This window comes from Gossypium raimondii, chromosome 3 (genome assembly GCF_025698545.1).
Source record: "Gossypium raimondii isolate GPD5lz chromosome 3, ASM2569854v1, whole genome shotgun sequence".
NCBI lineage: Eukaryota > Viridiplantae > Streptophyta > Magnoliopsida > Malvales > Malvaceae > Gossypium > Gossypium raimondii.
Genome location: NC_068567.1, coordinates 62046857 through 62172125, shown reverse-complemented (window position 1 = coordinate 62172125; position 125269 = coordinate 62046857). Strand labels below are relative to the sequence as shown.

The following is a 125269-nucleotide window of genomic DNA, read 5'->3' as shown; positions in this document are numbered from 1 at the left end:
TTATAACGGAGAAATTAAATTCTAATTCCAATATTGTAAAGGATTAAAATTAGAATTAAACATTTATTTCAACGAAAACCATATAGATGTAAAATATTAGGGATGATATAATTTTTGGCAACTAAGTCCAATATGGTACCTTTAATTTTTTTAATCCACTTTTATACCTGAACTTGGCAACTAGATACATCTTGGTCGTTGAATTTGAAAAACGTAAAAGTTTGATAACATAGCACTTTGAGATTATACTACATCATTACTTAAAAATTAATATATATATATATATATAATTCCAACTGATGAGATGGTACGATATTTGAATGTCACATACAATGTTTTAATAATCAAACAAGTGGTTGAACCGATTAGACCATTAATTCCCGATTCAATTAGTTTGATCAGTTCAATTGTTAGACCAACAAAAATTAAAAATTCATAAAAATTAAAAAAAATATTAAATTGATTCAACCTATTCAACAACTGGTTTTTGTCTTAATTTTCAATTTCTATCGATTTCGAGTTGTTTCCAATTCAATTAGTTCAACCCCTTTGTTCAAACTAGTATACCGGTCAGTTCACAATCTAATCTGTCAAACCTACCAATCTAGTCATATTCTGAAAGCATTGGTCACATCATCAAATATTGATAAAATCTAAATTTAAAGACCAAAATAAATCTCAAGTTACCAAATTCAAATTTCAAATATTATATTATCTCAAAATATTACACTCAATTGTTGTGTCCCAAAATAAAAGTTTTCAATCACCAAGTAAATTAAAGAAATATGAGCAAATACAAAGGCCCGTCTACTCACCTCAAAATCGTAAAATTGCTTTTAACATCCTTTGAAAATTTTTAATACTATAATTTAATATGATAAAAAATTACTTTTTGATCCTTTAATAATTTATAATTCAATTATTACCCCAAATTTTTTTCTTGTCTTTGCATATATATACTTATAACGGTGTTTTATATTTTCATACTTTTATAATTTTTAATAAAACAACTAAATTTTAATATATTTAAATATTGAACTCCTATTAACACGATTTAAACATAATTTATTTACCACTCTATCGATGACCACTGTTGAATAACTATTTTAAGAAATATTTTTATGTAAAATATTTTATTTTTACTTACTTAATAAATAAATAATATACTAGTATTGATTTTGATTTAAGTTTCTATTTAGAAAGTACTGGGAGAATGTTGAAATACAAAATACTTGTAATTTACGTAACCTTAGCGACCATGGATTTGAAGACTCGTTCAAGTTCTCTTGGGTCTTTCTTTCAATGCACAAGAAAAACTAACAATATTACGAATATTTTTAAATTGATAGACTAAATTATGATACTTTTTTAATCATCCAATTATGGGTTTTTTTTTATTTTGATCCTCAACTAATCGAAATTATTTTTCAGTCCATTTCCGTTAATTGCACCAATGGAGATTGTTTTTTTGGTTCATTTCAGTTAATTGTACTATCCAATTTTTCAACTGTCATGTCACTTTTATATCAGTGTAATTATCGAAAATAGATAAAATAATAATTTCAATTAGTTGAGTGATAAATTAAAAAATTCATAATTAGGTGATTCAAAAAAAGATAGTTTAGACAAGTTCTTTATTTTACTCTTGAGCCCAAAATTTTCATATTTCAAGACAGAATTTCCTAAAATATTTTTTTGTCATGAAAAGTAAAGTAATAAATTTATATGAAAAGAGGGCATAATCACGGATTTAGCTCTTAAAGTTTATTCGTTTTTGTCATTTCGATTTTAGGGTTTTTTTATCATTTTGGTCATCAATATTTAAATTTAGTCCATTATAAAAAAGTTAGTTAAATTATTAAAATTTTAAAGATATTGACGTGATAATTTGTGTGATAGTTTATCGTAATTCATTGTTAATGACATATGTTTTTTAATTTTCATAAACTTTTTGAATTTTTTTATCTTTTAATTTTTATGAAATATATGTAGATAACACGAATTGCAACATAAGTGCCATTAAAATTTTAATGGACTTAATTCTAAAAATTAAGGACCAAAGTGATAAAGAAAAGAATTATAATCAAACTGGCAAAAAACAAATATTGAAACTAAATTTCTCATTATTCGTAACTATAATATTAATAATAAAATTTAACTTAATGAATTTAACTGTTATTATTTAAATAAATATTAAAGTTTCAAAATTCGAAAAAAAAAATGGACCAAATTAGTTACATTTGCAACTTACGTGTAAATACAGGGACTTGAAACTGAAGTTAACCATTGGAAAAAGTAAATAGCGGACAAAGAGGACCAGGCCAAGACAATAAAAATTTCTGCATCCTTATTTAGACAGTAGGGTGAAGTGCACGTCAAATGTTTCTGACAGAGAAATAAAAAAGGTATTTTTCATTTACTTTTTTTTCCGTATGAGTTTAACATCTCGATTTATAACATTTATTCATGAGCCGGGTCAAATTGAACATAAACATAATATTATAAACTTAAAAATAGTCTAGCTAGGCTTGGGTCTTGAAAGTTTAAGTTCGAGTTCGACCTATATTTTAAACAATTTTTTTTGTCTAAATTTATTTTTTAGGTCTAATATTTTTGTACGTTTATGTATAGTCCCTCCTAACCATTAAATAAAAGTATAATATATTCTAGTACATTCAAATTCATATTCTCCTACACTCATAACAAAACTGATACCAACAGAACTAAAATTTGATAGAAAAAAAGCTTTTATTTTTATTTTTTTTGTGTTTTTGAGTTAGTAAATGCGAGAAATTTAGAGGAAAGGGCAAATGAAAAGCATTCAGTAGCATTTCTTGTGGGTGAAGATAAAGCCACGTTCATGATGTATATTCGTTGCATTTGATTAAAAAAAATAAAGTATATTTACATTTCAAAGTACAAAAGAAATTTCAAATTTGGAAACAAATAACCATATTGTCATTTCACTTTCATTTCTTGTACTTTGTCTTGTTGGCAGGTAAACTGTCATGTTTTTTTATTGAATTTGTAGAACTTTGTAATGGTTTGTGGTGTTAAAATAGCGGATTCGATCTAATCTGATTTGATTATAAAAATTAATAATTCAAAATCTGAGGTCATTTAGCTTTCATTTATTGAATTTGTGTCGTGTTGGTAGGTAAATTGTCAATAAATTTGTGGAGCTTTGTTATTGATTTATTTATCTCTTCTGAGTTTTGCTGATATGTCGTGTTAAACGTGGATCATAATAATTTGATTTAAAGATTTGATTACGAAGAAGTTGACCACTTAAACTTGTTTATTCTGAACTTGAATTGATTTGAACGGGAATTTAACTCAAATTCAATGATCCAATTTTGAAACAGTCTGGAACGAAAATGATCCTAACATGAAGTACGGTCAATGATTAAATTTGTAATGATTTGAACCTCAAATTAGAATGACTCGAACCTATAATGACCTAGACCTTATACGACATGAACTCAAGAACTAACACAATCTTAAATAAGGACTTTAAAATTTATAAACTCGAATTGACCTAATCAAAATTATTAGTTGCACGAGTTAATATAATTCGCATAAAAAGCATTTCGATATACCCATTTTTAAATTATTTCATGCAAGTCATTTTTAAAGACTAACCTTCAAAAAGTTTGAAATTCGGTAACAATGCTAACTCTTGGAACTTTGATATCGCTTTACGTACATTATATATGGATTGTCATTAATATTATTTTATCTTAAATTCCAAATTCCATTATGTATGAATGGAGGCTCGATTAAGAAAAATCATATTTGAGCTCGAGCCCTACTTGCTAAGGTTGCCAAAATAATTTGTTTTATTATTTGAAAAATAAATTTTTATTTAATTTTAATTTTAAAATTACATAAATATCAATATAAACTTTTATATTTTTTATTGTCTTCAAATAACAAAACGGGCTAAATCGATTCAAGATAAAAATATATATATAAGTTAAAGTTGCTCGATCTATGAATATCTCTAATGAGTTCTCTTAATAACTATTATAATTTGACTGTAAATTTATTCTAATTACAATACTAAAAGATAAGCTAGATAAATTCCTTTTAATTTAACCAATAAGTGGTTGAGTGTAATGATAAGACATATTACACTCTCGAAGGGAGAATTCAAATTCAAATATTAGAGACAACATTATTAAGAGGAGCAACTACGATTCTTAAACCGGACCATGTATTAATTTAGCTTATCGACTACAGTATAGTGGGAATATTGTTAAAAATAAGAAAGCAATATATTTTTCATTTATAAATGTTTCTATCAAATTTATATTTATATTATAGTTGTAATTAAAGCTGATTTGATGATTCATCACATTTGGAAAAGACCTTCCCCGAATGTGTCACATTCCAATTATTACAAATTATTAATATATGTTGAAAATAATATTACATAATTATTTTATTGCTTATTTTGAATTTATATAACATAATTGTATCGTGAATTGCATGGAGAGGAAAAATTGGGAGAGTGATAGAGACTTGGATAAAGGGGAAAAAAAGAAGAGATTTGTCCTTCACCTAACATGTAAAATAAAATTAAAATTAAATACATTAAAAGGACGGTCCAATCTATTTGATTGGATGTGTTTCTAATTTTGTTCAATGTCTATCTAGCTGTTTGCTAAGTATCGTAATTTATTAGAAAATGGATTTTTTTTTTTTTTTTTACTTTACTCAATTTACCTAAAATCAATAATTGTGGATGCTAAATATGTCAATGTTATTTATTTTGATTCTTAATGCTTAGTTCATTTTTGGTATCGAAAAATTTATTTTTGTTAGTTCGGTTGAATTAGTTGGACTAGAAATTGATCAAGATACTAGTTTGAAATAAACGATTGGATGGTTGACTTGCGAATTAATTATGCTAGATATTGAATTAATTTTCTCTATTTTAATATTTTTATTTTTAATAATTTGTTCAATTGAACCAAACAAACAGGTTGGGCCAGAGAGTTGAATTTTGAATTGATTTTCTCTATTTTTATTTTTTAATAATTTATTCAATTGAATCAAATAACTTGTTAGATCAAGAATCGGTGATCTAGCTGGTTCGACTATCGATTCGGTTTTAAAAACCTTGGTGCAAATGCTTTTATACTATGAGTGTGAAAAACAATGAAAGAATGTAATATTAATTTTTGAGAAGTTTAAATTTTTTTAAAGTTAAGGTTTAATAAAAAAATTCAAACATCTAGGGTTAAATGAGATTTTTTAATTTTACGGTGTATGATTAAAATTTATAATTTTTAGAAGATTAATGAGAAATTTTGATAATTTTAAAGGATTTAATTTAAAATTTAAATTTTTGTAGGGCTTAATTAGAAGTTTCAAAATTTAAAAATCTAATTAAAATATTCAAAAAATTAAAAGGCTTATGATAAATTTTCAAACTTTCGAGTAGCAACGCGCCTCTGGCTTTTATTCTGTTCTACCACTAGAGAAGGAAAAAAAAGTGAAAATTTTATTTGATTCGAATATTTAAATTTAAGAAGATTAATTTATTTGGAATTTGTGGTTTCTCTTTTAATAATATTATTTCGGATTTGAAGCTTGAATTTATGTTTTTGCATTGAGTGTATAATGTTTTTAAAGCTAAACTTTCGTCGATTTGATTAATTCAATTAAAATTTATTAAAAATTTATAAAAATAAAAACTCGATTTAACCAGGCTGATACCATTGTTCGAATCTGTATCCAATCTAACCGACCGATCCGATTCGATTCAAAATCATTAACCTTACCACTACTTTCAACCCCTATGTTAATGTTGAGTATTCATAAGCTTCAAAATTTTTTCATTAAATATTAAAATTATTAAAATAATGTAAAATTTTAAATAAAATTAAAAAATAAAATGATTTTTGAATAAATTTTTACCAAATAAATTTAAAATTAAGTGGCGGAGCCAAGGGGCGTTGGCAAGATCCTTTATAATTTATCAAATTTTAGATTAGTAATGATAAAATTGTACTTTGACCCTCCTAAAAAATAAAAATTGATTAAATCTTTTAAAATTATAAAGATGTAAACTATTAAAACGATAAAATTAATTTTATTCTATCATAAAAGCATATAATTTAATTCCGATCCTCTAAAAATTTTCTAGCTCCACTACAGTCTAAAGTCTAAACAAGTGGCACACAAATTTTGGATAATTGTACCCCGAAAATAAATAAGATTGGATAATGATATGAAATTATGAAGTGAGGAAAAAATAAAACAAAAAAATGAAAGCCCAACAGCTTGGAATTTAATTCAGGCTCTCAATTCGATTGGGGTCCTACATAGAGCCCAACTTGTTCTTTCCTTCATAAATGCAAAATAGTACAAATAGATATGAATAATATAACTACTCAATGTTGTGGTCAAGGATTTCATTAAATAGTAAGGTTGATATATGGGTAAATTTTTTATATAGTAAATGTTAATTTTACTATAATTTGAATTTATTTGATTAATTTTAATAATATATGGACTAATTTGATCAAATCTCTGTATTATAGGGACCTTTTAGGTTCTTTAATCCAAATATATATACTCATTATTGAAGGGGATGAAGGTTGACTCCTATGGAATAAGTTTTCGAAGTGTCGTCTATCTAAGGCTAATAAACACCTCAATGAATCAGTATTATCATTACCCAAGGTTTTGAAGAGCTCTCACAAGCAAACGCCACCCCTAGAATGGAAATTTACTTCTTTAAACTCCAATAAATTATAAAATTTTAAGTTAATATATGGTAAAATAATAGTGTAGCCCCTCCAAATGTTAAATTTTCAATAATAAATAGCTTTTCCCCCATCCACAAGTGTCCCTTATATGTTGTAGGAGAAAGACTCAAACTCGACCAAGAATAATTGCTCGCATTTCCTTGGTATGTGGTCGTACACCACATACGGTTCATTTCGACCATGCATTTTCACTCTATTGAATCCGTCACTTTTTCAGGTAATGTTAAACACTCTAATTCTTCACAAAATTGAAAAATAAGCCACAATAAAAAACAGTATCACCTCTTGAGAGTTTGGCCGACTTCTTATATATGGTCAATGTTGCGGAGGGTAGCAAGTCATTATTAAAACCAGATGCCAAATCTTACAAACCTTACGATAAGAAGATATATCCCATGAATGAAGGGTCCATATATAATCAAAGATATATATATAAAATAATATTCTGAAACATGCAGAAAAGATCATGCAGTCATGTTCATTGAGGCCTTATCTCAAACACTAGAAAACAGATAGGGACAATTCAGATAATGTTAAATCATAACATTGGACGATGTCATGTCTCTTAAAACAATATTGTGCTTAGTTTATATTATGCAACATTTATGCCATATTGGACCGTTTTTTTTATATTTGATATGGAAGATCGAAAAAGAATTTGTAATTGAATTTTAGCTCAATTGGTATAGTTAAGAGGATGTGAGTTCGAGTGTGCTGAAGCGCATTATCTTTTTATTTAAAGGTCAGGGAGGGACTATAGATATTTGATTTTAAAAGATTTTAAGTTCGAGTTTAGTTCAATCTATTCGAATAATATATTTCTTTGTTTAAAAAATAACAAACCTATATCTAATTTTATTTATATAAATATCAATTATTATGTTTTTAAACAATAAAACGAATCAGGTTTAGTCAAGCCAAGAATAAAAAATCTAATCCTAAGTCCCTCCCAAAAGTGAGTCGAATTAGTATTATGTGCTCGGATTAGGAAGATGTTAAACATTTAAGTTCACTCAAACCCGTAACTTTTGAAAATTTGCATCATCAATGATGACACTAAGCAAGAGGCGGTGGCTTGTCTCCCAAAATGGTAAATTTGCCTTGTAGTCTTTTTAAAATTTAAAAAATTACAAGTTAGTATAATAGTAAATTTGTACTTTGGCTCTAAAAAATCTTATGATTGAACTCTGCCCCCTAAATCAATTTTCTGACTTTGCCCCTAACACTAATCTAATATCTAATTGGCAAAACTAAGGATGACGATGGGGTGGGGCGAGGGTAAATATTGCTAAATTCACCATTGCTCCCCAATTGGCACATTCCGCTTCACCACTCATCCAATTACATTATGGATGCATAATATTGAAAATCACTACCATTTTTATGGATGTTAGATACATTCATCCCTGCCCCGCCCCGTTCCGTTTTAATTTAATTTGTGCTATTTATCTTTAATCTTTTCAATAATTTTTAAAGTCAAGTAAATATTTAAATATAATTATTCAAAAAAAAATTAAACATAAAAAATATTTTTTTCTATATTGCGTTCTTGCATTTTTACCCTTTTAATAATTTATATATAAGGACAAAATGGAAATTTTATACAGTGAACTGGATTAGGGTGGGGGCAAGTAATTATCATAACCGTTCCATACCCATTATCTAAAAGAAAAAACCTGCCTCGCCTTGCCTTGCATCCACTTTTCAAAATAGAAAATTTTGCTTCATCGGGCGGTTCGGATTTTGGGCAAAACATATTAAAATACCAATATTTATATTATAATTAAATTTAAATAAAATTTCATTATATGGTTTATAGGGACTTGGGCCGTAAAATACATTCAAGCCCATAAAAAAAGATTAAAATAAAACCCAAAATGGCTGTGAACCGGGTCGAAACTCGAAGCCCAATGCTTTCGAGGCTCATTGAAATTGCATGGTTGAAATCACTTTTTATTCTGTGAAGCTATCGTCGTGTTGAGAAAAACCCACAGAATCTAGGGTTTTTGTTTTTCTTTTTGGAGGTCATTTTTGCTCTCTCTCTATCGAAAACCCGAAGCATTGCTCCCAAAAGAATGCCATTTTTTTGGGTACATTAAAACTAAGAAAGATGGCGTTTTGGCGTAGAATCAATCAGTCTAAGCTTCAACTTATATCGAATCAATACAGGAGATTTTACTTTCAAGCTCCCTTTACTTCCTCTCTTCATCAAACGAGGATCCGTGTTTTGGAGAAACCTGTTTGCAGTATTGAAGATAAGCCCTCGTATTTTTACAGCAATGTTAGATCTTTTGCTGCCCCAGTTCAGGTAACTTCGCAAAAATTATATTAACTTTTAGTTAATTTAGTGTTTTAAAGCCCTTGAATCTAGATGTCATTGTTTGTTTTTGATGATTTTTATTGGGTTAATTGCACCGGACGTGATTAGATTACAGGTCAAATTCTAAATTAGTCGTAAAATTCAAAATGTTCCAGTAGCTTAATGTATTGTTTCACTCCGGTCATCCTGTACATTTTAAAATTTAAGAGTTTTTATTAATCCAATATATTGCTTAAAAAGGAATTTATATCAAATTCAAGCTGCTATTTAACGCCAAAGCTGACGTCTAAGTGATATATTAGCTTGAGGATTAAATTTGAATGTTTTGAAGTTTTGGGATCAATTCAGAATTTGGCTCTTAGTTTTGGGGATGTCTGGTGCAATTAACCTTTTTTTATTTGATTGATAACTTAAAAGGGTATTTTGATTCTGATATTTTGTAATTAGTTTTTTTGAATTTAGAGTGTTAAGGGTGAGGGGTTAATTTGATGACGTGTTTGATTATTTCAGGCTATTAAGAACAAGAAGGCTGAGGCAGGCAAGGAAAAGCCGCGTTTAAATAAGCAAATCACTGCTAGTGTTGTAAGATTGGTGACGGAAGACGGTACGTGACAGTTGACGCATTGTTTTATATTGTTGAGTAAAATAAAGGGTCTTCTCCATATGCCTGTATTAAGCTTATAGCAATGTGAACTTACAATTAGGTTAGGATTTAGGATTAGATACGCTTGAAACCGAAGTGAAGACGAGATAGAAGAATGGAATTGAATTGTCTTAAATGATTTTATAATAGCCATTTTCTGTTATAATTCAGGTTATGATTTATGAAATTGTAGGTCAGCATTCCGTCGTCTCAATTCAAGAAGCATTGCAACAGGCAAGGAAGAAAGGTCTCGATCTTGTCGAGGTAAAAAATGCATTAATTTTAGGTGCTTTTCCGTTTGGTATCTGAACATTCTCTCCACTCCTTTTATTTCATAATGCTATGTGAGAGTTTTTTGTCTTGTTTGGTATCTAATAGAAGTTCTATTATTTTTGTAGGTTCAGAAAATGGTTAACCCGCCTGTTTGTAGGCTGATGGACTATAATAAGGAAATGTACCGACGACGTCAAAAGGAAAAGGAAATTGCTAAAAACAAGGTAACTTGTGTGATTCAAGTTTATTTAGCTCAAGATGAAATAGCAAATTTGTTTTCGTTTTTGTCTATGCATTTAGCAACCATCATAATTGATTATTTGTTTTTCTGTTAATGAACCTACCATCATAATTCATGGCAAGTAATTTTGTGATTTTGTCTTTGCATGGACCTGCTTGTTTCTAGACAGTGTTAGCTATACTTTTTTTTTTTTTAAATAATTTTATTTGTCTGTAGGCAGGGGAGACAATAAAGAAAGGAGTGTGCAAAATTCGATTCACTGGGAAAATAGTAAGTTCTTTTTCTTGTTGTTCATTGAATAGTCATACATCTTGAAACCTTGTTGTGAAACATCAATCAACGATATTGCTAAAGATATTAGAAACCAAAATACGTTTTAATGCCGACCAACATAGTGACTGTTGGCAAGAGCATTTGATTAAATTGTTTAGGTCAAATTCTGCTATTATCCCTTGTGTTATGCTTAAGTCGCAGATTTAGTCTTTATAATCTAATTTGGTCACTTTGGTACTTATACCTCGTATTTTCAAATTTTGGTCCTGATCCAAATGGTAGTCGTTAAATTCTGCTACTTCCAAAATCTTATGCAACACACATATTATCATATGTGTAATACAATGTTAGCTTGTTATGTCCACATAGATTTAACACTTACTATTTGAGTTAAGACTAAAATTTAACATTTCGAAAAGTATAGTGACTGAAATGATCAAATTGGAGAGGGGGATTAAATCCACAACATACGCATAGTACGAGATGAATGGAGATTTAACTGCTACAGTTTTGGTTGGGATTGAAATTTCAAAATTCAAAAAGCACAGGATTAAAATTGATAGAATTAAACCCCCAGCTCTTGGTCTAGAAGCACTGGTGTTCACTCCAATAACCTACGTCATGGGTGTAGATAATAGGGGCATTCTTGTTTTTGGTGTAATTTGACCAATTTTTTATGTATTCAGTATTTATCCATGGCTTTTCTGAACTGTTGATGCCTGATACATGAATTGAAGCTGTTTTTTAATCTTCAACTGAAATCTTCAACAAATATAGATTTTCTATAAAAGTTTTTGAAAGTTTGAACCATACATATCCATCAGATGTTAATTGTGCAAAGCTGAAGCAGAGATGGGAACCATGACGAATTTGTTCTTCTGCAGGCAGAAAATGACCTAAAGTTGAAAGCAGAAAATGTTATTCGATTAATGGAACGAGGTTACCGAGTAAAGGTACTTCTATTTCTTTATAAAGGACTAATGCTTTAAGTACAGTGATATAGATTCTTATTATTTTATAATGTGTTTTAATGGTGCATAACTAGGCCGAGTTGGGTAGTGATTAAGCTTTATAGCCACTTTTATCTTTGTGGTGCTGTTATGGTTTGGAACTCTGATGAATATTAATGGGTGCACTTCGTTGTTCTCCAATAGTGTATGGCCATGGGGCAGGCTAAGGAGCACGAAGTCGAGGATCTGGGAGGAATTTTGTCTCGTCTCACTAACTTGGTATCTCTCATTCCTACACTTTATGTTTCTTAGTGTATCATCACATGGACTTTTGATTCTGAACCTTTTATTATTAATTATTCAGATTGAAGATGTATGTGTTGTGGAAAGTGGGCCAAAGGTGGAGAAAACAAATGCTTATGTGATAGTCAAGCATGTCAAATTTGGCCCGACAAAGAAAGGTGGTGGAAAAAAATCAAAGGTCGAAACTTCTACCGAATCAGCTACTGACAACCAAAGTCCCGTGCTGCCTCATGATGAATCTACTGAATCTGGCTCAGAGTCTGAAGATACTATGCTTTCAGATGAAGATGAGCTGCCTATGTCTTCACCGATGCAAATGCGGGATGAATCTACTGGATCAAATACTTCTCAATCCTGTCGTCCAGATACATCCCCTGAGATCCACAACAGATACAAAAGGAGTGAACCGAGGAATCCGTCCAATCCTCAATTCCCGTATCCACGACGGGAACAACCTAATATGGGCCAGAGTACAAGAGAGTCAGTCAGGTCAGAACCCTGGTTCCAAAATCCACCACGGCAACCACCTCAAAATATGGGCCAGGATACAAGAGAGTCAGTCAGGTCAGAACCCTGGTTCCATAATCCACCACGGCAACCACCTCAAAATATGGGCCAGAATACAAGAGAGTCAGTCAGGTCAGAACCCTGGTTCCAATATCCACCACGGCAACCACCACAAAATATGGGCCAGAATATGAGAGAGACAGTTAGGTCAGCACCCCAGTTCCCATATCAACGACGGCAACCACCCCAAAACATGAATGCTACATCCTCGGTGCAACACACGAAGCAAGTTGAGAACGAATCTTCAAAGTCTCCCTCTAATAACTCGCTGAGCTTTGGGATATTTAGCGGTTCGAAAGCAAATTCATCTGGCAAGCAAGCACCGGATGCACCCATGAGCAACGAGGGAAACAGGTATGCATCCTTGCGAAATCGTGGCATGAATGGAAATGGAGCAAATCAGAATACTCGTGGCTCACAATTTGATGGTGACCGAAAGCCGGACAGCAATATGGCTGGACAAGACAGGTACAGTAGTACTTCAAATAGAAAGCCATAGTCAAACTAAGCTTGTAGGAGATAATGCCATACCATTTTTGTTGTTGTTGCCTCAAATAGCAAATGGCAAATGCAGTTTTGCTGGAGAAAAGAGAAGATCTTATTTATTTATTATTATTATTATTAGAGAAATTGATGTTTTATTGTATCAGCATTGATATGCATATGCATCTCACCATTGTATTTGGATGATATGGTGAATTTGAGAAGAAAATACGTTTCTTTTGTTACTTGTTCTGTGATAATAAGAGGAAACAAACAATTTGGAGTATCTATCTATATATAGTGGGTGAATATTTGAGGTTAAAACATGACATAAGTCCCTGTACTTCTATTTTATATCAGCAATGATATGCATGCATCTCTTCACCATTGTATTTGTATGATATGGTGAAGTGAAGAAAATACACTTTGGAGGTCTGAGATTGGACCAAGTTAGTCCTTCTATCATTAAATTGATCAATTTAGTCCTTATATTATTGAAAATAATCAAATAAATTCAAAGTGTAACGGAGTTAACATTTACAAAAGTTATTTCAATTTTAAATAAAAGATTTCATTTATAATTTTATAAATATTAACTCTCGTAAATAAAAATGATATTTTGAAAAATAAAGGGTAAATGTTAATTTTATTCTATTTTGATTTTTTTTGGACTTTTAATAGTATAATTTATTTAATAATAGAGAGACGAATTTGATGAGGTGTTTATAATAGAGGATTTAAAGTGTAGCAACCTTTCTTTGTTACTTGTTTTGTAGTAATAAGAGGAAACAAACAATTTGGCTTCACATTTGGTTGAGTATGGGTGAATATTTTATACGCACAGGTGGATATTAAATTTCATGTTCGGTCAAATGAACAATAATATGAATTTTTATCTGAATATAAATTTTACTCTTGAAATCCGGGGATCAAAATGTGAAATTTGATATAAATTGATATAAGTCTTAAATTTTAAACTCAAACCTTAAATTCGATATAAACCTTGAATCAAGGTTAAATTGTAACAGAGTTAATATTTGTTGTTTAAAAATATCATTTAAACCCTAAATTTAAAGGCTAAATTTTGTTAACATTCATAATTATTTCGACAAGACTTAACATAATTTATTGTTTAATAGAGCTAATATTTTGAAAGCTTTTTGAGGTTATGTAAATAAAATATTTTGTTTAGGGTTGAATTGGAAATGAAAAAAATTCCATGTCATTTTTAAACAATAAATGCTTTTCTATTACAATTTGGTTTTATTTGATTTTCTTAAGAGTACATATATAAAATTGATCCATTTAATAATAGATGGATTAATTTGATTTATCCTTATAAAGAGAGACTTGACAAGTATTTACATCGTTTCGAAACATACGAGGTAAATATCTCTTGAGTAAATCACACTCAATGTCACTAAATTATTAGTAAGTTTACATTTTGATCACTTAACTTCAAAAAAATTAAAAAATGGTCATTGAACTTTTCGGAAGTTTTCATTTGGATCATTGAACTATTTGAAAGTTTCTATTTGAGTTATGAGATTGTTAAGTTTTTTTTTTTTGACTAGTGAGTTCCAAGTGATGATTCAACAATAGGTGCAGTGGATCAAAGCCTATCAATGAGTAAAAGAACATACATTACATCTAAGTTGATTTGACGATTTGTGTCGGAGATCAACGAAGAAGCCGTTTGGATTTTGATCAACATATTCGTGACTTCAAAGTTATTTCATAAAAAAAAATTGAACTATAGAAGAGAAGAGGAAAAAGAATTTTCGATTAGTGTAGATAATGCGAATAGAAAAATGTCATATAACAACGATTTTAACAGCTTAGTGACTTAAGTAAAAACTTTTAAATAGTTCAGTGACTATTTTATAACTTTTTGAAGTTGAGTGATCAAAATATAAATTTACTTAGTGACAGTGGGTATAGTTTACTCAAATGTTTTCACCCTTCATAGAAAAAGCCCAATTTAAATCTGATCCAAACTCGGTTCCAGAAAACTGACCCGCTCTCTTTTTGATCCGATAATTCGAGTTAACCATGAATTACTAAAGTTCACACACTGTAGCGAGCCCTAGCGGTAAGTAGCACTGCCAGTGATACTTGAAAAAGAAGAAAAGAAAAATCTCTAATTGGTCGCGTTTTATGTTGAGCTTTGTTTCGAAAGGTAATTTCTTAAATTTCATTTTCAAAACTTTAAATTCCTTTTTCACTGCGAAGAAATTACGACGAACAAGAAAGTAAATCTTTGAATTTGGATTTGGATAAGCTTTTTTTTAATTTTTTTGGTTTTGGTGGTTACTCAATGGGAAAACTAAGTTTTAGTTTTGAATTAGAGCGAATTCTAGGTTAATCTACTCAAAGTTGTTGAGTTGATTAGTTTCTTTGATGTTTCAGTTCGGTAATCCTATTGTGTTTAAATTATTGGATTTTGTCTGTTGATTGCAGCTTTTAAGTGAGTAAATATGGATTTTGATGAATATGAGTATTTAGAAAAGACGGTTGAAAATCCTGAGCATCAAAAGGTGAAGAAGGAAGATGGTAATGGTAGAGTTGATAGTGTTAAGTCTGAAGAGAAGATTCGAAGTGGGAGTTCAAAGCATAAGAGGGAGGAGAGAGTCGATGATTATGATGATTATCGAAGTCATTCCAAACGTTCAAAATCACGAGAGGAATCATTGTATGATCATGCCCTGCATAAGGAACGAGGCTCTTCTCGTCACAGGTCACGGTCTAGAGATGGTGAGAAGGATAGGCACAGGAGTAGCAGAGAAGATAGAGTCAAAGACAGGGACAAGGGGGAGAGGAATGGGAGAGATAAAGAGAAGGAACGCGAACGAGATAGGAAAGAGCATGATCGTGAGAGGGAAAGGGGAAGGGAAAGGGAGAGAGAGCGGTCAAGTAGAAGCAGGAGTCAATCAGAAAGAGAACGAGAGATGAGTCGTGACCGGGAGTTTAGAGAAAGAGAAAAGGAGAGAGAGCCAAGGGAACGAGACCGAGAGAGCAGGTATCTGTGCATTTTATTATCACTTCCATTTATTTAGCTTTTGGCTTCTTTGTGCATGTTTGTCTTGAGAATTGCTGTAATACATAACTATAAATGTTAGTTTGATACATATTATTATTTTATGTTGTTCATATTTTATCAGTAACTTTAACAGGTAGATTACCTGTTCCTATATTAGTGTGTACTCTGTATTGTATATTTTGATCTTTATTGAATCAGTACTCATATGTACTGGTTCAGATGCAACATGGCTTCATCTTGGATTGTACTTTTTACATGCTGATCTTGATTAAAAAAGGCCTAGATTGACATTCTCTATTTTCTTGAACAGTTATCCCTTATTGGTGAGAAAAAGGCTAACAATAACCATTTGCTTGGAACTTAAATTTGTAAGGACTTTGTGTTATTTTCTTAGGACTGAATTTATTCAAAAGATATTTTCTTGCATCTATAACAATGAAAAGGTCAAAAATTGCATATACTATTATAGCTAGCTAGGATTTGTTTTAGAATGCTAGTGTAGCACACTGTCAAAAATGCCACCCACTGGATGTTGAGGCTGGCTATCTTATGCTGATTGCAATTTTTGGTATATCAAGGAAATTATTATTGAGCTGATGCTTATGTGATTGTAGTAATTAGTACCTAGAAATAAGAAATAGGATCTTGGGGAGACCTTTACTTACATTTACCTTTTTTCCTAGTTGCAAATGTAATATGGAATAGGGGTGGCTGAAATTGTAAATTATTTATAGTTGTGCATTGATAGGGTGATTTGATGATGATGTATATGACATTATGACATGTAAATGAATCGGTTACTAGGTGCATTTTCTTCTTCTTTTCCCCTGATGTTAGAAAGTCGTTTATGTTTGAGAGATTTAAACTTAGAGGATAGCAAGTTTCTTCATTGATTTGTAGATGGATGTTGCGATGGGTTATTGTTGGCGTGTGAAGAGATAGTTTATTAGTTCATTCCATGCAAGCTCTCTTGTTCTAGTGAGCCAATGTGATATGGATATTTTCCCTCTGTTCTTCGTGTCCTGCTTCCCTTGATCTCTCTGAAAGTTGGCATTGCTATATGTCAGACCCATTCAGCACCACAACCGTCTTGATGTGTAACCATGTAGAAGATCTAGATTATCAAGCTTTTCTCTGCCATTGATACACTCTACCAGCTGTTTCCTTGAAGTATAAATCTCCCTTGTCTTACGGGTTTTATACTTTAACTGAATTAGTTTTTTAGTTTTTCTACAGCTCTTAAGTTTAGTATAGTTGTGCTATTTATTCAGTCTTCTAAATTCTGAATATTGAACATTAGATTCTGGGAACTCGCAGATGTGCTAGAGCAATGCTCAGATGGTTTTTCTGGCAATTGGGCCAGTCACTGGAAACTCAGTTCATGGGTTTTCAATGTTTCTTCCTAGACTATATTTGAAAGCTTGCATTTCAAGAAAGGAGTTCCAATCTTGGAGGTTTTGACTGGGGCAGTGATATCATGTTATGATTTCCGTTATCCTCCTTCGAAAAATGAGCTTCTTAATCTTATCTATTCTGTTGCAGAAATGCTGGTGAGGTTGTGATGGGCTTTGCTTAAGCTTTAAAGAAGCAGTTCATCTTCATGTTCTGTGGAAACCAGATTGGCCACCCCTTTTTATTTTCCTTTTTCTTTTTGCAGGATATAATTAATTAAAACGTTGTCTTGAAGTTTTAGGTTTTAGGTAACCATAGTGTTTTCTTCTATTGTGTTATGTTTGATTTTGATGTTATAGAGTCAAGGAGTAATGTTGACTTTGTGTAGTTCCCTGCAGGACCATGTAACAAGGGTTTGGCATTTTTATGCATGTTGGAGAGAAAAAATTGATGCCCTTCTGGATTTTTTCCTATTCTGTTTTTGTTATTTTTTTGGCAGTGATTGCATGAAACATAGGTTTGAGATATTTCTTTACTTTCGAGAAGCAGAAACACTTTGCTCTTTCCCACTCATTTTCACCATTTCTTGAGCATTTTTGTAACTTGTGACTAGTTCCTCTTCAACAATTGAACGGCTTTCTTTTTTGTGTTTTTACTCCTCCCAGGAGGTACAGAGACAAAAAGGAAGATGGGGGAGAGGCTGAGGTTGATCCAGAAAGGGATCAGAGAACTGTATTTGCTTATCAGGTATTGATCGTTCTCATATTTTGTGGCCCTGGTGGTTTTCCTTGTCTACGCTGATGTGAAATTTTGTAAACAATTCCTGACAGATAACCTTGAAGGCTAGTGAAAGAGATATTTATGAGTTCTTCTCTAGGGCTGGCAAGGTGATCTCTATTTTTAACTTCATTGTCCCATCTCCAAATTTCTTAACTTTCTATGTTACAAAACTCATTTTCATTTAATTACCATTTTATTCATGTCTTGAGGGATTTGTCAGTAATTGTAATATGTACGAAGGATATATAAATTGATCTTAATTGCCGGAAGGTAGTGCTGAAATTCTCCGTAGTTATTAGTTTCCATGGAGCTGGAGTCAATTATTTTATTGTCATAATTCATGCATTCCAATTGCTTTTGATCTTATATTTAAACTGGTTTACTGATCTTTCAATGTGGAATCTGATTGAAACTATTTAAATCACGTTTAAGTCATAGAATGATGATTATAAAGAATCAGTTGATTTTGTTTTAAACAAAAGTTTTAATTATAAATGTTAAATGCCCAGATTCTTTCAGCAGTAAACTTGAATAATTACAGGCTTAGACAAATACAGATAAATATACTGACAAGTTAGTGTATCTCCATGATGGATTTTGTGTTTTCCTTTCCTTGCCTGCTTGTTAATCACAATGTTCAGGTACGAGATGTTCGCCTCATAATGGATCGAAATTCAAGACGTTCGAAGGGATTTGCGTAAGTATATAATACTAAACCTTAATGACTAACTTGCAAGTTTTAGGTGCCACTTTGTTGTTGCGTAGTGAAAGCCTTCTTTATTGTTATTAAAAAATATTTATGCGTTTGTGTTTCAAACATCTCTTGCTTACTTGGCTATGCAGGTACGTTGAGTTCTATGATGTGATGTCAGTCCCTATGGCAATAGCACTCTCTGGCCAGCCTCTTCTTGGTCAACCAGTGATGGTGAAACCATCAGAAGCTGAAAAGAATCTTGCTCAGTCAACTACATCTGTGGCAGCTGGACAGATAGGTTCACATGCTGGTGGAGCGAGAAGGTTGTATGTTGGCAACCTACATTTCAACATTACAGAAGATCAACTTCGTCAGGTAAGGTTGTAGGGAGTGTAGTAGTGTACACTTCAGTGTTTGAGATAGGATCCTAATTATTGGTTTTGGATGCTCTTAATTTTTAATTACTCAGGTTTTGGGTTGTAATCTGGAATCTTTATTTAGGAACTGGATAGCATGCTGATCTAACTGAAGATGAGTTCAAATGAAAGATTTATGGAGGAAATATTCAAAAAGATACAATAGGGCAAAATCAAGGCATGGCATTCATGTGTCTTAGAATTTCTAATCAAGGAGATGGCATTAGATGCCTTGCAATAACTTGTGAGCTTCAAAGTAGTTAGCTATGGAAAACTGAAACCCTTAAATATGGTGAAGACTTGGTTGCAACATTGACTTGGGGAGAAAATGCCCATCTCAAAAGACTTGAGATAAACTGAACTAATGTCCCTTTTCTTGTTTCTTTGCCAAGTTGTTCATGACCAGTTTTTACAATTTAACTCAACACCCCCCCCCCCGGCCCTTTCTGATGAGATTTTAGATTTTACGTTTTACATTCATTTGCATCTATTTGACCAAAATAACTATTACCATTCATTGGGGTTGGAGTGATCAAGTAGGTTGGTAAGCAATATGGAATGAATTCTTAAATATGCTTTTTCAGATGATTTCTTTAATGTAAGGTTAGCTAGTTTGCTTATTCTAGAGATATTTTTGGTTAATGTAGTTGCTCTTGGTGATCTTTTATAGGTTTTAAATTCCATTTTCTCTCTAATCCTCATATTGAAGTACTATAACTATACGATACTTCCTTGGGATCACCTATGGTTTTTCTGGACTGATATTGCTCATTTCCATCTTGTATAAAATGCTCAGGTTTTTGAATCTTTTGGTACTGTGGAGCTGGTTCAGTTGCCCCTTGATGAAACTGGTCATTCTAAAGGTTTTGGTTTTGTCCAGGTAATACCATGTGAAGAAATGTGAGAAATTTATTGTGATTTTTCTTTAGCGAATTTTTGGACCTGTTTGTAATTGCTTAGGCTATTCTTAAATTGGAGATGGCCTTATTTCCGATGTGCTTAATAGTGTCTGTTCTGGGAAGGTAATCAAATTATTGTTCTTCTTGCAGTTTGCCCGACTGGAAGATGCTAAGAATGCATTGAATTTGAATGGACAACTGGAGATTGGAGGTCGAGTAATCAAGGTAACCAGGCGTTGACGACGCCATTAGTTTCATTTGAACTATAAATCTTTAAGGTTCCTACCTCTTTTGAACCATCAACTTTGAACTAAATTGACCATAACTCTATAAACATCCAACCTTTTATATTCTTTTGCCTTTTGCCTTTTCTTTTAGCTGCTGTTACATGGACCTTAAATACAACTTTGCAAATTAGTCCCTCTACTTAAAAACGTGTAAAGTTAGTACTTGTTTGATTTAATAATTTGTCCAATTAATGACTGTTACATATTGCTGTTCAGTAATGTAGTACGTGGTATTGACATTGCCACATTGGGTAGGACTTGGATAGTTTAACATCCAAATAATACAGATAGCTACATTGGCCATCCATATAAAAATAAAAATTTACAACTTAAAAAAAAAAGTTACATTAAAAAATCCCAAAACCCTGCCATACTGGTTGCGGAAACCAAAAGTCACCAAATCAATCCTAAGGTGCAAACCCTACTGAGATCAAACCACAAATCCCTTTGGAATCCAATCAAAATCCGACTGAAATCTAATCCCAAATTGAACTCCGTCCAACCTCAAATTGAACCCTAAGTTGCAAACTAAAAATCCCCAAATCAAACCTAAGGGGTTGGGCTTCAAGCAATCTGCCATGGCCTCTAGTTAAAGTTGCAAGCCACTGTAGTAGTTCACTAGCTATCTTCATGAAGTTTGTGGGAATGCTCCATGGAATCTCATTAATTAGAAACCACTGGTTGAGTTGATAGTTTAAAGAATCAAAACTTTAGGGCAATTTAATTTAGTACAAAGAGGCTAACAGGGTTACTCATTCTGAATGAATGAATCATTAATTCAACTTCTTTCTTCTGAAGCATTTAAATAAACCTTCCATGGGACCATCTTTGTTAAACTGCACCACCACGCAATCTAAAAGTTCTGTTTGTTCTAAAACCAGTTCCTGAAGACCTCAATTCTGATATCTGTGGTTTTGGTTCCCTTGGTTTGGCTGGATGTACAAAAATAACCAATCCTTGCAATAACTTGTCATTGATTTCTTCTCTAGCTTTCTCAGCTTCTTAGATAGATGCATATATAAACAAAGCCGAATGAAGTTCTATTATTTCAATGGTCCAATTGGACATTAAACTGTCCAAATCATTCTGTATGTGGCAATGTCAATTGCTGGTATTCAAACTCTAACAGCAATATTTAACACCTTCATTAAGGATGGAAATTTTTAAATCAAACAATTACATGTACTAAATTTACACATTCTTAAGTAGAGGGATTAAATTTCAAAGTTGCGATGAGTACAGGGACGAGTAGAGGATTAGACCTAAATACAGTTATGGATTTTTTCCCCTGCCACCAGACAGCCTTAAGAATGAGAGTTTTTAGTTATATATGTATTTTCCTTTTTCCTTCTGTTTAGGTTTCAACTGTTACTGATCAAGGTCCATTGCAAGATGTTGGGACAAATGCTGATGATCTTGATGATGATGAAGGTGGCTTGGTGAGTATTATTTATTCTCTTTTATCTCTTCCCCCCACATCTAAAGAGGTGTCAGATGGCTAAGAATGGTTTCTGTCGATCCCACCTTTAGAACATAGTCCAATGTTGACAATGCTTATTAAGATGTACGCTCACACAATCATCCTCAGACTGTCATACATTTTCATTTACACAAGAATATCCCTTTTGGCTGTCTCAAGAATGATATCCAACCAATGCTAAAATCGTAGGGAATGCCCTTTGGATGTCTCATATTTGTCGTCGATTTGCTAGCTTTATCTGTATTTAACGATTTTGGTTCATTTTCCCATACATTTTTCCCCTGACTTGTTTAGGAATCTGACAAAATTTAATGATTTTCAGTCCTTGAATTCATCATCTCGAGCACTTCTCATGGCAAAGTTGGACCGCAGTGGCACTGCCTCAAGGTTTGCCTCTATCAATCCTGTAGTTGTTTTATTTACGAGTCATCTTGCTGACAAACTTATCTCTCCTTTATTTGTAGTATTACTGGCTCTGTAGGCATGCCTGTTAATAACACTGGCCTCGGTGCTGCACCTTCGGCGCAACCCCTAGTTTCTCCTACCATACAGGCTTCTATGCCTACTATTCCTGGGCTTCCAGGTGGTCTACAAATCCCTACTAATGGCATCCCTGCTATCGACATAATTGGAACCCCTAGCGAATGCCTATTATTGAAGAATATGTTTGATCCAAGTCTCGAGGTTGGTGTCATAGCTAGTGTGTAGAGTTCTTTTTCTTCATTTGTCTAATCATGTAATATTCTTGTGACAGACTGAACCCGATTTTGATTTGGATATCAAAGAAGATGTTCAAGAAGAATGTTCAAAATTCGGAAAATTGAAGCATATTTATGTGGACAGGTAATTCCTAATTAGACCTGCTGCTGCTATACACACTAAATCTCATTTCTAGAATGTTTATATGCGATTAAATTTGCATGGCAAAGTTTGAGATTTAGTCATTGTACTTAAAAAGTTAAAAATAAAATCCTCTTTTTCGATTTAAAAATGTCGGTCTGGTCATTGACATCATTAGTGTCAAAATTTACTTCCTATCAGGAATGTTTATTGAGTTCATAATGATTTGCTTCTGAAATTGAAATAGTTGCATGAGTGTATTGATAACAAAATTTGATGAAAAATAGTGTTAATGATTGAACTAGGATTATTTAAATCGAAAAACTAATAGAATTTAATTTTTAACGTTTTTAAGTATAGAGATTAAATCTCAAAGTTCATTCAAGTCCTGGGACGCTGCTTATTTTGACCTCTGAAAACCTTCATTCCTTCCTTGAACAGGAATAGTGCTGGTTTTGTATACTTACGATTTGAAGATGCGCAAGGCGCAATAAATGCGCAACGGAACTTACATGGAAGATGGTTCGCCGGAAAAATGATCACGGCAACATACATGGTAAATAATTTCCTTTTTTAGCTTTAAATTTCATCTCTCTTTTTATTCCCGAAATAAAAATACATTGTGGTTTGCAGATACCACAAACCTACGAGGCAAAGTTTCCAGATAGTAACTGATAATTGAATGATGTTTAGTAAACCTAAACTGTTGAAATCAAGAGGGTCTAATTCCCCTTTGAAATATATATATCTATGTCATACGCGCGCGCGCGCGTGCTCACACATATATATATTACTGAGATACATCAGCAGGTTGGGACTTGTATGGGGAAATTAAAAAAATATTTGGAATTAGATGGGTACTGTTTCTACTAATTTTATATTCCCATGTTTGGTTAATGTACTAGTGGCTGCCTTTTGCCTTTGTTTAGTTGGAAGTTATTAAGTATCAATGTATTGTTATTTTTTTTAATTGTAATAAGTACAATACAATTAAAGTATAAATACAAGTCCGAATAACTATAAGTATTGCATTATTACAAATGGATAATGTTTACATCATAAATTTGTTAGACTAAAACCTGTGGTAACCGCACATTATACTCCACGTGATGGGCTTTAATCTTGAGTACTCAAGACTCGAGGCAAGTTCTCATTAGTATCAATGTATAATTATTTGAAATATTGGTATTTTAGGTTTATTTTATACCATACTTAAAACTATATATAATCTTTTTCCAACACTAATATAAGAAGATAAACTTGTTTCAACGCGTATTATTTCACATACCCTTGCATTTATTTTTTAATCGTAAGACATTTTATTACTATATTATAAAAACTTTCAATAAGATAGTTTTCAAATTTATACTTTTTTAAAATTTAATTAATTGAAATATTTTAAATGGTAACATTTGACTTAAAAAATGTCAACATTTTTATTGGGCAAAGAATAATTTTTAGAGAAATGAGAATGGTCTTGATATTTTGCAAGGCCAATCTTAGGATAGTTTCATCAACCAATTATTTCTGTGGGGCTTTTGGGTGTTCTGAAGTGTAGGGTTTACTAGTTTTGAGAACACAAATAATGGATTGTATTTTCAGGCCGTACGCATCAGGGACTTGGAGCTCTTCAAATCGATTGCGGAGAAGTTCCCGAGCATTTTCAGTTCGGACTGGACCCATAACTGTTAGGCTACAGCATACCGGGTACGCAACATAAGTATCACGTATTCTCACATCTCACTCGATGACGTTGCCAACAAGCTTAGATTGGAAACTGTTGCCAATGCCGAGAGTATAGTAGCCAAGGCCATCAGAGATGGCGTTATCAATGCGACATTGGATCATACAAATGGATGCATTGTGTCAAAGGAGACAGGATATATCTACTCTACAACTGAGCCTCAAATGGCATTCAACTCTAGGATTGCTTTCTGCCTCAATATGAATAACGAGGCCTCAGTTCCGACCAAACACAAGGAAAAAAAGAAAGTGCCGAGGAGAGAAGAGAAAGACGACAACAAGAGCAAGAGCTAGCAAAGCACATTGGGGAGGACGACAACGATGAGTTTTAACTCAATGATATGCAAAAGTCGGTTTATCGACTACATCACGGGTTAAAGTATCTAGGAGGTCCCTGTACTATAGGACTGGATTAAATTAGTCCCATTATTAAATGAATCAATTTAGTCCCTATACTATTAAAAAGAATCAAATAAGTCCAAACAGTAACAGAGTTAACATTTACTCTACTAAAAATGTCTTGAAAATTATTATTATTTCAATCGCAATTCAATTTCAAAAAATAAAAAATCATTTATAGAACCATAAAAGCTTCAAAATATTAATTCTATTAAACAATAAATGTTAACTTTATTCCAATTTGGTCTTATTTTATTCTTTTAATAGTTCAAGGACTAAATTAATCCAATTAATAGTGGGACTGATTTAACCAGGTCCCTATAATATAGGGACCTCTCAAATTCATTCACCCTTCATCATGACATGCATTTTATTGGAATTATTGAAGAATTTTATACGAATCGGAAGAAAATAATTTCTATAAGACAAAATATAGAACAAGGATATTTAAAAATGAAGAAAGGAAAAAATCTCGAACTGATACTAAAGTATGTTCAAACTCCTAAGTGAGGCAGGAAAAGGGTGCATATAAAAATTAACAGAACTTGCTAGTTAAATTAAAGCTATTCAAGGGACTTTAACACAAACCAGAATCACACAGCTGAACTAAGACCAAATGACTGGACAATGGTGCTCACTCTATCTGCAAAAGTCCTGGATGTAATCTTTTTACCCGGAACATGAAATGGGTTCGAGACAGCATCAACATATGCAGCATGGAACCTCCTGAAAAACTATATATTCACAAGAACTAGTCAGATGACACGATAACATGTTCAACAACCATTCAAAGTATAGATCCGAATTACCAGCAAAACACTTAAACAATCATCTCAATTTTATGCTTAGAAAATGTGTGCGTGCGACTAGTTAGGAACAATGATGTTTGAACCAGACTGGATCAGCTAGCCAGGTACCAGTCCAAAGAATGGTACCGAAACCAGTATGGACTAGTTGAACAGGCTAATAACTGGTTGGACCAGCAATTGAACTGGGGTTTTTTAATTTTTTTGAATTTTTAATAATTTTTTAATCGAACCGGTCGGACCGGTTCGACCACCAGTCCAGTTCCAAAAACATTGGTTAGGAACCACCGTATCATCCAACAAGAGGGCATGGCACAGTCAAACCTATAGTTCTACAATGAATCTCAACCACCTAACATAATTCTGCGTAGGAAAATAATCGACAACAGAGCAAAAAATCACAAGCTACGAAATCAACAAATAAAATGGCTGAAATATGTTTGATTTCAGCAGAAACAACCATCAAATTTTCCCAGAGTTTCTTTATAAGAAAGTCTAACTCCTAAGTCCTATTGAAGTCTCATGATCTACCAGCAAACATTATATATAGAAATACATCATGAGAATTTACTCACAATTACTTCCATAGATTGTCATCATCCAAGACTATATAGTATAGCCTTAAATTACTTCGAGGTAAGGGCTAAAGCTTAGTGATCCATAATTGGTAGTGGCTAAAGAGCTACAAGGAAACTCAACCACCTAGCAGAATTCTGCATAGGAAAATCTACAACGGAGCAAAAAAATCACAAGCTCGGAAATCAACAAATAAAATGGCTGAAATAGGTATGATTTCAGCAGAAACAACCATCAAAATTTCCCAGAGTTTCTATATAAGCAAAACTAACCCCTTAAGTCCCTATCGAAGTCTCATGATCAACCAGCAAACATTATATATAGAAATATATCATGAGAATTTACTCGCAATTACTTCCATAGATTGTCATCATCCAAAAACTATAGAGTATAACCTTAAATTACTTCCGAGGTAAGGGCTAAAGCTTAGTAATCTGTCTTTAGTAGTGGCTAAAGCTTAGGCAGAGTCTCGAGTAAACATTAAATAGAACAAACTCCGCTACAGATCCATCCATTACCGAGATAATGCCAACACTAGTTCATGCATGCTTTCTCTACACATTTCATCTAGGGCCTAAAATTTACAGAAGAAACAACGCCATTACCGTAAATCAACATTGTTAATCTCCATTGAATTAAGGATCAAAATGGAAATCATAAATTCATAGACTTATAATACAATTCAATGCAAGGTACAATAATACTTACATTTCTAACATCGGCATCTCTAACGTCTAAATCCGTAGTCACTAAAATGAACTTCACCTTTGTGTTGGTCAAATAACCATAACTGCATCCAACACAAAAATACACAAGCTTACACATTGCAATACTTACAAATAACAACATAAGAATTTCAAATCAAATGAAAAACAAAATATAATTAGTAACTTCTTACACTTTATAATTCTCAGTAGGATAAAGTAATCCCAGAAAGGTCTCATTCAATGTCGGTCCTGATTTTTTTGGATTGTTCACTACAAATATATTTACACACGATGTATAATCCAACATCAGATGATCAAAATCTATAAATTTGAAATAAACATAAACGAAACTTTCATTGAAAATTAGAACTTATAAATTTCAAAAGCTTAAAATATGTCACAGGTCCCTATACTCTACACAAATTTGGAATTTAGTCCCTATACTTTTATTTCCAGGAATTTAAACCCTCTACTTTCCGGATTTCAAAATTCAACTTAGATTTTTTTTTGTTAACAGTGTTAAGAGTTGGAGCTGAATTTTGAAATCTGAAAAGAAGAGGTACTAAATTCCTAGAAATAAAAGTACCGGAAACAAATTCCAAATTTACTAACAGTATAAGTACTTATGGCATATTTTAACCAATTCAAAATTTTCAAAAGATTTTGCCCTAAAGATGCCTGATCCAGATCCTAGTATCTCAACTAAGTGAAAAAAAAGAAAAGAAAAAAAAGAAGTAAAGTAAATCCTTAGATTAAAGTAAAATTTAGTATTACCTCGTTCGTCGACGACATCGAGGGAGCAATGTACGATATGGTGGAGTTTCAAAGCATCATCGGCGTCAGTGAAGCTCTGTATGTAGAGAGGATTGTTCTGTTTATCCCCTCAGCATATATCAAAAACAGATCATCAGTTAAAAGGGCAAAAAAAAAGAGAGAGAGAGAGAGAGAGAAGAGAAGAAGAACGATTTGAGATGTGTGAAAGAAAGAACGGTGGAGATCCGAGGTTGTACCTGATGGCCAACGACGGCAACGCACACGATCATTTCTTCCTCTCGGATTTTCGCTCCGGCGGTAATCTCAGAGAGGAAGATGGGTGAGAAGTAGTCTTAAGTTGGTAGCGTAGCGTTAATTGGAGAAGAAATTTTAGAGTGTTCTCGAGTGTAGGTTACGTACAGTATGGCACTTCATCTGTACCGTTGAAATTATAGGTTTTGAAACATTAAACAACCGGGCGGTCCGCCTAGTTCAAGAGCTTTTATTTCAATTCTAAATTATGAAAATCCTATTAAAAGTTAGATTAGATTTTATTTGATAAAAATAAAAATTTGGCCCTTATATATTAAATTAAAGAGTAAATCGATCTTATCTATTAAATTTTTTATCTATTTGTACTGTTAAAAATTAGTGTAACTGATGAAATAACTCGATAGTGACATACGGCGTGTCATGTATATTTCGTGTTAACGATATAGAGATCAATTTTAATAGTAAAATGGTTGAATTTTTAATATAAAAGTAAAAGTAAATTCTATGATACTTTTATCTTGGCTCTATTTAATTTGAATTTAATTAATTTCTCTTTTATTTAAAATTAACATTTATAAAAAAATTAAATAACTTTTAACCATAACTTTTAAAAATTTAATTAAAGTATACAAAATAATTAGGGTGGAAGTTCAAAACTTTTTCACTGAATTGAGACAGAATGAGTAATAATAAACTTATTTATCGTATCAAAATAAATCATTAACATTTTAATTTATAAATGAGAGTTGATTTTGTGCTAATTAAAATGTAAAAGCCGTAAAAGCATAACCCTTGTATTAGTAGTCGGATTGCACTTTATTTTCTCTATCTAAAAATTGACAAATTAATTCTTATAAGTTAGATAAAAATAATACATCACCATGAGTTACCTGTTAAAAAAGCGACAAATTAGTTCTTATATGTTAGATCAAAATTAATACATCACCATGAGTTACCTGTTAAAAACTGATAAATTAGTTCTTACACATTAGATCAAAATTAATACATCACCATGAGTTACCTGTTACATTCCACGTGTCTCTATTTAATTATTCATCAACTACACTAATTTTAACAATACTAATAACTTAATTGATTCAACTATCAGTTCGATTTAAAATTCATTAACCACTATATGTTATCTTAGGCCTTTCAAAGAACTCTTCTAAGATTGCATTTACCACAACAAAGTATGTAAAACCTATTGAATTGCATCTTACTTCATCTATTAAAAATATGAATAATTTAATCTCTGAACATCACATCAAAGAATAATTTGATCATTCTATCAACAAGATGCACTAATTTTGTATGACAGAAATGAATAAAATTTTTAACAAAATGTTGATTTACCGAGATAAACAATTAAACAAGCAAAAGAGAGTTCGAGATTGAAAGGGCAAATTCAAGCATTGTGCCACAAATCCTAGTAGTATTGTCAGTTCAAGTCTGCATTTGCCTTTCCGAGCTTATTATCTAATACTATTTGCTCTCAAATGATTCAAGTATAACAATAAATTCATGAATCAACCAACAGAAGAATCACAGTACTATTCTAATGATTTCCAAGTAAATAATTACTGCAAATTCGTTGTAAAAAATCATACACTATTCTTAATTATCCTCCTCTTAGCCAAAAACCTTGCGATCGGAGGCGTAAGCGCGACGGTGATCGGAACCCTAACAGGGATCAACGCCTTGTTACAAATCACAGCCAATGCAAGTGCTCCACCGGTAGAAGCAGCAAGCTCAGCCGTCCGATTTCTCTGCTTCTCACCGACCACCGCCGTTGATTTCTCCCCGATCGGTTCTTCAATCAAAAACCCATCTGATTCCGTCGATTGTGGTGGTGGATTTTGGTTCTTTTGATCATTGGAAAAGCCTGGGAGATGTAATTTGTCGAACAAAGATTCAACGTCAACGTTGTTCTTGATGGCAACATAAAGGCCGGTGATTGAAACTCCGGAGACCGTGAAATGAACACCGAGTGCCACTTTCCCGTATTTCTTCAAGAACTGCTTGAATCGGCCTCCACTGTAAGTAGCCATCTTTCCTTGTTTGAAGTTTTGAGGTTTGTTTTTTTTTGGGAAAATGGTTTAGGGTTTTGGGGGTTCTTTCATTTTAAGTTTTGGAAAACATTGGACTAGCTTTAGAATATAGTGGATGGATCCATTGGATATAAGTTTTATCCAATGGGCCACAAAAGCAATCATTTACAAGTTAGTCCTTGAATTTGCTCTAAATTCTAAATTGATCCCGAACTTTAAAAACATTATAATTGAATATTTAAAGTATCAATATTATATCAATAAGTTCTTTCTATCAATTTAACTATTAACTTGAACATAAAATGGTAGCTCCAAATTTGACACGGATTAAAGTGCAAATACGTATTGTACTTATTGTACGGAGAAGTTGGATTTAATTTTCTAAAAATAAAAATAAAAGAAATAGTCCATCTAAATGTTATCAACGATTATTTTAACGATCTGGATCTAAGTTATTCGTATGATAAGCTACACATGTTGTTCAGTTGGGCTAGTATATTATTTGTTACCCGAGTTTAGTTTCAATGTTTAATTTAATTCGTGAACTTTTTTTATTCCAAATTGGTACTTGAGCGTGGCTTCAATATTCAAATTAGTACATGTTTTTTTTTTCAATTTTGTATTTGAGTTTTTTATTCTCGATTAAGCACCTAAGTTTGACTTCAATGTTCAGTTTCGTACTTCTCCAATGGGCCACAAAGCAATCATAAATTCTAAATTGATCCAAGTTATTCGTGGGATAAGCTACAAATATGTTTACAATTGGGTTAATATATTAATTGGTATCTAAGTTTGGTTTTAATGTTTAATTTGGTACTTGATTTTAGCTTCAATATTCAAGTTGGTACATGTGTTTTTTATTGTCCCAATTAAGCACCTGAGTTTAACTTCAGTGTTCAATTTGGTAGTTGAGCTTTTTTTGTTCCAATTAAGTACTTATGTTTTTTTACTAGAGCGCATGTGTTATATATTCATTGTGTCATGCGATCTCGTTTGATTTGGTGCCAAATTGAATATTGAAGTCAAACTTAGGTACCAAATCGTAACAAAAAACTCATATACCAATTTGAATATTAAAATCAAGCTTGGATACCAAATAATATATTAATATTTTACAATTTGATACACGTGTTTCAATTATATTTTATATTCGATTAGAGTAAACATTTAACGCTATAGAACAAATGATACGATTGATACGGTATTAATAATTAGAAAACTTGAAAATTACAAGCTAATTAACCTATTAACTCTTTCACTTATCTCTCTCCAACGATTGCTATTGTAGGATTGAATGGCTACATAGTCAAGGATGTGAAAAATTTGCTTAAATTATAAACTATGGCCATGGTACTCGGAGACAAAACTTGATACATGTGTATCTTTTGTTTGAAGCATCTCTCTATCATCATAATTCATTGTGAACAACACATTCGATGTCTCACTATCATTTCATTAAAGGGTTGTGATTTACTTTTTCTAACCTTCTTCATTAGGGGGCTACTTTTGGATAATCTTTTCATAGGCGAAACTTTTTAAATTGTAATTTGTTAGGGTGGAAATTAAATTGTAATTTTTACGATAGTAAAAATATAATTTTATTATTTTAATAGTCTATATCTTTTAAAAATTTAAAGGATTAAGTCTATTTTTTTATTTTTTAGGGGGTTAGAGCGTAATTTTACCTTTACTAATTTAAAATTTAAAAATTTTAAAGGGTCTAAATGAAAAAAAATTATTTTAGGGGGGTCGAGGCCCTTGCTAGCCCCCTAGTTTCGCCCTTGTTTTCATGTAATAATAAATTTAGTTCTCAATATTTATTTATTTTTTTATTTGGCTATTAATTTTATAAAAAGAGATATATTTCCTTTTTTTTATGGAAATATTTATTAAAGTATTGAAATTTTAAAGATGTTGGCGTAACAATCTGCACGATAGTCATGTGTAGTTCATACTGACATGACATTATTTGTCTTATATGCTATGTCAATAAATACTTTAAAAAAAAATCGAATTCAAAAAATTATAAAAAAAAGTTCATAAATTTTAAAAAATAGCATGCAGTGCACATGAATTGCCATGCGAACTGTCATGTTTAAAAATTTAACATTTTAGTTAGTGTTTTTTTTTAAATCAGTAATTTAATGTTTTTGAAAAGTTGATTAAATTCAACTCTTTTTAAAGCAGTGAAAGCTAAATTTAACGCAAAAAATGAAATCAAAACTAAATTGACAAAATAATACTTAAACCCACATATTCCAATATTCACGCAAATTAAGTCTTAATTTTTAATATACCTACTTTGCTATTTTAACTAAAAATCATTTGTTTTTATAATTAATTTTATAAATTCCTTAAAAAATAAAATATTTTTTGCCATCATGATCTGACTCACTCATCCACGAATAATCTTAGTGGGCATTAAATAATCTGGTCTTATTGGGGTTTATGAATATACAAAAGCACACCATGCCATAATTGTCACATTGTCTAATTAAGCATATAATATACACTATTAATTAATTAGTTAGCATGCTGTGAATTTTGTATTACATTTATATTCACATTATTATTTTATTTTAAATATAATACATAATTTAATAAATATCCAAACTTTGGGCATGCAATCCTTATTCGGGGTAGCATCTTCGGCAACTGTGGTTAGGGATGAATGCGGCAATTGGCTTTAGGGAATCAAAAGAAACATTGGGAGAAGTAACATTTAGCAAGCTGAGTTATGGACTATTTATGATAGCCTCCAGTTTGCGAACTAATTGTATTCTTGCTATTGAATCCATTCAAGGTAGATTTCAAAGCCAACTGAATAGAGATTTAGCTATATGAATTATTGAACTGTGTCGAAAACAATGGAGGGTAGTAATCTAATACGTCTCAAGTTAGGCTAATACGATTGCACATGCTCTTGCCAGATTGATGAAGCAATTTCCTGTTGGTCCACATGTTTTTCAGAATATACCTTTAGTGGCAAAAGATCAATTACAAAGAGAAAATTCTTCATCTAGCTTTACATACCCAACCTTTTTTTATTCTAGAAAAGGTATTTTTTTTCCCAATAAATTCTAATAAATGCCATCAATTTTCCAATTATTTGTGGATGGAATTCATTTTCCAATCTATTACTTAAAGTATAAAGTAAATAATAGACAATAAGTAAAATTTGTAATCACCATAAATTATTATTGAAGTACCAAATTAATAAATCAAATTTAATGACACTTAATTTTTTTAAAGATTTCTTTCCAATATTTAGTGAAAATCATACTATTATTGTCCCAATACAATGAATAAGAAATAGGGATATAATTGAACAACTCAACAAAATAAATATGAAGCTATTTAATTAGGGTTAACACCAAATTAAATTAAAAGTCCATAATATATGGTCCCATAACTTTACCCACATATTGACATCTAACCATCAAACAAATACTCACCACTCTTTATTCCCAAAATTCTTCATTTTCTTTTTGCAAATTCCAAAAATAATCTAAAAGTCAAAAAAATCTCTTAAATTTTAAATATTAGAAGACCTTTTTTTTAAGAAAATTAAAATATTGCAACTATAAAAACAACATATTTCACTTTAATTTTTTTGTCATACTTTTTTAAAACAAATTTTCTAAAGTTCTAACTCGGAAACAAATTTCTCTCTATAATCACCATAAAAACTTTCATGAAAACTCATACGTGACTACATCTTGTCGCCCTCAAGAAAAGTCCTTGCTGATTAGCTTCACAAAACATAACATGTGATTTTACAAAAATCTAAAATACAATAAAGAAAAAAAATGATTTTTCTTTTGATGAAAGTAAATTTAATTATCCTCAATTATATATATATATATTTCAAACAAGAATAATATATGAAAAATAATTCCCCTTTATTGTTATTTGTATGGCTGTTTTGGCTTTAAATGAAGAAAATATAAAATTCCAAATCCATGCATTAATTGTAATTTTATTACAAAGTCGTCGTCTCGTAGTCTATTTTATATTTTCGCTTTGATTTTCCTCTGTATGCGGGGCCCACTTAGTGCTGCAACTGACAGACCTTTTTGCTTGGCTTCACAGTCAAACATCTTTGCGTCATTCATGACCCAATAATACTATTAAAAATAAAATGATTATTCTAAAACTTTTTGTTAATAGCCTTTTTTTTTTCCTTGAAGGTAAATGTGTTTTTGGAGTGTTTGTATTTGTATGTAAATTGATCATTATATATCAATATGAGATACATGTTACACGTCATGTGCTATTGTTTGGTTAGTTTATCAGCCACATCAATATTTAACAATACAAATGGTTGAAATTCTTAATAGAAAGGATCAATCTGGTCTTTGATCTAATATATAAAGATAATTTTACCTTTTTTTAAAAAGAAAAGATAAAATGTAATATGAAATCAATAACCCACCACTCCCTGTGTATGTTGTCGTCGGTGTGGAACGTGTGTGAAGGAAACAGGGATGGAAGCTTGTTATCAGAGGTTGACGACAGTGATTATCTTGCTAAGAATTGTTTTGCTTAAGTGGAGTTTGAAAACCAAAAAAAACAAAAAATGCCACCTGTGAGGGTTACTATGCCACATCAATATTCCGTTAAAAGAAAACAGAAATTTTAACGGAAGTGACTACTTTATAAAATTTTCTTAATCAGAGTGATTAAATCGAGAAAAAAATTTAGAGTGCTCAAAATAGGATAGACCATATTTTAAAGTGACCATGAGTGTAATTTTTTTTTATGGACTATTTTTTTTGTTGATAAAAAAATATTTAAAATAATTGCATTATTCTTTCTTGTTATTTATTATATTTATTAAATGGATTATATAATAAAAAAGTAATATTCCTCTATATGCCACAGCATGTTACGCCTTACTCAATAAGCAACAAAAGGCCACCTTTTGTTTAAAAAAACAAGCCACTATTTTTGACAATTTCTTAAACTAAATAAATAATTTTTATTTACCATAATATATAAATAAATAAAATTTTAAAAACAATAACATTATTTAAAAATAATATTATATAGTTGAACGACAAAATTTGACTGCTGTAGCTCATTATTACACATATAAATAAAAAAGTAAACAGTTTTAAAATAAAAAATAAAATAATGGAACACGTGTATTGTATTTAAGTAACTGTTTAAGTATACGGCGTAGGACTTAATTAGGGTTAACTGCACTAAACGTCCCTGAATTATTGTCAAGATTTTAAAACAATCCTTAAATTTCAAACCGTTGTTAGAATACCAATTTGGGTATGACATTGAGTATTTTTAAAACATGTAAAACTATAAGTACGTGTTTGCAATTCGAGTCATTTTGTCTTGTGTTTTAAATACGCTTTATTTCGTATTTGAGCTAGCATTTAACATCAAAGTTAATGACGAGATTGATGAATGGGCTTAATAGTGCAACATTGATATTTGAAGGATTCAATTTGGGATGAAAGCAACAATCAGTCCTTGTTTAAACTTGGTCCTTGAACTTTTTCTTTGTCCACATTAATCTCGCAACTCGACAAATTTTCCTTGTTTGACCCTTGAATTTGGATTCTATTAAGGTACAGTGATATGCAGGGGTGAAATGTAATTTTATCATTTTAATAGTATATATATTTATAATTTTTTTATCATTTTTAGGAGGGTTAAAATGTTATTTTATCTTTATTAATTTAACATTTTAAAAATTTTAAAAGTCCAAAATAAAAAATTTTCTATTTTAGGAAAGCCAGGCCCCTGCCACCCCTAGCTACGCCCAAAGTGACCTGATACTTTGATATTATATCTTATCATCACTCAAAAATTCAAAAAAAAAATCAAGTGATGATGTGATGTTATTTCATAGTACCACATCATCATAACTTAGAAGAATCGAAACTAAATTAGAAAAAAAAAACCAAAAAGAAATTCAGAGACCAAGATGTAAAAAAGTTTCAAGTTCAAGGACTAAATTCACTTTATCCCATTCAATTATACCGTTTCGAAGCTGAAGGATCAATTCAAAAGTTAAATCATAGTTTAAGGATGTTTATTGAATTAACCCATTTAATTCAAATACAATTACGATTACAATGGTTGTAAAAGGAATCTGCCATTCTCGAGTTAGATGGTGAATTACAAAACCCTGAAATTTCCAGATGTTAATGACGGTCAAACTTAGACAACACCGAAGACACAAAAAGTTTAGTTTTTTCTTTTTTGTCCTTTTATATATTTTTTTATTCAGTTTTCTGAAAATATGCCATTAGTCAAACTTCCAGAATAGAAAATTTAAAGAAAATCAACAATAAAATCCAGTTTGTGATAAACATTTTCCTTTGGATTCTCTTTCTGTGTCTCTCTATCTTTCATCCCATAGCTTTCTTTCTGGTATTCTTCCCCTTTTGATTTTCTTTTTCCATTTTTTTTTGTTTATTTACCACTGCATAGGCTCATCTGTGTTGGGTTTTCTTTGCATGGTTGTTTTTGTTCTTGGTTTATGTTTCTTTAGTTCGTTCATCCTCTGTTTGGACGGTGGGAAAGTGTGGGAAAACAGAAAGAAATTCATTATCTAATCTTTAGCTTTCTGGGTTCTTTTTTTTAGTTGAATTCTGGTTTTGAAAATTAAAAGAAAAAACAAAAGGAGTTTTGGGTCTAATTTTTTTTTATCATAATTGATTGATATCAATACATATTTTGGAAAAAGAAAATTGGGTTTTTTGGGATAAAGGATCAAACAGTTGGTGTGCATGTTAAAAGCTGTAATTAACAAGTGAAAAAAGATCATAGCGTAGCAAGGATCTTTTGTGCTTTTACTATTTCAATTGCATGTGAAATTTTTTTAGTGAATTTAGGTTTTTTTTAATTAATTTATTTGTGTCTATACAAAGGTAAAAGGCCATGGATGGGAATGGAAGAGTTCACCCAGATTGTCCTAATGCTGCAAATCCCTACCATGAATGTGGTGGACTCTGCTTAGAGAAGATTGCTGAAGGCAAAGGACCAAAGGCAAAAGAAACTAAAAAGTCATTAAGTAAATCAATCTCATCCTTCTTTATTTGCTCTATTTTTAGCTTTTTATGGAAGTTTGTTAAATGTTTGCTTTTTCCCCATTGAATCTGCGTCATGGCTGTTGTAAGTTGTTCAATTCTATTAGCCTTTTTAGGTGTGTAATGCTGTTATGACCCGACTTATGGTCCCGGCGTTTACTTACAGAGGGATGTTTTTAGTTTTGTTTTTGTTTCGTACTACAGCGGCCACTATTATTTTTATACTAATAGCAGCTAAACATATCGCGTATCCAAAGGGGCTCTTAAACTGTGGGGCATGGGCTGTTTCGTAAGTATATGAGTCGGAATTGTCGTTAAATTACTATGGAGGCTCGTAGGAGTCAGATTACATTTTGTTCATTCTACTAAAAAAATAGATTAATCCGACTATGTTAGATCAATGAGTAAATTAAAATTTTTTGTTAGAAATTTTATCTATTTGTACTATTAAGCTCGCCATATGAAGCTCTTAATGTTCTTATTGTCCTAGCACTTGGTTTCCCCTCGGTTGTATTTTCACTTTAGGTTGGCCGATAACGACACGTTCATAAAGCTACACTAGAAACCTAGAAAAGTTGTGCATAACGAAGTGAATGATAATTCCGGGTTTGAGTGCATGCATTGTTGCATCATGTTCCTTACTAAAGTTCTTATCATCGTAGGTTCAAAATTTCTTGATGCTTCCAGAAGCTTTGGCCGGAGAAAGAAGGGATCCGACTCTCTGCTGAGATCCCCTAAAGCACTCGAGACTACCCCTGCAATAGGTGCAGTTTATCCTGGTGGCCCTAGGTCACCTCGTTCTCATTTTTCTAGAAAGAAAATGGAAGCAGAAAACGGTGAGTCGTATTCATCTTCCGAACAGCACTCTGGCGAGATATATTCCCAAGATCAATCATTCGAGAAGGCGCCAATTGAGTACTCTCAGCCACTACATATGTCTGGGAAAATCACGGTATGTCCCTTTCTTACGTGAAAACTAGCGTGTCGACACACTTGCACATGATACCATTAATTATTCTCAGTTTTATATGCCATCTTCTCTTACAGCCTCCTGCCGATACACCGACCAAATTTACACAAACAGAGAAGGTAAAAGATTCCCCGAAGATAAGTTCCGATGCAAATATGAACGATGAGAAAGTAAATGCCATTAGCTCGGCTTTTAGTTTCTTAATCGGCCAAGATCACGAAGAGAGCGACGATGAGGCGGAAGAAGTCGAATCCGTTATCTCCGATTCATGTGTATCGGTCGGAAAATACCATGTCAAAGCAAGCATCTCCACGATCCTACAATCGATTTTCGAAAAATACGGAGACATAGCAGCTAATTGTCAACTAGAATCGGCTTCGATGCGTGCTTATTACTTAGAATGCTTGTGTGCCGTAATTCAAGAGCTACATTCCATCCCATTCAAGCAACTAACTAAAGCAAAAATAAAGGAAATGTTCGCCGTTCTCAAAGACGTAGAATCCGCTCACATCGACGTTGATTGGCTTCGTGCTTTACTCAACGAAATCTCAGAAGCTCTCGAGCTTGTTAATCAACGTCAAACTTTCGAAGCCAAGAAGACCAAGTACAATCAGTCTTTAGAGTCGGTAAGGAAAGAGCTAGAGTCGAAAATGGACGAACTAGCTCAAAAAGAAAAAGAAGCTGCGGATGCTCGAGAACAAGTGGCGGAAACCAAGGCTCGTTTAGACGAAATCGAGCACCAGTGTTCGGAATTGGACAAAACAATTTCGACCATAGCGTCGATTACGGATAAATTTCAGGGCAAATCTTTGGCTGATGAGATCTTGTAATGGTGTTTGCGAAGCAAGACATTACTTATGTGGATGTTTTATTTATTTTACCTTACCTTTGATGCTTGAAAAATAGTGTCATGAAAATTAGGTTTATATTGTAGAGCTAATTTGATAATAGGCTTAAATATTGTGAGGACATGTTTTATTTTGCATCTTATCCTATTATTATTTAAATGTATGTATCTACTCTATTATTTAATTTGGTTAAAATATGCTTTTAGTTAGTGTATTTTTATAGAATTTGAGATTTAATCCTTTGGCTCAAATTTTCTTACTTTTTCAATTTAAAATTTTTAATCTAATTATCATCAAGTTTTCGTCAAAATTTATTAACTTAATATGATTATTTTTCATTGTCACAAGTCTCAACTAGATCTGTTTATTGGTCGATCTATCTGTTTGGGAAAATATATTAGGCTCGAAAAGTAAGATTGAGCAAAAAATTAGGTTTATTAAAAATATGAGCTGAGCTCAAGCTTGAACCAAGGCTTGAATCTGGCCTTGCATGTTGTTTTTTAAAACTTGTAATGTTTTATATTATATTTATATTTATATATTATATAATTTATAACATATAAAAATTAAATGTATATAAATAATGTAAACATTAAAAAATGTTAAGATAACTATATGTAAAATTTTAACAAATAAAAAGATATAAAATTAATAAACATTATATTGAAATAATATAATTAGCTTTTTAAATTTTTTATGAAAATAATATGGGTGAGTCTAACTCTAAAATGAGTTTGTGTTAATTATTTGCAAATATGAGCGGATTTCGGTAAAATTTTAAACTTATATTTTGAGTCGGGTTAGGCTTTAGACTAGCGTAAAGTGTTTATATCATTCCTAAACCCGACTTATAAACTCCTCTAATCACAACACATAAAGAGAGCTTAACCAACGTGCCAAATTGATAAATTTTAATGTAAAATACTAACAAGGTTAATAATTAGAAATATATTTAAAAAAATTAAAATAATAATTAATTTTTAACTTTTTAAGTAAAAGGCCTAAATCTAATTTTTGTGAAAATATAGGGCTAACAACTTATTTTAACATTTTAATTTCATCCGCTTGCTTGAAATCAAATTAATTAAATAAATTCCAAAAAGTAAAAAGTAAATTAATAATTAAAATATAAAATATATTTACAAAATTTATATTTGATGTAATAATAGTTGATAATTTTATACATTCTCAATTAATTAGATGACGTGTTATTACTTATAAAGAACTCAAATTTAAATATTGAAAGTGAAGGGTGGCCATGAACCAAATTGAAAAGTCACAATTTAATATAAAGGTGAAATTATATTTTCACTCCTTAAAATTTATAATTTAAAAAAATAAAAATTAATGAGATAATTTATAAATGTTGAGGGCTCAAATTTTTTAGAATCAAAGATTAAATTGACATAATTTATAAATATTGAGAGTTAAAATTACTACAATGCCAATTTTAAAAGCACATTAGTAAGTTGTTGATAAAAAGAGAATTGAATATTTGGTGACCATTTTGTAATTTTTCATAGTTTGGTGATATAAAAGAAATTTATTAATAGTTAGATGATCATTTTATAATTTTTCATAAATAAATTTGAATAAAATAATTACTAATAATTTTAAAAGCACGTTAGCAAGTTGTTGATAAAAAAAGATAGAATTGGATATTAGGTGATCATCTTGTAACTTTTCATAGTTTGGTGATATAAAAAAAAATTTATTAATAGTTAAATAATTTTTTTTATAATTTTTTATAAATAAATTTAAATAAAATAATTATTAATAATTAGGTGGCTATTTATATAATTTACATGATTCATTTTAAACCACAAAGACTTCTCACCTCTCGTGACCCAACCATTGTGACCGTGGACCATACCCCAATGGTGGAATGGTCTGAGTTCACAGGTGCAGTCATCAGTGGCAATGAGCCTGAAAATTTTCCCAATATTCCATTTCAGCACAAAATGGTCACTTACCTTTCGTATAAACAGAGTCCATGAGCCTCCCTTTTCACATTATACCACCATCACCTGCCACTACTGGTTTTTGGGAATACGCAATTGTTTACTTTTTAATGGGTTAAATTATTATTTGGGACCTGAACTTGATAGTTTTTTTCATATTGGGGTTTGAATTTTTTATCTAAATTAAGTCCTAAACTTGACAACTTTTCTCACATTGGGGTATGAATTTTTTTTTAAGTTATGCCCTGAACTTGGAAAATATTCTCGTATTGAGACTAGAACTTTAGGGTTTTCAAGGACTAACTTGAACAAAAAAATTTCAAGTTTCAATGTGGAAATATTTGCCAAGTTTAGGGTTTAATTTGAACAAAAAAAGCTTAGGTCTCAATATGGGAACAATTGTCGGTTCAAGATCTAATTTAAACAAAAAAATTCAAACCCTAATATAAGAAAAAGTTGTCAAGTTCAAGCCTCAAATATGTGATTTAACCCTTTTTTTTTATATAGTAAAAGTACTCTTATTTTTTTGCTTTTTTACCCCACACCATGTGAAAACCATGACATCTGACCCCCTCCATTAATGCTCTCATGACCCTGGGTCTTTTTTTAATTACTGCTTTTGGTTTTGGTTAGTCACATTGGATGGACCCACTCATATGGTCTAAAAGTAAAAAGGAAACCATTGATGTTGGTTCCTTGGTGGAGCTTTCTTCTAGAGAGGTTTAGGATGAAAAATGGGGGGTCTTGGAAAGGGCAGGCTCGGTTACACCTTTGAAACACACCTCTGTACTTTGTGGGAAGGGGGGGCATCTATGATGTTTCTTCTTTACCATAAAGAGGAGCCAATAAGTTATAGCCATGTGTTTGTTGATACACGAAGAAGTGGTGTACTAAGATGGTTCACCTGATTGGACGAAAAGTCGAATGGTTGTCAAAAATAAGTGGAAGGAGAGTGGAGGAGTAATGGTGAGGGATTAGTTAGGTGGGAAGGTAACATATTTCTAGGTTACTTGTCTTCTGCGGATAGTGTTCTCTTATTTTGAAATGTCACAGGTTGTGATTGGGATATTGGTAGGCAAGTGACTCGTTATAATTGATTTAGATAAGGTAACATTACGATATATACAAGGACTCTTATAGATTAGAAGGTAATTAATAAGTGAACCTAGTTTAATACGGCAGATTGTAGGGATATATATTGATATTTAATATCTCAAGAGGAGATAGAGAAGATTAAATTGCAACTTCAGCTACGAGGATTACATGAAATTGTGATTCCATGTCATCTTCATCCCTTATCCCTTTCAGCTTTTTCCTCTTAAAAAAAATTCAAATCCAACTAAAATTGGAGTGGGATAAGGATGATGTGAAATACAGTTTCATATCATCATTTCTCGTGAAGATCTATAGATATATCCACTTGATTTTTTATTAGATTAATTTTATTTTTAAATATTTTGATTTATTTAGATTAAAGTTAATTTAGATTGAGGTTAATTTTGAATTTTGACCACAAATTTAAATCATTTTAGATTCAAATTGTTTTGGATTCAAATTATCAGAGTTTAAGGCTCGAGATTTTTAAATTGGATTATTACGGGTTCATTTCTTTTTGAGTTCTAGTAGGTTGGGATAAAGGTCATTTCGAGTCAATTATTTGGATTCATATCATTTTAAGTTCTAGTTAATTGATACACGGATCATTTCAAGTTCAAGTCGTTTTGAATTTAGGGTTCATATCATTTTAAGTTCGGATTAGACAAATTTAAGGATTTCGGAACTCTGTCAAGAAAAAAAAACTTTAGAAATGTGATCTGTCCAAAACAGACAAACCCATCAACACATCCATTACTATCCCGGATAAAAAATTTCTTGAAATCTTTTCCCTTAAATTTTAGTTTCTATTAAAGCTTTGTGTTAATTGTGTGCCCATTTATCATGTAGTAATTAATAATTTAGGAAGCCAATTTTACCTTAGGACAAACTGATAAGGAAATCTAATCCCAAAGATCATAAAAATTTCAACTACACAACACAACAGCAAAAAAAGGGTCAAAAGTGAACACACACAAAAACCACTATCACTCACGAACAATGACACACACACAAGACAACCTAAAAACAACAGTTTCAAATTACAAATTTAGCAAAATGATCCCAAGGAACAAATGGAGACAAAGCTATGTATATATATATATATATATATATATATATTCTCTTCTTTAGTTGGTGGGGTTACTGCGGAAGGACCCCAAAGCCTTGATAGCAGCAGCTCGAAGGATATACTGATGATATGCAGCTGCTGCAACAGCTCCAACAAATGGACCAACCCAGAAAATCCACTGTCCATCACAATTTCACCAATGGGTCAATTCACAAACCAAGTAAAAATGTGTCTCTCTCTGTGCATGTATATATATATATATATGTATATGAACTTACATGGTCATCCCAGGCTTTGCCATTGTTGTAAATAACAGCAGCACCAAAGCTCCTAGCAGGGTTAATACCAGTTCCGGTAATGGGGATAGTAGCCAAATGAACCATGAACACTGCAAACCCTATAGGAAGTGGAGCCAACACCTAAAACCCTCAAACAAAACAACAATGTAAAATGCATTAGCCTACATGAACAATAAAACGGATAAAAAAGAAGAAGCATAAAATTACTCACAGGGACATGGGAATCACGGGCATTTCTCTTAGGATCAGTAGCTGAAAACACAGTGTAAACAAGCACGAAAGTACCAATAATCTCAGCTCCCAAAGCGGTTCCCTTGTTATAGCCTGTAGCCACGGTGTTAGCACCACCGCCGAGGGTGGTGTATTCATGGTTCATAAAAGCTTTGACTAGCCCAACACCACATATAGCACCCAGGCATTGAGCTACCATGTAAGTAACAGCTCTTATTAGTGACACTTTACGGGCTAAAAACAACCCGAAAGTTACGGCCGGGTTAATGTGACCACCTGAGATACCGGCGGTGCAATAAACGAGGATAAAGATCATCCCACCGAAAGACCATGCAATGCCTAAAAGACCAACTCCATTGCACGCATCGTGTTGTTTCTTGTGGCCGATTACGGTGGCTATTGTGACGTAGAGAAAAAGGAGTGTGGCTATGAACTCGGCGATGAGAGCTCTGTAAAATGACCAGAGCTTGAGCTCGTTAATGTCCACCAGCTGTGCTGGTGGTGGGTCTACATAGTCCTTTCGGCTCTGCCCTTCTTCAGTCACTTCCTTGGACATTTTTTTTGGCACGTATGTGTAGCTAAATGCAGGGTTTAAAAGCTCAGTCCTTTATAAAAATGGTCTTCTCAAAGGGTAGGAGAAAATGGTGGATTTAAATTAGTAAGCGAAGGGTAGTTTTGGGCTGAACATTGGGTTCAGGGTAATGGATGTTTTTTAAAAAGCTAAAAAAATAAATAAATTATTAGTAATTTTATGTTTTGGTTATTTAACTTTAAAAATTTATAAAAATAGTCATTGAATTATTTGAAAATTTTTTATTTAAATCATTAGGATGTTACCTTTTTTTTTTTAAGTACGACTGGTAAACTCCAAGCGATGATTCGATGATCTGTATAGTAGATCGGTATCCATCGACGAGTAGAAAAACATATTGTAGATCTAAGTCGGTCTGACAGTCAATGTAGAAGATCAGAAAAGAAAATTGTTTGAATTTTGGTTCGTAGATTCGTGACGTTCAAACTTGTTTCATTAATAAAAATTGAACTATAGAAGAGAAAGGAAAAGAGAACTTTCGATTGGTTTAGGCAGTACAAACAGAGAAGGTCATGCTGCAATGATTTTAAGAGTCTAGTTACTTAAATGAAAATTTTTGAATGGTTCAGTGACCATTTTGTAACTTTTTGAAGTTGATCAAAACATAAACTTACTAATAGTTTAGTGACTTTGGGTGTAGTTTACCCTTTTAAAAAGAAAAAGTTTGAGTTGTTGGAGAGCTGAGGTGAAAAAGCTATGGCTTTGTTTCATAAAAGGATAAAGCAAAATTTAGTCCCTCAATTTAGTATTTTTTTCAATTTGGTTTGATTTTTTTTGATTAATCCCCAAACTTAGAAGTTTTTTTTAGGTTGGTCTTTGAACTTAGATTTCGTTAAAATGTAATGACATGACATTCTAAGAAAACTTAAAAAAACTATTTTTTAATAATTGTTTGTGTTTTTAAAATTTCCAAGTGATGATGTATCATAATATTAGAATGTGTCATTACATATTAATGAAATCCAAATTTAGGGACTAAAATGAAAAAGTTATTAAATTCTGGGAATGAATGTTGTTTTATCCTTTTATAAATAAAGAAAAAGGAGGTGTGGTGGAAAAGGGTTAGCTTGGCATCAAAAGGTTGTAGTACAGCAGACCATGCGAGCTAATCATCTCTTGGTAGGACTCAACCCATCAAGCGTTGGCCTGGCATCCAACCAAAGCAACTCCAATAAGATGTTAAAATAATTTGGCTCACACCATCGAGTATTAGGTACAGTGATAAAGCACATTGTATTAGTGAGAAAATTTAGGTTCGAACTTTGAAGATGATATAATTGAGAGAGACAGTCTCAAATCTCGAAAGAGAAAAAATTAAACTCCATGAACCATAAAACGGACATAAAGAATATCTCGATTAACCTGAATGTTACTAACTTTGAGCCCCAAAATGTTAACTATTCTGTTTTGGTTGTTAGTTCAATTGAATCCAAACAAACGTCCAAGCCTGCAAGGCCTTGAACCAAGTACTGCACGGGACCGCTTTCTTTCCCTTTTGGTTATACACCCTTTCAGGGCCTGACCACTTTGCTACTTCGGCTCCACCATCAATCGGCCATACTCGAACAGCAACTGCCGTTGTTGCAGCCTATGATGCCGGTCTGGTAATCTTCAATTAACTTCGCATCAAAGTTATCCGGACTCGAGCAACAAGGGTGGTACACTTACCATTGCTTGTTCCTGGGGCTATTGGCTATAGTGAACGGTCACGTTAGCATTCGTGCAACACTCGAAAACTCGGCAATCTAAATTGCAGCCGGACGCACTAACGATGGTGTTGCCGGCACTCGCGCTACAGCCTCGCTCGGCTGGTGCTATGTTTTTTGGATATAGTCTCCATTGATCTATAGGAGAATATTTTTTGCTTAAATTTTTTGATGCAAAGATTATATATCAATACAATTGCAACACATACATTACAAATTCTTGGGGTCAATGATATGTGCATTGAGAGATTAAAGAAATTTCCCTGCTCTTTCCATAAATTAATATTTATTAAAAATATTAATTTATTTGAAATATTTTATTGATTAAATTATGTTGGACTGATCAGGATTTTAAGGTGTAATTTAGTTCAGATCAAATCAAACTAAATGAATAATCAAATATCCCTAAACTGATCATAAGCACATTTTGGCTGACTTTGAATGGATTAAATTGATATTCGGGTTAATTCTTCAGGACGTCCCTAAACTATGGCTTGAATTTTAAAATGATCTCCAAACTATAAACATTCTAATCAAATCCTCAAAGTATCAGTATTGTATCAATTCAATCTTGTTAGCCTAATTGTTAGTTTAGAGAGTAATTTTGTTTTCAACATATTACATTCAATCTGAAAACGCAATAAGCACACACATCGCGCATGTTTATAACTTGATCCTAGTATTTTTAGTATATTGCACATCATTACGATATTGATCTTTTGATAACTCAATTAAAACATTTTGAAATTTAAAAACCAACTTTTAATTTGGACCATAACTTGAATTTTTTTATGCAAATAACCAATATGATCAATAAACTGCTCGATATTTGAATTTGTCTTCAATGTTCAATTTGGTACTTAAGTTTAGTTTTAATGTTCGATTTAGTACCCAGACCAAATGGTACCATATGACCCAATAAATATTTAACAAGTGTGCTCTAATAAAAAAATGGGTATTTAATCAAGATTAAAAAACACAAGTGCTCTTAATTGAGAAGAAAACTCAAATATCAAATTGAAAAAAAAAAGCTACCAATTTGAGTATTGAAGTCAAAATCAAGTACCAAATTAGGACAAAAAACAACTTAAGTACTAAATTGAACATTAAAATCAAACTTAAGTATAAATTTTATATTAACCCTAATAATAATTTTTTTTTCTTGTGAAATTTATGTTCAGTTAATTTTTTTCCCCACTTAAATACAAATTTCAATCTAAAAAACTAAAATTCAAAAAAATAAAATAAAAATTCTAATGCCTAGCATCAACATGGGTTACCTTTTGTCTTATATCATCATTGTTTTTCCTTTTCAATTTTCCTAGAAAATTTTCTGCTCAAGCATCTAAGAAACCAAAGCTTCAATACTAGCTTTCTTTACTGTTCTACAAACAGGGCAACAATCAAGAAAAGCTGCACAATCCTTACATGTACAAAGATGTCTGCAAGGAAGGAACAAAACGCAGGAATTTCGAGAATCACAACATTTACACACCATCATTGTCCTTTCAACGACACCAAATCCTCTGTTTTCCTCTGCTTCTTCACAACAAGACCCTGCATCATCGACACCATTGTCTAATTGCTGCTGTAATTGTTGGAGCATGTTGTTCAAAGAGACAACCATGGCTTCATTCTCTTGTGCCACTCTTTGCCATGTTTGGTTCTCCATTTCTAGCTTATTCATTAAAATTTGAAGCTCCATTGTTCTGTTTTTGGCCTTTGTGATCTCTTCTTCTAAAAAAGATGCCTTGGATTCAAGCTTTGTCACCATGGTTGAAACTTGTTGGTTTCTTTGTTCTTGTAATAATAATCTCAATCTCTCATCCTAAAACAAAATTGAAAAATTAAATCAAAACCCAATCATCAAAATTTATTAAAAGAAATGATTTTTGAAAAATATAAATCAAAATACCTGTGATTTGATGAACTCGTCAATCTCATGATTTTGAAGCTGTTCTTGAAATTGTAGCTGTGGTTTCCATTGAGGACCAAAATGAAATGAATTGAAACCACCATTACCATTGCCACCATTATAATCGTAGGAATTGCATAATGGGAAACCAATATTATCTGAATATAACTGAGCTTGTATGGCCATTTTTTGAACTTTCAAAAAATCAAAACCAAAAACAATCCCTCAAAAGGACCGAAATGAAAAACTAAATCAAAACCCTTTTTTTTTTAACTCAAATTTCTTTGCTTTTTAATATAGATTCAAATGGGTTTTCTTCCTTTGGATCAAAGAAACTAAAGACATAGGGAAAACAAAAAGGAAATGAAGGGTGGTGGTGTGTATTTATAAGGAAAAAAAAAAGGTGAGCTCATAGTTGTGAATTTATGTAGAAATATTATATATATAGGGTTAATATAAGTTTTAGTCCTTGAATTTGTCTATTAGGTTCATTTTGGTAATTATACTTTTTTGTTTCACTTTGGCATTCGAACTTTGCATCTTGGTCTATTTTGATTCCTAAATTTGGTAAATGTAAAAATTTGATGATGTAAGACTCCTAGTTGCCAAAGTTTAGATGCTAAAGTGGGGTTAAAACATGTCATAAGCACTTGCATTTTTATTTCTAGGAAATCAGTTTATCTAATTTTCAGATTTCGAAATTCAAATTTAACTGTTTGTTAAATTCATGTTTATTGCAACGCTATTTTTTTTAGTTAAATTGCTATCAAGTGAGGGTTTTTTTTTTAAATTTCAAAATGAAACACCAATAAATTTAATAAAAAAATTAACAGTGTTAATAATTTTGACTTAAAATTTGAAAAAAAAAGTAGGACTATATTCCTAGACTTAAAGTTTAGGGACTAAAGTTTAAACTTGTAAAGAGTATAGAGACTTATAGTATATTTTAACCCTAAAGTGAACCAAAAAGTACAAGTACCAAATGGACCTAATTGTAAAATTTAGGGTACTAAACATTATATCACCCCATATATATTTAACTGAAAAACAAGCCTATTTTATGCCTTAAAACTAATCATATAATTAAGCAACTACGTACACATGCAGATATTGTTACTAAACTATCGGGTCAGAGATTTCAGAGACATTTGTTTGTTTGTTTTTTTTTATTTTAATCCCAAAATTGAAAAGAAAAATTCAAAGTGGATTAATAATTAATATATTTAATTGTGTGAATTAATACAACTCTCTGAAATGGTCAATTAAATAATCATTCTAAATCTTAAGTTTTTATTACAATTAATTGAATTATCGAACCAACTCTCTTCGGCTAATGGTTGTTTATCTTTAGAATCCACCGGAATTTGAATCTTCGTGACAGCATCAATAGTAGGTTTTTATTTGAGTAGCCCCTTTTGAATGTAATGTGTGCATGTGTGGTGTGAGAATATCCCCTCCGTGAGCATGTCTGCAATTATGTCAATTTTAAAAGTTGATACAATTAGCTAGCGGCCAAAAAAAGATAAAATTGAATAGTTGGATGACCATTTTGTAACTTTTCATAGTTGAGTGACCAAAAAAAATTACTAATAATTGGATAACTACTAGAGTAGGTTGCCCAAGGAAAGAATCATTTTAGTCTTTGAAAATTCTAAATTGTAAGTTAATGTAATGGTAAATCTGTGCTTTGACCCAACCAAGATGATAAATTTTTAGTTTAATCCCTTTAAAATTTCTAAAATAATATGAATATACAAAGATCAAATTATACTTTAACTCTTTTTGTTGAAGGGGTTGGCTTCTTCGAGAGAAGTTTTCGAAGTACCGTCTGTCAGACAACTGGCAATGCCCCAACAATTGAAGATATTGTCCTCATGTCGGGAGGTTTTCTCCCAACCTCTATGAGGAGCCGTGTACGATTCATAGAGGAAGCATCTCGGTTGGTGAAGAATAATAACGATGTTACTTGAGCACGGGATGACTTGAGCCACCAAGTCTTGCAAATATGGTATCATTTGGGCTCAATTCATTGCTTGATGAACAACAATGCGAAGATTTCTCTTAAAAAAGTCGGTCATCCTCAACACTCTTAAATACTTAAAATAAACTTTCTTCTATGTCTTGTTTTTTAATTTTTTTAATAACATCGATATCAACTGGATTAAGATATCTTTCTAAATGGTATACCAGTGAGCTTTGACGTACAAGACAAATTGTCTCGAAAGAATTATTTGTACAAGGGAAAATCAATTAATAATATATTGTTCCAAAATCCACAACTCTTACTCCATAACATGATTTGTCAGTGTCTCTGGTACTCCACATGGATCAACAGTTTCAACACCTCATACTAATCCATGAAAATGACTTTGGTCAAATTTTATTATTAGTCCTCATATTATATGTAAATTATAGATTTAGTCCCTATAGGCCTATATTCTAATTTAATTAATTTTAGTGATTGTACTTTTCAAATTTTGAAAATTTAATCCTGACCACAAGATAACAGTTAAATCTACTAAATCAAAATTTTCTATTAGTCTTATAATATGCGTAAGTTGTAATTTTATTACATGTTCTCCCATTTGACCATTTTGGAACCCTATACTTTTCTTTTTTAATTTGAAATGTTAGTCATAGCTCAAACGATAGCCGTTAAATCAATTAACTAAAATGACTTGGTTTTTTTTTACGAGTATTATATGAAAATAACAAGTTAACATATCATTAAACATGTAATAGTATGTGTGCTGAAAATAAATTTAGAAATTAATGTTTAGTGGGGACTAAAATTTTAAAATCCAAAGAGTATAATGATTAAAAACAATGAAATTAGAGTACAATAAGTAAATCTACAAATTACTCATAGTATAGGGACTATAACAAAATTTGACCAAAAGATTTAGACACACCATTTTTCTAATTCAACAATGGATCCTAAATCACGGAAATTTTTCTGTCCAATGTCACTCGCCCAGGCAGAAAAGTCCATAAGCAATGGAAAACACAGCTGCCAAGGCATTGTCGATGTTGTTGTGGTTGTTTTTTTTTTTTTTTTTGGGTAAAATACATACTGTTATATTTACATACATGCTTATAAAATAAAAGAGTGAGAAATGATAATTTTTTTTAACAATTTCATTACAGGTTTTAATTATATCTGAACGTATAAATAGGAGGACAATACGTTTTAGCGCACTCGAACTCATATTTTCTTCATTGGTAACAGTGCTTATATCAATTAAGCTAAGACTTAATAGGCCGGAAATAGTAATCTTTATTTTGAAAGCAATGTTTCATTTGGATTCGAGAAGGAAGTTGACAGGAAACTTGTGGTGAGGTGAGACACCAATGGGGCATATGGAGTGAGGAGGAGGGTGGCCCCATAACTACGAATTCTAGTTTAGAGTTGAATAACTTGGATTGAGTTAATTTGGTATTTGAAATTTTGGGTTATTTTGAATAGGATTATAAAGGGTTGCGTATGAATATTTTAGATTTTAGGTTTCGATGGTTTCATGTTTATGTCGTTTTAGGATTTGGTTATTTTGGTTTGAAGCTAGTGTTTTTTTGATAGGGTCATTATAGATGCGGATCGTTTTGGGTTATGGTTGCTTTAGGTTTAGATAATTTTGAGATTACTTATTTGTGTCATTTTCTAATTCGGGTTATCTTCAATTCAAGCTGCTCCAAATTTAAATCATTTTGAATTCAGGTGTTTTTAGGCTTTAATCATTTGAGCTCGAGTTTTTAGAGTCTATTATTATGAGTTTGGATCATTCAAATAATTTCAAATTCAATCAAGAACTGATTTATTCATATGTTTTAATAAAATCGAATTATAGAATTAATAACTCCAATTGAGTCCCATGTGCTGCCCACCAACCGTCGGAGACCCATGAGCCCTATTCCTATCAGAATCACCACATTCATTGCCTGCCTGCCTGCCTGCAAGGCTATTTTGTATCCTTTGGTGCAAAGCATGTGAAATTGTGAAGACACCAATACCAACACATACACACACGATAAAAATAAAATAAATAGAAAACCCAAGTTCCCAGCTACCTGCCTACTTTACCTCATTGACCAGCTACTATTTTTTTTAAATAGACTTTTTTTTTTAGTGTTTGCAAAAAAAGGGTAAATTATACTTTTTAATTTTAGTGTTCAAATTCATACTTATATTTCTTTGTTGATTCTAATTATACCTGAATTTGACTTCCATTACGTATTTTGGTCCATTTTTGTAACTCCTTTAGAATCAGATAATATGGACCAATGATGTTTATGCACATGACACACATACCACGTCCTACCACATGTAACAATGGTGCCCAAATTTATTTTATTTTTATAACTATGTTAAAATTGAATGACATGGATTGACCAAGTTCAAACACATGATACACATAGCACGTCATCATCTGATGTACTTGCCATGTGTAATAACTTGTTCGATCCACCTCATTTCATTTTAATAGAATTATAAAACTGACCAAAATGTGTAATGGAAATCAAATTCAAGTACCAATATGAAAAATAGAAAAAATATAAGTACTAATTTGAAATTAAAATCAAATTCAAATACTAAAAAGTATATTTACATAAAATCCAAAGACTATATTTTCTATCTCGTACTTGGTGCCAAATGCAGCTTCCCGACTACTTCCCTTTGCTTTCGTTTTGCTTTTGGCTTGGCATTTTTTTTGGTAAATTAAATCCGAAGTTATTAAATTATTTATAAGTTTATATTTTGATAAAATATTTTTGATAAATTACACATGGTACATTGGATTGTTAGAATGTTGCGATATGATATTTTTTATTCATACCGGTTGCTCTAATAATTATTTGTACATTTTAGTCAAATTTTTTTGGTAAATTACACATGACACATTGAATTCTTAGAATCATTATCATATGACATTCTTTATTCCCATTACCTGCACCAATCAAAAGCTCTCGTTCTTTTTCTGTTTTAAATTTTAATTTTTTTCTTTCATGAAATAATTTTGAATATTATGAATTTGTGAATCAAAATTCAAACACTTTCTTCTCTTATCTCTAACGCTGACTGTCAAATCGACTTAGATCTAAGATATATTTTAGTCGTCAATGGGTCTAACCCATCATACAGATCATTAAATTGTCGCTTAGAACTTGCTAACTAAATTTGATAAAAAAGTACATAAAAATTTGTGAATAGATAAGTCACATAAAAGTTTTTTTTTTGAATAGTTTACTCAGATAACATTTTTAAGTTGGAATAATTAAAACGTACCTCTTTAAATGCAATTTACCTTATTTCTATCTCGAAGTTGGTGCCAAATGCAACTTCTCTTTGCTTTCGTTTTGCTTTAGACTTGGTGATGTTTTTATGGTGTGACAAAGACCCACAATCTTGGCAGTACCAGCCTCTTTTATTTCACTTCCCAATTGCCATAATGGAGGCCGTCCCCACTTCAAAAGTTGGGTCTTTGAGTGATGTAAATCTTGAACCTAAGGCTAAAAAATAAAGAACTATGAGCATAGAAAAATGTGTCACCAAGCTTTCTTTTTTCTCTATGTTTGTTTTCAATTTGATAACGATTTAACCCCATTTTTGCCTTAGTTTCTCGTGTAGGAAACACGGTTTTGCTTTTGTTTTTACTGTTTAAGTGAAATAACTTGGAAAGAGAGGAAAGTGCGAATTATGAAAGTTGATGTTTCGATTGGTTAATTACAAAGTATTCCAAGATGTTTAAAATGTTTTTATTGGATTTTGATGTGCAAGTCTCGAAACATATAATTATATTTCTCGAGATATGAAAGCTTCAAAATAAAACTTTGTTTTAGGAGATACTTATATTGAGATATCGTGCGGTATGCTTAGAGATAATTGGCAAATTATTTTGAAACATATTATTCATGTCTTGAAACATGGCCTGCTCATAGCTATATGACGACTATTTTTTAGCCTTGTCTCGAGACATCTTGCTAGGTCTTAAGACATGACGTGTAGGGACAAATTTTAAGTTCGAAATTAATGCTTTCAACGGCTAGATTTCATCTCCAACGGTCATAAATACCCACAAACTTGTTTCTTGGTATAAATACACTTCAAAACTCAAGAGAGAAATATCCAAGCGTCAAGGTCAAGAAAAAAGTATTCAAATATTTATTCTTTCATTTCTCTTGGGAGCTTATTGTTAGATCTTTTATCACTCTCATTTCATTTTTTTGAGAGCTTAATTTTGCAAATACATACATTGTAGAGGTCTCTTTGTTTATTCTCTTTCAAATCGCCAATTGTAAATTGGGTGGGTTTTAGTTGAGCCATAAAAATTAAGAAATGTTCTAGTTTAGCCATAAAAATTAGGGGAAAAGGTTCTATCTAAGCCTTGTGAAAAAGACATGGATTGTAAATGTTATACATTTTCCTTGAAAGGTAACAATTTAAGTACAGTGAATTGGGAAATTTTTTATTGAGGTATACTAAGGTAGTAGAGGTAGGCAATTGGGGCCAAACTACTATAGATCGAATCGTCTAAGCTTTTTTTCTCTTTCCTTATCATTTAGAAAAGTTTGCAAAGAATTTTAAAATACCACTTCACCCACCTCTTGGTATTTTTGGGCCTAACAAAAATGTTTAGAGATTTGAGGGGTTTAATTAAATTTCTCAAAACTTTTGGGGGATTTAATGAGAATGTTTAAAAACTGGGTAGGTCTAATAAAACTTTCAAAAATTTAAAAACTTAATGAGAATTGACAAAAATTTTGGAGGGACTTAATTAAAAATCTTGAAAATTTTAGAATGCTTAATGAGAAATTCAAATTTTTGGATGGCCTAACTGAAAAAAAATTGAAGGGTCTAAAATGAATTTTCTCATTACCATCCGCCTCTAAATTTAGGGTTTACCGATGCTTGTTGGATTGAACAATAAAAAGTTTGATGTTATTTAAATAAGTTTATGAGTTTAAATCTTGTGGATGGAAATCTTAATTAGGGATGGCAAACCTCGAATAGTTTGATGGATTTCAAATCGATTAGCTTAGATTTTTTTGAAGGCATGGATTTCAAACCTTTGAAAATTCTAAAAATAACTAGCAAAAAAAAGAAGTTAAAGTCGGGATGGGACAGGGTAGGGATGGATGCTATCCAATATCCTCGGAGGTGGCAGTAGTTTCAAGATTACACATTTATAGTGGAGTGAAATAGGTAATAAAGCAAAGCGTACCAACAATGAAACAATGATGAATTTGACAACATTCGCCCATATCCCATTCTATTGCCATCTCTAAATACAATGCTAGGAGAGTTTACCTTTGATAGTTTATCTCCTATTTAAGGGTCCAACTCAGCTCGATTCCTCGATATGAAAAAAAATAAAGGGTTAAAATATGTCACGAGTCCATGCACTATTCGTAAATTAGAAATTTAGTTCTTGTACTTTTATTTCTAATAATTTAGTCCCTCTACTTTTCAGGTTTCAAAGTTCAGGTCCAACTGTTAACACTATTAATATTATTTTTGTCAAATTCAATTTCATTGCAATGCCATTTTTTTAGTTACTTTGCTACCAAGTGGACTTTTTTTTTTGAAAATGCAACACCAACAAATTTAACAGTATTAACAATTGAGTTTGAATTTTGGGATCTAAAAAGTAGAATGACTAAATTCCTGAAAACAAAAGTGTGGGAACTAAATTTTAAATTTATAAAGAATACAAGGACCTATAACATATTTTAACCAAAATCAAAATATCTTGAACAGAAAATTCAAATTTTGATTAAAAAGTACATCAATTAGGCCAAAATTTTTCCTATACGGCAAGTGGGCTTGTTTTTCTACTATCCTTAATCCTCCCCTAGTTAAGGGATTAATTGGTGAATGATTACAAGTCTTGATTTTCATTCTTTATTTTTCAAATAACCATCTTACGTTGTCAAACCTAAATTTTAAATTCCATTAAATTGCTTTGACCAAACTTAAAATTCAAACTATATGCTAAAACTAATCCAAGACATTGACATTTCAATTATGATTCCATTATATACTTATTGTGGGATTATGATTGTTTTATATATTTCAAAAAAATGGGATTGTGGATTGAGTTTTAGTTCGACTAGTATGGGCAGGAGGATGTGGGTTCAAGTGCATTGAAGCACATTATTTTCCTATTTAAGGGTTGGGGACGGATTATGCCTAGTTCTACGCATTGTATAAAAAATAACAAATATGATCTGATGGGATTGTTAAAAAAAATAAAGGGTGGATTGAAATAAGCAAAGCAAATCTTTATCAAGGAAAATGCGATTACTATTTTTTGTCAAATTCTGGTATTAGCCCCTGTATTGTGTGTAAGTTATGAATTTAGTCTTTTTGTCTTTGCTGCTAAGCTGTGTGGTTTACTCCTCCTTCAGAAGCAAGGACATAATAAGGTTATCATCCAATTTGCTAAACTTGAGGTTGTTAAAGCTATTTGTGATCGACAATTAGCTGGGGCAAGTATATATCTTGTTAGGAGAATCCAACAAATTTTATCCCGTGAAAACAAGTGGTTTGTGCGGTATCTCCCTAGAGAAAATAATCATGTGGCGGATGCATTAGCTAAAATGACTTGCGAATGATGAAGATTTGTGTTTATTTGATATCCCTCCTATGGAGATTCAAGTAATTTTAGAAGAGAATTGCAATTTGACCCCGGTTATTTCTTTGTAAACTTTTTGGATTATTTCAATGTGTTTTTACACAAAAAAAAAAGTTAACATATAGAGATCAAATCCACAATTTATGCATTATACAAGGACTATTAGCAGAATTATACCATTTTTCTTTTCATGGTGGAAGGCTAGGAAACTTTGAAAGAGACATGAGGGGTTGTTTTAAATAGACCAAGGAGGCCTAGCTAAGGGGTATAAGTTAATTGAAGTGGCATCTTGTGAATGAGTGATACTTTGCAATTAAGTCCACAATTTGAGACTTCAATGTTTGCCTACACAACCTCAGGGCATTTGTAAAGTATAGAAAATTTTTGAACAATTTTATTACAGGTTCTGATTATCTGTTATTTTTTATACAATACTTAGAATTATTCATAGTTCCTCCTCATCCTATAAATAGGAGGATAATATGTTTCAGCGCACTCGAACCCATGTCTTCCTGTATTGACAACAATACTCATACTAATCAAATTAAAACTCAATCAACTAAAACATAAAAATTTAAATTAGTACATGTATTATTATATGTGGAATTGGTGGGCTGGAAACATAGAGAGAGATATACATTCAATCCTCAATGTCATATATAGACTGCATGCATCATGTTAATTTATGATAATATAATAATTGCGAAGACTTTGACCCACTATATGCATGAATCTTTGCAGCCAAGGATGCTTATCATAAAAATAGAATTATCATCATCATCATCATCAATTACTTTCTATGCTATTTTTTTATTCTTTTTACAATTTATGTTTGAAGTTTGTGACAGTTTTTATTAATAATGTCATCTCTAAAATTCTTTGAACTTGCGTCTCTCATTGAAAATATAATGTATTTTGCCCACTATTTTTAAAAACATTATAATTAAGAAAAAAAAAGTACAGATATGATCAAAACATATAATGAGATTGTTAAAAAAAAACCGAATCCTTACATTTCAACCTAACAAGCTTGAATCAAAGCATGATGAAAAAAGCCAAATAACTTTGATATTGTTAGAGTTGTGTGACCTAAATCCCGTTTGATCCGACTTGAAAAGTTTGATGTGCAACTCACCTGTTAAAGAAATGAGGATCTGTGGGAGCGAATGTCCGCACAAGTTGAATTCGCATATATGTATAGGCGCCACAAACCTCTTATATTGTTGTTTTTCAACATTAATGAATTTCTCCTCCTCTACCCGTGGTTTTTCCTGATAAGGGTTTTCCACGTAAAATCTGCGTGTTTTTATTTTTTTTTCTTATTTTTTTGGCAATAATTCCTACTGCCATTATCAACGTATAATATAACCAATATCATTGCACATACAATTTTTTATTTTAATTTTGTACATATTACATATGTGCTGTTATTATTAATAATTTGAAACCTTACCTTTCATTATTTATTGTATGTTAGTTTTAAACAAACGTGTTCTTAATACGTAGTTTCTACACGCATACGCGTGTAAAAAGATTTCTAATATATCTAAAATTAGAATGTAAACTTACATAAAAAAAAGAAAAGAAAGAAAGACTAATAGTAACTAATTCTCTCAGCCGTGAATATTTTCCAAAAAAGTAAATAATTAATCATGAAATGTGCTCTATTCTCATAAACGGGATCAATTCTAGCCTCATAATTAAAAAATGAAGCCAGCAACCTCTACTATACCTTCTTTCTGTATTTAAAATCATCATTTTTTCATTAATGCTCTTTATGAAAGGTTGTAAGCAAATTGCATTGCTTCCTGTGCTTTCTCCTGCTGATTTGACTGACTGCACATATATTAGGGATAATACATTTAATTCTTGAGATTAACATTTTTCTCTCAATTTGGTCCATAAATTTTTTTATTCGCATTATTAGATTTTCTTTTCTTTTTTTTTTCTTGAAGTACACGTTATTAGTTTTTCAACTTAGTAGTTTTAATCAATTTAGTTTCTAAACTCGAATTTTATTGAGATATTATAATATGAAACTCGATATCATATTATATTACTTGAATTTTTTATTTTATATTTTTACGGTTTATATAATTTTTTAAAATTTTCAGATAATGATGTGAAATAATCTCGTATTATCACGGTATAATATTTTAACGAAATTCAAGTTTAGAAATCAAATTGAGAAAACTATTAACAAAAAATTCAAGGACCTAAGTTTAAGAATTAAATGTTGTTTAATTCTTAAATAAAACCCCAACATCTAATAAATATGCAATCATTTCAATAACCTCAAACACTTAGGAGACAAAGTCTCGATTCGATAACACATTCACCAGCTTCTAACGAATAATATTTCGAATTTTACTCTTAAAACCTTAAACTCTATTCTTTATATTCTCGATTTGAAAATATTGAACAAAAAAAAAGCCTTGAAAATATGGGTTGGTAACGTTGCTTTCAAGCAAGCAAAATCAGCTTCTTTATTTTTTCTTTTTCGAAAGTTGACTTAGTACTTTCCACTTTCACCATAACTACACCCACCAACAAAAGCATTGACTATCACCCCTTTTTTTTATTATTTAAAATTATCAAATATTATTTATTTTTGTAGTCATGATGATAAAATGAGGGTGGGATGGCTATCATGTTTTCCCCTTTTTGACGATTGAAAATCAAACGATAGTTCAAAAAAAAAATTCATCAGATACATTCAAAGGTTCTCGTAACATATCACTCCAATCCCTTAACTCAACTCTTGGCTTAAAACCGACAAATTAAACCATATTACAGGCCAGTTCTTCATTGCTTAAAAAAAATATTTCTGACTCTAAAAAGCATTTTTAAAGGAAAAACTGTGAAGAACAAGCTGCTTTTGACTGAAATTTTTAGCTTTTCAGAAGTATTTTTCAAAAGTACTTCTGAAAAGGAGTTGAAAATGAGAAGCTAAAAATTTTAGTTTTTCCTCTCCCAAAAGCATTTTTGGTGCTTAATTACTTTTTCACCCCTCCAATAACATGATATTTTTATTTTTTTTCTTGGTGCTTAATTACAATTGTGTTAAAATCATTAATTAAAAATAAATTTTTTTTGAAAATACTAATTACAAATATTTAATGGTTATATTTAAATATTTAAAATATAATTTATATATTCTAATTAAAGTTTATAAATAATTAATATTTATTGCTTAAAATATTTAAAATTAATATTTCATATATTAAAATATTAACAAGAAGTTATAATAATTTTTTAATATTCTTACTAAAATATAATAATATTAACTAATTTAAATATTATTTAAATGCATATTTGTTACTTGATAATAGCATGTCTAAAATGAACATTTTATTTCTCAAAAGCACTTTTTAACAGCAATGCTAAACATTCAAATTTTAAACTAAACTTTTCAACATCTAAGTGAAGCGAACCCATTTTGGGTCACCTCTACTTGAGCTACAGCATTTATCTAAATAAAATTCCAAAGAACTCCAAATTCTTATTTATTAGTTCTTCATTATAAATTGTTTCCGAACTTTATAATATTACTATCTAGCCCACTTAGGGTAAGATCAACTGGGCTTGAACTTAAACACAAGAGAAGAATGGGAGCTGAAAAGCCTTGCAAACCAGTGTTTCCCACATTTGTTTACGATTCATTCATTCAAGCGACCCAAGATATTCAGATTTTTTCATCTACAAATCATTTCAAGTTTAACGATATTCATTTTAAGTTCGGGTCAAGGATTAGGACTTATAAAGGGAATTCAAGATCTAATAGTTCATTGAATCCTCAAAATCCAACCACTTTATATATATATATATCAGAATGCCACACTTTTTCTCTTTTCCCCCATTTTTGTTTCAATTGTAACTCGTAAGCTCCAAGAAAGCTAAGAAGCCGACTACTCTCCGGGATTATCATCAGTCCATGAAACAAAAAGAAACACCTGCAATGCTCGACTACGCCATCTTTTACAATTATCGGTAAGTTTTCATCGGACAATGATGAGGCGTTTCCCTCGGGACTGCAACTCATACCCTTCCTAAACAGAATACTTATGGCAAAAGCAATATTCCTGTCAATGCCATGCAAAACTGGAATAGCCGAATACGAATGGCTGAAAGGTATATGCAAGCTAACCTGCAGCCTCCCATATGAATGACATGTTACATCTAACAGTGACTGAAACTCGTAACTCACCCGATAAGGGCTCACAGTAGCGAAACATCATCAAAGATATTCCATCTTCCCTAATTCTGTAATTCAGCAATAAAAGAATCCATATAGCTTAGAACAACCGAACCAGAACCAAGGCAAAAAGAAAATCAGCAAAGCTTAGCATCATCGACAGTAGTTACTAATGAATACTCATGCAATGCGAGTAAAAAGATGAGATAAGGCCTTTTATTTCGGTCGAGTTTAGCTTTTGGTTAGAAAACCAGACTATCAATCGCTGCTCGAAAATGGTACAAGTTATTAAATCCAGAAAAGTTTGAGCTTTACAAGGTTGTCTGCTTTAAACCATATAAACTAAGAAGACCATTCAACAAAAAAACAAAAAAAGAAAAAGAGCCAGAATGAAAAAGATGATAAAAAGGCAATGCAAAACAGCTTGTTGGAAGAGAATTATTTATACGCCACAGATATTAAACTAAGAAGACAAGACCCATAAGTAGGGTTAAAAATAACTAGTAGAAGAATGATAAAAATAAAAATAAAAATAAAAACACAATGCGACCTGAGGGAAAAAAGTGCTGCATCCCAAGAAAACTGCTTGATGGAAGACGAATCTTGTACTCCGCAGACTCTGGATGATACTTGACAGTTTTTCAACCTGCTGTGGCTGGACGAACACCTGCCAAGAAAACAAGTATCAGCCTCATAGCCAAAGAATACTCGAAACAAGAGTGCTACACATAGTATGCGGCAACAATTAGTTTGGAAACAATCACCAAAGTTCATAATGTTCCGGATTTTGCAAGAACAACTTCATATATCTTCTGAGTAGGGCTCATGCACCAAAAGGATTTGGACATGTCTTGCATTGAACAATAAATATGCTGTTTTTCTTTACACTATGAAGACTGCTCAGTATGAGAGAGCAAGCCTATTTAAAACATGCATAAACCAAGAAAAAAACTTCATTCCTCTATGGTCATTCGAAACAGTAATAATTGATGTCATTATTGACCAGAATTGCCATATGGTTGATATGCTTAGACCGACAAACGAACTGTATAGTTACAGCAAATAACTTCAACATAAACACACAAGAACAAAACTCCTTATAGCAGCCCTGACAAGGTGAAACGAAGCACAAACCGAGCAAAAAACTTCATTCCTCTATTGATCATATTCTAAACTCTAATAATTGATGTTGTTATTGACTGGGATTACCACATGGTTGATATGCTTAAAACAATAAATGAACTATATAATTACAGCATATAACTTCAACATAAACACACAAGAACAGAACTCCTTATGGCAGCCCTGACAAGGTAAAACAAAGCACAAACCGAGCAAAAAACTTCATTCCTCTATTGATCATTTAGTCACTAATAATTGATGTTGCTATGGACCAGAACTACCACATGGTTGATATGCTTAAAACAATAAATGAACTATATAGTTACAACAAATAACTTCAACATAAACACACAAGAACAAAACTACTTATAGCAGCCCTGAGAAGGTAAAACAAAGCACAAACCAAGCAAAAAACTTCATGCCTCTATTGATCATTCTAAAAAACTAATAATTGATGATGTTAGTGACCAGAATTATATAAAGAATTTAAGACAAAGAAACCCAAAATCTTACCTTTCCTCCTTTTAGTGCCAGAAGAATTGCCGTTGGACCCGCCACTTCCAACCCCACCTGTAGAAAGCTCCTTTGCTCCGGAGTTATAGTCTGCCAAACACTGAACATTGTCGAAGTCACACCCATTAAATCCCTGTCCATGCAGCGCCGCATCTTCTCCCGTTCTCCCTTCGACTCCAGGATGAAGGCAATACATCTGATCATTGCATTGCACATGGCAGGGATTCATCACATAAGCACCAGGCATGTTCATACCATTAACAGCAGTTGCCGATTTCTGATATGGAAAAGAACCGATCTCCCCTTCTATTCTCCCTCGGATATCCACGAGCAAACACTTAAGCCTTGCAACCTCAGCCTCCAATGCAGCTTGACCCTGCAATCTCTTCAACAGCTGCTGGTTCACTGCTCTCAATCTCATAACCTCATCCTCCAACGATGCGGCTCGTGCCTTAACCTTTTCCCTATACTTCCTCACAGCTTCTCGATTCCCCAGAGGTCGTTTCTTCGATTTCTCCCTAGAACCAGCAGTGTCATCGATTGAAGCCTTATCTTCAGTAGAGGCAGGCACAATTTTGGTATGGACATGGAAACAAGTGTGTGTATGAGAGTTATCCGGTCCAGGCGGGTTACAAGTGTGTGTATGGGTACAAGCATGAGAATCATTGAGCAATTCATCGAAAAAACTGTCCATTGAACAACTGCTTGGGATATCACCCATGTTATTCCCGGAAAAGACTTCCTGGTTCGAAAAATCAAGCTCCCCGTCGTCCATTACGGGTACAAAAACACTAAAACCCCTCGAAGGAGTGATCTATTCACGATTTTGAACCTGACCCAGATCATAAATCATGCCCAATTACCAAGTAGCAACATAAAAAAAAAATTAACAGTATGTACAAGTTCTAATAAAACACATATATGCTTTTTATCACCATTACACTGAAAATGAATCCCACAATTATCACCATCAACAAAAAGAAGAAGAAATGGGTCTTACCCGGAAATTAAACTCAGCCGGTTGAGAAACCTGTGATGGGTCGAACAATTTCGATAAAATCTAAGGTTCAAAGAGAAACCCAAATCAAAGAATCAAAGAAAAAGAAACGTAATCATAGATTTTTCGATAATTTGAAACCCTAGAAAATAAACGGCGGCTCGTTTTTTAAAGAGGTTAAAACAAAGGCGCAAAGACTAAGGACTGATTGGAAGAAAAGTAAGAATCGGGTAACAAGAAAGTTAAATTATTGTATACGAGAACAATAAATTATGAATTTTTATTGCAGAAAAACAGTCAATAAAAATGGTAAATTTATGGCATTATGAAGATCTTGAAATGGACGGACCAGAAAGACGCTTTAGTTGCAGAGATTCCAGCGTCCCTTTTTTTTTTTTGTGTGTGTGTGCGGGTGTGTGTTTATTTTTCTGGTCAGAAATAATTTTGCTGTCAATTTATATGTAGTTAAAGGACTTCTCTGTAAATTAAGAAAATATAATCGAGGTCAATTGCGCTTTGCGCCCAACACTTTCAACTTTCAAACTATGATTCGGGTTTTAAAATTTTCAATTGAGCCCTCGTAGTATCAGTATTTGATGTGAAGCATGTAAAATACGTGGATCAATTTGTAAATATGTGTAGATACTATATGAAAAGCGTTGATTTGATAGAATGACTTCTTCATTGATGTTTTTAAACAGGGTAAAGCTAGAAATTTTACTTGGAAGATGAGATAAAATTATAAATTTTTGGAGGGGCCAAAGCTAAAATTTTGGACGGATCAAAGTTAAAAAAAGATTAAATTGCATTGTTAATTTTCTCGAAGGGGCCAAAAATGAAAAGTGTCTTTTCAATTAAGAACTAAAAGACCTAAATAGAATGATTTAAGTTTAAGAGGGGTTCAAAGGAAAGTTTTCCCATTTAACTAAGGGGAAATATAAGCTAGGCTGAAGGCCTAAATTCGTCTCGGCTCAGCCCTGTTCCACCTGGTTTTTAAAGTTCTTAATGTTTTATATTATTTTATTTTAATATATAAAAATTAACTTTATATATAAAAAAATAAAAAAATGTTAAGATGTTTATATATAAAATTTTAATAAAATTAAATATTAAATTAAGATAATATAAATATATATTTAAAATTAAAAAAATAAGAATGAGTTTAAAATAGATTTGGGTTAACCATTTACAAATGCGGACAAGCTTAGGCAGAATTTTAGGTTCATATATCAGGTCAGACCAAACTCAGGCAACTATATCATGTATTAATATTATGTTTAAGATTGACATGAATTCAACCCAACTCAACCCATGAATACCTCTAAGTAGGGTTAGGGTTATAACTAGATTTGTCCATAGGTCGGGCCAAAGTTCGCCTGAAAAGTGAGAGAGTTTGAACAAAAATACAGGCTTAGGTAGAAAATAAACTCGTTTAGAAAACGAGTCAAGTCTTGAATAAAGTTTTTGGGTTAGCCCTAGCCCGAATTTGCACAAAAAAAAAGGTGTTGTTTTATTGTTGTTTTTCCACTATTTTGTTGTTGTTTTCCTACTATTTTTCCATTGTTTTGTTGTCATTTTATATGTTGCTACTATATTGTTTTATTGTTAATTTAAATACTATTTTAGAGGTATTTGCTTATTAAATTGCACCTATTTTAGTGTTATTTAAGTATAAAGACATTTATTTTCAATTTGTTGAGAAACATTTATTTCAATGTTTTTAGTGTTTTTGATGTATACGGACTAGAGCTGTCCATGGGCCGGGCTGGGCCGGGCTCGGAAAAAATTTTCGGCCCGACTCTTAGGTCCGAGCCCGGCCCGGCCCAAAATATGGGCCTGAAATTTTGCCCAGACGGCCAGGAAAAAAAAGAGTAAGCCTAGAGCCGGCCCGATTTTTAATAAACACAAAAAATATTTTAAAATAAAAAATAAAAAATATTTTTAAAGTATTTTAAAATTAAAAATTAAAAATATATTTATTATATTGGTGGTAGGGCCAGGCCAAAAAGTTGAGCGAGCCCGCCCATTTTAAAGCAGGCCTCGTTTTTTGCCCAAGCCCATATTTCGGCCTATATTTTACCCGAACCTCCCATATTTGGGCGGGCCGTCGGGCAGGCCAGGCCAGCCGCCTACCATGGACAGTCTAATCTGAGACGGTTTAACCCAAGTTTCGAACTTGGGCAAAAATTTAAGTCAATTTTTTAGGTTGGACCAAGCTCAGACCTATCAATTGGGCCTAAAATTTTATTAGAACCTAGCTCGACCCATAGACAAGTCATAACATTGAAGATGCTATGCATGAAAACCAATTGTTTAGGAGAGTTAAGCTCGAGTTATAAGTCTGTTTTTTCTATTGTTTAGAACTACTCATAGCATCTCTCTAACTCATAAATAGGAAGATAATGCGTTTCAGCGCACTCAAACTCACATAGACGCTCAATAATTGGTTTTAGCATTAAAAAATAATAAAAAATATTTTTCATTAAATTTAAAAATTGTATAAAAATATAAACACCTCTAGCTCCCAAATAGTCCAAAAAAGTAAATAAACCCATATCTAAATTTCATTGGCTTATCTTCTTTTTTTCGAATCCCAAGAAAACAAGCAAAAAACCAAAAGACAATAAATAAAATCACAAAAAAAAAACTAAAATAAATAAGCTAATTTCTTGACCATTTCTTCACTTTCCAAAAGGCTAACACACACAAAAATCAGTTGATTGTTGATAATTTGAAACTGAGACGAAGACTTCAATGGCGTTTCCAGTAGTCGATACCGAGTATCTCAAGGAGATCGATAAAGCTCGTCGAGACCTTCGCGCTTTCATCGCCTTGAAGAATTGCGCTCCTATCATGCTTCGCTTAGCGTATTTTTTTTCCCTTTTATCTTCGTCTTCGTTTTGTGCTGTTTATTAAAGATTCAAGGAATATAGCTAAAAGAAATTTGAAATCTCGTGATACTAATTGAGAAATAACTGATAAACCTGAAAAAATCGTGGATTTAGCCATTTAGGAGTATTATTACTTTTTTTTTTTTAAATTTGACTTTGTATCGATGAATTCTTCATTTTGAATTGATTTTTTTTTCTTGAAGGTGGCACGATGCTGGGACGTATGATGTGAGTACTAAAACCGGAGGTCCAAATGGCTCTATAAGGAATGAAGAAGAGTTCACTCATGGCGCCAATAGCGGCTTGAAAATCGCTATTGATTTTTGTGGTCAGATTCTAATTCTAATGCTTATTATTGTTATTATTTTTTTCTTACTGTAAATATATAACTTTCAAATTCGTATAAAATGTTTATGGATTAGTATGCAATGCAACAGTTGATTCCTAGTTAGTATGAACAAGTTTAAAATCGTTTGATGCTTTTAAGCTGCTATTGGTTAACTAAGAATGCACATCTTAAGAGCATTTCAATATTGGAAGAATATAGATTATCTTATTTCAACATAATCTTGAGGATTAGTATTGCAGTTTAAACACTCCACATGCACGTTTTACCTGACATTCAGAATCGATGTTGAATATAGAGTTTTAAAGGAATGAAAAATACGAGTAACCCTGGTATGGCTTCAAGTCCATTCATGTTGATATAGAGTTTTCTGAATCTGGAATGCTGAAATGATTTTTAACTTTTTCACTCACTAGAGAGGGGTTTTGTTTTCCTTTTCTAAGGGTTAGAAATTTTAGAAGATGTAAGCAGGAGTATCAACTGTCAATTATGTTGATGAGTGGTGTTGACATAGAGTTTAACAACAGAACCATTTGCTTCAATATCTTAGATACGAGCATGACTTGATTGTTCGAAAGGAGTATGGCAGGACTGATGTAATTTCTTTTTAAAAGTTTAGCTCAGGGTAATGTTATTTGTCTGATCCTATTGCAAAAAACGAACATAGCATGGACTCAAAGTGATTGGGGAGATCTTATTTTGATCTTGCTATATAAGGTTGAACTTGCATGTCTCTGTTAGGTTTTAGCCATTGAGATTTAGGTGGTACCTTGTTTGTTCCCTCATTCGGCAAAGAATCATCTCCTTTAAAGTGAACTATTGTCTCATTGTTGGATGGTCAGTTGTGTCCTCCTTCAGAATTTAGTGGTAGAAAGATGTCAACCTTTGTGATTCATTTGTGTAAATTGTACCAGCTACTATATGAGCTGAATTTCTAACAAGTGTTTGAATATATATATTACTACATTTTTTCATTTTCATGCTCATGCATGTAACATATCTTCATACGTATAGGATGTAGTTTGTGTTAAAATATACATCTCAAACTAGAACATATTTTATTTATTTGTTTATTCTGACTGAAGAGTATTTTCTTTGAAACATTTCAGAGGAAGTGAAGGCTAAACATCCTAAAATTACGTATGCTGACCTATACCAGGTGATTATGGAGTTGAAAGAGTTAGCGTGCATTTTATTTGGGATTTAGTTGCATCATTGAGGAATTCATAAGTGTACAGTGTATTCTATTTGATTTTATAGAAAGAATTCTTAGATGAGGAAATTAAATGACAGACCTATAGCATTAAGGACACAGGATGATGTTGCTTGAGAAACATCGAGAAAAATGTCTAATATATTTTGGCTTTTAAAGGAAATCATTGCATGCTTCCTGTAATTAGACTTCAAGGAAAATGGCTCTGCTTCTATTCTTCTATGAGCTCATTGGGGAAATAAAGAAATATTTACACATTTATTAGTCCCTAAAACTTAATCTAAAATCCTTGCTAGAGCTTGAGGCAAATGTCTGTGGTTTAGATTCTTTAGAGGAAGGCAAACTTTTTTTTATCTAATTAACTAGATTCTTTCTATAATACAGTACATATAAACTACTATTTGGTAGGTTAAATGATTGACCTAATAGAATTGTTCTATGAAAGAACTTCTTGATTTAGATTTTGAGATGATGGCTGGTACTTAACAAGAAAGAAGAAGCTTGGTGACTGTAGTTTTTTGTTAAAATGAAAAGAAAGAGGTTACAAAGTTTGGTTGATTTTGTGATTTGCAGAAAAGTAGCTTGAAATATTGAAATAAGAAATGTATAAGTAGTTATTTAAGAGGTGTTGTAGAGTTTGAGAATGTTTGCTGTACTTACAGTAGTAACACTCTATTTCTTTACGGCATGTTTCATCATAATATGGCACACCACACAAATGACTGCACTTAGATTAAACTGAAGCTGTTGGTTGTGTGTTGGATGATGAGTGATCTGTAATTGTATCATTTTCATTTTCAGCTTGCTGGTGTTGTTGCTGTTGAAGTCACTGGAGGTCCTACCATTGACTTTGTACCTGGAAGAAAGGTATCTTGTAGGGGTTTATTCTTGCAAATGTAGCTTGTTTCCTCTTTAATTTATTTGATTAACGCTGTTCTATTTAATAGGATTCAAACATTTGCCCCAGGGAAGGCCGACTTCCAGATGCTAAAAGAGGTAAAATAAATTTCTGAAGCCATTTGTGGAACAATAACTTGAATTTCTGATTTCCACATACTGAGAACTGTAAATTCTGACTTCCATATGCTTTCAATATTTCTACATTTTGATACTTAGATGATCTATATAGTAAAACTAAATATAGTCATATCTATTATCTTATGGCTAATATTTATGTGATTTCTTACCTTCAGTGTTTTCTGCAGTTCTAATGTACTAAATATGATCTTCATCGAATAGATTGAGTTATGACTGTTGTGTTACTGTTACCTTCGTTTCAAATACATTGCTCCACATCTTATCACCTTATTTTAAATGCACATCTAAGCTTATGTTTCTATAGTCTGAAGTTGTGTGCTCTATATGTTGCATCTCTCTTTTCTTTACCCTTCTAAATCATGGTGTTAGGTGCACCTCATCTGAGGGACATCTTCTATCGAATGGGTCTTTCTGACAAAGATATTGTGGCATTATCTGGGGGTCACACACTGGTATTTTATTTTTTAAAATGTTTTTGATTTTCTATATTCCTGGTTATGTTTGTTATATGATCAATATCAAACCTTTGGTGTTGGCTTTGGTGTTACAGGGAAGGGCTCATCCTGAGAGATCAGGTTTTGATGGCCCTTGGACCAATGAACCCCTGAAGTTCGACAACTCTTACTTTGTGTAAGATTAAATCTGTGATTTGCAAGCTATTTAACTTTCCTCCTTAGAATTCATATGAATCCATTTACTATTATTGTACCAGGGAGCTGCTAAAAGGGGAATCAGAAGGGCTTTTGAAACTTCCAACAGACAAGGCTTTGTTTGATGACCCTGAGTTCCGCAAGTATGTAGAGCTCTATGCCAAGGTACAACACCATAACCGAATGGGTTCCTTTTGTCTTACCTATACTTCAAGAGTGATCTAGTCGATGTCACTTTATAATGTACTTGCCTTGGTATTCAATAAGGTTTTCTGTCTGGTCTTATTAGACCTTTATTCTTGGAAGATTGTTTTGTTGCTTTTACTGTTTCTATTTGTGCCAGTTGCTAGTCGAAATAACTAGATTCTAGCAGCACCGCTATTTGAGCAGTTAATCATTTGTCCTCTTCTAACCAAATTCAACCTTGCTTGAGTTGGTTTCTGCTGTTATAAAGACCCTTTTATGTTATTAATCTATTGCATGTAGATGTTTCCACTTGATCCTTGTCTATTGTTAACCAAACCGGAACATTGTCGAAAGGCTAACCACTATCAACAATGTTTCGGGCACCCCTTTAGGTGTTATAGACCAATGTTGGACTGAGACATCATGCAAATAAATACCAATTCTGCATCATGTGATTTTTAATGGAATTTGGCCAACCTTTTAAACTTGGCAGGATGAGGATGCGTTCTTCAGAGATTATGCCGAATCTCATAAGAAACTTTCGGAACTCGGGTTTACTCCCACTTCAGCTCGCTCCAAGGTAATGGTGAAGGACAGCACTGTATTGGCACAGGGTGCCGTGGGGGTTGCTGTTGCCGCCGCAGTGGTGATCCTAAGCTACTTTTACGAGGTCCGCAAAAGAATGAAGTGAAAGCCATATTACTCTTTTCTAGAACAGAACATCCGTTACAAATTTAGCAGAACTTAGTCCAATCATCTGGCTAATAGTTATGTAGTTCATGTTTTCTCCTACATGATATCGCGTCCTACGAACAGTATTGGCAGTAAAAGATCGACACAATACTCTAAGGTCATCTATTTGAAGTAAATAACATGGATAAATGCTCTCGAGCCACTTCAATCCATGACATTTCCGTTACGAAATGCTTTCGTTTGTAGTTAGGGGGGATAATTAAAGCTACAAATTGCTCTATTTCATGTTTTTGTTCGGAGTTTTTCTCAAACTCTAGATTTGCCACCTCGTTGAAAGCTCAGAGTTACCCATTAGCGAGATCTCGAAGTGTTTATAGGTCGAGTTTAAGTATGATATAGCACATTTTATGTTTGTCTAAACCTAATTCAGCCTCAAATATAGACTTAAAAAGTTTTGTTCAAGCTCACTCGTATTTGTAAATGATTAGTTTAAGTCCATTTTAAGTTTGTTCATACTATTTTTGAAAAATATATATTTCATAGATTTATATATTTTTTATTTATTAAAATATTATATAAAAATAATTTAATATTTTTTAAATGTTTACATTATAATATTATATATTTTTATAGATTTAACTTTTATATTTTATAAAGTACATAATATCTAAAAATAAATAATATAAATATTTTATAAACTTGAAAAACAAGTCAAATTTGGGTCTTGAATGTTTGAGTTTAAACTTGATCCAACCCATTCAAATATTTGAACTTGATCTTTCCCAAGTCCCACGTGGTGACGTGAGCAGCCAAAAGGGAAAGAGGGGAGGTAGATAGGCAATGTGAAAGTCGGTACGGTTTATTTGATAGTTTTTTTCGAGTTAGTTCAAATCGATTAGGGTTTATATATAAGGAAACATTTGGTAATTTATGACTATTTGGTACCTAAATTTGGAAGTCGTATGTAAATTTATACTTTTTTAGGTATTTGATTAACACTATGAAAATATGCTAACGTGGTGTTGATGTGGTATTGACAATCAATAGTATAGTGTCATGTGATAGTCTCCCATTTTAACCAAATGGCAAAAAAAAATCTAATTTTTAAATAAATTTTAAATTTCTTATTTTAACAGTGTTAATTAGGTACGTAAAAATGTATCAACTTAGTTTATGGTTTTCAAGTTTAGATATCAATTAGATCCAAAAAATTTAAGTACAAGTAAATATAAATTACTAAGTTGAATACCTCCATATATATTAACGTTATCGATTATAATGATTAAGAGTAAACCAAAATATAAACTAGATTATGTTAGTTATTCGTTATGAACTTTTGTAATTAAACCGATTAACTTAACCAATTTTTAATATATAATTTTTAAAAGGTTAATATACTATTTATTACTAGTTTCAATATTTAAATTGGTACTTAATTTTTTTTTGTCTCAATTTGGTATTTGAGTTTAAATTCAATGTTCAATTTGGTACCCAAATCAAACAACCCAATGAATGTTTGGCACGCGTACTATAGTAAAAAAACACAAGTACTTAATTGGGACAAAAGAAATAAAACTCGAGTACCAAATTGAACATTGAATCCAAACTCAGGTATTTAAACGAGATAAAACAAAAATTCAAATCTCAAATTAAAAAAAAAATCTCAAGTATCAAAGTGAAAATTGAAGCCAAACTCAAGTCTAATGATAAAGTAAATTACACTTTCAAAGAGAAAACCTAATTTCGATTTGTAAAAATGATATTATTAAAAAGAACAACACAAACTCTAAATAAAAACAGTAAAAACAATGATCACCTCAATTCAATTTAAATTTAAAAATATTAAAAAAAAAACGATGTACCTATGGACAGTTTATTGATGAAGTCCATTATAAATTTTGGTGGGTGTAATTGATGAAGGCCAATAATTTCATCTATTTCTTAAAACTTCAATGGTATACTCCCAAGGTTTTATTGGAGTGAGGCCAGTAATTAATTCTCTGTATTCAGTAGATCCACTAAAAAGTAGATGTTGGTCACGAATTTTAAAATTGTTCCATACTCATAACCCTGAATTTAATTTTATTTTGAAAAATAAAAAACACAAGTGGGTAAACTTAAAACATCAATTAAGAATCATTTTTGTATTGGTACAATATATTTATTTTCTATGTATGGTTTAATTGTATTAAACATCCTCAAATTATGTAAATTGGTCCTTCAAAACATTTCAATTGAGTTTTCAAAAGCATCGGAAAAGTATCAATTAGGTCATTCTATCAATTTAGTCAGTACTTTGGTGTTAAATGACAACTCAAATATGATGCAAAGTATATTTAAAATGCATGGATCAAATTAAAAATATGTGTGTGCTTATTATATGGATAGCTTGAATTTAATGTGTTAAAAAAAGAAAAGAAATAACCCTCTTAAATTTTATTGACCCCGTTTTTAACATTTCAAGTCGAAATTGTCTAATGTGGTAAGCATACATGCGTTTTAAATATGCTCTATGTTAGATCTAAACTGATATTTAACTCTTAAATTGACGGCTAAGTTGATAAAAAAGATTTGATTGATGTGATATCGATACTTTAATGGCTCAATTAACACGTTTTGAAATTTAAAGATCAATTTAAAATCCAGATAACAATTCCAAGATATTTAGTGCAATTAGCCCTTAACCAACAATATTAGACTTGATATAATTACAAAATAATGACTTAATCTTAGTCCGAAACTCAAATGGTGCCAGTGAAGCTTTGGCAATTTCAGTAAAAGTTGAAATTATGAGTTTTATGTACCTAAGTTCAAGCTCTATCATGGGTGGATTTCTAGTCTTATCATGTGCTGTTTAAATTTGAATTACTCGATTTTTAGCTCGTTTATATTTTGTATTGTTTTGATTTAAGTATAAATAATAATAAAAAATCTCAAATGGTACCTCCCCCATGTAATTTCTAACGTCAAACGTGAGGCCAGTGTTGGACAGTCGGAAAGGTGAAAAAGTAGGTGAATTGTGATATATATATATATATATATATAAAGTATATGTAGTAGGTGAAAAAGTTATATTACGTGTGGTGGGTAAGTAACAAAATACTCATATGCAAATTTGAGCCAAATATTAAAATAAAAAAGTTATATATATATATATATATCGATTGAGTGTTATGTATTGTTGTCTATATAAGAAGATGTGAGTTCGAGTGAGTAAAACACATTATACTCCTATATATGGGTTGGGGATAAACTATGAGGCATTTAAAATATACCTGGACCAAAATGAAAATAAATTTAGACAAAACTAACATATGATTAGACTTATAAATTCCCATCAATTATGTACAAATAATTACTCGTAATTTAAGATAAAATATATTTTAATTATTAGTACGATCGGTGATTTTTATTATAATTATTTAAATGTATTATCTACGTCTTAACTTAAAAAAAATTAAATATAAACCCACTTTTTACATTTGATATTAGTTTTATTTAATTAAAATAAAAAAAATATTTTTTATACAATTATTTGGTATTAAAAACAAGTGAAAAAAAAAAATGGCAGGTGAACCAAAGTCCACAAACAACCAAAACCCAACTTCCAAATCTTCTAGAAACCCACTTTTCTTTTTTTTCAAATCTCTTTATATAATTATCATATGATTGGCATCAAGGCTTCATCCATTGATGCTTGACAAAATAAGACCAAATCATCGGCAAAAAGAAGATGTGATAATTTGGGACTACCAATTCTCAACTATAAAGGTTTCTAAGATCCTTTTCATATTGTTTTTCGAATATTATGTTCAAGTCGTTTTATGTATAACATGAGTAAATACGGAGATAAAAGATCTTCTTGACGAATTCCGATAGATAGAAAAGGTTTTTAGTTAAAGTAATGTTCCATAAAACCTGCATAGAAGATAAAGAAATACAGTTCATAATAAAATTGATCATTCTAGTAGAAAGACCCACATCAACCAAAGTATCATTCATAAAATCCCATCAAGACTCTATCTTAAGCCTTTTCCAAGTATACTTTTATTGCCTCCAACCCATTTTCTTATTACAAATCCACATCAAATGTATAGCTTCTTGCGCTATAAGGATATTGCCTATTGTGGAGTGTGCCTCGTATTTTGGATGAAACAGGGTTGACGTCGGGACGAGGAAGAGTCGACGTCTCGACAACATGACAAGAAGATTCGCCACGTCCTGATGACGCGATGAAGGACGTCCCGACAAGGCAGTATGCCACGTCGCGAAGTGGCGACGTGTTCCAACTGAGTTTCTTCTCCTAGTTAAACTCTGTTATATTCTCCCAGTCTAACTCTGTTTATTCTAGGGATATTTTAGTCATATTTTCTTTAAACGAATTTTAGCCTATAAATAGGTCATCTAGCAACCTGAGATAGTTTAGAATAACAACAACAAAATTAAGAGAGAGTTTGTGAGAATTTCGGAGAATCTTTGTATTTTAGGTTCAGGGTTTATTTGATTTTCCATATTGTACTCCCCTTTTCGGTTTTTGCCGTTTTAGTGAAACTTTTCTTTGCTCGTGGCTTTTTATCCTATTCAGAAGAGTTTTTCCACATAAATATTTGTTTCTGATTTTCTTGATTTTCGTTTATTCATTGCATAACTTGGGTTTGATCCAACAAACTAGTATCAAAGCTTGGTTCGATTTTCACATTCAACTCGTTTAGAGATGACAAGGAGGTATGATATCGAAAAGTTCGCTGGGATCACAAATCTCAACTTATGGCAAGTTTAGATGACGGCAAATCTAGTTCAAAAAGGTTTGAAAAATGTTGTTATAGGGCAAAAGCCCGCGGATGCGAATCAGACAGAGTGGGAGGAACTTGATGAGAAGACACTGTCAACAATTTAGTTGTGCCTCACTAACAATGAATTATGCCTCACTACTAAATTGTTAGCAAGTCCTTTCAAATTCAAATCATTCAAATTTAAAGTTTTGAGTTATCAAATCAGACCATTATAAACTCAGATCATATTTTAATTTTAATCACTTTTGATTAATTATTTGAATCATTTAAGTTCGAATTAGCTTAAGTTCAATTTACTTTATTCGAATCAATTCGAATTATTAATTTTTTAAAATCAATCAAATTGAATAAATTAAAATTAAAATTAAAATTAAAATTAATCAAATGAAATTTTCGGATTCGAATGCTGCAATAGTAGTAAGAAGTCTATAAAACCACTTCTAAAGCTGTGGTTCAGGACCGGCCTACTACTTTATAAATTCTCTCTCTCTCTCTCTCTCTCTCTCTCTCAATATATATATATATATATACTGAAAAACAACTTTAATTTGTATATTTATATGTACTATATATAAATACATTGCTGTGGGTTTATTGCTGAAATCAAATGGGAAGGTCTCCATGTTGTGAGAAAGCTCATACAAACAAAGGTGCATGGACCAAAGAAGAAGATGATCGCCTCATCGCTTATATCCGAGCCCACGGCGAGGGTTGTTGGCGTTCCCTTCCTAAAGCCGCTGGCCTCCTTCGTTGCGGAAAAAGCTGTCGGCTTCGGTGGATCAACTATTTAAGACCTGACCTTAAACGAGGCAATTTCACTGAGGATGAAGATGAACTCATTATCAAGCTTCATAGCCTTCTTGGTAATAAGTAAGTATACCCCCCATTTTCATCTTAATTGGAACTTTGGTTGCTCATAGTAGTATAAAAATTGGGTTAATTGAATTACAAGATTTTAAGTTGATCTTGAATTTCGAAACTGTTTTAATTGATAACTCTTTAAAGTATTAGTATTGTATCAATCAGATCGTTTCATCAGTTCAATCACCATCTTTAGGCTGATAACTATACTACATAAACGGCTTTTTGATTTATATGATGGTGGTAATTTGAGGACTCGGTTAAAAATATTTTGAAATTTAAGAATTTATTTAAAATCTACATCATAATTTTGGGCACATTAGGTGCAATTAGTTTATAAATATTTCAAAAATATTGATGGCACAATATAAAATTTAGTACCGAAGCCAAGTTTTTTTGTCCCAATCTGATATTGAGTTTAACTTTAATGTTCAATTTGATAGGTACTTAATTTAGATAAAAAAAAAAGGTTAAACTTTGAAGCCAAACTTAGGTACTTAACCAGGAAAAAAAAACTCAAGTACCAAATTGAAAAACTTGGTACCAACATTGAAACCAAATCTGGATACCAAATTGAACATCGAATTCAAATCAGGTACCAAATAATAAATTAACCTTTTTTTCTTTTTTTATTTTTATATAGGTGGTCACTTATAGCTGCGAGATTACCAGGACGAACAGATAACGAGATAAAGAACTACTGGAACACACATATAAGAAGGAAGCTATTGAACCGAGGGGTCGATCCCTTGACTCATAAGCAACTCAATGAAAGCACTGCACGTCATGTTGCAAATGCAATATGTTGCAATGGCGTTAATTATGAAGGTAACAAAGAAGACAGCAATTATGATATTAAAAACCCTAATGAATACATCCACAAAGATGATGATGATGAGATGAAGAAAATCCCAGACTTGAATTTGGACTTGAGAATCAGTCCCCCAACAGAGCCAATCATGAGCAGTAGCATGAACAAAAGCAAGAGCAAGAGCAAGAACAATGGTAATGGTTATGATTTCTTGGGGTTGGAATCTGGTTTCCTGGATTTTAGAAGTTTGGAAATGAAATAAGAGGAAATTTGGGTTTTCTTGTTCTTAAAAAATTAGGTGGTAGATGCAGAGAAAAATGAGAAGGATGTTCTAGTTTATTACTAGCTTAAAAATCTTTCTAATTTTGTCTTTATATATGGTTAATGTAGCTGGATTTCTTGAGGAGAAATTATGAAGTGATGTTGGTTCGGACCGTTGGATCTTTTATTGATTTGATATTAATTTTATGGGATTTTTTTAAAATTTTTTTGATGAGAGTCCGAATACTTGAACTGGCATCGATAATGATTTTAATGAGTACTTGATAGGAGAAATAATACATATCGCGCATGTTTTAACTCGAACTCATGCCTAAACCTTATAGTGTATTAATGGGTGAGAGTGTTATCACTTGAGCTATTCTCACCCAAATAATGTCTTGTATATGCTATCGGTTATGAGTTAAAATCTCATCAAACACAAATTATGAAATTTCTCGACGAGTCATTATATGTAACATGTATGATTTATTTTCTAAGAACTTTGACGAGATTCTCTCATTTTGAAAACTCGTATTAAAATTTATATACAACAAATTATAAACAAGTGAAAATACAAATATAAATAATTGTATAATATAAAAAAAATACACTCGCTGCATGGCAAGCAATGCATGGAATCTAATTATATCAAAGAGAGTCTAATTTTATGAAATTGCATAATAGAGTTTTTAATGTTATAAGTGATGTTAAGAGATTATTATATATTAGATTCTAAACATTTTGAGTTTAAAAATATGTAAAAATTATATTTATAAAAATTTATATAAGAATTAAATAAAACCTGGTTGAATGGTAATGTGGGATTTTAAGTTTAAATTCTGTTATTTACGAATTTTTATTAATTTATAAATAATTAATCATTCATTAATTACATTTATAAAGTGAATATTTATAGGATTGGATTGATGTTATGATTTAATCGAATGCTAATACAATAAAGAAAAAGCTAATTTTTTTAATAAGGTTTTTCTTTATTTATCTGGCGAGGTGGCAGGGTCGTTGTACGTTTGTTGTCGTCATGGAACGTGCTGCATGGTCATACTTTGACATTCTTTGTCCTTGGAGTTGTACTAGGTAGTATAAGGTTGTTACACCTATGTGTCCCCCACAAGAATCTACAGCGGGTTCTCAATGATGATTACTTAGAAGTTTATAGAAGAGTCTCACACGAATGGTCTGTTTAGAAGGTTCACAAACCATCTGTAGTGGTTCGTTATCCACAGACAGTTTACGAAGGGTTCTCTACGGATGATCCATAGGTTAACAGAAGGTCTTCATTAGTTTATCTCATAACTAGTCACGTGCTATATTCTAAAAGGGATATAACAAATTTTAGAAGAGATTATAAAATTATACCATTTTTACCGGGTCAAAGTCACTACCTACTCTTTTTAACTCCACCACTAATTTTGAGTGTATATATATATTAATATAGTGAAAAACATGTGTCTTTATACTAATTTATTTATCGAACATCGCCCCTTGATGAAGCTAGGAAGTTCGAATGTTGATTTCATGAAAAGCTAAACTCATAATTTAAGAAGAAGAAAAAAACCCCAATTAAACTACTAATTGTTCTAGAAACAATATTAGGTATGACTCCATAATGTTCTTGGTATCAACCACTTAGATATATACTTCTAGAAAGATGATTTAGGATTTAGTGAATCTTTTGCGATTATTTTGATAATTTTCTTTTAGGATTTTTCTATATAATATTTGATCATTTTAAAATCTTAAACATAAATTTATCGACTTTTATTTCAATTATGGATTATTAGTCGATAAGATTTTGGTAGTATTAACAAAAGTGAAAGTCGAGACTTTCAAGTGTCTAGATTATTCGGGTTTAAGTTTTATTATGAGTAGATTTTATCTAAATTTATTTTAATCTAAGTTTTCAATACGCTCGCTTTATATTGAGTTATTTTAGTTTTAGTTGATCGGATTTTAGTTCTTTGTAATTTATAATTATACTTGTGATCTAAAAATCTGTAGAGGTTCTTGTACTAGGAGCTAGAATGTATTTTGCCTTCTCTACTACTGAAAATGAGTAGATTAGTATATATACATTAGATCAAAGAGCAAGTTAATCATTCATTAAAAATTTCATCTATTTATATTGTTAAAATTGATCCTTGTACATTAACACTACATTATAATGTCTAGTTATTTCATCGAGACACCAGCTTTTGAAAATTTTAACAAAATGATAAATCTACTCTTTAGTCTAACATACATAGACTAATTTACTCATTTTTAAATAAAAAATGTAATTTAATTTCTAATATAGAGACTTCTACGATATTTTTACTTACTATTATATTGATAATTGTACTTAACTACTTCAAATTATAGATGATTATCTAATTAGACCACTAATATATATATATATATATATATATATATATATATATATGAATGACACCTCACTTGAAGAAAAATGAGTCACTTCTCCATAATTCACATTTCACCATCAATTTTATAATTTCTTTGCTTCTTTTTCAAAGGTGTTTGGTAGAGACATCAAAAGCTTCCATGAGTTTCTTTTTCTTCTTTAGTAATCAGCTCAGTATTAATTAAAAATAATTATTTATTGAAAAACTTTTATTTAGTAAATTTGAGGGTTTGAAAATAAAATTGATTTCTCCACTTCATTTTGATTCTTATGAAGAATATAATAAAAACAAAATTATGAAAATACTCCAAACGAATAGAAATGTTAAGATCGAAAAATGAATTTACACAAAAGAAATTAGATTATTTAAATTTTAGACGAGGCTCAAGCTTAAACATTTAAGGTTCAAGACTCAAGATATTATATTATATTTTTTTGTAATTTGTAACACATAAAAATTAAAACTATAATAATATACAATACTACAATGTAAACATTAAAACTTATAAAAATTGTTTATATTTAAATTTTAATAAACAAAAAAATTATTGAATATGAGCCAACCTAAAACGGACTTGGATTAATCATTTATAAATATGAGAAAAATTGGGAAAATGTTGAAGCCTATATTTAAGTTGGGTTTAGGTAAGTATAAAATGTATTAATATCACAAATAAGTCTAATGTAATCCGACTCATAAGTACATCTACTACTGTATATAAAATCAAATACATAAACTTTTTATATATTAATAATCTATATTATATTAAAATTTAACATGTTAATAATTTACATATGATTATATGATTGTTTATTTGAAATGTAAAAGCTTAATTTTCATTTAAAATTTAATTTTAGTATACTTTTTATTTAATAATTAAAGTTTAATTGATAAATCCTAAAAAGCCATTTGTTAAATTAAATCATATGTTATTTTTAAAATAAAGAAATGATGACATGAATTTATTTTAGTCAAGTGAAAATCCGTTGATCATGTCAAACCAATAATAAGTTTATTAGTCTTTGTATTTCGACAAAATTTAGGATTTAATCTCGTATTTAAAAGCTAGAATTCAATTATTAAAATTGTAATTATTTTCGTCGAATTTGTCAATTTGACATGTTGATTAATCTGTTCTCATGTGATACGCCATATGATTGATGGTAAAATAACTGCTAAGTTGACAACTACTAGTAACGATCATAATTGGACTAAGATTTTTAAATTGAAAAAGTAAGAGGATGAATTTTAACTTTTAAAGGACATTGACTAAATCTCAAAATTTATAGAAATATGAGGACTAAAAGCATATTTTAACCTTTATATGTCAACCAAATGCTTTAGGAGGTAATAATATCCAACCAAATTACATCAAATTAAAGTAAAATGATTAAATTTAAAAATTTATGCATAACAAAGTACTAAAACCATAATTAAACCCAAAAATGGATTGATATATATATATTAGTCTCTAATTGTAACAACAATCAAGCCCTATAAACAAAAGCATGATGCTGAAAATATATATATATATATATATATATATAGTTTTTGAAAGCAGCTAAAAAGGGCAAACTAATGAAAGGACACAAGCTGGGGCGACCGGAGAGATATCCGATATCAAACTAGGTTTCTTTAGGGGAGGCCAGGTCCTTCTTTGCAGCCTCCGCAGCTGCTTTCTCCGCTTCGATCTCGGCAACAATGGCATCGATTTCGGATTCTTCTAGTTGCCGCAGTCCATGCTCTTTCGTCATTGTGGCAACTTCGATGTTCTTTCCCCCGCTTTCGACGACCTAATTGTTAACCAAAAGGAAAACCACAAATGTTCTCATTCGAAGATAAACCGAAACAACAAACATAATGCATTAATGAACTAAGCGAGACGTTTTATTTCGCCCGCACGCGATCATCAACCATTGGCAAACACTAATGCATTCACCATCGTCACTCAACAAATTCAATACATAAACTGCATAACGAGGTAAAAGTATCATGGAGGCACTTGTACTAGGAGAAGGATTGCATTTTGCTTCTTTTACTCAAAAAATGAGCAAAATAGTCCCTATCATAAAAGGTGTACGTGGAGCGATCGAATGCAAAACCTAATCATATCAATATCAAGTTACAATTGCAGTGATCACATATGAAAAGCAAAAACTTACTTCGAGCAAAGCACGGATCGCTAACTTGATCGTTTCATGTCCGGAAGTTTCTTTATAATTTTTCTCGAGAAACTCCCTCATCGAATTGGAGTTTCTCCCAGTTGCATTAGCCTTCCAAGCCGAAAATGTTCCGGATGGATCGGTCTGGTAAAGAGAAGGAACGCTAGTATAGGGATCAAAGCCAACGATCAACGTCGAGAGACCAAACGGTCTAACACCGCCGCTTTGCGTATACTTCTGTTGCAAACCGGCAATGTATCGTGTTATATATTCGACAGTTACGGGATCCTCAACTGTAAGCCTATGACTTTGACATTCGATTCGAGCCCTATTGATCAAGACTCGAGCATCGGCTTTTAAACCCGCGCAAGCCAGAGCAATGTGATCATCCAAAGACACAATCTTTCTAACACTTCTGTTAGTACAAATAAGAAAAAAAAGATTATACTGAGCTTATAATTTCAAAATCCCATTATTACAACCATTCAAAATCATATATAAAAGAGTTAATTGCACCCATAGGCAATAGTTAATGTTTTCAGAATCGGACCAGTGCCATCGGTCTAAATAGAGATGGCACCGAGGGACAAGCGAGGGCGCTGACCGCCCAAAATAGTAAATTACCATTTGGCCGCAAAGATGAAAGTTTTTTATTTAATCCCTTTTAAAATTCTAAATTAACAAGCATATACAAAGATAAAATGGTAAACTATATCTATGGTTACTTTTGTTTACCTCATGTTACATTTTAGTCACTTATGTCTGAAATGTTACGTTTTAGTCATTTACGTTTTCATGTTTTAACATTTTAATCATTGAGCCATTAATTGCCATTAACGATTATAACAGTAAGTGATGTGTACGTTAAATTATCATTTCAAACAAAATTTTAGGTTAAATTATACAATTGGTCCCCATATTTTTTTCATTTTGAGCAATTTAATTTTTTTCTTTTATGTTCTTTTTGACTTTCTTTTTTTCTTTATTTTCCATTTTCTTCTACTTCCCCCTCTGTTTTTCTACCTTCTCCATTCCTTTTAACATATCAGGAAGTCGAATTGGCAATGAAGAAAGAATCATGGTACGGGTTTATGGGTTTTGATTATAGACAATGATGGCTTTCGACTTCATACTTCTTTCTCCACTGTCAATTCGACTTCTTAATATGTTAAAAGATATGGAGAAGGTAAGAAAATAGAAGGAGAAACAGAAGATAATGGAAAATAAAGAGAAAAAGAGAGAGTAAAGTTTAAAGAATATAAAAGAAAAAATTAAATTGCCCAAAACAAAAAAATATAGGGATCGGTTGTATAATTTAACTTAAAATTTTTGTTTGAAATGAGGATTTAACGTGCCACGTCAGCTTACCGTTACACCGTTAATGGCAATTAACGGCTCAGTGATTAAAATGTTACAACACGATAACGTAAGTGACTAAAACGTAATATTTTAAACAAAAGTGACCAAAATGTAATCTAAAGTAAACAAAAGTGACCATAGATGTAGTTTACCCAAGATAAAATTATCCCAAAATGGTAAATTATCATTTGGCCCCCAAAACACTCAAATTAAGCTTACATTCAACGCTAAACCTAATCAACAAGCAAATAAAAGAAACTGATTGTTACGCTACGGGACTAAATTAGAATGTTTCAAACTAGAATGATAATTAAGGAAATTAAACAAATTAGGAATGAAATTCCATAAATTAACATAAAATATTCAATCGACAACCTAAAAATTAACCTTATTTGAGAAGGTAAGCTCATTTAAAAGGAAATTCAGTACCTGGAATCTTGGAGCTTGACGGCGGATTTTTTCTCGACACCGAGGACGACGATATCAGTGCCGCGAACTCCGACGGCAGCGTTACCTTTACGGACGGCTTCAAGAGCGTACTCCACTTGGAATAAATGACCATCGGGGGAGAAAACAGTAATTGCTCGATCATATCTCGCCATGATTTTTCGTTAAAGCTTTTTTCCCAGTGATATTTACGCCTCTTTTTTTTTTCGTTCAATTTCGGTACTTTGTTTGGTCTATTTTTCGAACCAAAGACAAAGATTGTGTTGAAGGATCGATTTGGTTTTTGATTTGATGTTTCGAAAAATGTAAAGAGAAGGACTGTGTTTTTGACCGAAAGAACTTGGGGGACAAGACAGCCATGAAGACACTGTGTACAATGAAAATCATCAGAACGCCGACGTTTTATTTTATTTGCTTTTCTCTTCTTTTTTTTTGGTTAAATTTTGCTATTTGTTCCTGTATTATGTGTGCGTTTTGAATTTAGACCTTATACTTTAATTTAGTTATTTTTAGTCTCTATACTTTTCATATTTTGAAATTCCAAACCTGATCAATGATAACTGCTAAATTCGTTAAATTAAATTATGCAATTTCCAAAATATTATGTAGCAAACATCGCCGCATGTGTAATGTTATATCAGTTTGCTGTTTTCTTTAGGCGAATCCAAAAACTTTTGAGAAGTTAAAACATAATTTTATAATGTACTAATCTATGATTTTATTATTTCTAAAGGGACTAAATAATTTCTATCATTTTAGGAAGGAATTCAATTTTTAAATTTACGAGGTAATGTTTACCTATCTCTTTGGATTTGCTTATAAAAAACCAAAATTATTAAGAGATTAAGTTCTGATCATATCTGCTCTTTTTTTTATACAATAAACTACTCGTAGCCTATCCTCAACCCTTAAATAAGAGGATAATGTGCTTCAACGTATTTCAAACCTACGTTCTCTTGTATTGACAATAATATCAATATCAATCGACATTACTAAAAGATTCTTTTTGAGAATTGTGACAATAAAAAGTCTTGACAACGGAAAATGAAAAATAAAATAAAATCATTGTAAAAAATTACAATAAAATCATAATCGAAGGAGATATGATAGCGATTTGATGAAGTTAATGTTAGCAATGGATAGCTCTGGATTGTGAAGGCTTCAAATGTATCTTATCTGCAAGAGTATCTTTCAAAATCTATCACCCTTTAAATGCCATCACATTCATAACTTGGGTTTTTTCTTCAGATTTTCAGAATCGGATCTGTAATTGAATAGTTCAATTGAAGTATTAAAAAGAAAATATTTAAAAATAGACCAAATCGATTCAATCTTTTATTCTAGATTACTGTCATGTTCAGTTTTTGATCTAATCAATCTGATCCGAATTTGAAAACAATATCTTCAACAAAAACAAAAAAACGTTCAAATTAATCTTTTTGCTTCTCCGTTTCTATAGGGTTGCAGCTTCAATTCGATACTGAGAAGAACTTAGCCATATAATTAAATGAAATATCGACTATTATTATCCGATGTTTTAAGAATCAGATCGATGGTTGAATCGGTTATATCAACCATTTTTGATTTAATTGTCAGTCCAATTATTATATGTTATTTTAAATTTTAGAATAAAATTAAAAAAGCATAAAGAAAATTAAAAATATATAAATATAAATATTTATTTTATAAATTATAAAAAGAATTAAATATTTAAACTCGTTTGGTTCAAACTATTGAAAACCGGTTTTACTCGATTCAATTGATTTTGCACCAGTTCGCACTTCTTTCAATCTTATAGGTTGCAGGAGTGAAAAAAAAAAAAAGGCTGAAATTGAACTATAGTTTTTTTTTTGTGAGGTCAAAGTATAATTTTATCTTTTATTAACTTATGATTTATGTTTTCTTTTTCATTTTTGCATGAACCAAAGTGTAATTTTACTATTTATAAAGGGGCTAAAAGATATATATATTTTTTATTTGAGGGGGCTAAGGTCGGTCTGGTTAAAGGCGTAGCGAAGGAGCAAGCAGGGTCTTGCCTTCACCTTGACTCAATGGTATAATTATGATTATAGTGCCTCCTAAATGTCAATTGTTCAATTTAGTCCCTTTTAGCTTTTATTTAAATAAGACAATTACAATTTTGATCCTTTTCAAAAGTTAAAAATTTAATTTAAGTCATTTTAATACAAAATATTTTAATTTTACCCCTATTTTTTAAATTTATCTCAATCCTCAATCGCACAACTCCTGAATTTCCCTAAATTTGGTCCAGATTTAATTCCCTAACATTATCCTCTTTTGCTTCAATTGTTTACAAGTTATAACTAGTGAACATGCCTTAGATTCACGTGCCACCACAGCCCTTTTCAAGTCTAAAAGTCGGCCGCCATTGCAGTACCCATTATAAAACCTCACCCAGGTTGGCACCAACTCCATTTCACCACATCCACACGAATCTACAACCTTGCCTAGCTAGAGTCTTCCAAGCCCTTCTAGCTTCAACCCTCTCATTAATGCACACTACATACATACATCTATATATACATAAATGCTGCTAGTCGTGTTGTTTTTGCTTGTACTTGCACACATAGCAATGAGGGTATCTGATTCACTTGCAGCCAATTGGAACCACCTTTGGGTTGTTACTGTATTGTTGTTGAAGTTCATGGATTTCATTAAATTTTGGCCTATACAAGGGAAATGCCCTACCATTACTCTTCTTGTTTACTCTGTTACTTTGTCGTCCATTGTTGTATTTGCCGCACTTCTTGTTGATTTGGCGATGGCCATTCGGTTTCGGTCTGTTCTTCATTGTGAACCGGGCTCGGTTCGGTCTAAAACTTGTAAAGGAGGGATATGTTGGCATAATTTTGGGAGTTGTAAGATTATTTGTAATGAAAATTTTGAATTGGGTTTGAGCTTTTGAAGTGCTAATGGATTGTTGTAAATTGTAATGAAGATGGTATGTAGAAAAAACACATTAGAGTAACAGAAGGTATGTTTTATGTCGATTTCGGGAATTAATTTTTTCTAGGGTTTTTTATTGTCCTTACCAATAATATTATCTTCAGAGTTTGAATATTAGTTCTTTTTAGTAGTGCAATATGTAATATTGGTTGATTAGTGAGTACAAATTTAGTTTTGAATGACTACGACCCACTTTTTTTATTAAACATTTTATTTCATAAAACGACTTACGACAATTGTCGACTAATGTCTAGTATGATACAAAGACTAACAAAATCACAAAATCCAAATTAAGGTATAACTAGGGTCATGTAAGTGTCTTGGCCCCTCTGATTAAATGGGATATTGTTTGTTTTGTCAGGTATAACTAGGGGTGAGCATTCGGTCGAATCGAGTGAAAAAATTTCAAGTTAATCGAGTTCACGAGTCCTATTTTATCATCCAAACTCAATTTTGAAATTTTTTCGAATCAAGTTGAGTGAAATGAAATTCGAGTCGAGTTGAATCGAGTGAAATTGTTTTGAGTTAAATTTAAAAAATTAAACATGTCAAATAAAAATATTGTTACAGTATGAATAATTCCATGTTAAAACATATAAATTTGAAACCATATATATTTGAAAAAAATTTCAAAGCAAAATAATAAAAAAAATAAGATAATTGAGTATGATAAATTTGAATCATTAATTAGCTCCCAAAATTATTATTGCAATGGCCCAATTTCGTCCGGCTCAACAAATAAAACCAAAAAATAAATAAAAAGTCCGTTTACAAAATATACTAGTCCAAATTACAAGTCCAAACTACTAACCCAAGCCCATAACCTAAAATGTATATTATGCCTAAATAAATTAAATGTATATCATTTTTTTTAAATTATCTTCGTTTTATCTAACGTATAGAAAATACTTAAAATTGAGGCAATGTTCATTATTTTTGGAATTCGAGGAGTTGTGCTCTTAACTTACGGAGTATGGCATCTTCCTAAAACCGAAGTAATCGAATATCCTATTTAAAATAACGAAAAGCAAGATTTAAGTAGCGATCAAATGGCGATTATTCTGGTTTTTGAGAATTCGAGGTATCGTGTCCTAACTCACGGGGCATGGTCTTTCTTCTCGATTAACTTGAAATAAGGCATTTTCCATTTTATTTAATTAAGTCATATCTTAATAACATTATGCAAAGAGGGATCGCGTTTTAAATTCTCTTCAAATTTTCAATCCTCGACACTAAGACATCAAGTAATCAATTAGGTACCAATTTTGGGCGTTATGAGGGTGTTAATCATTCCTTATATGTAATCGACTCCCGAACTCATTTTCTGAATTTGTAAGACCAAATATTACCTTTTTTTTAAAAAATCTAACGAGTCTTAAGGTAATCCAATCACACCTGATTGAAAATGATTGGTGACGACTCTATTTTTCGTTTTTTAAAATTAAAAGTCGATTTCAAAAAAAAGTTTCGACAATTATTTTAGAAAATTTTTAAAATTTTAAATTTTTTTAAGAATTTTTATATTTTTTTAAAATATAAATTTTAAATTTTTTATTTTTTTGTTGAGAGAGAGACTGCTTTGCTTATTTTCAATGTTGATAGGGACCAAAAGAGTATTTACACGAACTTGTTATTTGAAATGTGAAATTCAATTCGACTCGAACTCAAAACTCGAATCGAGTTATTCGAGTTGACTCGAATAATTCGAAATTCGAAATCTTTTTCAATTTTTTTGAATCGAATCGAGTTTTATTCACCCTAATCAAGCATTTAATTTAATTAAACAATTTTTTTACCTTTGGTCCCCCGAAATTTTAAAATTTTATTTTAGCTCTCAATATCAAATTCTTAGTTTCACGCCTTCACCCTTGTCCAAACTCACAAAGTGAGGTAATAAGTTAGGGATCTCGGCGTTGTACAAGACAAAACCTCAAAAGGCTACAACATAACATTCTATGAAAGAAAAACGAGCAATCATTGCTTATTCCCATATATCTTAGACAATGACCCGAAAACAGCTCCAACATCATCCACCACCAGATGCTTGCTATCGGCTGTTACGATCACCAGAAAGCTCCTCTTCTTCACCGTTGGTGTGAACACCAACTTCGCTTGCTCCACCCTCACAGTCACCCCTGTCGGGGCCACGATATTCGCAATGTAAATTGAATTTGCCTCACCCACATCCGTCGTGGTCCTAATGAATGTTCTGTTTGTTGGACCCTTTGATATGGTTGGAAACGATGCAACAAGCTAAGGGTATTTGAGATTCTCAGGTAATAGCTTCTTTTTCATTGGACAAACTGCTGGCGGTTGCGTAATGACTTGCACCAATTTCGAATTATAACCAATAGGACACACCAATTTTTATAATCATTTGTTTGTAATGTCATAACCAAGTCCGGGATCCATTGCACGATTGAGGTTTAGATGCCCCGAACCAAATTCGTATAGAGTTGATCACTTCCTAATTGCTTCGTCAATCATCGACTGATTCTTATTATTGATTATACTTGCGGTAGTCATCATAGCTGATCGAATAACCGCCGGACACCAATTGAGGTGTACCGCTTTAATCAACGCAGCCACACAACTAACATGAGGGCAAGCCATGGAAGTTCCTGACTGAAAATTGAACTCGGTTTTCTTTTATCGAAGGCTAACCCGGTCTGACCAACAACACTGGTCCAAGCGGCCAAAATGTTAACCCTTGGAGCAATCAATTTGGGTTTAAGAATTTCAGGGTTCAACCAATTAGGTCCTCTCCCTGAAAACGAAGCCACAACTGGTGTCGGCTTGATACCAATGCCGGTACCCTTAACGTCAATTGTGGCCGTTGGATTTGCCGATGAATCATACACTCATGAGGATGTGTGCGCTGATAGACATTTCTTAATTTGTATGACAACGAATATGATGAGGCAAGGTTTTTGCTCCTTGTCTAGTAAGGACCTTGTGGCAAGGTGCAAGAACAAAATTGGGTTAGAAAGTATAGTGTAGATCAAATTGAAAGATTTACTCTCTTTGTGTGTTGTTTTTAAATTTTCCTAAGGGATACGTTGAAGCCAAATTATCCTTACTGACACTGTTCTGAACCCCTCAATGGTGAAATTAGAAATTTTTTAAGAGGACCAATATTGAGAGGTCAAAATATAATTTCATCATGTATTAATTTACAATTTCATCATTTTTTAAAAGGACTAAACATAATTTTATTTTTATTTTTGAGGAGACCGAATTGTAATTTTATCATATATAAATTTATAACTTAATATTTTTTAACGAGACTTAAATGTAATTTTTTATTTTTAGGGAGACTAAGGCTCCTACTTGCCCCTTTTGCATACGTCTTGCTTTCAAGCATTATTTCCAATTTTTGTTACTTTTATTCGTTTTTTTATAGCACCGAGTCAAACAATTCTTTCTGATTGGGTTATGTTAGATTACTTATTCGAATCATTTTGAATTTGGATCATTTTAAATTTAGATATATTTTTTTTGTTTTGATCATTTTCTGAATCTAGGATAAGCATTTTTACATTTTTATAAATAAACTAAGTTGAGTCTAATTGAATTCTGAATTAAGCCAAATTTTCGCATTCGGGTCCTTGATAGATATAACAACAACAATTCAGTATGTGAATACAAATAGCTTGATCGCCAACATTAATTTTCCATTCAATTTTAACATGTTGCTTAATTCGTTGGTCATTAAATCAAATAATTCTTTGTGTAAATTTTATTGTTTCATAGTTTATTAGACTTTTAATCGGATCGGAACAATCGAAAAAAAATATCTTATTTAATTTTATATAAACAAAAAAAAATTTGTTTGTCATTTACGACTCGCTATCCGCTTAAGACCAACCCGACCCTTTTGACCTCGGTAAATATATAGTTACCCGAACCCTACAATTTCATCTATTCTCCTCAATGAGTTAAGAGACAATGATTTGTGTAATTGAAATAAAAGCAAAAGAAAAAAAAGACTCTATATCATTGAATTCACAAACTTTATCCATCATCTACAGCCAAAAATCAAGGCCACCTAACTGCTATAATTTTATCTATTTTCTATAATTTTTGTACCATAGTTTTAAAAATTCATTCGTGTGTTACGTTTTATTTATCTAGATTATGTACATGAAATTTTAAAAAAATAAAATTTTCTAATTATTTATTTTATGAATAAATATATACCATTATATTGATAAATTTAACTAATAAAATGTTAAAATATTAATTATAAGAAAAATTATAAAATAAAAATTAAACTAATTTAAGTGAATTTTTTGTATATATATACACACTATTATTTAAAAGGTTAACGAGCTAGTGTCACATATCAACCGAGTATTAACTCAATTATAAAATTACTAAAATTAATTATTTTTATAAAATAAAAATATTATTTTAAAAATATTTTTATTTTTTATACTTTTATGTAAAATCTAGAAAAAAAAGAAATAGCTACACATAATAAATTGAAACCCAATAAATTAAAATTTTTATTATTTCAATTCTACCATTTTAACCAAAATCACATTCTATTTTTTATATCAACTTTTTTTAATTTAATGTTTTTCATCCTTTATATATATATATATATATATATATATAAAGATTGATAAGACAAAAGATAAAACAAATTAAAACAACATGATTATTTTGAGGTAATTATATATATGGCCCCATTACATTCATTTCCATCTTCCCATGAATAATGAGGTCTTCATGCCTCTTTTAATAGCTGTAATAATATTAAATGTTGAAATTTATGTGCATTTGGAAGTTTTGGAACTCTAGAAGAATATGATTGGGTTTTAGGATTAATTTCAAAACACATTTTCAAATTATGATTTTAATTAAGTTTTAAATTATTAATATCATTTTAATCAGGTCCTTTTGTTAGTCCAGTTCTCGGCTTAATTGCTAAATGTTAACTCAAATAGAATATTGATCATGTTTGAAATACTGGGTCAAAACTTAAACACATGCGTACCTGTAGCATGAACTATAAATTTTAATAGCAGAGTTTGTTTTTCTTCTACACATTAGATACAAGTTGTTAATGTAACATGTATAGATATGTTTGAAAGTTGATCACGTTTTTTTATATTCTTCACATCATACCCAAGTTAAAAATTTAACGCCTAAGCTTGACGAGTAGGCTGATAGAAAGATTTGAACGACTCTTCCCACACAACAATCGGTCAAAAAACTTTAATTGCAACATTTTTAGTGTAGTTAAAGTATTCTACATATCCGTTTTATGATCAATTAAAACTAATTCTTTTAAAATTCGTGATATCTCTCTCACCTCTAACATTTCCACAATTAAAATCATTATCTGATGAGACTAATCACCAATCCAATCCATTATGTTTGTGGGTGTGATGAGCTGGGAAAATTTGGGGTCTACTAAAAATTATTTCATTTTCTTATGGCACTGCAAATGCCATATTTCTTTTAGTACTTGACTACTTTAAATTGTCCAGCTTTTTTTTGATGTAATAGCATGTCCCTAATCAAAGAATTGAAGGGTTAGCCTTACCTATCACCATAAAGGTTGATGTTGCTCACACTTTTGCAATCTCATTTTTCTAGTATTTGGCAAAGCTTTGTAGAGGTTAGCATTGTATTGTATCTAAAGAAAAGGATTATTATTATTATTATCCCAAAAATGAACAATTTTTGCTAAAGGAGATCATCCCAATTTAGGGTTTGTAGCCAACATGAAATTCTTAGAGCTTACTTAGGGTTAGTACTTTATTAATAAAATTGGAAAAAGGTAGAAAGCCCATGGGGTCAATTGGTGGTTCCATTGAAAGAAAAAGTTGATCCACTTTTAGTGGTGCTAATTAAGATTGTATATATATACATGTTATATTATACGTCATTAATGACGGTAGGAATGATCGCAAAGCAATAAGAATATACAGATTTTACGTGTAAAAGCTCTTATTGGGAAAAATCACAGGCAGAATAGAAAAAATTCACTAATGTTGAGAAACAACAATACCAGAGAATTCCGACTAGGCGCAATTTTGAAGGGTTAAACAACCCTCAGATCTTCGCCCCACAAATCTCCAATTTTGTCTCTCTATTTTATTTCTTTAACTGATTTGCACCTTGAACTTTTCATGCCGAATCAAACGGGATTCAGGTCACACAACTCTAACAATACATAAAAGGAATTTATATTTAATAGATCAAAGCTTATAATTTTATTTATTATCTGTGATGGTGATTTGTTGCTAATGGTGAGTGAGTTGTACTAAAAAATTTTAGATAATGTATTATTTATCTAATATACCAATAGGGTGTAATTTTATGCATTGTAGTGCATTAAATATTTAACCAATATTTGGCCAAAAAAATAGTAACTATTAGATTGACCATAAAAAGTCAACAACCCCCAAATAGGTTCAACTAGAGTTTAAATTGACCCGAACTTGATATAATATAAACTCAAAATGATTCAAACAAATAACCCAAAATGATTGAAACCCGAAATGATTCAAACCTAAAATGACTCGATAAAAAAAGAGAGCCTTAAACTCAAATCATCGAAATCTCAAACAATCTAAGCTCGAAATGATCTGAATTCGAAACTTGAAACAAATCAACTAAATGAAAACTCAAGTTTCAAGTTTAAAAAACCCAAGCTCTAAATGACCCAAATCCAAGATAGTAAAAGTCGAAACATCCCAAATTCAAAACTATTATGAACTAAAATATCCAAAAATTATGAAAATCAAAGTAAGCCAATCTAATAAGTCTAAAAACAATGTATCAAGTGTTGAATAAAACCCAAAATAAAAAGAAATTAAAAAGAAGGAAAAAGGTGGAAGTGATGGCTACTTTGTCCTCAAATTAGCACGCATTGAACATCAAAATATTATTACAAATTAGAGGATTAGATTACAAAAGGTGTTAAGAATCTAGCCAAAAAACATGGAGTGAGTAAAAGTAAAAAGTTGATAAACATGATTTATACAGTAACAATGATTGCAGTTGTAAGATACATTGTATTCTCAGAAAAGAACTCAGATTTGAACCTTAAAGACGACATTATAAAGAGGAATAATCACGATTCACGAACGTTGAATCTCCAGAAAATTAATTTTCATGAATTGTAAAACCGTGTTATAATTATTGTTCTAATAAGCTTTATGCTTAATAACATCCATTCCCATCTCAGTTGGATCAGTTGCTTGAACTTCATAGTGGATGCCATCAAGCACTCTCCTTAGCCCATCTTTTGATGTTGCATACAACATTTTTGCCCTTATCCTTGATGCTGTTGGGGACCTAAAATTAAATATAATTAATTAATAAATAAATCCCACCATTTTTATTGTCTTTAGTTAAATGGTTTTGGACCATCAATCCATTGGTTGGCATGCAAGTTTGTCCTCGCATTAATAAAACAAAACAAAATAAAATTGAAAAAAGGTACAAGTGTTGACTTGGTGAATGGTGATCGATCACCATTCCAAATCTTACTAAATCACTATATATTTTTATTATTAATTCATTTTTATTTATCATTCAAAGGTGGAAGTAAAAATTGTTCAAAAATCGCCGATTGAGTTTTAATTCGATTAGCGTGTAGGAGGACGTGGGTTCGAGTGCGATAAAGCGTATTGTCCTCCTATTTATGGGTTGGGAAGGGATTATGGGTAGTTCTAGACATTGTGCCAAAAAGAGCAGATATGATGAGGATATTCAAAAAAATTATTCAGAAATTAAAATTGAGATTGTTTTCAATTAAATATTTTATTATTTGATACAATTGAAATTTTAAATTTAAATTAAAATTTAACTTTTTATATTTCACTTGGCATAATTATTTCTAATAAAAAATTTTCCTATAGATTCTTATTATTTATCAAATCTACCATTATTGATACCTACCTATAAAAATAATGCTAATCAAAACCTAAATTATTTGCTTATTTTTTACATGTGCCAAATATACCATGTTACCCTTGTATAAATAATGAAATTCTCATTTTATAAAGGATAAAATAGTCAATTTGTCTTTTAGTGACATTAAAAAATTGTAAAGAAAACAATTAGCAACGGAGTGTAGAAAAGGCAACGAACCATGCAATGAAGAAGATCTTGCTTTTCCGGCAATTATCAACGGTGACGAAATCGAAATCAAACACCGCATATCGGCAATCGTCGGTGGGCAACGAGGCTGTGAAATCATCATAGCTTTCGCCAGCACCGCCGACCTTGTCGACGGTCACCAGCTTTGATTTTTCGTCGATCTTGAACACTATGTATCGATGCACTTTCTTCCATTTCATCTCCATGAATGAGTTCTTGCACTCATCGGCCACCCACATCCCGGTCGTAGCCTATAATAACATAAACCGGAATCGAATTAATTACGTATAATCAAAATGAAAATTTTAAAAAAAAATCAAATGGGATGTACCATCTTGAAAGCCATAGCCATTGTTGATGAGTTGTTTGAGTGATCTTTGGTGTTTTTTTTCGTCGCTGAAAGTTGAAAACGAAGGTGATGAGAATTGAAAGCTGCAATGGGGCTTTATATAAAGAAATAAGTTTGGAAATGCCACTAAAGTTCACTAATAATTACAACTCAACCCATTCTATAGCTATGTTGTGTGGAGTAAACAGTTTTGTTTTGGAAAAACCAAATTGTCATTTTAGGGGGTTTTGCAGCCATTGTTTATATGTATTAGGGTTAATTCACCAAATGTCCTCGAATTATTGTTTAGATTCTAAATTAGTCTCTAAATTTTAAATCATTTAGATTTAACATTAAGTATATTCAAGATACGTAGGATATATTTGGAAAGTCGCCTAATAATCGAATGTGGATATAATTACACATGTGATATGTTTGGGTGACCATTGTAATTTGTAATTCTTATTGAACCAAAAGATTGTACCACGTGTCACATTTTTATTGGTTGATATTATGTCTTAGGGTAAAATGAGACGAAATCGAGAGTTTGGGTACTACTTTTGAGCAAAAAAAACTTTAGGCAACTAAGTAGGAAAGATGATATAGTTTAAGGGTCAATTTTACATTTAAGCCTTTAATAAAGTTAGAATTGAAATCTTTTAACATGTATATTTATTTTTAGGGTAATCTAGTTTTTACTTTGAACTTGGTAACCAGTTCCATTTTTGTACGTAAAAATGTAATAATGTGATACTTTGGAATTGTGTCATGTCATCACTTAAAAATTAAAAAATCTATATAAATTCTAAAAATTAAACAAAATTATATATATTTTTAAGTTTTAGGCAATGACGTTAGGGGCGAAGTCAAAACAATTTTTTAGGGGGCGGATAAAATTTTAATTTTTTATAGTCTATATCTTTATAAATTTTAAAAGATTAAATCAAATTTTTATAATTCTAGGGGGGCAAAGTGTAATTTTACCATTACTAATTTAAAATTTTTTAAAAAATTTAAGGGTCTAAATAGCAATTTTACATGTTAAGGGGGCCAGGGCCCCTGCCAGCCCCCTAGATTTACCTCTGAATGACGTGACACAACCTCAAAGCATTACATTATCTCACTTTTACAGAATCCAATTTTCGGGATCAAAATGAAAAAAAAACTGTCAAGTTCAGGTACTAAAATAAACAAAAAAAATACAAATACCAAATTTACCTAGTTATCAAATTCAGAGACTGAAAATTAAATTTACCCTTTTTTTTAATCATTTTAAGCTCTTCAATAACATGGGTAAAATGGTTAAAGATGTATGAAAACATTTCAATGGGTTGCATAAAGAGGGAAGAAGTAGATCAAAATCCCCCCCCCCCCAAAAAAAAAAAAATTTTCTTGAAGATTGTAAACTGAGGAAAAGTTTACCAATTAAAATGAAAACATGAACGAAGTAAGAAAAAGAATACAGTGGTCCTACATTGGATACTGCAAATTTCTCTCTATCTTTGTGTCGCTAAAAAGTGTTCTTTGCGTGAAAGCAAAAGTAGAAGAAAAACCCATGGTGAAGATGGGAAGAAGGCAAAAGCTAAAATGGTCCAAAAAAAAAACGGGGAATTTTTGTTTAGGGCTAATTTGCAATAAACATCCTCAAACTATGATCGGAATTTTGAATTGATCTCAAACTTCAAAACAATAAAACATTCTTATCGAAATCTCGAAAAGTGTTACTAAAATATCAATCAAATCATTTGGTCAACCTAATCATTAGTTTGGGTATTAAATATAAGTTCGGACTTGGAGCATACTTGTAAACATGTATGTACCTATTGCATGAGCGGTTTTGATTTAACTTGTTAAAACAAGAAATAACCTTTTCTAAATTTTATTAATATTATATGTTTATTAATACATCAAATCTAAATATCCATGCAATATGTACACACTTATTTATAATTTAACCCATATGGTTTAAGCATATTTTATGTTTGTTCCGAAACTGGTGTTAAGTTTAACACCTAAATTGACTGCTAAGCTAACCGAAGGATCTCATTGATAGAATACTAATTACTTTGAGGATTCAATTAAAATATTTTAAAATTTAGAGACCAATGTAAAATATAGACAATAGTTTGGGGATGTTTTGTGAAATTAACCCTTTTTTATATAAAATTAAAATGAATGATTCCCATTGCCTTTGCTTGCATTGCATGCATGTACCCTCCAATCACCTGTCATCCGAGCAGGTTCTTTGCCCCGGCAGTCCCCCAACTTTGTTCTTTTTTTAATTGATAAAACTGATTTTAAAGCTGAACAATTTAACATTAATTCCAAGATTTGATATCCCTAAGCAGGCTCGAATACTTCCACGAAATTGTCTAAAGAGTGTATAAGCTGACTTAGGCAGGGGAACAGCCTAACAATCATTTTCTCATAAAATAGATTCATTTGAGTTTAGGGGTTGGAATTATTAATTTGGGGTTTAGATTAATTTCAAGTTCAAAACGTTTGAGGATACTTAATTGAGTAATTTTAAGTTAGAGCCAATTTGAATTCATATATATTCGAGTTTAGTTTGAACAATTTGGTAATTGGATTACATTTTACTCCCTCAATTCAAAATGTGAGTCATCCATGTACGTTTAATCAAAGAATAATCTAATCCTCCCGTTAAAAACTTCATCTACTTTTACTATTAAAAACTATTCCATGTCAACATAAAATACACGTGGCACGTAACATATCTTGTTACTTTGTTAGTCATATCAATTTTTAATAATAAAAATGCATAAAAAAATTTCAATAAAAATCGAGTTTATTTTTTAATTTTTTAAGATAAAAAATAAACTATAATCTAATATAAAAAACCTCGTTCCGAAAAACTTGACATGCCTAGTACCACTTTGGATGTGGTACAATTTGCTAGGAAAATCTTTTTGGTGAGAATCTTTAAATTGTAAAATGAGTTATAGACATTTCTCACCATTAATTTTTGAAATTTTAAATAAATGATTCATTTCTTTTGAATGGAGTTTACATTTACAAATCACAAAATAATATGTATAATTGAATTAGAACTAGAATTAATCCGAAAATCAAAATACATCTAGACATATTATAATATAAATTTGGACAAGAACCTTAAACCCAATAATCTTATGAATAACTCAAAGATGACATTTGCGCATGGTAAGACTCAACCTTTACCGATACCACGAAAGCCTCATTAGCTAAATCAAAAAATTATTTATCAAATATCTTGAGGTAGACCATTTTTTGTTTCAAATCATTTCGAACTCGGGTTGATCATATTGAACCAAGTTTAAATTCAGATTAATCGTACGAGTTGAGGTCAAAATTGATAGAAAAAAGAAATCACATTGAAATTAGTCTGTCATAAAACTAAAAGTCACCAACACATCCGTTTTCTTTTCCCCGCTTTGAATGAAATGAAAATAGAGACATGAATGTCAACATATTAATCCTACACTCGATCTTTCGAGTGCTTTAGACCAGAAAAAAAAAAGGAAAATGTTCAACCGAGTCCACTGCAAAGGTTTTAACAAACTCGTCTATTTCAAGTGCCTGTTTTGTGTGTGGGTGTGTGGGTGGAGTAACATAACTCTTTACCGAGTTAAAAATCGACAAACACATCAACCATTATAGCAATAGGAAGGTAGATTAGGATTGATACCACAATTTAAAGTCTCTGGCCATTCTTCAGCACATCTTCACTTGTCATCTTTTGGTTGCTCATCTTCATTCTTCTTTTCTTGTGACTGTTAGCAAGTAAAAAAAATTACAACATATTAGTTTATTAATAGGGAAACATTTGATGTGTATGTGGTAGAATCGGTTTTATTGAAACAAACCTCAGATTGACCTGGCAAAGATGCTAACAAATCTTTTACATTTGGATCATTGGGGTCAACTCCTGGAAGCTGTAAAAGCCATTAACATGTCAGAATTCAGGCAACAGAAAAAAGAACCAATTGTGAGCTTCAAAAAGGTTAATTCGACTAGACTTACCGATGAAAGGATGGATGACATAAAAGACTGATCTCCCAACACCTTGCCGACATCTGATTCTGATGATTGATCTTTTGAACTGTCCTGCATCGACATCTGAAGTGCTGCGTGCAAGAAACAAAACCATTTTGTATTTTAGTTCAAAAGTAGATCTCGATGTATGCATTTGGATTCATTTGTATCTCTACAAGTAGGGCTTTTGGAGTCAAGCATCTTAAACAAGAAAAAGATCCGATGCAAGTTAATATAAGGCATACATAACTATTATCCTTGCGTGAAATCTAAAAGATTATGAAAAGCTTATGCACTGAACCTAGTATGGTTTAGTTCCTTGGCGATAACTGATTTGCGGGATTTAGCAAGATAATAAAATTGTAGACCAACCGGAGACCAATATGGCTGCAATTGTGCACATCGTAAATGTGAAACAGAATCTATAGAAGCATTTTGTCATTCTTCAGACCATAAGTAGTTTGATAAGTATACACCTTGATATGTTAAGACAACAAACAAATAACAGAGACATACCCATGGCCAATTCCCGATCATTGGTAGCCTCAGACATCTCAGCATCACCCGCAGAAGAATCAGATCCTGGGATATTCATCGACAATGCAAGGGCGTGCTTTAGCAAAGCATCATCCTCATCCTGCCACGACATCAGTTAGCCAAAACCAATTTGAAACTTAAGTTGCATTATCCAATGCTAACGGATATTAATTGGTGGAATAGTAAAATATGTTGACTTCAAAGAAACTAACACCAACCATGGGATCAGTAACTTGTTCAGTTGCATTCTGCGAATCGGACTGTGGTTGCACTTCCTCTCCTTTTTCTTGATTAGAAGATTCCTCGGCAGCCTTCTTGGCAGCAGCTTCTTGCCTTGCTCTCTCCTCTTCCATGGAAACCCTTAGGGCAAGAGCCAGCTCTGGATCTATATTTGGATCCACACCGAAATCAAAATTAGTAACACCTCCTGATGCTGCATGAGCAGCAAAGCCACCTCCTCCTTCCCCATCCCCAGTGAACACAGGTGTGCTGCCATAGAAATACAGAATCACTATTAAGCAGCAACATAACTATATGACTAAAATGTATTATTTCCCCCTCAACAATCCAAATACTTGAAGAGTTAACAAAGAATAAGGGGGAGCAACATAAAACCTGATGAGCACATCAGAAAGTGCATTTTGACCGCGAGGAACATGAACTATATGACTACTGTCATTATTATTAACAGATGCAAGAAGAGCCTCCAACTTTTCTGGCTTTCCATCTTCATCCTCACCAAAGTCAACAATATCAAGAGCTACACTGTTCTTTTTCAGTTTCTTTCCTATCATCTCCAGGACCTTCTTTTCATACTTGATGGGACTGAAAGCATAAAACACAAGGGGAAAATAGTTATATTCAAATTGAAGTAAACAAGGAAATTGAAGATCAACCAAATATACCTTCCAGAAAAAACTATAATCCTTTGGTGTTGAAGTTTGTTTTGGCGATGCTTGAGGGCCAGCTGAGCAATCTGAATTCCAGCTGCTAGGTTCATCTCACCCCCCATTTCAAGACCTGTGTTAAAACACAGAAAATTACATTAAGAAGAAGTGGAAGAAGGTGATGTGGATGGGGAGAGTAAGAAAGCTGAAAATTTATGACCTTGAATCTGGAAATACTTTAAAAAAAAAAAAACACTAAGGGACTAATCATTAATCAGGCTGCTTTTGCATAAAATGACAAACTACACTAAAAGTTAATGCAAAACTTAGTCAGCAAGAACAAGCCCTTAGAGCTGTAAACAAGCAAATAATTCGATGAACAGTTCATAAACAATTAAATTTCTGTTCATTTATCAAGCTAAATAAATTAACATGAACAAGATTTTGAAGCTCATTTGTTAAACGAACCTCACGAACAAGCTCATTTATGTTTGTTTAAAACTCCTTTAATAAATCATTTAAAACTAGTTTAGACCCATTTGCTGTTTAATTATCACATAATTAATATTGTTGATTTTTTAATTGTTTGTGGACATGTTCAATTATATATTCACAAACAAGATTGTGTAAACACAATTACAAACACACATCAATTTTAAAGAATGAACGTGAATGTAATTCTAAAATTCTTAACAAACCTAACATGAACAAGGTTAAAAATAATCAATCAAATATTAGCATAGGCACATTCATTACATTCATTCAAGCACAGTTCATTTACAGTTCTATAGTTCTAAGTTCTCCAGGATCATAAACAAAAACAGATTACCGTGCATGCAAGCCAAGATTTTGCCGAGATCACTAGTAGGAGTAGTCAATACACGTACTCCTTTGCCCGCCATAGTCAAAATCCCAACCGTATTCTCGGGATTAGACTGCCATTAATTCAATTAAATGAAATCAATTTCCCTATCTCGCTCAATTAGATTCACAAAATAAATAAAGATTAACCTAATAATAAGCTTTAAAGTTAAATCAGTAATCGACCTGGGTTTTAGCTCCACAAATAAGACTAACGGCGTCAGCTTGTGCTTGAAATCGAGAGGGTGAATAATCGCCGTTTCGCATCCATTCTGAGTTATCAATGCATATCATAGTCGCCTGATTGATTTGAATAAGAAAAACGATTCGATTAAAAAAAAATTTTAAAAATAAACCCTAATTTTAGAAAGTAATAGATGAAAAATAAAATAAAATAAAGAAATTGATGATTAAATAAAGGCATTTTAGCATTGCTTTGCTTACCTCGAGAACCATGGTAGGCTTGGAAGAGAAGAAAACTAGTAGAATTCAAGATGTTAGTTTACTATGTGTTTGTTGATTTGCAGAGAGATTTCATTTCAAATAGCAAGCGCTTCAACTCACTTTTACCAATATGCCCCTCCAATATTTTAAAAACAACATTGATGATCAAATCAGTTAAATCATACATCGGTTCCAAAACGGTTCAACCAGTTTAATTGTCGGTCGAACAATAATTAAATAATTAATTGATAAAAAATTATAAATTGGTTCAACTGTTTAACCGCTGACTTTTTGTCTTGGTTTTCAAAATTTTTATCAATTTCCGAGTAATTTGTTTAGAGTAAGATCCCTAACCTCCTAAAAATGAAATTTTGTACTTTAACTTCTCTAATTTTTGTAACATTAGAAGTTAATACAAAATAAAATTCTATTTTTTCCCCTCTAAAAATATAAAATAGATTATTTAATTCTTTTAGAAATTGTAAAACTATAAGCTTACAATGGAAAATTTACATTTTTTCCACTCTAGAAAGATAAAATAGATGATTCAATTTCGGCTCTTTTAAAAAAATTTCTTAATTTCACCCCTGTCAACCAATTCCAAATTCAGTCGGTATGATTGACTGGTCCAATTCGATTCCAATAATATTATGTTCCTCCTTATAAGTTTGGGTTAATTCAAGTAGACATCCCAGATAATGTCTTAGATTTTAAATTTGTCTTGAACTTCAAAAGGCTATAATTGAGTCGATCATATCAATCGGGTTTTTTCATGAGTCTCGATCTTAGTAGTCCAGATAAACTAACATTGCTAGAAGAAGGGACTAAAAGCATTTTTTTTGCAAACAGATTATAATCATGGATAATTTTCCACTCAAGAGGTTAATTGTTTAAAAATCAAAAGATTATAGTGATATCAACCTTCAAAAAAGATTCAATTTGAGTTTTTACTAAATATTTCAATAAGATATACATATTAAACCATCTTATCGACATATATTCTATGTCATCCAGATTTGAGGATTGTTACACTAGAACAAGGGCATAGACAAGAACAGGCGGTGGCTTTGTCGTTCTCCCCAAATTGATAAAATTACCTTGTAACCCTTTTAAAATTTTAAAAATTATAAGTTAATATAATGGTAAATTTACATTTTAATCCTTAAAAGCAATTTTTTAGATTCGTCCCTCGAGTAGAATGTGCTCAATATGTATATGTTGACGGTTCAAATGATGGCGGTCCGAAATGAGCAAAATATAAGACAAGATGCTACAATCCAAGATCTGGTTAGCCCAACATGTCTTATGACCCAAAGATATAAAGAGTTATGTCAGGCAAGGCCTGTTAATGCTATTACCATTTAAGATGAAGTTGAGTCGAATTAGTACTATTTTATGTTGATATATTATATTTATAAATGGTTACATTAATTCAATTTGAAAATTAATATATGTATTTATTTTTAAAATGTGTATAATTTAATTAAAATTAAAGTTTCGTGTATATATATGATTTATAATTCAAATTTCACATGTATAATTACATCAAATCAAAAGTCATGTATCAAATTGTACATTAGACAAAAATTCATGTATAAATTTGATATTTATAAAAAAAAACTTCTCTTTTTTTCTCCAAACCATTTGGGTATCTTTGTTGTCTTCACAAGTTGTGATGGACAGATGAAGGTGCTTGCCGTTCGCTAAAACTCTACCGGTCACCAGTAGTTTTCTTGGAAAGTGGGTGGCTCTTCGTCAACTTCTTAATATGTTTCTGTTTTGAGAGTATTTTAGAATAATAAATGATTTCACGTGTCGATTTGGACCCATGTTGTCTTAAGTTTTATATGTTTTTTTTGTTTGTTTTTCTATTGTTTAATAAGTCTTCTGTTTTAGAAGTTTTCGTCTGCTCTTGTAGCATGTATTTTAGTCTTGCTTATGCATGTAATCTTAGTTTTACAAGTGATTTTAGGGATGATTTTGTTGTCGTCCTTTCTAGTTTGGTGAATGCTCGATTCTTTTGTCGATTTTTGCTCGCCGTTTTAGACCATCCGGGGCTGATTTCCTTATCGTATTAAGTGCTTGCAATCACTTCAGATACGTCGTGCTTGAGTTGTGACAAAGCTAATTGTCAAAGTGTCATAATGTCCTATTGATACTGAGGCTAAAGCCTTTGTTGCGTTGATAGAGCTTGTCTTTCACTATCTATGACGAGTATTTACTATTTTTTTCTCTGAATTGTATGGTTCCAAAATTAATGAATTTACCTTTAAATTTTTTTTATTTATCCCTATTTAATAATGGACAATGTTAATTCTAGAAATGTTCAAATATGACTGTATGAAGTTCAATAGCAGGTGGTTTAGTCCCTATATTTTGAAGAATCTTTTATGCCTACCAACTGTTCGTGGATTTCTCATCTTCTTCATTAATTCTTTTCTTCACGTTTTTTTAATTGAAACACAGCTTTTAGTTTCAAGCTTTAGCCACTGACCCAGCTGTTCTTGTTTCTAGTGAGCCACAAGAAAAAATAATTGCCTCACAACATCCATATGGTGCCAAAAATTTGTCATTACCTTCATATATTATATTATATTTTGAGGTATATAAGGTGCATTCGAAGTTAAAATCATTTAGTCTGATCGATTGAATCTTAACTCGATTGGTATATGTATTGTTGTCAATACAAAAGGACATGAGTTCAAGTGTGCTAAAGTGCATTATCCTTCTATTTATGAACTAGAGAAGGGTTATAAGTAGTTCTAGGCATTGAGTAAAAAAAACAGATATGACCAGAACCAATAACGAGTTTATTAAAAAAACGATTAATTTGAATATTTTCCAATAATTTGTGATACAATAAAAAGACCCTTCATCAATTATTGTTGAAGACTATACAGATTAACCTCCTATGTAGATGACAAAGATATGTCACCTAGTTGGCTTAGTTAGTAGTGCAATGTTTGCTACTATTGTCTTTGTGGGGAACATAGCAAATACGTTCTTCAATGTTCAGTCTTTCAAACCTACTTAATAGAGCTCTCGAAAGACGAGTAGATGACTATGAGTTGGAGTTATTATACTAGTTAAAGATCGGCATGTTACATGAACCCCACAATTTCCAACAACAACAATTACATATTTTCACTGTTGTAGCCTCTTGTTCTTGATAGTCATGCAAGTAACCGACCAAATATTACTACCTTTTATTGTTCATCATTCTATATCGGAGTCGTGACTAAATTTTTATATATGTTATATTCATTCTCACACACTACCATCAAGTCATCCTATTGTATTTTAATGAAACACCTATGCCTTTATAGTCATCTATAGTAAGGTATTATTGTAGCTGGATCTATACCAAAATTCTCCGTCCTCTATAAAAGTCTTCTCTATTACTGAGGGCTCCAAGCGTCCTATCAAATCTCTCTCAAAAAGCTCTCTAAACTCACGAGACCCTAAAATCATCATTCTCAATGACTCTCCGCACCATTTATAATGTGAATCACTTTCACTTTAATTACTTTTTCACACTTTCACTTTAATTACTTTTCCGCAGCCTTATAATATAAACAACAATTACAAATCAGTCATCTATATTTTATAACTATTTATCCATTCAATTCCTAAAACAAAATTTTCATAATCAAAAGGAACTGAACTCAAAACCCTAAGTTAAACATTAACTCAATAATCCAACTTACTATAAAAAAATGGAAAACCACTTAATTCTTGGTTAACAATCTTGCTAGGAAAGAGTTTGAACAATTGAAATTCAGGGCAACAAATTGACCACACTAGCTTACCAACATGGCTTCACAGGCAACCAGGCCCGTTCTTGACATTTTTGAGGCCCTGTGCAAAATAATAAATTAGGGTTTTAGGTTATTTAAAAGTTGGTAAAAAAATTAGGCCCTTAAAAGCTAAAAAAAAAAAATTTGGCCCCCTTAACAACTGAAAAATAATATTTTGGACCCCTTTCAGCCTTGGACCCTGGGCGGCCGCACCTCCAAACGACCCCCACGGCCGAGCCTGCAGGCAACCAATGGTCATGTTCTAGGCAGTCAAATTCTAGGTATAAATATCAGGGTACATCTTTCATCCCAAAGTACCCACACTTTCTATCTCTTCATTCTTGGAGTACAAGCTTTGAACACTCTTAACACTTACACATATTTTACAGAAATATTCAACTTATGAATTGAATCCATTTTTCACAATGAGTCATTCAAAATGTTATAACACCACACACTCATAAGACGAATCTCATAAACATACAAAACAATAATTATTATACTAAACCGAAATTCAAAATACCATGCGTCTTCAAATTTCACGATACAAAACCTTAAATCTCTATGTAATATTTGAGAAACCTTCGAATAAGTTGTCAGTTGCAATCTCTTCAATATATTTTTTTAAAATTGTAGTTTCATTTCATTCTGTTTTCTTTAAAAATTGTTACAAATGGATTGAATATTAACTTAATTGACATTATTATTGTTGTAATAACATCGCGGCTTCAAACACAAATAAACATATAATATTTCCAATTTAGGAGAGATGGGTATTAATACCACAATAATTAAATAATTACCCAACTTTTTTTCTCTTTATCATCAGCTCTTGTAGCTCAGTTGGTTAGAGCACCCGTTTAGTAAGCGGGAGGTCTTGAGTTCGACTCTCAACAAGAGCAAGAGCATTCTTTATTCAAGATATATAGTGGTAATTTTTTTTTTTTTGTGAAAAATGAAATAATGGGCAATGTTAATTCTAGAAATGCTGTAACAGGTGGTTCAGACTTCAGTCCATATATTTTGAAGAATCTTTGACGCCTTCGACTGTTTGTGGATATGTCATCTTCATCATTTATTCCTTTCTTCACGTTTTTTAATTGAAACCATAACTGTTGGTTTCAAGCTTTAGCCACTGACCCAATTGTTCGCGCTTCGACTGACCCACATCACAACATCCATATGGTGCCAAAAATTGCCAGCTACTCACTTACATATATATATTTCACAGGCAGGCCAAGTGTACATCTTTATCAACCCTAATTGCTAAGCTGTTTCTAGTCTCTGATACAGGATGGCGTCTCTGTATTATTATGAACATCCTATTTCACTTGTCAACTACGTGACACATTCTTACCAATTGCATAAGAGGCTAAACCGCATCTAATCTCTTATAATGAATGATATCTTTGTTATATCGTTGCTTTTAATTGTTGATTATTAGTAAACATCTCAATTAATCGCTTTTAACTTTTCATATATCCGACACTCACCTAATAAAAATTTCTAATTCCATCGATTGTGAAGGAAAATAACAAATCAAGTCTTTCAACCCCATAATCTCTAAAAGCAATAGTTGCATATCCCCATTGTCGTAGCCTCTTATTCTTGGCAAATAGTCGGCCAAACATCACCAATTGCTAGTGGCTACAACTAGACTTGTATATATATCCCTTTGCATTTTCTATAATTTTGATAGGCAATTAATGGGCATGCACCAAGCAACCAAATACTAGGTATGAAATTTAAGGTGCAACTGTCGCCCCTAAAGTACTTACACCCATCTCTTCACCGGTTTTATATTCTCGTTTTTTGCAAAATAAATTCAAGATGTGTTTTAGAGCATAAGCTTCGTGACTCCCAAAATTTACATACGTCTTTCAGAAACATTCATTCTATGAACTCGATTCATTTTTTACCACTAGTCGTTTGGAGTGTTACAGCCTCGCATACTCATCTAATTAATATTTAAGTACATGATCATAGACTATGGGTGGGTTTGGATGGGCGATTGGGTGCGGTGCGGTGCGTTTAGTTTACTTTTTGTCTCACGCTACGGTATCGCTACAGTATCTAATCTCACCGCCACCGCTGTTTTTATACTAACCGCAGGTAAACGCACCGCCCATCCGAACTCACCCTATATATAATATGAATTTGAAAAGTGTACGAATGAATTGAAAACCCATTTCAATTATTGTTTTTCCTTTAATTCAAATTCTTTTTTCAACCCCACATATATATATATTATTTATGCAACGATAAAGACAAGTTTGTCGATACATAATTTGTACATAAGACAATACCATGCACTTATCAATGGTGGAAAAATATCTTATAAAATATTACTTTTCTGGTTTATTAAAATATTATAAAATATAATCGATTGTGCCTTAGCTCAATTGACATGAACATTATTGTTATTGTAGAAGAATATGGGTTCGAGTGTACTAAAATATATATCTTTCTATTTATGGATTGGAGTTGAGATATGAGTAATTCTAGACATCGTGTTATAAAGAAGAATGAAAATCAAAGACAAATCTTGATAAGCAACTTTGATTGTGATTTTGGGACCCATTGTTTTTCTTCTTCACTCAAAAGCTACCTTGGATCTCGTTGGAAAAAAAAAGAAGGAAAATTATGATAGACACCTCATTAGTTCTGAAAATAGAAAATTGGGTTAATATTTGATGGATTGCTAATGTTAGTTTTATGTATGATCGGAGAATAATAATAAGATAATTTCAGTAAAAGTATCATGGAGGTCCTTATATTTGGAGTCAAATTACATTTTGCTCTCTTTACACATTAGACCAAAGAGCTAGCGGGCCGATACTTTCTGTTAAAAATTTCATCCATTTGTACTATTAAAAACTAGCATGGCTGATAAAATAACCAGGCAATTACACGTGCACCTCATGCTAGCGTACAAGGACCAGCTTTTAACAGTAGAAATTGATGGAATTTTTAACAAGATAACATGTTTACTCTTTAATCCAACGTATACCCATTTTTTAGTAGAGGGGGCAAATACAATCCAACTTCAAATATAAGGGCCTCCATAATATTTTCACCGATATCTCATTACTAGTAATATAAACAACAACAAAAGACCTGTAAATTTATATTAACCAAATTAGGAAAGAAAAAATATCAAATTTCAGACCCATATTTGTCCCTCTCTTTAAAGAGCTTTCAATTTCCACGTATTTGATCGTTATCTACCACTCATCTACTAATTAATGGCTTATGCTACGTAATTTATGTATTCGGATTGGGATTGATCAACTTGATGTATAATAATTAATATTGAAATTAAATTTTGAATTTTATTTTAATTTGTACATTTTAATGATTAAGCTTTTTTAAAATATATTTTTCATATTCACATATAATATATATATATATATATATAAATTGAAAATGAGTTGGGTATATTTTAAACAAGTCTATTTTTTTATCGAGCTTAATATTTTTATCCAAATCCTCTTCAAATATTTAAACACCTTCAAGCTTAAACCGATAACTCAACCATCAGACAAATCTAATTTCATCTTCTCCCCCTTGTGAATATTCACGAGGGTTGAAACAGCTATGCGGGTTACTCTATTGTGTTGTTTCATTGTGCCTTAAAGTTAAGATCATGCCAACAACATAAGAGAGCGGCGATTAAGATCCCTCATTCACACTTCAACGATTAATGTTTAAACCCCAATGACGTAATCATTTTTCTCTTAATTTTGATTAAAGTTATATTTTAGTCACTCGACTTTTAAAAATTACATAATTATCACTGATATTATCGAGTTGTTATATTTTAGTCACTAGTCCATTAATTTTCATTACTCGACAGTCGACACATTAATGCAAAGGGTTAGTAATTAATTTAGCTTAAATTTCATTTTAATACTTTTAGAATTTTTCTAAAATTATCATAAAATTCTAAAGTTTAATGAAATGTTTGAAGCGTAATTTTTAAAAGTTGGATAACTGATTATAATAAGGATAAATAGGACATGTGGTTATAAAAAAGTACATAAATAAGGACATGTGCTTGTAAGTCACAAGTGACCCACTTTGACAAAACATGTCTTTTTTTCATGAAAATTATGATTGCTTGGACCTCATTTTTCGTCACGTTTCAATCCAAGTTTAGTTTTAATCAATCAAAGTTATGTTAAGGTTAAAAATGGTATCGGGTGGTCGATTAAGTTTTAGTTCGGGTAGTATTATTGTTAATGTAGGAAGACGTGGGTTCGAATATGCTAAAATGTATTATTCTTTTATTTATGAGTTCGGAGGGGTTATTGGTAGTTCTAGAATTGGGGTTTGATTAGATTTTTTATATTTCTTCACATTGACACCTAAATATTTTAAAATTTACAACTATACTTGTAAAAGAATAGTAGTAATTAATTATTTTTCATCAATTAATTTATTAATTTATAAAATATATATTTTCTACCAAAAAAACTTTATCGCTCAAGCTTAAGGTTAACTTAATAAAAGGATCTAATTAATATGATATTAGTATTTTAAAAGTTCAATTAAAGTGTTTTCAAAATTAAAAATTTTAATTTTAGCCATCAGATTTTGTGGGATAAGTATGGGGCATGAAAAGGCCACGTGCAGATTATGTATAGTTCACTTGTCTCCCTCAAATTATGATGGGAGGTTTATATAGCCATCAAATCTCGTAGGACAAGTGTGTGGCGTGTAAAAGTCACATGCAGATCATGTATTGTCCACTTGTCTCCCTCTGATTATAATAAGAGCCTTATATGCCCTTCAAATCCCGTGGGACAAGTGTGGAGCATGTAAAGGTCACATGTAGATTGTGTATAGTTCACTTGTCTCCCTCAAGTTATGATGGGAGGCTGATATAGCCATCAAGTCTTATCCGACAAGTGTGGAGCATGTAAAAGCCACATGTAAGTCGTGTATAGTTCATTTGTCTCCCTCAAACTATGATGGGAGGCTTATAGCCATCAATCTCATAGGACAAATGTGTGGGATTTAAAAGTCACGTGCAGATCGTGTATAGTCCACTTGTCTCCTCCTAATTATGATGGGAGGCTTATATGCCCCTCAAATCGCATGGTACAAGTGTGTAGTATGTAAAGGTCACGTGCAGATCGTGTATAGTCCACATGTCTCCCCCTAATTATGATGGGAGGCTTATATGCCCTCAAATCTCATGATACAAGTGTGTAGTATGTAAAGGTCACGTGTAGATCCTGTATAGTTCACTTTTCTCCCTTAAGTTATGATGGGAGGCTTATATAGCCATCAAGTCTTGTAGGACAAGTGTGGTGCATGTAAATGTCACGTGTAAGTCGTGTAGAATTCATTTGTCTCCCTCAAGTTATGATGGAAGGCTTATAGTCATCAAATTTCATAGGACAAGTGAGTGGGATTGAAAAGTCACATATAAATCATGTATAGTTCACTTGTCTCCCCCCAATTATGATGGGAGGCTTATATGCCCCTCAAATCTCATGAGACAAGTGTGTAGCATGTAAAGATCGGGTATAGATCATGTATAGTTCACTTGTATTCCTTAAATTATGATTAAAGGTTTAGATAGCCATCAAATTTCGTAATATAAATAAATAAATATATAATCCACATGTTGATAACAATGCAACATTTTACTCTCCTCTCACAAATTTATCTCCAAAAGATAAGATATTTTGTATAGTATGCGGTCCAAAACCGTACACGAAAGACCTTCCAAAGCTTTGTATGCTTTGATTAATATGATGATGGCCCATCGCCCAGCTTTCCTTTTCTTTGACATTCAACTTTTAAGCCCTTAAACTTTGTTTTTTCAAAAATCTGACATATTTTCGAATTTAGTTATTAATTTTTTTACTATGCATAAGTGATAATTTGTTTAATATTTTTTTTCAGTTGATTGAGTTTTAACTCGATTGGTATGGGTATTGTTGCCAGTGTAGGAGGACGTGGGTTTGAGTACGCTGAAGCGCATTATCCTTCTATTTAATGATTAGGAGGGGTTATGGGTAGTTTTAGGCATCATGTTAAAAAGAGCAAATATGATCAGAACCTGTAATGAGATTGTTCAATAAAATAAAATTATAATTTTGACTCAAATGGTATTAATTAAATTTATCGGTCAAGTATTATTATTAGTTTTGTATTATGTGTAAGTCGTGGATTTTGTTTATATTCTTCAATTTAAACATTTTTAGTCCTTATTCTTTTAAAATTTGAAATTTTAATCTCGATTTAAATGATAACTAAAATCTATTAACTAAAACAACGTGAGTTTTTTTAAATAGTATGTGAAAATAATAAGCCGATACTATATTACGCATGTAGTAACATGTTTATCGCGTAAAATTTGGAAAACAAGAGAATTTAATGTATCGAACTTAATGGTTACTATTTGGATCATGACAGTTAAAGTATATAGACCAAATTCATAACTTACACTAACAATTGAATTTAACCAATTACTTAATATATATATATATATATATATATATATATATATATATATATATATATATAGCAAAATGTCAATCACAAAATGTCACTTTGAATAAATCTAAGTTCAAGGACTAAACTGAACTCAATTGTAAGGTTCAGATACTAAAATAATATATATACCAAAATAGATATAATTACCAAATTTGGGATTAAAAGTAATTTAACTTAAAATTTTCGTTAGAAATGATGATTTAATATGCCACGTCACCTTACTGTTACACTGTTAACGACAATTAACGGCTCAGTGACTAAAATGTTACAACACGATAACGTAAGTGACTAAAACATAACATTTCAAATATAAATGACTAAAAAATAACCAGAGGGAAACAAAAGTGACTATTTTAATAGTTTATCCAAAGTTATATTAAAAAAAAAACCCAACCCACGTTCTCAATTCCAAATCCAGTAACCCAATAAATTAATTATAAATTCAATAGCCTAAACCACTAAAAGTTCATCATAAATTCCTCAAAAATTCTCAAGATCATCTTCTTCAAGCTAAAAAGTTGATGGGGTATCATGAAACTTACAGTCCCAATGGCTGGAAATGGCTAGGCTTCGTTTCTGCTGTATGGGTTCAAGCTATTTCAGGCAATAACTATACATTTTCCAACTATTCCGATGCCATCAAGACCCTTATGAACCTTACCCAGCTCGAGCTTAACAATTTATCGGTAGCTAAAGATATCGGTAAAGCTTTTGGTCTCCTCGCCGGCCTTGCCTCTGACCGTTTACCCACCCCAGTTATTCTCCTTATCGGTGCTATTGAAGGGTTGATCGGTTATGGTGTTCAATGGTTAGTCGTCAGTCAGAAAATTCAACCATTGCCTTACTGGCAGGTATATATATGGAAAGTTAGAAAGTATTTGTTCTTTTAAGCATTTCATCGAACACTGAAGAACTTTGTTGGTCCTTGCAGATGTGTATATTTCTTTGCATGGGAGGTAACAGCACGACATGGATGAACACAGCCGTGTTAGTGACATGTATCCGTAACTTCCGTCGTAACCGTGGACCGGTTTCCGGTATATTAAAAGGTTACGTGGGTCTTAGCACCGCCATTTTTACAGACATTTGCTCCGCTTTATTCTCAGATAACCCCGCCAAGTTCCTAATCATGTTATCCGTCATCCCTTTTGCCGTTTGCCTCACCGCCGTCTTTTTCCTCCGTGAAACCCCTCAGTCGGTCTCCGTCGCTGCGGAAAAAGAAGAAGCTCGCTATTTCGCTATATTCAACGTCGTCGCCGTCGTGGTTGCCTTTTATCTATTAGCCTATGACTTCATTGGTTCGACCAATCAAGTCTTTTCACTCGTTTTCGTCATTATACTTCTCGTTTTACTAGCTAGTCCATTGGCGGTGCCGGTTTATTCTTTTTACAAGAGCTGGCGCTTGTTCAGGTTAGAAGTACCCGACGTGGAGCGACGGGAACCGCTGCTGGAACAAGAAGCTAATGCGACGGCGGAGGCGGCGGAGAGAAATGAGGTTATTAACGATGAACCGCCGGTTGCGGTGGAGGAAGCGGTGGTGGTGGAAAAGAGTAGGCCGGTGATAGGAGAGGACCACACAATTTTTGAGGCGATGCGGACATGGGACTTCTGGCTTTTATTTGTGTCGTTTTTGTGTGGGGTGGGAACCGGTTTGGCAGTGATGAATAACATGGCACAGATCGGTCTGGCCCTTGGCCACGCCGACGTTTCGATTTTTGTGTCGCTCATCAGTATATGGGGTTTCTTCGGTCGGATCACTTCGGGTTCGGTTTCGGAATATTTTCTCAAGTAAGTTTCATTTTTGATTAAATCCAATTTAAAATTAGTTACATTTCGATTTAGAGAATGGTATCACATCAGTTGAATTAGGATTTCAAAATTTTCATAAATTTTTAATAATTTTAATCGGACTGGTCGAATCAATAAATTAATAATACGATCAATTCAACCATCAATTCGATTCTAAAACATTCCATTAGAGTAAGTTTAATTCAGTTAAATTCGGTTAAATTTTTAAAATTTCTGAAAGCGTGTTATATTTTAGGAATTTTGAACCTTATATGTTAAAATTGTAATTTTTTTCAATTAAATAAAAATCAATAACATTTATATGTTTTTGAAAAAGATTTTTAATATCAAAATTGTTTTCACTATTTTAAATGTGTAATATTTATTTTTACACTATAAAATATTAAAATTAATTATAAATTAAATAAAAAAATAAAATCCAATTTGATTTGAAAATTGCAGTTTTTAATTTTTCAGGTTTTTTACTCAACCCTATTAGGGATTTTGATGTAATTTAAGAAAAAAGTCTATTCAGAAAATTAATGTTTTACCTTTTAATTTGGAGTTTGATCTAACTTGATTCCAATTTGGAGTTTTACCTAAAATATTATATGTCTTGAAGTATTACATATTTTTATTATATTAACTTTTTTCGATAAAATAAATTATAAAATTTTATAAAATAAAAATATCTTATTAAAGATATCTGAAAACCTTAGAAAATTTTAATTAAAATGTATAAAATAGTTATAAAATTTAAAAAAATTGAAGTTGGTGATATAAGTTTGACTCACAAATTTCAAAGACTCAAACTATCAATGTTATATCAACCGGTCCTCCATTATTAAAATCGTTAATTTAACCATTAAAAGATACATGATCTAGAATAATTAAAAACTTTATTTTTTTATTTGGATTCTTCATTTTAAATTACGTCATATAAAATTTTATATCTCATTTAACAGTTAAATTAACGATTTTAATAATGAAAAAAATATTATTCATACAACATTGATAGTTTAAAATGTAATTATAGTGTTTAACTGTTATTTTTATGCAACATAAATTCTACACGAAATGCTCTTTCTTGTACGTTTCTAGCTTTTGAAGCAAAGAAATATTGTTGTTTAGTCAATTAATACGGTGGGACACACCAAGTTGCAGCGCCATGCCGGCGTGCCATAACATCAAAGCTTTGTTGTTTTGTTATTTTGCTTAAATGCACATGTACGAATTGTAGTCGGTTCAGCTGGTTAGCACTCTATGTTGATACCATAGTGTTAAAACCCTAACAATGATGAGCGTGATTGTTGAAGGGAGGTCGCGCTGTCTGAGTCGGTTTCGTGTTTTTAATGAATATATTGTTTTCAAGGTGTTTATGTTTAGTTGTCCTCAAGTTTTGTCTCTTATACTCCGGGGAGAGTCTAAACATTTCTTTGATGGTTAGACACTATTTAAACTCGTGAATTCTTTGGGACTCTCCTCAAAGTACAAAAGACAAAATCTGAAAATAATTGAACATAAACATTTAAGAACGATACCTCATTTAAAAGTCCAAAAACAACCTCCCCTCAACAATAATGTTTAGATGCCGACAGTTTTAGCACAAAAAAATCAATCGATGGGTTGATTATAGTTGGCTCTATTTATTGTACTATGCAGAAAGTTTTATTAGGTTTTTGTTCTATCTCATCCCTATTGCATAGATGATGGTGATGGGTGCCACACTGCATGGCTCTTCGCAGGCATTTTAAAGCCATTTGACATTTTTTTACTGTTGGCCATATAGATATAAGCTTATATAGGATTGAGCCTTCACTTGATGGATAAGGATGCCTATGTGCATTGTAATCCACAGGACCACAGCCACTTTATTGATATTTGTAATCCTTTCGTTATTTCTCTATGCTTTTTTTTAATCGAACTGGTTCAACCTAAAATTAATTAAGGTATTGAATTGATTGAACCGAGAATAGGTTAAAAAATTGATTGAACCAAAAGTTGAATTATTTTTTTAATATTTTAATTTTTTTGAATTTTTAATGCTTCTTTAATCGAACCGATTAAATCAAAAAATTAGTGACTTGATCGGTTCGACTACTCATTCGATTCTAAAAACATTACTTTGTTGAGTCCTAGAGGTTGATCCACTGTTTAGAGGCTTTGTTGATAGATTTAATCAGGCAGGCTTTCTTTCCTAAAAGTTATAATTATGAGCAAGTCGAGTTGTTTTTGAGTTGGATCAATTTGGATTGTGATTTTAGGTTTGAGTTTTAAGCTTGTTTTTATTGGATAAGATCATTACATGTTTTAGGAATTTCAGGATCTAATCATATTCTGATTTCTTGTTGGAATTGTTCTGGGTTAAGATAGTTTTGCTTTAGTATTGGTTTAGGTTGGGTCAGTTTCTAATTTGGACCAATTTGGGCTATCAATCAATTCAAACTTTGGGTTAAATTATAGATCAATTTTGGTACAAGTCAATTCGGGTTTGTGTCAATTTCGAGTTTAAGTTATTATAAGTTCTAGTTTTAGGCATCGATTTTTTGGATTGAATTATTACAGGTTCCAAAAATTTTAAGCTCTAGTCATTTAATTTTTTGTTTGAGTCATTTTGAATTCCGATTCGATTATTCTGAGTTCAAATAGTTTTGTTTTTGTTTTGTTTTGAATTCTGTCGGTTTCTAATTTGAATCAAGTTAATTCGAGTTAAACAAGTTTAGATTGTTTACTTTTTTACGACAAAATCATCTCAAGTCAAATTTGAACTCAAACTGGCCGAATCGGGTTCTTGCTAGGTCGAGCTATAATCGATATGCTGTCATTTCTTACACATTTTATTTGTAACATTGAACTTGTTGAACCACTTGCAGGAAAGCTGGAACACCTAGGCCTATTTGGAATGCAGCATCTCAGATCCTCATGGCGGTCGGGTTCCTTCTTATGGCATTAGCAATGCCCGGTTGCGTTTACATCGGCTCGATCATTGTCGGCGCCTGTTACGGAGTCCGTCTAGCTGTTTCAGTCCCCGTCGCCTCGGAACTATTCGGTCTCAAATATTATGGTTTACTCTACAATGTCTTAATCCTCAACCTTCCCATCGGTTCTTTCCTCTTTTCCGGCTTGCTCGCAGGCTACCTATACGATGCCGAGGCCACCCCAACACCAGGTGGTGGGAATACTTGTGTAGGAAGTCATTGTTACAGGCTTGTGTTCATCATAATGGCTTTAGCCTCAATTCTCGGATTCGGTTTGGATGTTTTATTAACAATAAGATCCAAGGACATCTATACCAAGATATTCACCCGCCGGAAATCAAAGAAACCGTCGACGACGATGGAATCCAATGGCCAATAAATACTGCTGGACTGTAGGATTGCCGAGCTTTTTTCCTTGTCAGCAATAGCCTCAGTTATAGGATCTTGTTTTGGATGTGTTGTTGGTAATTAGAACCAAGGTGTTCACCGACGGGAACCGAAGAAACCCTCGACGGCATATAACCGCCATTACGGTTCGTCATTTTATACCGACGTTGGCGGTTCGAGTACCATCGGGTTAAGTATTTTTTTTCAGGGAAAATGTTTTCAGGCATCTCATTTGTTGTTGCCATTTGTATTCCTCAGAGTCAGTTTGAAGTTAAATGTAAAATCTTGAGCTTGGCCCTCAAAATTACTGAAAATTTTTAAATATTTTCATTAAGCCCTTCAAATGTTTTGAAAGGTTTTTATTAAACTTTTCAGAATTTGGAAAAATTGTCATTAAGCCCTCAAAGATTGTGTTTGTTACATTGTTATTAGTCCAACTTGATGAGCCTAAGGCTCAAATATAATGATTACATGAATCAACCCAAGAGAAGAGAACTTGCAAACAAATGTTACACATAAATTTTAGTGCAAAATTATAAATTAATCTATTGTAAAATTATATTTTACCCCCTCGAATATGAAATCAATTATATTTAGTCCCTTAAAAATAATAATATTATGAATTAATACATGATAAAATTACATTTTGGTCTCTCAAAAATTTATAATTCAATTTACGGCCGGAGATAAACCTTTATTATCGTTTTGCAAAGACATTCTCCCACTACTATCTCGTATTTGACTTAAATTCAATTTAATCGATTTTTTTTACTAGTTCAACTCTTTTTCGATTTTATGATTATTGTTAAATTGATTAGATCATCAATTCGCAGTTAAAGCATCCAATTTAATCTGATTTTATGAATTAAAATTTTCTTTAGCAATAAATAATCAAAATCCTAACGAAAATGGTAAAAGAAAAAAAGTTAGTGGGGGTGGAACAAATTTTCAGTGCCATTTAACCCCACTTCTTGACTTTATTGCAACTTTAATAAGGTCCCATTCCATTATTTTTAGGCATATTCCTTTTTATTATTTCAACCAACCCCCCTTTAATGTAAATTTACCACTTTTGATCCTTTTTCCACCGAACAAAGTGCAGAACATATGAAACTGGCTCATGGCAGACAAAAGCCCAAAGCTTAGATCGAAAATCGAGGGCTCTGCATCCTTTTTCTCTGAATTTCATTATTTAAAAATTTTAAAATTTTATATAAAATAAAAAATACCCAAATGTATAAACAAATTATACATCTTATCTTAACAAAATTTAAGTTCAGGGACTAAATTGAAAAATTTTATGGACTAATGTGAACTAAAAGAAATCAGGGTCAATGTAAAAAAAATTTACCAAATTCTATCTCTTTTGACATACATACCACTTTCTCGTCCCATTCACACTAAATTAATACACTCAATAGGAGAGGAATTAATTTTATTTAATTTTAACCCTCTATTATACTAAAATTGGAGATTAAATCTCTCTATTTTAATTTGATACATTTTGACCCTTTTACTTCTATAATACTATTAGTAGATCCAAATTAATAATACCATTAGTTATCGGTGTTAAATAATGACATAAATTTTTAAACCGACTCTGATCATTTGTTTGACATGTAAATTTATTATTGATTGAATATGTTTGATTAAATTTTCACACAACCTTAATTGTGTTGGAATAAAAAATGAGTCACCGCTTCAATGGCAACATAGTTACCGGTTTAAACTAGAGGTGTTTATGGTTTAAACTTGAGCTTGAACTTTCGAACCTTAGGTCGGATGAATGAGACTCGAGTTTGATAGTTTGAACCAATTAATAACATTATAAAAAAATTACGTCTTTGTCAAGTTGTTAATTGACTTAATCCGAAATTCAAAACCAAGACAAATCCTACCCCTCCTAGAATAAAAATATATATACAAATAGATCTAATTGTACTAAATAAAAATAGAACTAAATCACAAATCTTACCAAAATAGAGGGACTAAAACCACAATAAAACCGTTACATGTTATACATTAAAATTTTGAGGACTGATCCTTACATTATAAACGTAGACATTAAAAGGAGAGAAGTTGGTGCATATTGTAGAATCCAAGGAGTTGTTCTCGATGAATCTCCCATGGCCAAGCCAGCTAACCATGACCCATCTGTCAACATTGTTTTACCGGTTCCGTCCGGATCGGACTTCGAATCCGAACCCGAGTATCCATAGCCGGAATTCGAATATCCTGAACCTGAGTATCCATAACCAGAACCTGAATCCGAATACTCGTAACCATTACCCGAATAAGTTAACCCTGATTCCGACCCTGATCCTTGTGGTGTTGAACTTGTCGTCGACGAATAAGTTAACCCCGATTCCGACCCTGATCCTTGTGGTGTTGAACCTGTCGTCGGGGTAGTTTCTTCCGGAACTGCCGGAACCGGTGTAGCATCTTTGGAAGATTTTTTACTACAACAAAATATATATCCGAATAACTAATAACATAATTAAAATTGTACAAAACATGATTAGATGGTTAAAACATGCAATAAACTATTATGCTCTTCGTAAATTTGAAATTTAATTCATATACTTTTATTTCTAAGAACCTGATTTTTACTTTTCATATTTCAAAATTTAAATTCAACTATTCACACTAATTAAAATTATTTTATTAAATTCAAGCTCGTTACAACGTCATTTCTTTAGTTACATTGCATCCAAATAATTTTTTTATTTTAAAATGTCATATCATCGTATTTATAAACCGGTTTATGCGTCGGTTTTTGTGACAGATTTTGAACCATTGATAATCTATATATAATTTTATACCACTGATTCAACTACTAATTCTCGATTCAATCTATTAGTTTCCACTAATTGAACCACTAATTCTCGATTCAACCTATTAGTCCGATCTAATTCGGACTAATCTGATTTAGACAATGTGAGACTCGAAAAATTTATGAAATTCAGAATTAGATAAATAGATATATACACCAAATATTATTCCTATATATATGTGGTGGGGAAAACATTTACCTAGGAGAGGAGGGACAAAACGTCACCGTATAGTCTGCACCGGTACAGGTAAAAGTACTCGTAGCATCATCATACGCATAGCTATAAGATCTCGGACACGCCGCCTTAAACATTTCGGAATAAACCGACGGTTTACAAGTGGCGGGTGTACCATACGCACCGCTACAACAATACTCAGGGCTCCCAAACGCTTCGCACGCGCTCTTACACGCATCACCATCACCGACCCGTAGTTCCGACGGGCATTTTCGGTTCAAATCAGTCGTACAACCCGTCGAAGAACAAAGGCCCGACCCACCACGGCCTTCAACTATCATCGGCATATTATAACCATCGACGAGACTAACGTCGTAAAAATCTTGACCACCGGTGGTTCCAAGAGTGAACTCAGCTAGAGTCACCGGCGGAGCAGCACCGAGTCCGTTGCATTCTACTTGACCCGACCCGCAATCGCCGGTGAGACAAGTTCCGGAGCCGGATCCGTCGAATTTACACCCCGTTCGACCCCAAAAACGACCGGACCAACCCGTCGGAGCTTGGAATGAACGAGAAGAGTCTTTTGGGAGCTCGAATCCGGTGGTTCCCAGACTAGGAGTACCTGCATTTGCTAATATACCAGGCCATACAGTGTAATCACACCGGTTGATGAATGTGAACGAAGCACCATATACAACTGTTACAAAAAAAAAAGATTAAAACTTTAACATGTTGAAAGATTATAATGTGAGAGGAACCCCGAAAATCGAAAGGTTTGATTTTTTTAAACCTTTTGGGGTTATAAGGAAGATAATGAGAGCTAAAATGGTGATGAAATGAAGATCCATTAGGGTTTTTTTGTGCTTCTTCTTCTTCTTCTTCTTCTTAGCTTGAAAATGGTGGAATAAAGGGAATGAAAGGAAGGTAGTAATGGTGGAGTGAAGTGAGTGAATGAGTGAAATGAGTTGAATCGTTTCCCAAAAAGAAAAGACGACAAAAGTGTTAATGGGAACGACAGTAGGAGATAAAGGGACAGATCATTGTCTGTTCCTACTGTTATTTAATACTTAATATCTGTACTGTGATCAACTTAGTAGTACCGTATAAATGGATGCATTTACCGTTTTAAATTTATCTATTTTTTTTAAATATTTACAAATATCAAATAAATAATACAGAATACGGAGGTATATATCGATTTTAAAGAAAATTCAAGGTTTTGGGTTAGTTATTTTGAAAATTAGGAAATAAATCGTTTTTATCTTCTCTTTAAACACGATATATTTCCTTAATTTTTAAAAAATTAAATCATTAACCCTAAATTTTAAATATGAAATATTCATTCATTACATCAAATATTCATTAATAATCTCCATAAATAAAAATTTATCATTTAATAAATTCAAAATAAACAAGAAAAAAGAAGTCAAAGGGTGAGAATTTTTCGATAAAAGAAGGTAAAGGATGAGTGAGGATTTTTTGTTTGATAATCGGGTGAGTGAGTTTTTATTATATTTTAAATGTGAAAGCATATCCCAAAAATTTTGAAATGTTAAACATTACTTTTCAGTGTGATATTTTCTATTAGTTAATACATTCCAATTAAGTTTTTAACATAATATTAAATAAATATATATATATTTTTAATATTATTTATGCATCGACTGGTGCACCATGTTCCAGTCGATACGACCGAAATTGACCAAAACTAGCCGGTGCGATCAGCACAAACCAAAATTTTCACCGATGAGGAAAGGGTGCGACATTGACTGGTACAATCAGAACCGATGCAGAACCAACCATCGTGATTGATTCACAAAAACTAGTTTTTCGAAACTTTTGGTAGGTCGTATTGGTTAGACCACTAATTTTTTATTTGATAGGTTAGTTCAATTCAATTAAATAAATTAAAAAATTATTTAATAAAAATAAAAATTAGAAAAACACTATTCAATTGAGTCTTTAGCTCAATTCAACTAGTTTGTATTGGATTGTGAGTTAATCAATTCAGCCTTTTTATATTAGGAGTCGAATTGCATTTTACCTTTCTACTAAAAAAAGGGGTAAATCATTACCAACATCCTATAGCAAATAATAATCTTGCTATTCAAATTTGAGCAATTCTTAAGAAAGGAGAACGGATTGTATGAAATTGTGATTTCACGTCATCCTTATCCCTTTCCAATAGACTTTCTAATAGGAGAATGTTAAATTAGATTTTTCGTTTTAAGTAAGATTACACTCAACCATCAACCATATAGTTGAACTTGATTCCCTCCCAAATTCATAGTGTATAAATCACTACAATATTTCCAATCATTCTAGAGGTCCCCAACCATAGACTATAGCCAATTTAGCCCATATTTTCTCATAGAAAGACAATAAATTCGTTAAACCCTAAAATTATGCTTGAATGCATCATTGTATAAGGAAAAAAGAGAGAGTAAAAATTTGCTTTTGATTGTTGATTTGATAAAGGTGAACTTTTCAAAGAATACATGAGAAGCATGTATAAACTTGCATGGATCATTATTATTTATAGGGTTCCTATGGACACATGGGGTCAATTTGTCCTACACAATGTGATTATACAGTATAAAATTTATGCTTTTGGGAGAACAGGGAATCTTTTTGACATAATATTTAAAATTACTCATCACCTTTCTCTAACCCATAAATAGGAGAATAATGTATTTTAGCGCACTCGAATCTACGTCCTTCTGCATTGGCAATAATGCACATGCCAATCGAGTTACCACTCCATCAACAATTTTTTTTTAAAAATTAACATAATGAAGTAAGAGTAAAATGTACCTATGTGTATATATACTTTGTTGTAAGATTGCTTCAAGGGTCCTACGAGAATTATTCAATTATTTATTATTAGTTTGCCTTATTGTTATGTGAACAAATTTTTGCCTAACAATTTATTGTGCGAGGCTTTTGATAGCTATTTATGATGGTTGACGGCTACTGTGTCTATATTTTGGCACAAGAGAAGCTAGCTTTGAAGCATTTTTTGCCCTTTTTTATAATTGGAGTAGAGAGTAAGATAGATACGGATGAAACTCAAGCTCTCATAATCATGATATAGTTAGTACTATTCTGATTCAAAACGACACTAAATAGTCTAAGTTTTGCTCCTATCAAAATTTTGGTGTGTTAAATTCTATTTTAGTCAATACCAACTTGTATCGATGCTCGGGGTTAAGAGGAGGGGTACGCAATTGCCTTAATCTTCCCCAAAAATGAAAAACTGTCTATTAATTTCTTTAGTTGACATGTATAAAGATAAAATTGCACTCGGGACTCCAAAATTTTTTTATTCATTTATGCTCCTAAAAGAAATTTCTTAAACCAATAATACCTATTCAATCATTAAAAAAAACCTGAATTTCAATCTCTTGGCATCAAGCTAAAGCCATACTATTTTCCTTGTGAATGCCCACAATGTGTTTAACGTTTTTATACATGGACCCATCACCCATGCTGATTGCTGGATATTGCTGGTGCAATTCGCCTTTTTCATTTTTAAATAAGCCCATCATTGGTTAAGCTTTACTCAGGTTGGTGAATGGTGATTGTCACAATGTGATATATATGTGATGGTTGTAACCATCCTTTAGAATACAATCGATAGTTTCGAGTGTGACTCTCATTCAAGATAAAATAGGGTTGACGATGGGATGAGAAAGAGTCGATGTCCCGACGACAAGATTCATCACATCTCAACAACGCGATGAAAAGTGTCCCAATGAGGCAACATGCCATGTCACAACGTGGCAACGTGTTCCGTACTCAGTCGGGTTTTTTTTTCTAATTAAACTCTGTTATATTTTGCAGTCTAACTTTGATTATTTTAGAGATGTTTTAGTCATATTTATACACAAAGTTCAACTTATAAATAGGTCTCTTAGCAACCCTAGATAGTTTAGAATAAAAATAGCAAAATTAAGAGAGAGTTTATAGGAATTTCGAGGAATCTTTGTATTTCAGGTTAAGTTTATTTGCTTTCTCATCTTGTACTCCACCTTTCGTTTATACCGATTTTAGTAAAGTTTTCTTTGTCCATGAAATTTTATTCTCTTCAGAGAGATTTTTATGTAAATATTTGTATCCAATTTTCTCGATTCTCGTTCATGTCCAGCACATAACTCGGATTTGACCATATGCATTTGTTTTGTGTGTATATTTAATTATATTAAATAAACTTCAATTTCTAAGAAAAAGAAGGAAATCAATGGCGGTTTGAAGGTGAAAATGGCGAGTGATCATAAGCTAAAACTAATTTGCTAATGTCAAAACTCTAAAGTGCAGAGCGTAGATAAGATCCCACTTTATTTCTTATTGGAGACAAGTCCCTTTTCTTTTTGTCTCCTGCCCTTATCTTTCTTTGTTTGAAGCCAATGGAGTAGGGTTTTAAGATATATATACATACACACACAATAGAAAAATATTTGCAGCCCTAATTTTTTTTTTTTTTCAGGATTGAAGGTTTGTCGAGTTGTTTACTTATTGAACTCTCGTGTTTGATTTGATGATTAAAATATGTTAATTCATAAGTCTTTCAAAAATAAATATAGATTTTTATTTGAGCATCTTTGATCACCTGAATATTAGTGGTCCACTCCATCATTGTTTACAGCTCATGTGATTCCATCACATCAAGCCTATTAGGCCATGTGGTAACAAATGTTGCAGAGCTGACAAGTATAGATCAAGATCGTTCCGATCGAAACCCTGTCGGAACAAATTATCCCGGCATTCCTGAACATGATCTCCGGTTGCCTGTAATGTTGGACCGTCCATTCCACCATAGCTTTGATCTGCTCTTCATCACTAACATCAGAGTGGATGTAGCGATCACCACCACCACACGAGCACCTTGATCAACGAGAAGACAGGCGGTGGTCTTGTCGATGATGCTGACTCCGCCGGTAATGACGGCTACTTTGCCTTCTAGCTTGTTGTTGGACATCGTTGGGCTTATTCTTTTACAGTGGTTGCTTTAATGGCCATGTAAAGCTAATCATCACCACCCGTATAGTGTTATGGATAATTTGTTTTTTTTTTTATATATAATTAAAAGATAAAAGAAAAGGAATGGATTGTGTTCACTGCTCACCAGTTTTCTCATAAATAAATTATTTTAAAGCGGAAATACTTTATGAAGGAATATATGCTAGCATCAATTGTACTGCTCCTAGGGATATGTATATATATGTACGTATATATGTGTATGATAGTGATGGTTGAGTGAAGTGCAAAGTATTTTAGCTTGTTGAGGATTAAAAGAGGCAAAGGCATGAAACTAGCGTGAGTTGGGA

General features: G+C 31.8%; 15 protein-coding genes, 1 long non-coding RNA gene and 1 other non-coding gene across 20 annotated transcripts; 8 read left to right on the top strand and 9 right to left on the bottom strand.

The window, feature by feature from the left end:
- Window positions 1–8751: 8751 nt before the first annotated feature.
- Window positions 8752–13118, top strand: LOC105795413 (translation initiation factor IF3-1, mitochondrial). The gene is made up of 8 exons (XM_012625025.2): window positions 8752–9087; window positions 9610–9703; window positions 9936–10006; window positions 10141–10239; window positions 10473–10526; window positions 11414–11482; window positions 11684–11758; window positions 11844–13118. Exons 1-8 carry the CDS (start codon window positions 8890–8892, stop codon window positions 12846–12848), a joined length of 1665 nt encoding a protein of 554 aa, XP_012480479.1. The 5' UTR covers window positions 8752–8889; the 3' UTR covers window positions 12849–13118.
- Window positions 13119–14846: 1728 nt separating this feature from the next.
- LOC105795412 (uncharacterized) lies at window positions 14847–23683 on the top strand. Of its 2 annotated transcripts, XM_012625024.2 has the most exons (14): window positions 14847–15011; window positions 15293–15851; window positions 17930–18011; window positions 18095–18151; window positions 18686–18741; window positions 18888–19113; window positions 19951–20034; window positions 20204–20278; window positions 21699–21779; window positions 22143–22207; window positions 22285–22504; window positions 22575–22663; window positions 23102–23216; window positions 23294–23683. In XM_012625024.2, exons 2-14 carry the CDS (start codon window positions 15310–15312, stop codon window positions 23333–23335), a joined length of 1734 nt encoding a protein of 577 aa, XP_012480478.1. In that variant the 5' UTR covers window positions 14847–15011; window positions 15293–15309; the 3' UTR covers window positions 23336–23683. The 2 variants fall into 2 exon arrangements, with proteins under 2 accessions (XP_012480478.1, XP_052484717.1); XM_052628757.1 differs by lacking the exons at window positions 14847–15011; window positions 15293–15851 and adding an exon at window positions 17289–17781.
- Window positions 23684–25192: 1509 nt separating this feature from the next.
- On the bottom strand, window positions 25193–28069 carry LOC105795411 (uncharacterized). The gene is made up of 5 exons (XM_012625023.2): window positions 27902–28069; window positions 27666–27762; window positions 27083–27161; window positions 26893–26974; window positions 25193–25536 (listed from the first exon to the last, which is right to left on the bottom strand). The coding sequence occupies exons 1-5, from the start codon at window positions 27932–27934 to the stop codon at window positions 25396–25398; spliced, it is 432 nt and encodes a 143-aa protein (XP_012480477.1). The 5' UTR covers window positions 27935–28069; the 3' UTR covers window positions 25193–25395.
- A 1169-nt stretch (window positions 28070–29238) lies between these two features.
- On the bottom strand, window positions 29239–30053 carry LOC105795410 (uncharacterized). The gene has a single exon (XM_012625022.2). The coding sequence runs from the start codon at window positions 29963–29965 to the stop codon at window positions 29519–29521; it is 447 nt and encodes a 148-aa protein (XP_012480476.1). The 5' UTR covers window positions 29966–30053; the 3' UTR covers window positions 29239–29518.
- A 6147-nt stretch (window positions 30054–36200) lies between these two features.
- LOC105795409 (uncharacterized) lies at window positions 36201–39001 on the top strand. Its single transcript, XM_012625018.2, has 4 exons — window positions 36201–36361; window positions 36862–37004; window positions 37683–37972; window positions 38068–39001. Exons 2-4 carry the CDS (start codon window positions 36872–36874, stop codon window positions 38818–38820), a joined length of 1176 nt encoding a protein of 391 aa, XP_012480472.1. The 5' UTR covers window positions 36201–36361; window positions 36862–36871; the 3' UTR covers window positions 38821–39001.
- Window positions 39002–42787: 3786 nt separating this feature from the next.
- LOC105795408 (probable aquaporin PIP2-8) lies at window positions 42788–44147 on the bottom strand. The gene is made up of 3 exons (XM_012625017.2): window positions 43474–44147; window positions 43242–43382; window positions 42788–43141 (listed from the first exon to the last, which is right to left on the bottom strand). Exons 1-3 carry the CDS (start codon window positions 44047–44049, stop codon window positions 43022–43024), a joined length of 837 nt encoding a protein of 278 aa, XP_012480471.1. The 5' UTR covers window positions 44050–44147; the 3' UTR covers window positions 42788–43021.
- Window positions 44148–46903: 2756 nt separating this feature from the next.
- On the bottom strand, window positions 46904–48065 carry LOC105795407 (E3 ubiquitin-protein ligase BOI). The gene is made up of 2 exons (XM_012625016.2): window positions 47707–48065; window positions 46904–47619 (listed from the first exon to the last, which is right to left on the bottom strand). Exons 1-2 carry the CDS (start codon window positions 47890–47892, stop codon window positions 47137–47139), a joined length of 669 nt encoding a protein of 222 aa, XP_012480470.1. The 5' UTR covers window positions 47893–48065; the 3' UTR covers window positions 46904–47136.
- Window positions 48066–59927: 11862 nt separating this feature from the next.
- Window positions 59928–63587, bottom strand: LOC105795405 (basic leucine zipper 23). Of its 3 annotated transcripts, XR_001134248.2 has the most exons (5): window positions 63167–63587; window positions 62167–62998; window positions 61082–61198; window positions 60484–60599; window positions 59928–60397 (listed from the first exon to the last, which is right to left on the bottom strand). XR_001134248.2 is itself a non-coding variant. In XM_012625015.2 (3 exons), the coding sequence occupies exons 2-3, from the start codon at window positions 62939–62941 to the stop codon at window positions 61173–61175; spliced, it is 801 nt and encodes a 266-aa protein (XP_012480469.1). In that variant the 5' UTR covers window positions 62942–62998; window positions 63167–63587; the 3' UTR covers window positions 60798–61172. The 3 variants fall into 3 exon arrangements, 1 of the variants encoding a protein (XP_012480469.1); XR_001134247.2 differs by having other exon boundaries at window positions 59928–60599; XM_012625015.2 differs by lacking the exons at window positions 59928–60397; window positions 60484–60599 and having other exon boundaries at window positions 60798–61198.
- A 2220-nt stretch (window positions 63588–65807) lies between these two features.
- On the top strand, window positions 65808–70460 carry LOC105795404 (L-ascorbate peroxidase 3). Its single transcript, XM_012625014.2, has 9 exons — window positions 65808–66030; window positions 66258–66382; window positions 67510–67559; window positions 68415–68480; window positions 68561–68609; window positions 69021–69103; window positions 69202–69281; window positions 69364–69466; window positions 69981–70460. The coding sequence occupies exons 1-9, from the start codon at window positions 65918–65920 to the stop codon at window positions 70176–70178; spliced, it is 867 nt and encodes a 288-aa protein (XP_012480468.1). The 5' UTR covers window positions 65808–65917; the 3' UTR covers window positions 70179–70460.
- Window positions 70461–75437: 4977 nt separating this feature from the next.
- Window positions 75438–77129, top strand: LOC105795403 (MYB-like transcription factor 4). The gene is made up of 2 exons (XM_012625013.2): window positions 75438–75843; window positions 76478–77129. Exons 1-2 carry the CDS (start codon window positions 75581–75583, stop codon window positions 76905–76907), a joined length of 693 nt encoding a protein of 230 aa, XP_012480467.1. The 5' UTR covers window positions 75438–75580; the 3' UTR covers window positions 76908–77129.
- A 3630-nt stretch (window positions 77130–80759) lies between these two features.
- Window positions 80760–83656, bottom strand: LOC105795402 (proteasome subunit alpha type-7). The gene is made up of 3 exons (XM_012625012.2): window positions 83277–83656; window positions 81489–81903; window positions 80760–81119 (listed from the first exon to the last, which is right to left on the bottom strand). Exons 1-3 carry the CDS (start codon window positions 83447–83449, stop codon window positions 80952–80954), a joined length of 756 nt encoding a protein of 251 aa, XP_012480466.1. The 5' UTR covers window positions 83450–83656; the 3' UTR covers window positions 80760–80951.
- A 9469-nt stretch (window positions 83657–93125) lies between these two features.
- On the bottom strand, window positions 93126–94873 carry LOC105795401 (actin-depolymerizing factor 5-like). The gene is made up of 3 exons (XM_052628754.1): window positions 94714–94873; window positions 94374–94633; window positions 93126–93575 (listed from the first exon to the last, which is right to left on the bottom strand). Exons 1-3 carry the CDS (start codon window positions 94732–94734, stop codon window positions 93425–93427), a joined length of 432 nt encoding a protein of 143 aa, XP_052484714.1. The 5' UTR covers window positions 94735–94873; the 3' UTR covers window positions 93126–93424.
- Window positions 94874–98062: 3189 nt separating this feature from the next.
- On the bottom strand, window positions 98063–101618 carry LOC105795400 (26S proteasome non-ATPase regulatory subunit 4 homolog). Its single transcript, XM_012625011.2, has 10 exons — window positions 101475–101618; window positions 101217–101330; window positions 100999–101104; window positions 100188–100302; window positions 99898–100107; window positions 99501–99771; window positions 99262–99382; window positions 98734–98837; window positions 98577–98645; window positions 98063–98483 (listed from the first exon to the last, which is right to left on the bottom strand). The coding sequence occupies exons 1-10, from the start codon at window positions 101484–101486 to the stop codon at window positions 98436–98438; spliced, it is 1170 nt and encodes a 389-aa protein (XP_012480465.1). The 5' UTR covers window positions 101487–101618; the 3' UTR covers window positions 98063–98435.
- A 4481-nt stretch (window positions 101619–106099) lies between these two features.
- On the top strand, window positions 106100–106173 carry TRNAT-AGU (transfer RNA threonine (anticodon AGU)). The gene has a single exon. It is a non-coding gene; the product is annotated as a tRNA-Thr (tRNA).
- Window positions 106174–112235: 6062 nt separating this feature from the next.
- On the top strand, window positions 112236–117340 carry LOC105795398 (protein NUCLEAR FUSION DEFECTIVE 4). Its single transcript, XM_012625009.2, has 3 exons — window positions 112236–112632; window positions 112713–113569; window positions 116443–117340. The coding sequence occupies exons 1-3, from the start codon at window positions 112303–112305 to the stop codon at window positions 116924–116926; spliced, it is 1671 nt and encodes a 556-aa protein (XP_012480463.1). The 5' UTR covers window positions 112236–112302; the 3' UTR covers window positions 116927–117340.
- A 1565-nt stretch (window positions 117341–118905) lies between these two features.
- On the bottom strand, window positions 118906–120972 carry LOC105795399 (thaumatin-like protein 1). The gene is made up of 3 exons (XM_012625010.2): window positions 120733–120972; window positions 119967–120639; window positions 118906–119393 (listed from the first exon to the last, which is right to left on the bottom strand). The coding sequence occupies exons 1-3, from the start codon at window positions 120788–120790 to the stop codon at window positions 118979–118981; spliced, it is 1146 nt and encodes a 381-aa protein (XP_012480464.1). The 5' UTR covers window positions 120791–120972; the 3' UTR covers window positions 118906–118978.
- A 2580-nt stretch (window positions 120973–123552) lies between these two features.
- On the top strand, window positions 123553–125120 carry LOC128039662 (uncharacterized). The gene is made up of 2 exons (XR_008194117.1): window positions 123553–123748; window positions 124588–125120. It is a non-coding gene; the product is annotated as an uncharacterized LOC128039662 (long non-coding RNA).
- Window positions 125121–125269: the final 149 nt, after the last annotated feature.

Excerpts from the sequence above, each read along its gene's own strand:
- LOC105795403 (XM_012625013.2), top strand. The coding sequence starts at position 75,581 with ATGGGAAGGTCTCCATGTTGTGAGAAAGCTCATACAAACAAAGGTGCA. Across the intron at positions 75,844-76,477 it reads CATAGCCTTCTTGGTAATAA|GTGGTCACTTATAGCTGCGA; the intron begins GTAAGTATACCC and ends ATTTTTATATAG.
- LOC105795400 (XM_012625011.2), bottom strand. Across the intron at positions 99,772-99,897 it reads CTTTCTGATGTGCTCATCAG|CACACCTGTGTTCACTGGGG; the intron begins GTTTTATGTTGC and ends TTTCTATGGCAG. Across the intron at positions 98,838-99,261 it reads TGATCGGGAATTGGCCATGG|CACTTCAGATGTCGATGCAG; the intron begins GTATGTCTCTGT and ends TCTTGCACGCAG.
- LOC105795410 (XM_012625022.2), bottom strand. The coding sequence starts at position 29,965 with ATGGCTACTTACAGTGGAGGCCGATTCAAGCAGTTCTTGAAGAAATAC.
- LOC105795398 (XM_012625009.2), top strand. The coding sequence starts at position 112,303 with ATGGGGTATCATGAAACTTACAGTCCCAATGGCTGGAAATGGCTAGGC. Across the intron at positions 112,633-112,712 it reads AACCATTGCCTTACTGGCAG|ATGTGTATATTTCTTTGCAT; the intron begins GTATATATATGG and ends TGGTCCTTGCAG. Across the intron at positions 113,570-116,442 it reads GTTTCGGAATATTTTCTCAA|GAAAGCTGGAACACCTAGGC; the intron begins GTAAGTTTCATT and ends AACCACTTGCAG.
- LOC105795412 (XM_012625024.2), top strand. The coding sequence starts at position 15,310 with ATGGATTTTGATGAATATGAGTATTTAGAAAAGACGGTTGAAAATCCT. Across the intron at positions 19,114-19,950 it reads CAGAAGATCAACTTCGTCAG|GTTTTTGAATCTTTTGGTAC; the intron begins GTAAGGTTGTAG and ends TAAAATGCTCAG. Across the intron at positions 22,664-23,101 it reads AAGCATATTTATGTGGACAG|GAATAGTGCTGGTTTTGTAT; the intron begins GTAATTCCTAAT and ends TTCCTTGAACAG.
- LOC105795411 (XM_012625023.2), bottom strand. The coding sequence starts at position 27,934 with ATGATCGTGTGCGTTGCCGTCGTTGGCCATCAG. Across the intron at positions 27,763-27,901 it reads TTGCCGTCGTTGGCCATCAG|AACAATCCTCTCTACATACA; the intron begins GTACAACCTCGG and ends GGGGATAAACAG. Across the intron at positions 25,537-26,892 it reads GAGATGCCGATGTTAGAAAT|TTTTTCAGGAGGTTCCATGC; the intron begins GTAAGTATTATT and ends GTGAATATATAG.
- LOC105795409 (XM_012625018.2), top strand. The coding sequence starts at position 36,872 with ATGGATGGGAATGGAAGAGTTCACCCAGATTGTCCTAATGCTGCAAAT. Across the intron at positions 37,005-37,682 it reads AGAAACTAAAAAGTCATTAA|GTTCAAAATTTCTTGATGCT; the intron begins GTAAATCAATCT and ends TTATCATCGTAG. Across the intron at positions 37,973-38,067 it reads ATATGTCTGGGAAAATCACG|CCTCCTGCCGATACACCGAC; the intron begins GTATGTCCCTTT and ends CTTCTCTTACAG.
- LOC105795402 (XM_012625012.2), bottom strand. The coding sequence starts at position 83,449 with ATGGCGAGATATGATCGAGCAATTACTGTTTTCTCCCCCGATGGTCAT. Across the intron at positions 81,904-83,276 it reads GTCAAGCTCCAAGATTCCAG|AAGTGTTAGAAAGATTGTGT; the intron begins GTACTGAATTTC and ends TTGTACTAACAG. Across the intron at positions 81,120-81,488 it reads CGATCCGTGCTTTGCTCGAA|GTCGTCGAAAGCGGGGGAAA; the intron begins GTAAGTTTTTGC and ends GTTAACAATTAG.
- LOC105795405 (XM_012625015.2), bottom strand. The coding sequence starts at position 62,941 with ATGGACGACGGGGAGCTTGATTTTTCGAACCAGGAAGTCTTTTCCGGG. Across the intron at positions 61,199-62,166 it reads TGGCACTAAAAGGAGGAAAG|GTGTTCGTCCAGCCACAGCA; the intron begins GTAAGATTTTGG and ends TTTTCTTGGCAG.
- LOC105795407 (XM_012625016.2), bottom strand. The coding sequence starts at position 47,892 with ATGGCCATACAAGCTCAGTTATATTCAGATAATATTGGTTTCCCATTA. Across the intron at positions 47,620-47,706 it reads ACGAGTTCATCAAATCACAG|GATGAGAGATTGAGATTATT; the intron begins GTATTTTGATTT and ends ATTTTGTTTTAG.
- LOC105795408 (XM_012625017.2), bottom strand. The coding sequence starts at position 44,049 with ATGTCCAAGGAAGTGACTGAAGAAGGGCAGAGCCGAAAGGACTATGTA. Across the intron at positions 43,383-43,473 it reads CCCGTGATTCCCATGTCCCT|GTGTTGGCTCCACTTCCTAT; the intron begins GTGAGTAATTTT and ends TGAGGGTTTTAG. Across the intron at positions 43,142-43,241 it reads GCAAAGCCTGGGATGACCAT|TGGATTTTCTGGGTTGGTCC; the intron begins GTAAGTTCATAT and ends TGTGATGGACAG.
- LOC105795413 (XM_012625025.2), top strand. The coding sequence starts at position 8,890 with ATGGCGTTTTGGCGTAGAATCAATCAGTCTAAGCTTCAACTTATATCG. Across the intron at positions 9,704-9,935 it reads AAGATTGGTGACGGAAGACG|GTCAGCATTCCGTCGTCTCA; the intron begins GTACGTGACAGT and ends ATGAAATTGTAG. Across the intron at positions 10,240-10,472 it reads AGGAAATTGCTAAAAACAAG|GCAGGGGAGACAATAAAGAA; the intron begins GTAACTTGTGTG and ends ATTTGTCTGTAG.
- LOC105795404 (XM_012625014.2), top strand. The coding sequence starts at position 65,918 with ATGGCGTTTCCAGTAGTCGATACCGAGTATCTCAAGGAGATCGATAAA. Across the intron at positions 69,104-69,201 it reads TATCTGGGGGTCACACACTG|GGAAGGGCTCATCCTGAGAG; the intron begins GTATTTTATTTT and ends TTGGTGTTACAG. Across the intron at positions 69,467-69,980 it reads ATGTAGAGCTCTATGCCAAG|GATGAGGATGCGTTCTTCAG; the intron begins GTACAACACCAT and ends TAAACTTGGCAG.
- LOC105795399 (XM_012625010.2), bottom strand. The coding sequence starts at position 120,790 with ATGGATCTTCATTTCATCACCATTTTAGCTCTCATTATCTTCCTTATA. Across the intron at positions 120,640-120,732 it reads CTTCCTTATAACCCCAAAAG|TTGTATATGGTGCTTCGTTC; the intron begins GTTTAAAAAAAT and ends TTTTTGTAACAG. Across the intron at positions 119,394-119,966 it reads TTTTGTCCCTCCTCTCCTAG|TAAAAAATCTTCCAAAGATG; the intron begins GTAAATGTTTTC and ends ATTTTGTTGTAG.
- LOC105795401 (XM_052628754.1), bottom strand. The coding sequence starts at position 94,734 with ATGGCTATGGCTTTCAAGATG. Across the intron at positions 94,634-94,713 it reads TGGCTATGGCTTTCAAGATG|GCTACGACCGGGATGTGGGT; the intron begins GTACATCCCATT and ends ATGTTATTATAG. Across the intron at positions 93,576-94,373 it reads AAGATCTTCTTCATTGCATG|GTCCCCAACAGCATCAAGGA; the intron begins GTTCGTTGCCTT and ends ATTTAATTTTAG.